We start from the raw sequence: 144,179 nt of genomic DNA, 5'->3' as shown, positions 1-144,179 counted from the left end.
AAGGAACAACTCATCAAATGCACAAGGAAGAGGCAGCAATCCAAATCAGAACCAAGGCCAGGGCAGCAGCCAACAAAGAGATCAGTATCATGCTTAAGGACAAAGGTATGATAAATCTAATGTTCAATGCTATTATTGCAAAAAGTATGGACATTATGCTAGTGATTGCAGAAAGAAACAACATGATATGAACAGCAGACAAAATGCAAATGTTACAAGAGAAAACAACAGTCAAGAAAATGTCCTGTTAGCTTGTAACATGGCTGAAACACATAGTGAGGACATATGGTTTTTAGACTCAGGTTGCAGCAACCATATGACCGGAAACATTGCCTTCTTTTCTGCCCTAGATAAAAATGTGAAATCAGAAGTCACACTAGGAACTGATAGTAAAGTGTCTGTTATGGGAAAAGGGGAGGTAAAAATATTTACAAAACAAGGAGAAAGGAAAACCATAGCAGATGTATACTATGTTCCCGGAATGAGATGTAATCTCTTGAGTATTGGACAGCTTGTCCATAAGGGGTACAATGTTTTCTTTAAAAATGATGTGTGCACCATCATGGACATACCACCCAGCAAAAGATGCATTGCTGAAGTGAAGATGACAAGGAACAGGATGTTCCCTCTCCGGATCAGGACTGACATGAAGAACAAAAGGGAAATGGCAGCAGTCACCCAAGAGGCCTTCCAGAGCGTGCCAAAGGATGAGAATTGGTTGTGGCACCTGAGATTTGGACATCTCAATTTTGGAGGCCTAAACTTATTGAGCAGAAAAGGAATGGTAAGAGGATTACCATTGATAGAGAAACCGGACAGCCTATGTGAAGGCTGCATATTGGGAAAACAACACAGAGAAAGTTTTCCATCAGGGAAAAGCATAAGGGCAAAGACACCCTTAGAGATTATCCACTCAGACTTGTGTGGACCAATGCAAGCTCCATCATTAGCTGGCAGCCAATATTTCTTGACATTCATTGATGATTGTACAAGAAAAACTTGGATATATTTCCTTAAAAACAAAAGTGAAGTGTTTGAGAAATTCCAAAATTTCAAAGCACTTGTGGAGAACCAAAGCGGGCTGCATATAAAAGTTTTGAGAACTGATAGAGGAGGTGAGTATATCTCCAAGGAATTCCTAAGATTCTGTAGAGAAAATGGAATTCATAAACAGTTTACAACTCGGTACACTCCGCAGCAAAATGGAGTTGCTGAAAGGAAGAACAGGACCATCATGGATATGGCGAGGAGTATGTTGAAGGCAAAGCATTTGCCGAATGAGTATTGGGCTGAAGCTGTACATTGTGCAGTTTATATATTAAACAGGTGTCCTACAAAAGCAGTCATGAACAAGGTGCCGGAAGAGGCATGGAGTGGGAGAAAGCAAGGAGTCACCCACATGAGAGTTTTTGGGTGTGTGGCCTATGCACACATACCAGATCAGCTAAGGAGGAAGTTGGACAGCAAAGGGGAGAGATGCATCTTCATTGGATACAGTGATGAATCCAAAGCCTACAGGCTGTACACTCCATCTACCAAGAAGTTCTTTGTCAGCAGGGATGTTCAATTCATTGAAGAGGAAGCTTGGGATGGAAGCATAGAGAAAACAGTGAATGTCAAGAACTGTTTGTCTCATGATGAAGATGAAGAGGAGGTGTCTGAAATGAATCCCCAAACAGCAGCGCCAACACAAGGACAGCAAGGTACACCATTGAGGATAAATGAGAGTGCTTCTCCAAGCACACCACAAGGAGGAAATTCAAGTGCATCTTCAAGCACTTGCACACCAAGTGAACGAGGTAAGAAGTTTAGAAATCTAAGTGATATTTATGAAGAAGGAATGAATTCCTTATTTGCCTTGTACTGTCATGTTGATGATCCTATTCATTTCGAAGACGCAATCAAAGATAGGAAATGGATAGAAGCTATGGATGAGGAGATCAATGCCATAGAGAGAAACAAAACATGGGATTTGGTTGAGTTACCAAAAGGCAAAGAAGTCATTGGTGTGAAATGGGTCTACAAGACCAAGAGCAATGCTAAAGGCAAGATAGAAAGGCATAAAGCAAGGCTGGTTGTTAAAGGCTACAAGCAGCAGTATGGAAGAGATTATGAGGAGACTTTCGCCCCGGTTGCAAAAATGGAAACCGTGAGAGCAGTGCTGTCCATAGCAGCACAAAACAAATGGAAAGTCTACCAAATGGATGTGAAATCAGCATTCCTAAATGGAGTGTTAATGGAAGAGGTCTATGTGGAACAGCCTCTCGGATATGAGAAGAAAGGTGAAGAGCACAAAGTGTGCAAATTGAAGAAAGCTCTTTATGGGCTAAAGCAAGCGCCAAGAGCATGGTACAGCAGGATAGATTCATATCTATTGGATAATGAATTTGACAAATGTGAAGGAGAACCCACAGTCTACATCAAGGAAAAGGATGGTAAAATTTTAATTGTTGTCTTGTATGTAGATGATGTTATTTTCACTGGAAATGATATTTATCTTATTGAGAATTTTAAATCAGTCATGAAGGATGAATTTGAAATGACTGACATGGGTTTGTTGAGATACTTCTTAGGCATAGAAGTAGAGAAAAATGAAAAAGGAATTTTTATATCTCAAGCAAGATATGTAAATCAAGTTTTGAGCAGATTTAACATGGAAGAATGCAAGGCAGCCATCACTCCCACAGTGATGGGATTAAAGCTCAGCAGAGAGGACAGCAGCAAGGATTTTGATCCTAGCTTGTATAAAAGCATTGTTGGCAGCCTTATGTATTTAACAGCAACTAGGCCTGATTTAATGTATGCTGTTAGTTTGATTTCCAGATTCATGGAGAGGCCAAAGGAGGCACATTGGCAGGCAGCAAAGAGAATTTTGAGGTATGTCAAAGGTACCAAAATGTTTGGCATATTATATAGTGTCTCAGAAAGTTCAGATTTAATTGGTTACACTAATAGCGATTGGGCTGGAAGTGTAGATGATCGGAAGAGCACTTCCGGTTATGTTTTTCATATGGGTTCAGGAGCCATTTCATGGGCTTCTAAGAAGCAGTCCATTGTAGCATTGTCTACAGCAGAGGCTGAATATGTGGCAGCTACAGCAGCATCATGTCAAGCAGTGTGGATGAGAAGAATGTTGAGAAGCTTAGGCCAAGAGCAGGCAAAAGCGACAGTGATATTTTGTGACAATAGCTCGGCTATTGCATTGTCAAAGAATTCAGTGTTTCACAAGAGAACGAAGCACATTGATACAAGGTTTCACTACATCAGTGAATTGGTGAACAATGGAGAAATTGTGCTACAACATTGCAGTACTCAGGAACAGGTAGCAGACATTTTGACAAAGCCATTGGATCAGAAGAGCTTTGAATTTTTGAGGAAGTGTTTGGGTATGATTGAATGCCCGACAGTTGAAATTAAAGGGGAGTGTTGAAAATATAATTTCAACAGCGATCGCCGATATCGCATATCGGCAAGTCGGCATATCGGCAGGTTGAAGCATAGGAGGCAGGCAGTGGCAGCGATATAAAATGTTGCCGACGAGCGATCGCCGATATCGCATCGGCAAAGTCAAAGTGAAGGGCCGATATCGCATCGGCAAAGTTGAAGTGAAGGAGTCATAAGGAAGCTCTTGTGTTTGCGATGAGCGATCGCCGATATCGCATCGGCACTTCGCTATCGGCAATATCATAGGGTCGGGGTCTTTGACATGAGTAAAGTTGCGATGCGATGGAGTGGACCCGATGGCTTCCCAAAACCAAATTGCATAATGTTTGAAATTCACCCGACGGCAAATATTAAATGTTGCGTGGAGTAAAGCTAAGTTTTGGTTGACCATACGTCTTAATGAAATGTCATAGTGGTAGGAAGAATATTAAAGTTTTACATAGAGTTCGTAAGTTTTTTTTTATGAGAAGGTATGGGCGTATGTACTTATCACATAAATTCTGTATGGGATAGGTGTATGTAATTTATTACTGTGTTGACTTGTGTTTTTATGTATGGCACACGGGAAGTGAATGTTGTGTGTTCGCGGCAGCAAAAAAAAAAGAACCAGAGGATGTAAGCACAGCAGTGCAAAAATATATTTTGTAAATTTTGTGAGGCATTGAAAAACAGAGGTGAAGGAAAACCATGTGTGGTTTTGCAAGTGCATAAAGATAATTGTGGAGCGAGTTTTTGTAACTCTGTAAGTTTTGTTTTTACAGCAGCATGTAAAAGTGTTTCACACCAGTGAATGTAAATTTTGTTTTACAGCAGTAAGCTCATGTAAACTTTTGTTACAGCAGTAAGTTGTTTTTCACAACAGTGAATATGAAAACAATTTTACAGTGGTAAATCCCTCTCAGTAAAAGAGGATGTATCAGTTTTTGTTTTAATGAATAGAAATCTTTTATGGTGGTGAAATACTCTAGTTCTCTGAGTGAAATTTCTTTTAAGTCTTCTATGCACAAAAGATCCTGGAGTAAAAGAAACAGAGCATTGCCTCAGTGTGTTTAAATATTGGTTTTTGGTATTTTCCCCATTTAAAAGAAAAATATCCAACATACTGTTGGGTAAAATGTTGGCTTTAAAATGGGCTATACATTTCAAGGTGTTGTGAGTCTGTGACCACCTTAGCTGCTTAATTTGGTGCTACTAATTATGTGCCAGTACTTACTGTGCATAGACTCCACCGGTGCCCAATATGAGCCATTGCTCTCTTCAGGAACCTGATCCTCCATAGATGCCCAATATGATCCACTGCCCTCTGCAGAAAACTCACCCTCCATAGGTGCAGAAATTTATTCGTTGAAAAGGTCATTTTGTATATTATTTAGTTCTTCATCGTTCAGCTCTTGGTCAGTACATCCTTCTCCAAAGGAGCTGAAAATCCTTCTCTGTGGCCTGACACTATGATGTAGCTCCCGCACTCTGTTAGGTTGAGGACTAGGAGGGTTGAAGAATTACACGGTGCTGCCAAAGCTGACTGATCCAGTGTTAGTGGAGTTGGGCTCTGCCATTTTCTCAACGTTTGTTGAGTGCTCTTCTCACTGAATCTTTAATCAAAGAAGCATGTAAGAGTTTGTAAATGGATAGAGCATTCTTTCTATAATATGAAATAAACCCACCATGAATTTTCTGCATACCGTTGTCTTTCCAATAACCCAACTAGCGAAAATTGCAGAACTTAAGAGTATGTTTCACAAAATATGAACAGTAGAATATTAGAGAGTTGAATGAGTATATATCATAGGGTTTTCCAAATTAGAAATTATGAAAATGTACATGGCTACTCCCATTGTCACATAATTTGTGATTCACCGTGTTTCGGGCACTAACGCAATGAACAAGTCCTGCCAACTAGAAAGGCCAAGTACCTCAACAAGTCTTCCAAATGAGGAACACGAAGCAAACACATATTCATACGTGACCAGTCAACATTATATTAGTATGTTATTAGCTCCAAATTCTTCAATATGGATACCACACTACTCATTATTTTCTGTTATTCACACATACCTAGTTAAAATGTCCCAACAAAGGGGGAAGACCAACCAAGCACAAAGATTCATCTTCAACCAATAAATTACCACACTACTCATTTTTTGATATATTAGAGACTTCTATGTAGGTTGATTATAAAAACAATCCTTTAATGGTCAAGATATGATGACAAATCAAAAAGTACATTTGTATTTTTTGATAAATCTTGGTCTTCCCTACAGATAAGGACTGAGAACTCGGGAGTTAAGACACCATCTTTTGTCATTTAAACACTGCCATTAATGTATTCAATTCCATTTTGTATGTCTCTTTTATAAGTCATATTAGTACAACCTGAAAAATCCCCACTTGCTCCATTGTGCGAGATAATAAGTGGTCTTCTTATAATGGATGATAAATTTCTCCTTCTGTGGGAATAGCAACTTAGCAAGTTATTACCTCTGATGTCATTACAAATAAATTTGTTACCACATTATCTACTAAAATATCAATGTTTCTAGGGATTGTAAATATTGTATGATGGAATCATAGTTAAAATTGTAACTCATAGCATATTCAACATTGGAAAAATAAGAAGAATAAATTTCTAACCTTTCTTTATGAGCATTAAGCGGCCAAACGCAATAAAATATTTGGAATTCTAGTCTTACTTTCTTTAAGAAATCCACATATGGAAAAGAGATATAGTCCAAGATAATAAGATCATTCACACACTCCCATTTAAGAAGTCCCACAAAGGAGGAAGACTAAACAAGAACACATGTTCATCTTCAACCAATTTAGCATTCTATTCTTTCACTATTCACTGCTATTCACACACACCCAGTCAAAATGTCCCACAAGGAGGAAGACAAGCAAGCACACAAATTCAACTTCAACCAATGAAAATTCTATTAGATCAATGAGCATGTCTATGAATGAGAATTTTTTTAGCAGGAGAGGCAGATTCATCAAACCAATCCACATTATATTAGGAAGAAGGTCACAACATCATGTTTGTTGGATGGTCACTACCTATGTGTACACCACCATTATAGAAACATTGACATAATATGTACTGCAAACAAAAACAATGGCATAATGTGTGCTACTTACATGGCCATTGAACTAATATTATAGAAACATTGGAATATATGTGTTGTTTACAACACCATTGACATAATAATACAGAAACATTGGCATATTGTATGTTGTTTACACCAACATTCACATAATTATTAATATGTGCTTCTGAGACCTAAAAAACTTGCTTCTCTCGACACAATAACAAAAAATACGCCCACCAAGGTGTCTACAGAACCTTTCTTCTCTTGACTCAATAACAAAAGTAAGTAAATGCATGTCTATAAACATGCATACCATTAATAGTGCAAAGAGCAAGCTCAGAGGATCACATTATAAACTCTCCATGAAACTGATTCTCTAAACCTAATATGTGGCCACCATATTGCAAATATGAAAGAGGAGTCACTGCCTTCATCTGCCATTTCAGTGCACTCAGTAAAAGAAGCTCCATTCTTTGAATAGTTCGAGGTTCGAAAACATGTTCATCTTCCCCTACCTGCAAACACAAAATAAGACCACCATTTTCAAACACAAGAAAAATCCACAGTGATATCAAAGTTATAATTACCATCACAACCTGAAGGGAAAAAAGCAGAGGAACTTGGCATTCTTCCATCTTGGCTGCCAGAGACAAGCAGGCTACCGATGCTAGTTGCATTGCCCATGACTTCTGTTGTTGTCAACACAACAACATTCAAGTTGTTTACAACTATTTTACATAGAAGATGATTTAAAACCCAATAAATTATTTAGTCATGCTTGTGTTTATAAATTTTTATATAAACCCAATATGTTTATAAATGCTTTGGTCATGCTGGCAGAACCCAAAAAATATCAGCAGCTCCTTCAACTACCTGAACTTGTGTGCAGGAAAGAAAACGATCAAGGTAGTTTGTAGCCAACAGGGTTATCTATCGAAGAAAACAATGATGTGTCTGAACCTGCATTCATTAATGGAAGTTCAAAGCATTCAACATTTAGATTTTGCAATTGGGCATTGAAATTTTGAATTGCTGGGTGGCTTTTTTACCTTCAAAATCTAGGAGACAACCTTCTGGCGAGCTCAGGCATCGCCATCGTTAATCTCAAGCCTCTTGAAATAGTGAGTTTGAGGAGCATACAATGATTCTTTGGCTATAAGGACTGATAATTCTCCATCTTCAACATCATCCCCTGCATGGTTGTGATTATTGAGGGCTGGTGGTGGATCATGAGAAGAGGAAAATGCATATTCACCAGTAAAGAAAAGATAGTAAGTGCAATGAATGTTGTGAGAAGCCATGGGTGACATTGTGACAACCGTATTAGCCTCTTGAATGTCGAGTTTGGATTGACTTCTTTTAGGAGAGGTCTATTTTGCGGAGAAGTTAAACGTTGTTGTCAATGGTCCTAGTAACAAATTCCTGGATATAGAAGATATATGTAAATATAAGTGTCCTCTTCAATGGTTATGGAGACATCCAACCTCTACAATAAAAATATTTTACTTAGAATTTTTTACTCTCAAATTTGGAGGTGTTTGGATTGTTATACAAGGTGATGATATAGCGAGTTTTATGCCTTTGATTAAAGGTTCCTCCATATACCATAATTTCAGAAAATGCAACCATAAAAACATGCCCTGGTGCCTTGTTGTTTGCTTCAAATTGTTCATTTTATCAACATTTCTCAACTTACGAGTCCTTGCTTCAAGGCTGCAGCCAACTGAGGAAAAAGTTGCTTGAGAAGAAGCTTATTTGGCTCATGAATCATGATCCCTGCCTCAAAGGTGTCGTTCTTCTTGGTTCTTGAAATGTCATACAGAGAATCCCTTAGACAAAATTCTTTTGTGTGGATGAAAAAACTGGTAATAGCATGAGGCTTCCTTCAAACTAATTGTTTGATCACAATAGAGGTAGGGATTTTCGATATTGATCTATCTTCAGAATACTTCACTGGTTGAAAAAGATAGAAGACCTTATGTTTCAAGAGTTTTTATAATGTGATGATATAACGAGTTTTACGCCTTTGATCAAAGGTGCCTTCATATACCATAAGTTCAGAAAATGTAACCATAAAAACATGCCCTGGTGCCTTGTTGTTTGCTTCAAATTGTTCATTCTTTACAAAACCCCTCTCGTTTGAAAAAGATGAAAAATACAGGAGACCTTAGCCTAGTGTTGTATGGATTCAAGAGTTTTTACAATCATCTTAGGAGGCTGACATCAGATAAAAGATTCATGGGTTTCATGCATCCCCCAACTTGGGATGTATGTGCCCCTGAATACAAACCAATAGCCCCATGCTATTATTTTAGTATATAATGTGTGGGTTTCCAATGTTAATTTGACTTTTGAGTTATAATTTTTCTATATGAATTTGTTTTTACAATGAAGTTGATGTCAAATAGGACTTTGTTTCCCAAGTTTCCCTATTCCCTAAACAAGTATTTATGGTTATCAAAGCATTTTTCTGTTCTGTAAAGTGGAATTCAAATGTGTCATATAGCAGGAAATACAAATCTCCAATATAGAATAGGTTTTGGTTGGAAAAATATACACCTAAGTTTCAAAATTAAATTGCTACTAAATTTATACTTCAATGGCCTGAGGAAATTATTATTCATCATTAAATAATTATTTACCTGCTGCATTTCTATTTGCTAGGCACATGAAACAGGCACCATAGAATTATTGACATCATATTAAACTATAATTAGGTCTGACATATTACATGGCACTCTTAGGTATAAGTGTATTTAAATTCAACAATATGATATGCCAACTCTTACTAGTCAATTCAAGAATGAAAATGTTGCATAAATACTCATTTCACTTCTTGGAATTATCTAGTTATCACTGCTTAAATCAAAGAACGGTCATTTTGCCCAGATGATGTACTATTTTTTCTCTATTGAGCATGGTAGTACTCACTATGCTTTAAATTATGCATCATTAATTACTGCTTAGAATGTGCGAGGGCCACCTATGGACAATTAACCGATTAGTCATACTTGGTTGACCAACTTGTTTTATTTTTCATTGATGAATCTGTGGTAATGTGGCATTTTTTTACAATGGAAACAAATTATTCACTTATCTTTTGATCAGTAGACTAAGTTTCTACTTAATTCTTGTCACATTTGATGAAATACATAATAAAAAAGGATGTTTTTAGTGTGTTGGGCCATGGTCTAGTGGTTGACAGGGGTGTTGCCATGCTAAAGACCAAGGCTCAAATCTTGGCAGGCATAGAGCCTTGGATTATAAGTTGGTTGAGTTTGATGGGTTTTGTATGCAGCATAATTCATGGAAAAGGTATGATATTGGGAGAAGGGGTTCTCCAGATGTGTAATGCAAGGCATGTTGTGCCTAAACCTCATCAGGTCATGGCAGATAATTTTGGAAGGATATGACAGTTAGGATAGGTGAATAGAGTGAGAACATTGATGATATTATATTTTATATTACAATTTTGCGTCAAAATGGCATCACTGGATTCATTTTTCCTTAGTAACATAACAAAATGTTTAGAAAACCATTATAGTTTGGCACTAGCTGCTTATAAAACCATTACAGTTTGGCACCAACTGCCATCACCTGAATTGGGTGTTTATAAAATACCAATATATTAATATATAGCAATATACCTATCAACTTTGCAAAATGAATAGGATGTTATCACTATCAGTTGATTAGACACACACATTAGATAGTGGATAAGGTATGCATCTCTTAGTTATATATTTCCATCAGATCCTTAACTAAAAGAAAATATGCCAACTCTTCCATCAAAATACTACATTGAATCTTATGTTCAGACTTCAAACTATTATGCTGTCCAAAACACAATTATTTCCCGTATGTTGACTTCAGAACAAAGTATTTGCATTGTTTAACAGTTAATGGAAGGGTGGAAGAAGGGGATGATTACAGTTTTGGTTTGGTGGAGGGACTAGATTGGTTGAAGGTGGTGGTGGGGAATCAAGATGTATATTTGATTGTAAGAACTGGAAGAGGAGCAAGAGGTGGTGGGGAATCATGATTCATATCTAAATGCAGGTACTGTGAGAGCAGCAGGAAGTGGTGGTGAATAATATCTAATAGTAGGTGCTTGAGGAGCAAGAGGTGAAGGTGATGGTGAAGGTGAAGATGATGGTGGAAGTGAGAGGCAACTTGCACGCTCTGCTTTGAAATAATTGTAGGAAACAATAAGGTTCTGGAGGCTCCTTATGGAACAAATCACATGAGGACTGGATCCATAGAATTCATTACGAGCCAGAATGAGCTACTCAATGTTACCAAGACAACCAATAGATAATGGAACCTGACATCTTATGTGATTAAAGCTCACATCCAACACATTGAGTTGTTCCAGCATCCATGTTTCCTCTAGCAAGCATCCAGAGAGTGTATCGCTGAGAAACAACACCTTGTTCAACTTCTGGACCATGTTGCCAACACTGTTAGGAATACTTCTAGTCAGCTTGTTATTGGCAAATATCACCACAGGCATTGGACAATTCCCCATGTTTTTTGGAATCTTATCTTCAAAATAGTTGTTGTTCAAAAATATGGCATCCATCTCCTTCTTGTTGAAGAGCTCTGCAAGAATAGAATCTGTAAAGAAATTGAGTCTCAGATCCAAATACACCAGACTCTGCAGTTCCATAACCACAATAGGGAAATTCCCTGGGAGTTGGTTGTTGGTCACATTCAACTCTGCTAAACGTATGATACTCTTGAAGCTAAGAGGAATGACCCAACTGAAACGATTTGTATTGAGATGGAAGAGAGAAATATCAACGAGCATGCCTAGTTCCTCAACCAAGAAGTCTTTAAGAAATCCATCATTCAAGTCAATCCCAACAACAAATTTGTCACATGATTTGTCTAAGGCAGGTGCACAAAAGACCCCTGTGTAATTGCAAACTATTCCCCAAATTCACTCGAACTACCAACTGTTGGTGTGCTTTGTGCATCCCTTTTTTTGAGATTATTGTCCATGTGAATTGTGATGCCTTCTACATTACAGTTACTAAAAAACAATTTGAGATATTCCTTGTTATAGAAGAAATTCCATTTTGGTGATGGCAATGTGCATAACCTTCCATGAAGATCAATGTTAGTTTTAATTTTCAATGATCAGCAGACTTGTGTGTGTGAGATATATTTGTTGCTTTTCATTAGTTTTCATATGAATTTTATTGTATATTGTCTTATTTTCAAAGAATATTGTGTATTTTTATATTTCTTGTTTTGTTGATTATAGGTATAAAATGCCACCTCTTGGTCACCCCAAAAAGGATCTGAAACAACGTTCACTTGCCGATGCATTTGGTATCTCTCAATGCTCTAATCAACTACATATTTCTGAAAATGGAGTATATGATCATGTGGATGAGGACCATGAATCAGATAATGTAGAATTTCTTGAAGAGGAACCAACATCCAAGAGGTACAAAATAACATTCAAGTCAAAATGGAGGATGATATTTCCATGGGTTTATGTTGTAAAATATTGTAATGGTGTTGAAAGGATAAAATGTTCATGGTGTGTAATCAGGTTTAGCAAAACCCAGGTTCCATTTCTTTTGACATGTCAAATTTCACATTTATACAAAATATGATAATGGGTATGAATTCCAACAACAACCCTTCAAAGATCCCATAACAGATGTCTAATCATGCCGCTCAACTTCCAACCTATTTTATGGGCCCTAATTCTAACTTCCCTAGGTTTTCCAATCTCCTCTATCCCGATGGTATGCAACCAATTTCTTATAATAATATCTTCAAGACTCATGCTAACATTTCCAACGACATATTTAAGAAATTAAAAATGGATCCTTCTTCATTTTTGTTAAATGCTTCTGGAATAGTCAAGAAATCAACAATGCAACAACGAGGTTCAAGCCACTTGATTAGCACTAGCAATGGTTATCAACACAAAAATCAAGATAATTTGGAGCCAAAGTATGGAGTCCCTTAGCAGTAGCAAATGCATAATCAACCCATGGTGAGCTTCTCACAAAAAACTAGCCTGAGCACTGAAATCAACACAGATATGACATCTTTAGTGTCCAGTCAACTGAACTAGCCATATCATGAAGAGACTCCAGACATGGACTCCCTACGAAATTCATTTTCATGAAAAGGGTCCACCAAAACACAATGTTGTTTGTTATAGAACAATCTATATATAAAAAACCCTTTGTATGAAGGTTTCAAAAATCCAATGGCCCTACTTTTGATGAACATATGTATGACATCCACTCAACCGATCCAAATATTACTCCCACAGTCCCACCCATTTAACAAATTCACTTATATTTAGGTCCTGCACATATTCGCTCACTGAAAATTAGTCTTCAAATTTGGTGATAATGAAATTCTTATGTTGTATACATTGTATTGATTGATAGATACACAACATGATATGTAATTATATCCAATATATTCTGAGTACACACTATTTCTCCTCTTATTTATATTATTCATTGACCCTTTTAGACCTTTTTTTTCCTTTGGGTAAATACAAACTACCTCACCTCAACCTGCATGGTCTGTAATATGTATATGGCTCAGATTGATATCCATATTAATGTAAATTCCATTCATTGCAATCATATTTCTTTACTTCTTTGTTTGTATTCTAAGATGGGTGTTGTATGGAACAGATGAGACTTGAGGGGAACTGAAGATTTTTTGTGTTGAACTTCTGATTTTTGTGGAGGATTTGTATTTGGATGAGATTTAAATACAAGTGACGTGTATGCAGTTTCCCAACTATGATTTTGTCCCTATAGTTGGTTCAATTGTGGCTGAGTTCAAGACTTGTGCAATATGATCTTATGTTGTTACATTTCTCAATCCCATGTGCAAGAGTAATGCATTTACTAATGCAACCTTTGACGTAGTAGTATCCTTATGTTTGTGAAAAAAATAATGTAGTATTTTTGTGTTGATCTTGTGTTGATTTTCATACAGTGTTGTTTGTTTTGAACTAGAGACAATATCAGAATATGGTAGTTTGCCTCTTTAAGTTTCCTTTTCTTCATTTTATATGTTTATAGCTTTGGACTCTTCATTTTTTAAACATATTAAATTGTGTTATTTAATATATTTCATGCATGGCCTAATATGGTTTCCATGAGTATTATAGATGGATCATATGTATTTGCTAACTTTTCAATATTATGTTTGCTCTTTTTGAATGTATCTTATAGGTTTTAATAATATGAACTCTGTATTTCCTAAAAACTAGTCTCTGTACCCTTGAAAAACTATAGAATGGTGCTGTTAGGAAAATGAATATTTCAAGGGATGTGCTGAATGACAGTCGGTGGGTATTTTTTTCTCTCTTTCATTAATAGTAAGTTGTATATATTTTCATGTTCTTTTTTTATGAGAAATGACATTTGTCTTTATGCAAGCAGCAACACTGTGACCATTCAAGAGGTTTTGAGTATAGAAATAAAACCAGGATGGAAGAAAGGGACTAAGATAACATTTCCATAGAAGGGGAATGAGAAGTTAGGAGTTGTGGCTTCTAATCTAGTATTTTTGACTAATGAGAGGCCACATGATTTCTTCAGACGAGAAGGCAATGACTTGGTGTTTTTCCAGAAGATAAGCTTAGTTGAAGCTCTAACAAGATTTTCTATCACAATTCCAACATTGAGTGGGAAGACACTAAATCTTACCTTCAATGACATTATATACCCTGGGTATGGAAAGATTATTCCTAAGGAGGGAATGCCCATTGAAAAGGAGCATGGTAAGAAAGTAAATTTCATAATCAAGTTTTAAATTAGATTTCCCTCCAAACTTAGTCTTGAGCAGAAGGCTGGAATCGAGAGAATTTGGGGAGGCCATGCTTGACATTGTTGTTTCAAGTTGTGCCTCTTTTATTGTAGATACTTAACAAGACTGAAATAGATATAACAAAACTAACTGATTGTAGTTGTGAGTTCCTCCACCAAATTGTAAAAGTTAACATTTTTATATCTTCTCAGTGAGCTGAAATAAGTGGTCAGAGTTATATCTTCCTTTATGATTGAGTCCTACCTTCTATTGAATGCATTCCCTTTTCTGTGTTGATTTTGTACAACTTGTTGTATTGACAAGTTTTTTTCTCAATTTTTGGCCTTGGCTTTCTTAGCATGTCCATATACTAGAACATAGATCATAACTACCACTATATTGCAATGACATTGCTTGTACCTGCAGATTATGCCAATTTTGATGAAACTTCCTTATTCTTTAACTTCACTGGAGTACCAATGATGTAATCAGTTCCAAGGTGATGATATGATTTAATTTATGTACACTTAACACTAAGACAATACAACCATCCAAAGCCTTTGGTATGAATTTGAATCTAGCTAACCAAGTCTCAATAAAAGTTCTTCAGACATGAAGGTAAAACAAATAGAAAATTTTCAACTGTCTTAGTGTTGGCATTGCTTTGGAAAAATGCATATTGAATCTTCAAATGCCACATCTATTTTACTTATCATTCGAAAACTACCAAAAGCACTCTTTCAGTCCAATTTAGCATGTTTGTAATTACAAATCCCATTAACCATAGTTTTATCATGCATACAACATTGTCTTTTACTATTTGGATACCATTGTATTTCTTAGATATATGTTCTTCACTACTCATATCAATTTAATAGCAATTTCCCATACCACATCAAAGGAATCTTGGCATAGTGTCATTTGTACTGTGAAATCATCTTATTGAGGCTCTTCAGCCCCATGTTTTCAAAGTGTAATCTTCAACTGCATGTTGAGATGTAAAGTTTTTCTTTCATCTAAAACTAATTATTTTTTGGATGTTCTTACACCAACCTTTTCTTAATATAACAATGATTCATTGAAAAAGACAGAAAACATAACATTTGGCGAACATAAATGTTATGGACACAGTTGGCTTGTTTGAAACTCAATTGTTAGTTACAATGCATATGAATTGTATCATGAATATTGGACTTGTTGCTGTGTTGGATGGGGCTATTATTCTTGATAAACTGAGGAATATCTTGCATCTTGCAACATTGTAAAGACATCGACAAGCAATAGTATGTTATCTTGGAACTACCTTTGGCAGCATGTTTCCCTTTCACAAGCTTAGACTAATCAAAATTTATTTTTATCTATGAAATGGGTGGTTTCCCTTTACCTTCCATTGATGGAAATGAGGTAGTGAATGAAATTTCAAAGAATATATATATATATATATATATATATATATATATATATATATATTAACAAGAACAAATCCATTGTCTATTATTTTATATTCCCAGAGTTGTCTGACTACTAGGAATAACTCATCTCGACTCTCTTCAAAGATTTCCTTTTTGGCAGTTGGGTCACCCCTAAAGATCTAAATCCTTTTCCAAAGGAAAACATTGATTCCTAGTTGGGTTCCTCCTAAACTGAAGGGCCTATTAAAAGAAAATTTGCTTACCATCTTAGTGCTTTTATCAATTATCCTAAGCTCAACCCCATGTATGATATGTGATGAAACATAGTTCTATGTGAATTTGCCGGGGAGAAGAAGAATGAGTGTACAAGAACCACATCTTTTCTTACAACTAATAAAGAATGATAAATACTAAGTAGATAAGTGTAGGTACCCTTAATTTCCTTAAACGTACTTCTATGTCATGTGAGCTAACTCGTTACATGTCTAAGTAATTTGTTTATTGGAAAGCACATAGACTGCGATGCACAATTGCAAGTACGATACACAATAGATCTAAATTGCATTAGTCACACAGGGGAGGGATAAGCTACATAGATGATAGGAGTAAAAGGGAAAACTGTATTTAAACACAACTGATTATGCATTGGGTGATTGGCCAAGCCAGTTGAGTAGCTATTACCTAACAAAATGATTATTTAATTACAACATTTCTTGTTTGTCAGTACTTATGTGGATCACCTTTCAACAAGGAGGCATCAATGATCCTCGTCTAATTCTGCAGATGGAAGTACTATACTAACATTTTCTTATTAGTTGGATGATGTAGGAGCATAAGTAGGCATGCATATTTCTGGCTAGAATTTGAAAATTGTCTCTCAAATGTAGGCAATTTCAGGGTTTATTTTCTTAGATTGATGTACACATTCTTAAACAATATCCCGCATGAATTAGAAGTGAAAAAATATTGAGAAGCCCTAATTCCGAACCATGAAAGCTATATTGAAGCTCATCCTAAATTTGTAGCATGGAATTTCAAGATTATGTCGGAATGAGTACATTGCAAGTCATATACGATGTTGCTTTACAAGTGTATATAATCCCAAATAAGGTTACAAAATGAAAATGGCCTTATTATACATTCAATGACGTATATAATCCCAAATAAGGTTACAAAATGAAAATCCATTTATAGTTCTTGAGAAAGTATGGAATTGCAATTTTGTAGAGAAAGTTCTGAAAATTTGATCAAGCTGCAGCCATACCGATAATGGTAGAGATGGAAAATTGAATAATTTTCTTTGAATATAAGTTATATCTTCTTGCAATGATCGAATTCTCCTTCAAAGTTACTCAAAGCAACTTTTATGATCCTTGTTTCACGCCAAATGTGCAGTATGTTCCTCTAAATATTCTTTGTTGTTCATGTCCATCACTCTGCCAACAAGTGAAGTGTTTTATGATCTTTGTTTCATACCAAACGTGCAGTATGTTCCTCTAAATATTCCTTCTTGTTCATGTCCATCAATCTGCCAACAAGTGAAGTGTCAACTATTATCATAATATGCTCTCTTCTAAAATACTAGCCTAGACCCAACTCTGGAGTTAATGATATTGAGTTTAGTATTGAGTGGAGTTGAGGTTCTTGATTGATGGTGCTGACTCCATTTCTACTCCAGCCATCTCATTTTTAAACTTTTTTTACCAAATTCCAATAAACAAAACTATCATCAAAGTTTGAATTTGTGGGGGTACTACCATCAAAGTGAATTTGTGGGGTCATTAGAAAACTTGTGATAGAAAACTTATACCAACCAAGAATGCGGAAAGGGCCAAGGCGTTCAGATAAACTTGTATGTGATTAGAAGACTTATAACGCTGAGGATTCCTTAAAGGGCCCACGGGTGCTACCCTTTATTTTTATGAATTATTGTAATGACCCCAGGAGATGTAAATGTGAAATTTTACTATGGTAAAAGACAGTATGGTAGTTATTGTTTAATGTTAAAAAAACAAAACTTTGCTAAACTACTTTATTGAGTAATTTAAATATTTTTCTTGAAATGCTGGCAGCCTCTGGGAGGTGGATTTCAAAGAAAGAGATCAGTTGTAATAACTGATTGAAACTGCCCTCCCAAACAGGAAAAGTCCTGGTTGTAGGGAGGAAGTTCTGTGCTGTTGGGACAGACAGAAGGATCTTTTTCCAGGAAAAAGGAAAAAGGGAAATTGGTTAAGTCTGGTGAGGACCAGATAACCAGGCACGAGGTGCACAAATCTTGTTGAGGGCTGAAGGCCTGCAAGATGGCTCGGGGGGAGAATCCAGTCATGTAGACGGATCTCGTGGTTGGGAGGTAGAGCAGACTTGCTTGCAGAAGAATTTATTAAAGTATCCCTGTACGACTCTGGCGAACCAGGTACGAATTCATACTGCAGAGAAACTGAATGAAAATATGTGTGGAATGCACAGAGGACTCATGTAGTCGGGAAATGATTGTGTGTTCTATCTCTTAATTTACTGTTATGATGATACATGTAGTTAACAGGTGGTAGTTAACTTAAAAGCCAGACCATCATGAAAATATTATAGTTAAACGGGAGGTAGTTTAACTTAAATACCAGAATATCAAAAGAATCTTATAGTTGAACAGAGGGTAATTCAACTTAGATAACAGACCATTAACCGACAATTATATTAAAGAACAAACAGAGATACAGGGGCAGTCCCTGGTAAAGCAAAAGTGAACAGTGAAAACAAGCAGCCAGAACATAACCAGTTATTCATATAGTGAGAGTAACATCATAAAACATTGAGCCAGGCAAGGAATGCCAGCCAATAAATCTTTTCCATAAACATAAACATCAATGGAAAGGAAAGAATTGTTCAAATATATGTGACAGTCGACTTTCGGAATTAACATATCTTTCGGAAAAGGAAAAGAGCAAACCCTGCAACGTATGTAATGGTGGAATCACAAAACCATATGCAAACAAGCCGTGGAAACGATAACCGAGTTACAGCCAACAGAGAAGTTCAATATATGTATACCGCTCACGGAATAAGATACTAAGCAGTGTCATAATGGGATTAACAACCCAGAAAATGTGTTAGCACAGCCGCGAATCCGGCTGTGAGAAAACCATCTCAGGTGTAAACCCTGTTAAACAAGAAAAACTGTACACGTTTCCAAATAACCCTTACCGGGAATGAATCTAACCTCTGCGAAACAAATAATAATTAAGGCACTGTCACATTAACAAACGAAACATCGATTACCGAATCATGCAAAATATTCAGAGGATTATAATCCCGTATAATTCAAAAAAAATACAGATAACAAGATTTAGGTAAGCCTGAGGACTCCTGCCGTCGCAGTAATGCAGCGGAGTCATAGTCAGAGGCAAACAACCATTAATAACAATGAAACCGGGAATCGTATCATTATCATTCAGAACGCAAATAACCCAGAAACGAACTCAGACTGAGTAAATAACTTCAAATGCATTTCTCTTGAAAATAGAAAACTCAGAGATGATAACCCTGGAAACGTAATATCTGTGTATATAACTGGAACACATGAAAATGTACAGGCCGATTCCGCCAACAAATGAGTTCGGCACATAGTTAACTCAAATACAGTTGTAAATAAATTATATACAGAGTCAATGGAGTCCTAGACCCGCATCGGGTAGAAAAGCCCAAAGCTAAGTCACAGTTAAGCAAAATGGAGCATGCAATATTCACTGTCTCTTATATCTGGCTGGAACCGGTATGGCTTAAGCCTGAACACCGAAACCCTTAACCATGGGGAAAACCCCTCTTCAGCATGAAAATAAAAGGAAACCCGCATCAGGGGTCCGGACTGCAGCATGCACCAAATGGAACATTAGGGACGAAGGAGCTTTAGAGCTCTTTTCCCAGATGAGAGCACCAAATTAAGAGCAACCATACCTGCAAATGTCGAAGAAGTCGAGGCGCTGCGGATACACAGTTAAGAGACTCGCACAGATCCACCTGCATGCGCTACCAGAACAGGGAGAAATTAGTATAGGCCTCCCAAAAGATAAACGAACGGACCGATTGAGTCCCTGTGTGCGAATAATCAAATAGAAAAACGAAAACCGTAGTAAATAACCATGCAGACAGAGGGTGCAATACCTGTGTGAGACTCTGAAGGGTGTATCATGGCATCCGAGAGAGCAATAAGACTCGAACCAGGGTCTGAGGAGATGAAGTGAGAGCGCCCGGGTGAAACAAATGAACCTCGGCGTGCAGCAAGGGGTTTAAGTATTAACCCAAAGTCCTTTGGCTCATCCCAGCCCTCCGATCTAAACGATGGATCTCGGCCGTCGATGCTGCGCGGGAGATTGGAGCGGGGAGGACGAGAAGACAGAGCCCGAGGTGTCACATGGACCCGCAGGTAAGTCAAGCCACCTGTCAAGGTATGAGCCCTTGCCATAAAAGCCTCCAATGACTCGGCGCCGGCAAAGGCAGCTGCCGGACCAAAGATCTCCGCGCCCATTAACATAGATAAAGTACTGAGGGTTGGCAAGGCAACGTATACCACATATTACAACCGCCATAACTCGACTACCGTTCAGTACATATAATTGATGCATGATATATATAAACTTTATGCGGTATAAACGATGCATAACATATATATAATCACTATGCGGTATAGTTGAGGCATGTATATATAATCTCTATGCAGTAAACACTTAGACCATGATAATATGAATTGATATACAACATCATAATAGGGAAGAGATTATATGGTTGAGAGTTACCATGCATATATGTGTTTTCGAAATAGTTATTTTTAGAAATTTTTTTTTGTATATAGTCATGAGAGTGTGACAAATTGGTATCAGAGCCCAGTTTCAACACTGTGGCCTCAGAAATGTCATGTTTCACTGTGCAGAAGATTACACCATGCATCTGTATAGGAAAAATTAATAAATCATTTAACTGCTGTTTTTGTTATACCTTAGGGTGAGATACAGGAATTTAACAGCTAATAGATAAGCTAGGAAAAGAAGCGTGATGCAAGGAGCTGGCAGCACACCTCGGGAAAACCCAGAGCTGTGGGTACAGTTGGGCGAGGAAACACGGAGTACCAATCTCGCAATACTGGAAACTGTTCAGGAGTTGAAAAATGAGATGGCACGTCTACGGGAAGACAACGCGCGCTTGACGGTGGAACAGGAGAGAATTCTGAAGAGTTTGTCGGACAGGCAGAACCCACCCATATCGAATCCCAGCGCGGAGCAGCAGAAGATAACAGAAGAGCAGGACTATCAGGTTGAACCTGAAAATTCGAGAGATAAGGGGGACCATTCTGATAATGTACCAGAACAACAAACTTCAAAACGTTAGAGGATGGAGCTGCAGGGAGAATTTCGAAAAATTAAACCACCACATTTTGATGGAGAACAGGAAGAAGCGGCTGAAGCATGGCTAATAAATATGAACAAATATTTTCAACTGTATGAGTATGATCATAACCTGAAGGCGCGACTGGCCATTTTCCAGTTACAGGGTAAAGCAACCCTGTGGTGGGAGGAAATCAAGATTGTCAAGGGGGTAAGTGAACGGACCATCACATGGGAGAAGTTTCAGAGATACTTCAAAGAAAGATACCTGACTGAGCGCTTCTACGATGAAAAGGCAAGAGAATTCCATGATTTAAGACTGGGGCAGCAGACTATGGACGAATTCATTAATCGTTTCACTTCCCTGCTACGTTATGTACCCTATATTAAGGAGGAAAAAGCCAAAGTGCAAAGGTTTGTGAGTAGCTTACCTTCATACATAAGAGAGAGGATTGAATTTGACAATCCCAGGACCATGGATGAGGCTATCCGCAAAGCAAGGATCTGCTACCAGCAGAATAAACAGAAGGGGGATGCCTCAAATAAGAGATGGAATGAAAGAAGGAGTAGTCGGATTGTTGGAAACAGCAAAGGAAGTCGCAGTATTGGGGGTAAGGGAGCTGGTAAGGGATTAAACAACAGAACTGTAGCGAAAAGTGTGCCCCGAGCAAGGCCAACAGGTGAAACTAGAGTAAGTGAACAGCCTGTTAGGCCAGAAGGTGAAGGAATGACCAGACCTCCAGTTCAATGCTGGGGCTGTGGAGGACCTCACTATGTTAAAAACTGCCCACAGCGAAAGGGTACGGATCAGATATCCCAGATTCATGAAGCATCGACTGTTGGGGATGTGGCACATAATGTACCAAGGATCAACATAGCCTTGGATGATCGCCAAGCGGAATACCAGCCGACGATGGTGGAATTTGAAGGTAAAATCTCAAACCTTTCTATAGCTGTTCTCATTGATCCAGGAGCTACTTTAAGTTATATTAGCCCAAAGATAGTAGAACAGTGTAAGTTACAATCTGAAAAATTCAGAAATCCATGGTTGGTCCAACTAGCTACAGGAGCCAAGAGACGAGTCTTGGCAAAAGTAAATAATTGCTCTTTAACCGTAGCAGGGCAGCCAATAGTTGTGGATTTGAACGTATTACCTTTGGGTTCATACGACATCCTGATTGGGATGGATTGGCTGGAGAAACACTGGTCATTAATGAACTGCAAGACTAAAACCATTTACTATAAGAATGATCTTGGTGAGCAGCAGGAACTGCAAGGGATCCAGCATCCTGTACGGATCCGACCCATTACAGCATCTCAATTAGCTAAATGTATCTAAAAGAAATGTGAGATTTATGCTATTCAGGTGGGCTACGCAGATCAGAAGAACAAAACCATTATGCTGGACAATATTCCAGTGGTGCAAGAATTTGCAGATGTTTTTCCAGAGGAAGTACCGGGATTACCACCTAAAAGAGATGTGGACTTTACCATCGAACTGATCCCGGGGGCAGCACCTGTGTCACGGGCACCATACCAAATGAGTGTACTAGAATTAACAGAATTGAAAATGCAACTGCATGAGCTGCTGGACAAAAATTACATACGTCCCAGTGTATCACCCTGGGGAGCCCCAGTGTTATTTGTCAAAAAGAAAGACGAAACATTTCGGATGTGTATTGATTATCGTCAGCTGAATAAGCTCACGATCAAGAACAAATACCCTTTTCCCCGGATTGATGAACTGTTCGATCAAGTGAAGGGGGCAACGGTGTTTTCTAAGATCGATTTGCGGTCTGGTTACCATCAGATTAGAATTAAAGAGGAGGATATCGCTAAGACAGCTTTCAGAACACGGTATGGACATTACGAGTTTGTGGTGCTACCTTTCGGCCTGACCAATGCACCTGCTACCTTTATGTGTTTGATGAACAGTGTGTTTCACAGGTTCTTGGATAAGTTTGTGTTGATATTTATTGATGACATTCTGATCTACTCCCGATCAAGGGAGGAGCATGAGGAACATCTTAGAATAGTGTTACAAACGCTGCGAGAACATCAGTTATATGCTAAGTTTAGTAAGTGTGATTTCTTCCGGGAAGAGATACAATACTTAGGCCATATAATCACCAAGGAGGGGATTGCAGTGGACCCTGAAAAAATAAGGACTATAATGGAATGGCCCATACCAAAGGACGTGGCAGATATTAGGTCCTTTATGGGGCTAGCTGGCTATTATAGAAGGTTCGTGGAAGGTTTTTCAAGGGTAGCATACCCTATCACCTCCTTACAAAAGAAGGGAAGGGTATTCAAATGGACCTCAGAGTGCCAGCGGAGCTTTGAGCAGCTTAAACACTTACTCACCACCGCACCCATTTTGAGCATAGCTGATCCTAATAAGGATTACGTGGTCTGTACTGACGCAAGTAAAGAGGGTGTGGGAGGAGTGTTGATGCAGGAAGGAAGAGTAATTGCATACGAGTCAAGGAAACTAAAAGAGCATGAGCAGAAATACTCTGCCTACGACTTGGAGTTGGCAGCCGTTATTCATGCACTGAAGATGTGGCGACATTACCTCTTGGGAAGAAAGTTTCTGTTGTTGACAGACCATCATAGTCTAACAAATTATTTCAGCCAACCCACCTTAAATACGAGGCAAGCTCGTTGGGCAGACTTCCTAAGTGGCTTTGATTTTGAAATTAAACATCTAAAAGGAAAGGAGAACCGGGTAGCTGACGCGTTGAGTCGGAAGGTGCAGTGCTTGTGCAAAATTTCGGTCAGTAGATGGCAGAGTACCCTACTCGAAAAGATAAAGTTGGCAGCTGATCAGGATGCTGTTTATCAGCAAATTAAACAGCAGGTACAGCGACTTCCTGATAGGGAAACACCACAGGGATATGAGTTAGATGATGCCGGAATGCTGTACTTTAATAAAAGGCTGTATGTACCCGATGAAGATAGTCTTAGAAAACTGATTCTGGACGAATTTCACATCAGCCACTACACCGGGCATCCAGGTTACCAAAAAATGGTCACCGCACTGCGGAAGGAATACTATTGGCCAAAAATGAAGAAGGATGTAGCTGAATATCTGGCGCGATGCCTGGAATGTCAACAGATTAAGGCGGAGCATTTGCATCCAGCAGGGCTGCTACAACCCTTACCCATTCCGGAATGGAAATGGGAAACTATTTCCATGGACTTTATAACCGGGTTGCCTCGAACGAAGAAAAATAATGATTCCATTATGGTGGTAGTGGATAAATTAAGTAAGGCAGCACACTTCATACCTGTACAATCCACGTATAAGGTTGTGCAAATTGCTCATATTTTCATGCAAAATGTGTTCAAATTGCATGGACTCCCGAAGGTAATAATTTCTGATCGTGATGTTAAGTTCACATCAACTTTTTGGAGGACATTGTTTGCTGAACTGGGAACACAGCTGAACTTTAGCACAGCCTATCATCCCCAGACCGATGGTCAAACGGAACGGGTGAACCAGGTAGTGGAAGACATGCTGAGAGCATGTGTTATGATGAAACCAACCCAATGGGAGGAGTACCTCCACTTGGTTGAATTCGCGTATAATAATGGGTATCATTCGTCAACACAGCTAAGTCCCTTTGAGGTCCTGTATGGGCGAAAGTGCCGCACACCTTCAAGTTGGGGTGGACCTGAGGATAGGTTAAGACTTGGCCCGGAAATGCTCAAGGAAATGGAAGACATGGTGAAAAAGGTGCGTACCAACTTAAAGGCCGCCCAGGACAGACATAAAAGTTTTGTAGACCGGAAGAGAAGGTTCAAAGAATTCCAGGTCTGAGACCATGTTTTTGTAAGAATTCAAACCAGAAGGAGTACCTTGCAGTGGAGTGGGTGTGCCAAACTTGCTCCTCGCTATTTTGGACCCTTCCAAATCCTGGCGAGAGTGGGGCCAGTAGCTTATCAACTCGCCCTGCCAAGTCATATTAAGATTCACAATGTTTTTCACGTATCTGTACTAAAAAAATACGTCTACGATCCTAAACATGTGATCCAATGGCAGGATGTTCGGGTAAGAATTAATCTGGTCGTTCTAGTTAAGCTTTGTTCTCAAACAAGGAAATAACTAGATCTGTTGCTGTTTGCAGGTCGAGCCGGAAGGCGAGGTTCTGGTCGAACCACTGAACATTCTCGACCGGAGAGAGGTGCGACTGCGGAAGCGGGTTATTTTCCAAGCTAAAGTGCAGTGGCAGCACTATGGGCCTGAAGAGGCCACTTGGGAGGATGAGGAACTCCTTAAGGAAGCTTACCCGAATTTGTTTAAGGGAAACAGACATCGGGACGATGTCCAATCACAGGAGGGGGAGATGTAATGACCCCAGGAGATGTAAATGTGAAATTTTACTATGGTAAAAGACAGTATGGTAGTTATTGTTTAATGTTAAAAAAACAAAACTTTGCTAAACTACTTTATTGAGTAATTTAAATATTTTTCTTGAAATGCTGGCAGCCTCTGGGAGGTGGATTTCAAAGAAAGAGATCAGTTGTAATAACTGATTGAAACTGCCCTCCCAAACAGGAAAAGTCCTGGTTGTAGGGAGGAAGTTCTGTGCTGTTGGGATAGACAAAAGGATCTTTTTCCAGGAAAAAGGAAAAAGGGAAATTGGTTAAGTCTGGTGAGGACCAGATAACGAGGCACGAGGTGCAAGGCAACGTATACCACATATTACAACCGCCATAACTCGACTACCGTTCAGCACATATAATGGATGCATGATATATATAAACTTTATGCGGTATAAACGATGCATAACATATATATAATCACTATGCGGTATAGTTGAGGCATGTATATATAATGTCTATGCAGTAAACACTTAGACCATGATAATATGAATTGATATACAACATCATAATAGGGAAGAGATTATATGGTTGGGTGTTACCATGCATATAAGTGTTTTCGAAATAGTTATTTTTAGAATTTTTTTTTTTTTTGTATATAGTCATGAGAGTGTGACAATTATGCACCGGCATGGATGAACTACCAAGCTGTTGACCAGTGAAGATCCAGAGCCATGAGGGTAGCTTTACCTCCGCAAATGCCCATGGGCTCTCCAGGTTACGTTAAATATTATTAGAGACGAACTGACGTGATTGCATAAGGTCCCACATGTAATCTAAAGAAAGGAGACTACTACACAATAGCGTTCTACTGTACGTTCACCTTGACCGGTGAAGGCGACAGCCATTAGCTTAGTTGTTTCCTCCTTCCTCTATCAACCCCTCGAAAAAGATGGACGGTTGTTCCCTCCTTTCTCTATCAACCCCTTGAAAAAGATGTTTATATGGACGGTGCGTTCCTCCTGTCTCTATCAAAATTGTGATTTGCAACTTCGTGCAACGTCACCCCAGACGTTCTTCTATCTTTATAATCGGCTCGAAAAATATGTATGTCTGGTCGGTTGTTTACTCCTTTCTCTATCAACCGCTTTAAACACATGTTTATATGGACGGTTCGTTCGTCCTGGCTCTTTCAAAATTGTGATTTGCAACTTCGCCCAACCTCACCCCTCGCAGCTATACGCCCGCCCAGGGTCAGGCCCCCGCGCGTATCTTTATAATCACCATTCCTCGCCATTTCATTCACTCCATGCATTCCATTTTTGTTCTTCTGATTCCTTACATTCCCACCTCTATTCACGTTCAGTTGTGAGGCTGGGCCACTTGCTGAACATAGTAACAACTTCAAAGGTAATTCACATACTCATCATCTTCTCTTTCTTTTTGTGGATTAAAGATTATGTTGTATTACTTCATCATAGCTCGAAATTTCTTCAATTTCAATGACATTTTTCTGATATATATATTTTTTTCGTTTTCCAAGAGTTTGCGTTTGGAGACATTTAAATTTTAGAGTGCCCGTCAAGCAGTCTAAATTAATTTTGTAGTAGGCTTTATCCATTTATCCTATTTAAACTCAGACTTAGGTGTCTATCAAATTCGCTGTCATTCTATCTATTCTATTGGGGTTCGGGTTTCTTCGGATTCAGTTTTAATTCAGGGGAAATAAAAACTAATTCTAATACCCCTCTTTAATTTCTGTAGCTTAGACTTGGTCAAAAAACTCTCCTAATTGTATGTTTGCCTTGGACAATCAGATTTCTGATGGACTATCAAACCAACAGCAACAGTAGCAGCAGCAGCAGGGTTTCCTTGACAATTGAAGATCATATCATTGTTGTGATTGGTGATCGCCCGCAAATTAATGTTATACGTCAAGAACGTCGCAACGCTATGTCCGGCCACGTAAACAATTTCGTTAACGTGTACGCGACCATTCATGCAGCAATTCTCACGGCTGTCTTCTCTGTTCAGGGTCCGGTTGAGTTAGAGGTTTGGGGCAGTGTAGTCCTTCTCTCCGGAGTTGTATCCACAGTAACCATCCTCCTCCTCCTCCGCATATGCGTTCAACAGTTTAATGATCTTCCGGATGGCGGGAGAGGCAAACGTGGACTCCTCAATTCTGTGGTTGAGAAGTGGAGGTGGATTGCAGGGAGAGGTGCATTTGTTTTAATGCTAATGGGGTTGTCAGTCTGCCTCTTCTTCACTTGCAGTCGTCAGCTCTTTTCCCGCATTCCCTAAATCCTCCGAGGAACCTCTGTGTAGCTTGGCATGGTACCGTTACGTCAAAGTTTACTTCATGGGTATTGTCAGTTGTTTGCAGCAATACTTTATTTCCCAGTTATAAGTTTAAATCTTCGTATAGGGATGGCCTTGGCCGTTACAGTGTGTTAATGGGATTATGGATCTGCGTGTTGTTCACTCCCGCTTCTCCTAAATCTGCCCATAAACTTTGGTGAAACTTAAGGTTGTACTATTTATGTCTAAAATTTCCTCCACTTAGTTTTTTTTGGAGCGGTTCTTTCGTTCCCCGTTATAAATTTAGATATCTTCCATTACAGAAGTGGTCCTGGCGGTTAGAGTATGACATCCCTGTACCAAACAGTGTTATTAATATATTTGTTCTATTTGTTTTATTTATTCTTTAATGCTGCCCGTGGATGTTTATGGTTTGGCAGGTTTCACAGAAGTTTCCTCCTAATATGTCAAAAATTTTCTTACGTTAGATCTAACTTAGAGTAGATTTCTTAGATTAAATCTTAGCGTTGTTCTTTGCTGGACTCCAATAGGAGTGGTCTTTCCAGTTACAGCGTATCGACACGACAGTATCTTCATTATTTGAGTTCTAATCACATTAATATTTAATATTAAATATTTATTTTTATTTTTGTTTTTTAATTATAATGAGATATATATATTTATTTTTATTTTTTTAATAGTCGGCTGGAATATATTTAGTTTTAAAAGTCACATATATTAACTAATTTTTGATTAATTGTGTATCTTTTACATATTAGACTAACGGTTTCTCAACTCAATTAGATTAAATAAATTTATTTTCATATCCTATATTATTAGTTTTAGATTTTTCCAATTGAGTTTATTTGAGTTAGTTGTTATAAATTATTATTATTATTCTTATCAAGTTTCAATTCTTTTAAGTAAAAGGTTCATATCAAATATATTATTATAAGAGATTTAGTTTTATTTTTAAAAGATGTCTTGCATGGGATTAGAACACAGTATTTGTGGGTTTTAAGTAAAAGGTTCATATCAAATATATTATAAGAGATTTAGTTTTATTTTTAAAAGATGTCTTGCATGGGATTAGAACACAGTGTTTGTGGGATTAGAACACAGTATTTGTGGGGACCAAATCTCCCCAACCAATCATTAGAACACATTTTCAAAACATTTTTTTGAAAATAAATTACTTTTCCCTATAAACTAGATATTGTTACAATGACTTCCATATCCTCAAAACAATTTTGGAGAATAACTTACCCTTCCCTATAAACTAGACATTGTTGCAATAACTTTAAACCTTAATATTAAGATACTTTAAACCTTAATATCAGAATTCTTTAAATATTAAGAAATATCTTACCATTCTATATAAACGTGAAAAAAATGCCTCAATATAGATGTATATATTACTCTATTTCCTTTATTGATTAATTTTTTAATATTTTCTCATTCCATTTTAGGAATAAAATTTGTTTTTTCTTTTCTAAATGTCATTTATAATAAACCATAATAATTTTTAAGCTGTAAGGCATTTCTATTTGAAATAAACTCTCCTGAAATCTACCTGTCCCTGTGTGCCGTTAGATTATGTATTAGACGATTAGAAAATTGTTAATCGTTCGATTAAAAGAAGGTAGTTGACCCGTCTAACCCTCATGGAAGAACTCCGACCGCTATATTAGCTATCTACAACCCTCCTGGAAGAACCCCGACCGCTCAGCGAATTGTCTGCCCATTCTCTGTTTCTGCCAGTGAGCCTTTTCAATGTTTGCTTCAGAGATTGCAAATATACCTTGCGCTTCTGCTGAGAACTAGCAGATGATTCTTGATTCCTCGGATAAACAAGCATCCGTCGCTCCGAATAAGACCTTGGAAACGAAAAGGGATACATGGATGGCATGTTAAATCGAGCATTTTTTTGTTCTGTGCCTTGAGGCCCTTCACGAGATCGTAGCTGAATAGCGGAAAGATTTCTCTGATGGCCCTGTCGAGACCACCGATGCCCTGGTTCTGCCTCCGAGCCTGTGAATTGGCCCCTCTCGCTCCTGGTCTCAGGCTTTCCTCTCCTCTGATGTATTTGTTGCAGCAGATAGAGAAAAAAATGCCCACCAGCACAAACATGATAATGGCGGTGGATGGGCTAACACTACTGTTGAAAGCTGCCAGAGTAATCATTGTTGTTATCCGTAGGGCCAAAACTACCATTGAAGCCACCATCATTGTTGCTATCGGGAGCGCTATTGCTGTTATTGGCCAATCTTAGAGCGAAAATGGGGCAACAAGACTAAGGTTCTCAGAGTTTTCTACGACCACCAAATTAAAACCTCTGCCATCAGCAGGTGGGTCCTTCGAACGATTCACCAGAGCTAATCAGCCACTATTCATTCCTAACCCGATGAGTCCACACGACTGGTAAAATTGAAATTCCAACAATTTCTCCTTGGAGAGAAAGGACTCGTGGCATCTTGCTTTATATAAATTTGAGAAGCACATGCGTTTAGAAATTGAAATTCCGAAAATCTCCTTGCATGGTAATGGATCATGACATAAAATAAATATAAATAACTTTTTGATATGGCTTGTTGTTGAGTACAGGATTCTCTTTGCTGCAGCTCTTTGTTATTAGATGGTTCCTTTTGGAGACAATTAGATAATCTCTAGGGATGAAAACGATGGGAAACCAAATCAGACTAACATACAACTCCTTATGGAAACAACGGTACAGAACAACCCTCTAATTCAGTCCATTTTGGAGAAGTTTCAATTAATAGAAACAGAAACAGAATCTTGTGAGTAAGAATAATTACTATAGCAGAAAGCATTATAATCTGGTAAGGGTTCTCCTTTCTTTATGGGGTAATGTAAAAGAGTAGTTTTTAAGGAAGAGTTTAGATATTTCTTAGGTCAATTTATAAAATTTCATAAGACCAACGAGGAGAGTAAAATCTTCAATTGCACCTGAACATGCGTAGAACTGTCAACAAAGGTATGCCTCATAGGGTTGACCTAAATTTGAAAGGATCTCAATGAACCCAGCGAGATGACTATGAGTGCCGATAGAAAGCTCAGCAACATGAAAAGGGAAATCTTAAACCAATGGCTCTCCTTTTTTTGAGAATGAAACTCTTTAGCTTCATACTACATGGGTTAAGTTAGAATGATTCCCCTTCAGTACAGAGTATAGACCAGAGATTTAAAATACAATTTAAAAACCTACAGATTAGAGTGTTAAGGCAGGGGATCTAATATCCATAATGCATATAAAAGAAGGAACTGTTTGGTCTGGCTCAAATTATTGTTGAAACCTATTTCATGACCGAAAAAGTATCTAAACAATTCTGAGTTTTTAAACAATTCACACTCAGTGGAAATGACAAAAAGGTTTTCTATAACGAAAGTACACTCAGTGGAAGTATGAAACGGATAAAACTTCCAGGAAATAGATGTTACAAGTGGCTCAAGAGGATTAAGAAATGAAGAAGACCACAGAACATCAAGATCCCTTTGCCAAATCCTCGACAGTGGATACAAAAATCGATTCAAACAAGGAGCAAAAAGCAATGTTTGGTTGGTGGTTTTGTTTTAGCAGAATAGACAGCATCCTCTGACAGCAGTAAAGTTAAATTGCCAATCAAACAGGAATAAACTAAGCTAATGTGGGTGTCCTAGCAAATAAAAATGTATAGCTTGTTATAGTTAAGTGTTTCTTGTAATGGATTTTGTTAATCTCAAGGTAATGGAGTGCATGTTGAAACTCTTTAGCTTCATACTATGTGGGTTAAGTTAGAATGATTCCCCTTCAGTACGGAGTATAGACCAGAGATTTAAAATACAAGTTAAAAACCTACAGATTAGAGTGTTAAGGTAGGGGATCTAATATCCATAATGCATATAAAAGAAGGAACTATTGGTCTGGCTTAGATTATTGCTAAAACCGATTTCATGACCCAAAAAGTATCTAAACAATTCTGAGTTTCTAAACAATTCACACTTAGTGGAAATGACAAAAAGGGTTTCTGTAACGAAAGTACACTCAGTGGAAGTATGAAACGGATAAAACTTCCAAGAAATAGATGTTACAAGTGGCTCAAGAGGATTTCAATTTTTTGGATTCAGTTGGTTAGCACCTAATTCAACTATGAATCAATCAACGGATTAGCGAGCATTCAGCAGATTTAAGACATGGTAGGACCAAGTCATCGGCCCTGGCTGAGCATGCTGGAAAGACTATGCATCATGTATGTATTGAGGAGGCTCAAGTCATTGCCAAAGTTGCGCAGTTTCACCATCGGAAATTTAGAGAGGCCTTGGAGATTGAGAAAAGGCCAAACAATCTTAATAGGGATGATGGCTGGAAGATTAGCAGTTGCTGGGTCCCAGCCTTATCTTCCTAGCCTCCTCATTCCCCTGTTCTTGTTTGGTCCTAGGGTTTCTATCTTCCCCTTCCTTTTTTGTTCTTTTGGCTGATTTTTCCGTTTATTTTGGAGGTTTGAGTCGTTAATAAGTTAGGATTCTGTCTCGGGCTTATTAGTTTATTAACCTTACCATGATTTTGATACTATTGGGCTGTTTATTAGTTTTTCCGGAATTTATTAATCAGTTCCTCATAAATTGAGTCCCCCCTTTTTTTCCTTATAAATAATAATGATTGAGTATTCAATAATCTAATATTACTTTATATAACTTATTAATTTAAGGACCAGTACATTAGAATTAAGGAATATGATATATTTTAAAGAACTAAATAATGAAAATCTATCTTACCAACGCACCATTAAGTAATTATTACTTAATTACCTATTGTAACTAAATTATAAAAATAGTAGTGATTTATTACCATTCACTTGTATTTAAATAATAATTGAATAATAATAAATCTTTTTTATAATCACCATTAGACCAGTAAATAATTATTACATAATTAAATTTTGTAACTAAATTATAAAAATAGCAGGGATGTATTACCATTCCCTTGTAATTAAATAATAATAAATCATTAATATATATTATATAATGACCATTATGATTAAAATATTAATATTATACTATAGAAATAATATTAATAATATATCTGTTTTTATACTATCTATTGAATTCAATTATTTAATAATATATATATTTATTATCAAATAGATATATTATTTATTAAGATAATTAATAATAATAAATCAATTAATTTAGATTATATAATGACCATTATAATCAAAATATTAATATTATTCTATGTTGTTATTCAATTTATTTAAATTTGAATAATAATAAATCATTCAATATAGATTATATATTGACCATTATAGATTAAATTATTAATATTTGAAATAATATTAATTTCCTTATTTACCGATTTTAACTATTTCTAGGAATATTAATTAAACTATTTGAGTTGCTTGACCATTAGGTAAAATTAGCCGTTAGCATTATAGCTGTTGGAGTCTCTGCACGATCTATTTAATCTAGCTAAGCCAGATTGGTTCTTCAACTTGTCCTGACGATGAACCACACTGGTTGGTTCGAAACGCGTCGACAAAAGATTGGTTATGTGATTTTGCCGAAGACTATCTTAACAAGGTATTTATCTATTGATCAAACCATGTCAATCCTAATGCTACGAAGATTATGTCAAGACTATTTGACCTCACTGTTATGAGAACATATGAAGCAATTTGATATTAGTTCACTTTCTAATTCATACCTCTGTTCAAAGGAGTGAAAACTGCCTCGGCGTGTCTACTTTGTGGTTGATCTATGAAGAACTTCCTCCGGATTTTAAGGAAAGGCTTCAGGTGGTGTATTTCCTACATTCAGGGCTTTAGTCAAGACTATTTTTTGCAACCCTTGGTCGTTTCTTCTTGAGTGCAGGGTGAGTATTAAGTTGAGTTTGCATTTTGATTCAAATAATTCATTAGAACTAATTGTCGCAGATGTGATCATGCAGTTTTTGATGTGTTATGCAGTTTATACTGGAAACTGAAGTATGTAGATCGTCTAGAATTTATCTGGGATTGCATTAGGAAGGGACAGATTGAGATTCCTGATTTTGTGTATGACCATGATGATCAACTAGAAGACAGACCTTTGATGGACTATGGTGTTGAAACAGATCCCTTTCAAGTTTATGACATGCTTGCCATTAGATCGTCTGATTCTCGATACTCCTTGAGATGGGCCTCCTAGGCACTATGCAAACTTTATCCATCAATTATGGCCATTTGTTGTATAGCATTGTATTTTCTTGCTTTTCCTTCTGTATGCAAATGTGAGTGATCCCTTTCCAAGTGACTTCCCTTGACAGGAAACTATGTTCTTAAGAGAAGGCACTTTCTTGTTTTTCTATCGCAGTTTAGTTAGCAAAAATCCTTGTGCTATAAAATTATGTCATTCCGCATTGGCTATACATATATGTAAATAGTCAAACCTAAAAACATGGCAACATGCAGTTACTATGCTTTAGTAGTTCATCTTGCCGAAGGTGTTGATGGAAAAAAGGGTGTGTAGTGTAGAAGCATGGCGCAGATTATTGTCATTGGAAAGAAAATCTACTTTTTATGTTAAAACTTGGCTTTCAAAAGCATGCCTAACACACATTATCTGCAGGGTTTTTACCTCAAAGCTAGCCAATTTCCATTACTTGACTGAAGAACTACTCTTATAGTCAAATTTCTACTTTGACTGTTGAATTAGCTTTTGATGTTACCTTCTATGTACAGAATAATATATCCTGTCATGAAGGAAAAATTCATGACTCTTCCTGTTTGCTAAAATTTCAAAAATGTGCAGTGTTTACAAACGACCCAGATCCATTAAAACCTTGAAAGTTTGTTCATGAACTCTGCGAATCTGGTATAAAATGTTTACTGTATTTGAAATTTCAATTTGCCATTAAATTAATGGGACATGAATTCCCACAAAGGAGTTCAGAAAGGTGCAATTAAGTTGAGCCTTCAACTTGTCATTCAATTGATGGACGCTGAATATTAAATATATAAGAGTAGCATGTGAGTGTCAGTTTTATAAAGATGATTCTTTTTATTATTAATAAAAATATAGATAGTTAGTTTCATTTTAAACGGTTATAAATATGAGTTATAAATACGAGACTTAAAGGGTTTTAAATATGAGTTATTAATTGTTTTAATCAAAAACTGATAAATAGCAATTCAACAATTTCTTTTTAATTCAATGACTCAAATTCATGTTTCTTTAGGTTGAAGGTAAAGCCACTAAAGTGGAAAAAATTGTGATGCCAATAACCAGAGGGATTGTCATCATGGGGTGATAAGAAATTTAATATTCCAAGAAGAGGAGGTAGTAGTAGATTCTAAATAAATTAGCAATGCAACAACATAAATGTTTGCAACAAATTTAGAGAGATCCACCTTCATGAATAATTCACACACTACATGGATAATGGATTTCTGCACTTTATGCCTTACGACGTTTCCTTTGCAACATCTGGTGAAAATGATTGCCCATTTTTTTAGGAGAACAACTCTGAGCAACCAAACACTGAAATTTTGTTTTCACAAGGAAGGTGTTGTCTACCAAGCCTAGCTTCTCTCTCAGAATCTTAACATCCCCTTTGCAAAGGGTTTCATTAGAATGACAACAACCTGCATTTAAAGCATTTCTCCACCCCTCCTAATTAGAAATACACTTTTGGGTTCTCTACTAATTTTATCCACACCCATTTAATCTAACAATCGACATAGAGCATGTATATTTATACCCATGTGTTGGAAATACCATTTATACTTTAATGTTTATTATTTTTGTTTTATTATTATTACTTGAATTTCTTCTTAACAAGTGGTTGTGTTTCATTTGGTTTTAGTGAAAGTATGGGCTCCAATGTTGGCTCTCTTATTATGGAGTATAATTCATCTTTGAGAAATTTTCAATTATTAAATTAGGTTAGTCAATTGCTTAAAATATTAAATTTATTTCAAAAAGTTTTTGTTACTTTATAGGTTAGACACTGGCTTGAAATATTAAACGTATTCCAAAATGTTTTTGTTACTTTATAGATAAGGCGTAGATTTCCTGGCTCTACGATGAAAATAATGAAGGGAAAATACATGTTAATCTGTTACTTGTGCTCTTTGACTGAAAAATACACGGTGAGAGAAAAATGCATATTATGCTAATTGAGAAAAAAATTTCGCTTGTCGAACTTATAGTATTGAATTTAACACACTAACACTTCACAACAATGAACTAACAATATTCATGATGAAAATAGAAATATGGAAGATTTATCTGCATAATGAAAAAGGCAATATGGGAGATTCCAATCAAGTTCCAAGGCATTTTTTAAAATGTGGATGTGCCAAAAAGGTTGTTGTGGAAGGTGTTGTTTGTATATGGGAAATTTCTTGATCATTGTGTATAATCCTAATGTTGATAGATATGTCTACTAAGTGGTTCCAATTAATGGGGCATTGATTTGAGCGTTCAATATATTTTTATTCTTTATCAAAGTATTCTTTTATTATATTTTTGTTCTTCAATTTATGCCTTACGACATTTCCTTTGCAACATTTGGTGCAAATGTTAGTTATCTTCTTTTCTAACTAATAGCAACCCAAAACAATATTTTTATCTTTTCGATTTTAATAAATACATTTTTTAACTATAACTGGGATTTTCACTTTATAATTATGCTCGTATATTCTCATCAGCTACCCATCAAATATAGAGAATATAATTCATTTTTTTATTTTCAAAACTATGCATTATAAAATGTAGTTAACTTTTTGTTTTGACGGGGATTTCATTTTTCATTTTGAATAAAGCACAAAAGTTTACAATTTCTTCACAAAATTCTCAGCAATATTTTAAATAGCAAATACGCCCACTTGGCTTTTGAGATTGACGTACCCGTACGTCCCCCGACATATATGGAAAACACGCACTGTTTAACATCTTTACTGTAACTAGAGTATTATTTGGTGTAATTAAACAAAAGAAAAAAATGAAGTTTATTTCAAATTAGTTAAAATATTTTTTTCGAGTAGGAGGTTTTTTTTAATATTGTAGCCTTGAGCTTAAGTCGATTATTAATTCCCCTAATATTTGGGAATCGGACAAATATGGGCACAGTCAAAAAATTGATCGCGCCCATATTCGTCTGATTCTCGAATATTCGGGGAATCAGCAATCGACATAAGGATGTCCATATTGTAGAAATGTTGTAATGTGTAACATTTTGACTAAGTCAAACTATCTAAAAATACAAATGAAAATAAATAAAAAGATTAATGTAATGTAAATATTTTAACTCTGTCAAAATAAAAGCAAACTAGAACCATCTTAACCCCAAAACTAAATATCTTTTCACTCTAAAACAAATTTGTATGTAAGAGATTTAATCCTCTTGGAGCTTGATAGATCTCAGGTTAAGATAGATCTAGGCTAGTTTTTATATACACACATACCATATTTAGGTTGGATCCATCTTCCTCTCTCTCTTCCCTCCCTTTCTTTCTCTCCTTCCTCTTTCAACTCCTCTCTCTCCCTTTCCTTTTGCCCTCCCTCTGTCTCACCCGCTCCCCCCCTCCAAATCTCTCTCTCTATCCAACTCTCATTATTTCCCTCCCTCCTTCCTTCTCTCTCTTCTCTTCTCGCCCTCCATCTCTATGTCTTCCTCTCACTCTCCCCTCTCCATCGCTCCCTTGTTACTACCTCTCTCTCTACCTTTATCTCCTTATTCCTTTTTTCTTCCTTCCCTCTCTCTCCCCCTCCCTCTCTACTCTCCCTCCCCTCTTTCTCTCTTCATTCCTCTATCTTCCTCTCTTTTACACTTCCCTCTCTCTCTCTTTCTCCTCCCCGTCACATTCTCTCTCTCCAGAGTCCAACTCTGTCACTATCTCCCTCCCTCTCTCCTTCTCTCTCCCCCCTCTCTCCCTAGTCTCTCTCCCATCGTCCATATGATGAGAATTTTCACTCTATGCAATGAATGTTATCTATAATGTCTAAAATATTTTACATTTTAATTTTTTATTGTGAAATAAGTTATGGTTTTCCTAACTTGTAGTATTGGTAAGTCGTGGTATTGTAACAAAATTTCTTTACCATTTAATAATATCCATGCTAATATGGGAGTGGATATTCATGGTTAAGAAACTTGTTATATTGTAATTTTATTATAAGTATTCAGTTTTTATGTGTTTATTAATTAAATTTAGATATGGTTATGGAATCATTATTATTTATGGAATTTTTCCAGTTGGAGGAACTAAGGCGTCATGCAAAACAAAATTACAATATAATAAATTGAATTATTATTTTTATTACTTTTAACATTTTATTATTAATTGAGCCAAGATTTAAATTTTAACATTTTATTAGTATGTTATGAAACAATTATTTTACATTTAACCCCTAGTTTGATCAGAATTTGATTATCCAAGAAAGAGTTATGCAAAATCTCCCATGGTGACCTGATTATAGGCTAGTTCAGGTGATAATATTTTTTTTATTTCTTCGATTTTAATTAGTACATTTTTTTAACTATAATTGGATTTTTCACTTTATACTTATGATTGTATATTCTCATCATCTACCCATCAAATATAGAGAATATAATTCATTTTTTTATTTTCAAAACTATACATTATAAAATGTTAAAATTTAAATCTTAAAATTTAAATTTAAAATAATTGTTTCATACCCCGCAAGTCTGATCAGAATTTAAACCTCGCAAGTTTGATCAGAATTTGATTATCCAAGAAAGAGTTATGCCAAATCTCCCACGATGATCTGATTATAGACTAGTTTAGTAGAGTGAACTTGTACGACGTGCCACGTCTCACTGTTTCGACCTTAGTACCTGAAACTGATATACATAAAACTACAGGAAGTCCTCTTTCTGAAACTTCTTACGAAATTTCAATCTGATGCTCAGAACAAAAGTTATGACAATTTTCCCTCGGTCACCTATTTGGAATGTAATTCGGGAGTCTGCAAAATCTCTAACTTCCTCAGATCATATCTACGAAAATATAGCGAGACAAAATCTGAAATTCGGACCAGAGGTTCAGCGTGATTTCTTCTCAAATGGGTTTTTTTTCTTCTGAAATGTCACAGAAGAAAAGTTATAGTGAAAATTCCATGATGACATTGTTTGGAGCAGCAAAACCCTAGAATCCAAAACTTTGATACCAAATGTTATGAAACTAGCTCACCAAAAGATAGAAAAGATAGATCAACGCCTTAGAATTCAGGCTCTTCGAGGGGGAAACCTCCTTTACATTACACAAATGAACAATTCGTAGATGATACAAATGACAAGACCCCCTTTCTATATATAGGAGTCTAAGGGGTCATAATATAATTAGAGCCGACATAACACTAAGAATGTAAGGGCACAATAATAACAATAGTGGACATCTATGGGGCACAATAATAACAATATGGGGACTACATGGGTATACCAATATAATTAGGGGGTTGTACTAATAACAATAAGGGGTTACACTAGTAGTATAGGGGCCTAACATAGTAATTGAGCCAAGCTTTAAATTTTTACAAGTTACAACATTTCCACCATACTCGGTAACATTTATGCCTACACAACTACCCGTACCGCTATAAATGTTAAACATTTATGCTTGACATCTACCACATAGGTTGTAGATAGCCTTTGTATAATAAAAAAATAAAATTAAAATAACTATAAAAATAAAATTAAAAGAAAAAATTGCATGGTATTGATCCATGATATTGAGAACACAAGGAATTATATTGAGAATACATAGAATTGACCTATGGTATATGTTAAAAAGGGGATTAAAATAGATCTAGGCATGTTATAAACTAGAAAAATAAATAACAGCAATGTTTATATTTATTTATAAAAAAATATTTTAATATAATAATAATGTAATTTAAAATTAAAAAATATTAATAATTAATTTATATATTTTTTAAATAGAATAAAAATATTTATATAAATAATTTATAATATTAACGATGAATTTTTTATCATTGCGTCTCATCTCTCATCTCAATTAAATGAGGTGATATGTAGTTTAAAATTTGAATTTTTCATTAAAAACAAAAATGTTGATATATGATTTAAAATTTAATTTTTTTAATAAAAGGGAAAGAAAAAATCAAAGTCAAATGTGAATTGATTAAATATTAAAAAGAATATATACATGTGAGTGGTAGGAATTATTTTTTATTGGTTTAAGTTTTAGAGTTTTTTTTGGAAAAGTGAAAAATTACAAATGTTATTTTTTTAGTGATATATTTGAGAAGCATATAATAATTATGAATTTAGATATATTTTAATTTTGGATTTACTAAGTATGTAGATGGATCAAATTTTTTGAGATGAAAAACTTTTTTTAGAGTGAGAAGAGATTTGATCCCTCTCAATGCTTGGTAGATCGGAGTTAATATGGATCTTAGTTCGCTTAAATTCCTCTTTTAAGTAGACTATATTCCGCATGAAGACCACATTGGGTTGTCATAAAATTGAAGCTCAAAAACCATCCAAGTCGAATTTTATTTTATTTTTATCTTGTAAAAATGTTTAAAGTAGGGTATTTTTATTTATTTCTCTGCCATATTTGATTGGAGAGTGTCCCGATGCAATGATCAATTTTATTTCACAGTTTGTATGATATTTTTTAATACTTTTATGTTTATGGTAAAGTAAGGATAGAGAAAGTGGTTGAGGAGGGTTGTTAAGTCCATGGTGAACGTCTTTGCTTAGTCATTAGGTCATTATTGTAAAAACAAATAGAGAAATCCTGTGTTGTGGTCAAAATCGACCATTATCACCATAGAAAATTTAGAGAAGCCATCGAAATAGGAAAACACCCCAATAACCTCAACCACGATGACGGTTGGAAAATAAGTGATAATTGGATTCCTACACTAACTAGGGTTTCTACCATCACCTAGCTACTCCCGGCCCCATTATCTCTTGGTCCTCCTTATGGATCACCTATCCCTAATATCATTTTAGTGATATTTGAATAAATAACATTAATCAAGAATCCTTCCTTGTATCCCTAAAAGAACTTTAGTAAGATTAAATTGGAATTATTTTATTTAAACCTTAGTTAGCATTAAAATTTAGGAAAATCCTTAGCAATATATCTTAAAAATTATTAACTAATAAAATTCAATTAGTAATATTTAGAAGACCTAATTAGTTTCATTATTATATTACATGCTTTAATTATTGTGCAGTATTTAAAACATTAATGTTAACACATAGTAAATTTAACATTAATAATCCGAATGTCAACAAAATTAATTAATACAAAAACTTATGAACAAATAACATGTTAACATTTGAAACATTATAATATTACAATGTCACTTTATATCTTATTATTATAATAACATTAGGTATTAATGTTAAAACAATTAACTAATACTAAAACTTTTAATTAATAACATTATAATATTATAATGCTACATTATAATATTATAATGTTACATTATATTTGAAAACAAAAAAAATAATTAATTAAACTTAATTTATTTCTTAACATTATCAAACCTGTCGGCTCCTTACATTACCATCCCTACCTTTCCTCTATTTATTGCCCCATCATTATCTGATTTTTTCTCACATTTGATCGTGATGATGAACCCAAGAGGTTGGTTTGAAATGTCGATATAACAAAACATAGATGTGATGACTCTAGAAGACATCACTACAGAAAATGCAGATCGCAGAAGCCTCAAATCTATAATTTTCAACCTATACGGAAGGGAGAAATCATAAGAAGTTTGTGCATTGGAATCATCTAGGGTACAAATTGGAATGAAGAAGTCAGACCTCACCTTTCTCAAATGTTGCAGATATGCCTCCATTATTCCTCCATTTACTTGCATCAAACACAACCTCAAAAACGACAGGAATAATCACATTTTCACCAAAGCCATCCAATCGCTCCTTCGCTCAGAGATCAGTAAATTGTTAGGATATTCCGACACATAGGAAATAGTTAAGTACAACTTGGTCTAGTATAGAGTTAGGTATAGAGTTAGGTAAAGTGTGTTTCTTTACTGTTGTACATTTTGTAACTTACAATCCGACGGTCACGATATGTAGTGATCCGACGGTTCATTCTCTCCTCGGTATTACCGACACTTGATCCGTGGCTTGACACCCGATTGGTCCATGATTTCTATTTAAAGCGCATGGAGGGTCATTTGTAGGGTAATCCGTGCATGAGAGAAATGTTAGCTACCTATACCAATAGGTTTCATATTTCATGATTGACAATTAAAAGTTCCAAATATGCTCTGCTTTGATGAGGCAAAGATCACATATATCCAAGAGAATACAATCTGTGCTTATAGCTTGATGTGGACTCAATTTTGATGGATGGTCCAACAGCCTAATCTGGATCATGCCATGTTTTAAATTTTCAGTTGTAGAATAGAGAAAGAATTCTGTCCAAACTGTTTAATCTTGGCAGACAAGTAGTTAAGGTAGAGAAAGTAAGGCTCCCAACAGCTTAATCTGGGACCTTGGAAGCAATAAGGGTAGAAGTAGATAGAGAATCAAAAGGGAAAAGCCAGAGAAAAGAAAAGGCAAATAAGGGTCTGCAAGTCTAAGTGCACCCTCCAAGAAGAAACAAAAAATGCTATGCAAGTAGATGGGTAGGCAGATGGGGTTGCAGAAGTGTCATTCCTTACAATTGAAGGTGTGCTAATCTATTTCACAAAGCAAAATCAATGGATTGCGAAGTCCTTCTTCTCCATCAGGTGGCAGCGAAGCAAAGAAGCATGTCTAACCTCCCTTCTTCCCCTCTTCCCATTCATAACTAACATCCCCTCATCAGTTGAGATTCATGAAAGAATTGGTGGCTTTATGGTGGTTCTTAGTCCTTTAAAAGCCACATTTCTTGTCTAAAACTCTCTTTATTTTGATATACTCCCTAAGCTAAGTTATTTTCAAATAAACTTAGTATTATCTCCCCTCATCCACTCCTTTCATCCATATTAATTTCTAACTTTATTATATAAACCCCCTATGTTACCCTTTCCCTAGTACTATAACACCATGGTGTATAAATCCCAAGCATTGTATAAATATTCCTCCCCTTGGCATTATAGCCAATAAGTCCTCTGTCAGGGATCAAATGACAGCTGGTCACTTTGATAAACCTAAATCTAACCCCCCTCCCCTCTTCTGAATTCATTTGACCCATTAAAACCTTAATTTGCTAAAGAAAACCTTGAAAAAGACCTTTTTCTACCCATACCCGCTTTAAATTGTGAAATAAACATCAAAACCCACTTTTATTGACTTATCCAAAGTATGGGCGCCGAGTTATTTTTATATTAAAAAGGCATTGAAAAACCTTTATAAAACCGCCATATCCCAAGAGGCTTCCGCCGAGCACAGATCCCGAGAGAAATATTAAAATAATCCTGCCCCCTTCCGTATTGTCTGATCATCTCACTGATCCGTCAGCCGTCGGATCGGACCTCTTTGATCCGACGGTCCTCATCCATATCAGACCGGCCCCAACGTCCGACAGATACCTTCCGATATCTGTCAGAAGGTGACGTCAGGCCTCCGCCACGTGTCATCCTCACAGCTCATCGAAGGTACGCCTGACAATTCCCCTTCCGTATCAAAAGTGGTGCGATGGGAAACCGCTAACCGCTTCCAGTTTTCAGTCGATCCGCCCGGCCAACGTCACCACCACGTCATACCCACGTCAGTGCCACCCCACCGTCGCGTCAGCCCCTTCGTCCGCCCCCGTGCTGATATGTCTGCCACTTCATCATATCCGTGGACCAATCACAGCCTGCCACCTCACCCGATGACGTCATACTGACGTCATCCGACCTTGACCCCAGCTGATGACGTCATGCTGACGTCATCCAAAAAGCGCGCCAATATGCCAAAAATCCATATTTAGGCCAATTTTCGCGTTTTTTCATACTTTTTGCCAAAAGCGCTGTTGCTTTCTCTGCATGATTTTTTACGTCCAAACTTGCACCACCTTGCTGAAATCAATTTGGAGACCTCCGGCGCGCCATTTCTACAGACATTCGTGACCATTGCTCGCTGTTTACCAGGTATTTACCCTTATAAATCCTTCATACGCCTACTTTGTCTGTGAATTCCCTCAAAAAGCTTAAAAGACGAAAAAACTTGCAAATTCACCGGCAAAATCCCTGTGCCTAGTCCCCATTTGCAACTGTGAGGTCGAAAAGCACCAGCTGAGCCTTGTTTGCCCACATTTTCATAAGAAACTGTACTCTGTTCGCGCAATCGCGAACCAGTCACTCAAACTGTACATACCTGCTAAAAGAGACAGATTGATACCAGACATTAGTCTTATCTCTACCTTAAAGCAGTATTTCAATTGCTGCAGCTGATCATTTATCCTCTATCCCTGAAAAATTCACATTTCTCCGTCGAAGAAAACTCTTTGTGTTGCTCTGCATAGCAACTCCATCCATAATCCTAGGAGAAATCATGGATCCACCAGTAGCTCCTATAGCGTTGAACGTTGCTCCATTGAATGCCCCTCAGAGACAATTGGAATGGCAGTCTCTGGCAGACATGGACTATCAGATTTCAGAGGAAATGTTGATGAGGACCAAGTTCCACATTCACCTGCTCAATGAATTAAAGGCCAAGCATGAGACTGGAACAGATGTGCTGGGCATATGGGAGTCTTTCCTCCCTATTTTCAAGCTCCCTCAGGTCAGACAATTCCCTGATTTGATCCATCTGTGTGCTGAAAACTATGACCCCACTCAGAGGGCAGTTCTCGACCCTTCAGGCTCAGCTGTGTTTTATGTCACCCCAGAAGCTATCAAGGATATGCTCTGCTTCAGGACTGAGAAGAAACTGGTCCCTCTATCACTTGTAGACCTGATAAATCAAGGAGCCAGAATGACAGATGCTCAGGTCACCAAATTAAACCAGCTATACATTGACTCTGACTCTGTGAAGTATCCTCCTATCAATCAAGTATACCTCAACCAACTGGGCAGAGATCTTGCAGACATGATTAGTCCCATTTTGGGCTACAACTCAATTGAGTTTGTTGATCAAACTGTGATGGTAATGATGCTCATGTTTGCTCCTGGAAAGTCTCCTATCTGCTATGACTATGCCACCTATATAGCAGACAAAATACATGAGCAACTAATGAACCTGGCAAGAGAAAGAGTGTTCAGATACACCTCTTACATTTACCACTTAATCTTATATCATCAACATCAGAAGTTCTCTTTTCCAATCAAAAGAGAGGATGCCCAAGGCAATCCAAGATCAGTGGTCTATTGGTCCTCTGTTTTCCACTGTAGATTCGAGTCTCCTTATACTTATTGTGAGTTCATAGATCTCTTCATCCACCCAGCTATGTCAATGATGATGGGCTCACCTCCTCCAAGGCTCACTGATGAAATGCAAAGGATCCTGCAGTTATCCAAATCATACAGCATTGGGGACTGGTACTTTTACCAGAACCACACCGTCATCAGGATATATGGGTGTGAATTGCCTCCCTACAGACTACCCAAATATGTGCCTATGAGGCTGTTTGCCCTAGAATACTTCAGGCAGTTTGGCAATGTTGATGTGCTTCACTTTTCAGGCAAAGGCAAGAAAGCACAGTTGAAAGTCAGGAACCAACTTGGCCACTTTGTCTATAACCAGAGGGAGGAAGGTTGGAGAGAAGCAGACAGGATGCTTGAGTCCCTTGGCCTTCAAACCAGTTTCCTCTGGAAACCTTATGACCCCAACCACTTCATCACTTTGAGAAGGCTCAAATATAAGCTATCTGGCTATGATCATGTAAAGATTCCTCACATTGAAAAACATGCAAACCAAGCAAAATGGAGGAGAGGAACCCTAGAAGAGCCGGTTACACAAGAAGAGCTGAATCAAAGAGCGGTGAGGAATCTAAAAAAGATGGCTGACCTTGAACTTTGTTCACAGGTGTTTTCCCTTCCAAGCACACAAGTGGGAGCAGTTGCATCCTCCTCGACTGTAAATCAGCAAGCACCCAAAGCCACTGAAGATATATCAAGCAAAGGCAAGGAAAAGGAAATGGAGACCGAGCAGCCACTTCATGAGAAGGTACAGCAACAGCAGCAGCAGGTAGAACAACAACAACAATAGGAATTACAGCAAGAAGAAGGGCAGCATGATAAAGAGCAGCCCCCACAGCAAGAAGGGGCAGTTGAGGCCCCAATTTTCACAGAACAGTAGGCACAAAATACGGTGCCTCCTAGGCAAGAAACATCAGCTGATGCAGCAATCCTCCAAACTCCACAAAAGGAGGATACTAGCAGAAAAAGGGACAAAGAGACTCCCTTGACCACATCAATAAGTCATGGTGAGAAAAGATAGAGATTGAATCCTTTCTCTGAAGAGGAAATGCCAACAGGGCAGTCTCTGGGCATGGGCCCACCTAGCAGGGAAGCATCTGCAATTTCCTTCCAAGAGGAACAGAACAGAACTGTGGGAGGAGAAGTCAGCTCCTCTAGCCAGCAGAGAGAGGGTGAACTGAGCATTAAACAGCAGTTCATAGACATAAAGAAAAGGAATGAGCCCATAAAAATACAGTTGTACAATCATTTGCTAAAGATGGCTCCCACTAACCAGCAAAGACTGATGTCTGCTTTTGATGTTAGTGAAGGCAAGATGATCATGAGTCATTTCTTGCCAGCTGTAGCACAACCCCAGTCCCCTGCAGATTATATAAGGACCAATCTGGAGGTCCTTGCCAAGGACATCCACCCGATGGACAAAATTGAGTTACACAAACAAACGGGTGAGATGGTCTATGCCTCCTTGGCAGACAAAACATTGGACAATTATAGGCTGGAAAATAGCCTTAATAATACAGCTGCCCAACTTGAATTGGAAAGGGCATCCTCACAAGCTAAGGACAACAGAATAAGGTCCTTAGAAGATATAATTATTGATATTGGGCATGATCCCAAAGATATCAAGGGCATACAGGAGATATTGAAGTTAAGGGATGCAGACATGGCCACTTTGAAGAAAAAGATCAAAATGCCAGCCACAATTCACCCTCAAACAGATGAGGTTGCCCAGCAGAGGCATGATCAAGATGCCTCAGCCTTGCTGGTGTCTCTATATAAGCAGTTAATCCAGACACAAGAAAAGCTGGGAGAATCAGAGGCTGCACAGGCAGCATTACAGGCAGCTTTGAAGCAAAGAGAAGAAGGTCAGACCTCCCAGCCTCCTCCTGAAGTAATAAACCTTGAGGAAATTGCTCCAACTACTGTTCCTCCTCCTCAACAAACAGAACAGGCAGCAACATCCACAACAACAGCACCACCAACAACAGAGCAGGCCCCTAGCTTGGATATGCAAAAGCTAAGAAATGAGATCCAGGCCTTGGAAGCACAAATGACAGAACTGAATGAGGCCAGGGAAAAACTAGCCAAAGTCAATGAAAGATATGACAAGTCCAAGCAGACTGTGGCAGAAAAGGGCAGGGAGATAAAAGCCCTCAAAGACAGGATCAAAGAGCTAGAGAATGAGCTCAAATTGGATAAGGTTGTGGCTGAGCTTAAAATAGTGTTGTGGGTTAACATTGGCCAATCTATTAATGACCAATGGTAGTATATTGAAACAATCCATGAGCAGTTAGAGCTCATTCCAAAAGCACAGACTAAAATTCAGAGATCAAGAGCTGCTCTAAGCAATATGCCTGAAATTGCCACCAGGATGATTAATGTGCTTAACAATAGAACAAGTACTCAGTTGGCTACCATGGGAATTTCAAACAGAACTGAGCACATTCAGTTAATCAAGAGGGTTCTTACACTAAGAAACTTGGTGCAGACATTAGAGAGAAGAACCCAGGACATGCAGACTGAGGTAAACAGGTTTTTGGAGAAATTTCAGGTGTTAGAAAACAGAGGGCTCCCTAGGTTACTGAACAGCGTAGGGAGACTGTTCACTCATGAGCAGTATGCCAAAAGGGTTAATGCATTTGCCACAAGTCAGATCAATGAGAAGCCCAGCACCTCATAGGAAACAGGGCCAGCCACAGGACAGACTCTCTACAATAGAGTAGAAAGTTTATTTTTTATAATGAATGAAAGTAAACACCTGTTTGAGGTGCCTCCCAATTTTTACAAATATACAGAGGCAGAGGAGACTATGGATGCAATTCTCAGGCATCAACTACCTACACTAGAATGGTGGACTAAGGCCATACAGATGATTTTATAAACAGGAAGCCATTCAATAAATTTTGTTCATGGAAAATGCAAATTGTCATACACCGGACAGTTTGAAAGAATCAGCATGCATTAAAGATGAAAGTTGAGCCACCTCAGCAGAACTTACGGCCAACAAAGCAAGGTGAGAAGCTACAGGTGTCCAGGCCGAGAAGCTACAGCAGCGCAGCTCCAAAAGCGCATTTCTCAGCATTAATGCAGATCACTCCAACCGACTCAGTGGCCTCCAAAGGCCAAAATATCTTCTGATAGGCATAAAGATGCATTTACTTTGTATTCAATGATGTAATAACTTTCTTATCTAATATCTTGAAAAGTTGGTGAACGTATTCATTTCTGAGATAACTTAGCGCTCAGATATTTTGTACAACTGATTGTATATATCTGCCCCTCGCACAAGCTTGCAGGGGTTGTTGTTGATTTCTCTTGAAGAAGTTCTTATGCTGTAATCCTTTCAGAGTTTAATAAAGAAAGTGATGGAATTTCTCGGAGTTCTGAAGTGTTGAATGCGTTCTGGTGTCTGTTGAAAAACTGCAGGATTCCTGTGTACCTCACAATACAATAAGTTTTTTTGTAACTCTCTTTATGTGTTTCAATCTGTTACAATCCATATATGTTTCTAATTTCTAAGTGTTTAGCAACAAAGAAAAAGAATAACCTTCAGGACTTATTCATGCAATACCCTGAGTTCAATCTATGTTGTTAATGAATGTTTTCTTCAGCTATAATCTTGATAAGTGTAATTCTTAATTGCTGCGCTTTCAGAATATATCTTTCACAGTGACCTTTGTTTCAGGAATTCAAGTTTGCTCCTGAGCAACATGTTTCACTTTCACATCACCAGCTTGTTGAGGGCCCCGAAGTCGGGTCAACAACAAGGGGGATACCCACCCGGTCCGGAACCTGGTTGGCGGCTCCTTGCCCGTTTGGAGTAGCGGGTCCGACTGGGGGTAATGGGACCAGTTTCCCAATGTGAAGGGTGTGCGTGTGTGTGTAGAGTTTGATGATATTAATCTAAAAGGTTTCTCTGAACTAGTCTTAATTCTAACAGCTAAACTACTTCTATACTAATGTGATCTAATGGAGAGAAACAATACATCTAATCTACGCTAACCCGGGGTGTTCTCTTTTGTTATGCAATCTAGAAAGATTTCTAACAACAGCTGGTAATAAAGATCATTCAACTGTTATCAGAATATAAATCGATAAAGATAAACCATTCTGCATAAGAAGTTAGGCAGAGTAGTTGTGAACAGCATATCGCATAATCAGTTTTCTATATGTCAAGCATAAATAAAAGACTCCACCGTACAGAAGTGCCAAATGGTAATACAGACATTCATACAGTAACATATAAAGAACTCAGCTGTATATCACTTTAGGGATACTAGCAGAATTTAGTCAAGAGATAAAAGTACCATTTATGACTGATTTCACTAATAAACTTCAAGCAATAATGATTTACTTCTACTTGTTCTAATATCTGTTAAGAGTACAGAAGTGCAACATCAGTAACAGACATTAAAATGCAAACATAAATAAATCTCGATCCATCCATTCATCAAAAACCTCCTCTGAGGGTGCAGAAGTGCATGTTCTGAGGATAAGTTTTTTGACAGATTTCCGGACCCTTCTCCAAATGCCATGAGAAGGGTTAAATACTACTAGCTAATTGATATTAATTACACGAATCTAGGGAATCGGCTTCAAATGACCGCCCTTCACTAAAAGCAAATTTATTTCTAAAACTTTAAATCTAATTTCTGACCGTTTCTGTATATTCTCTTTAGTGCTGTCAACTGTGCAACGCTTTCCTGGGAAGAGTCGGCTGGCTGCCTTCTTCTTTTACTCGGGAGATAAAAGTGGAAATGACAAGAGCTGGCACCTCCTTCTGATAGACCAGAAGATATTTTCGAAAACCTTTCTCTAGCTGGGTGTATTCGCCGCGTGTATACTTAGCACAACCCAGGTTCTTCTCGAACTGATTTTGTTGTTGCTGTTTTGGTTTCCGGTTGCGCGAATGACTGAGTGGGTTAGGAGTCGCGCTGTATGGACAATCCCCTATTTCGAGAATTGTTTCCGCTCTTTGTTCCAGGCTTTTCTGGAGCGTCCTCCTTCCCTTGCGTTTTTCTTTTTGCTTTACCCAGCCTGAGCTTTAAGATCTTTTCTGAACACGCTGCTTTTGTGCGCTTTTGACTCTGAGTCCTAGATAGTCTAATTTCATCAGTGCCGGTTGTCTGATAGTCTGGAATCCGCGGTCCTGCTGCATGCAGCGTTCGTTTGCGGAGGCATCTTCTCTCTGCTATTTGATTGGCGCTTTCCCCTTTCTTTCAGATGTTTCCTGCATATAGATTTATATCAGTTGCGTGCCTTGCAGTCTACGCAAAGAAGAAGGGAAATGAAAATATTGACATAACAACATTAAACTCTAATGAATGCATAATCCTGACATGCATCATGACTTGACTCTTCGATAAATGCGATGCAATCATTCCTTGATACTCAAGCATGCGGTCATTAATTTCCTTTAGGGCGCGCGCTTGGTCTTTGGGTTTATCGTGTGATGAGTCTTTTCAGATCGCAGATCGCAGTCATCGCAGATCGCAGTTATCTGATATCGCAGGTCGCAGAAATCGCAGATCGCGGTGATCGCAGATCGCAGTGATCGCAGATCGCGGATCGCGGATTTTATTCAATGGTTCATGGTGCCATAGCGTGATGTTCGCGATGTGCGATGTCGCATATCGGCGATCGGCGCTTCTTGGAGGTTTTCCTTTTAGAGCGCGCTTGAGATGTATGCGACGCGATGAACTTCGCGTTGCTCTCTCGCAGTTTTACTTTTCGCGCTTTCAGCAACGCTTCGACCTTTCCTTGCGATGCGTTTTAAGCCTTAGGGAGAAAAATACAAAAATTTAACAAAATACTTTTTTTGGGATTTTTTGTTCAGGGTCCCCCCTTTGCTCGACGTTATTGCTAATATCAAGCAAAGAGGGGGGGTTGTTGGTGACCACAACAATGGCGATTCACTGTGAAGAACCAGTTATCTCTGCTTGTTCTATTGCATTTTCACTTCCAAAACAGAAAAATTTTTCTTATGTCTAAATTTTGTTATGGACGGATAGAGTATTACCCCTTATCCTGTCAATGATGTTTCGTCACAACTTTTTATTTCATTCCGATCGTTTTCTTCCTCTGGGTTATTTCTTGTATTCACCTAGACATTACTCAGTCTTTTCAAAGACAAAATAAGGTCTTCTCTGTGTACTGGCTTTGTAAAGTATGCTCATTTGTCGTAGGTAGAGCCTCTGCTGCCCGCAAGCATCCATAGCCTCGACAGGGTTACCATATTATCTAGTAATGATCCTTTTTCCTGCTTGAGGTTATCTACAACATTCCAGAGAAAAATCCTTTTGACACTTTTCTTTCTTTTTTTTGATTTTTTATTCTCTACAGAACAATGTCTTGGTTTGGTGGCCAAATTATGACACAGTCATTCACTTGATTTACACTTTTGCTGAACAAGCTGGCTCGTGATGATACCCCTTGTCTTTTGATTGCAACAATCTTGAGTCGTTGCCCTGTTTTGATAGACAGTAGTGGCAAAGTCAGCAAGTTATAATATCTGTGATCATGATAAGCCGGCTCGTGATGAGACCTCTTATTCTTTGAGATATAGTGTTTTCTTGGATTGTTTCTCTGGACGCTGCGATTTTCCTTAACAGGGAGGAAGTCATTATTTTTCCTTAAGAAAGCTCTGGATGACAATAATAGAGTTTAAGAACAGCAGTTTTGCAGAGAGTACTTATTTTGTTATTGATGATACTTTTCATTGCATTGGCATAAAACAATTTTTACCAAGAGTTACTTTCATCCCAGATTTCTTTGTGAAGTTGAAACTAACAACATATTCAGGCTAAAGTTAACTCTATCTGTCAATAATAAAAGTTAGATTTTTCGAAAAGTTTTACTATTTATACAAGTGAAATCAAAATCTGATAGAGAAATGATGTATTCTTCATAAATACAATTTTATGATCACTCACAACCAACCTTATTTATAAAAATAAAACTAAAAATAAAACTAAAATTATCCTACAAAAATTAGAAGGATAACCTTCTATGGAAAATACATTTTGAGGATTTGTCCATTTACAGGCAGAGAATCTCTTCTGCCTGTTAAGTCCTGCAACACAAAAGTCGACGGGCCTATGACCTCTACAATCTGAAAAGGACCAAGCCATAGCTTCTGGAATTTTGTATGCTTGCCCTTTTCTTCATGTGCCTTATCCCACTTCAAAACTAGATCTCCCATCTGAAAGTTTTTTCTGGTCATTATGTTCGAATCAAAAGAGGATTTTATCAGCGCTTGGTGGTGAGCGTGGGTTTTCTTGGCCTGTTCTCGTTGTTCTTCTAGCTTGATTATTTCCGTTTGCCTTAGTTGTAAGGGAGAAGTGGATACTTCATCAACGTATTGTACTAAGGACAAGGAGGGAATGACTAAGTGAGTAGGAAGAACTGCTTCTCTCCCGTAAACTAAATTAAAGGGAGAAGTGTCGATAGAGACTTTCTTTGTAATTTTGTCTGCCCATAGGGCGTTTACTAGCGCTTTATGCCAATTCTTTTGGCTTTGGTCGACTGTCTTTTTGATAATCCTGATTAGGTTCTTGTTTGTTGATTCATCCAACCCATTACCTTGCGGATAGTAGTTGGCAGAATACTTAAGTTTAAACCCTCTTTTGAGCGCGAACTCAGTCATGGTATTTCCAGAAAAATATGAAGCATTGTTGAATATTAAGGCCGTTGGCAATCCAAACCTAGTAATGATAAACTGATCTATGAATTCAATAATATTTTCAGAATTAGTTGTCTTGAGAGGAACTGCCTCTACCCATTTAGTAAAATAGTCAGTTGCCGTGAGGATATACCTATGCTGTTTAGAGGAGTGAGGAACGATCTCACCTATTATGTCCAGGCCCCATTGGCTGAACGGTTGTTCGATGTTAACCAGCTGCAGTGGCATGGATGACTTCTTTTGTTTTCCTACAGCAGTCTGGCAGACTTGGCATTTTCTTACGTGATTGTACGAGTCTTTGAACAACGTGGGCCAGTAGTATCCTGCACGTAAGATTTTGTGCGCGGTGGCTTCCCCAGCATAGTGTCCACCTGCTGGTCCATCGTGGAGTTCCTGCAAAACCTTTTCGGCTTCAGTTTTCTCAAGACATCTAAGAAGCACAGAATCATAATTTCTTTTAAACAGGACATCATTCACGAGTTGGTATTGTTTGGATTTTAATCTCAGGGCTCTTTTCTTGATGTGATCCAGGTGAAATGGAGCATGCTCGTTCTTTAGAAAATAAATGATGTCAGCATATAATGATTCTGCGTCGTTTAGGCTTACCTCATACGCGTGTACCTCTTCAGACGTTTCTTCGGGGATTTGTGATGCTCCAGCTAACATCTTGCAGAAGCCTTGGCCCCGAACGATGTGTGCCGGCTTGATCTCCAGGTCGTATTCTTGCAAGGCGGTGATCCAATTCGCTCTCTTTTCGCCCACATCCTTCTATATCAGGAGATTCCTTACCGCTGGGAACGGTACTATGACCTTGGTGTGGGCCTTTAGCAAGAATGGTCTGAAATATTTAATCGCTTTAAAAACGGCATATGCCTGTTTCTCTACGTCCGAATATTTCAGCTCAGCACCTTGTAAGTTTGAGCTAAAGAATGCGATCGGAGCTTCTACCTTTTCTCGATTCGCTTGAGTCAAGATTGCAGCATAAGAATTCTCTGAGGCAAACGTGTATAAGACAAAAGGCTCTGAAAAGTTTGGGGTTGCTAGAGATGGAGCGTTGATGATGGCTTGTTTGATTAAGTTAAACGCTTCATGCTCGTCTAGACCCCATTTAAAGTTTGAATTCTTTTTTATCATTTTTTGTAAAGGAGAAATAATACGTGAAAAATCTGGGACAAACCTTTTGACAAAATTGATCTGTCCTAGGAAAGATTGCATGGTCTTTTTGTTATGGGGCATGGATATCTCGGAAATTTCTTTGATTCTGTCCAGTTCAATGTGAATGCCAGATTTGGACACTATGAATCCTAGTAATTTTCCTTCACTCAACGCGAAAAAAGATTTCTTCGGGTTAAGCGAGATCCCATATCTTAAACATCTCTGGAAGATTTGCTTCAAATCTTTGAGGTGGTCGTTTCGGTTCTTGGAGTACACAGTTATATCATCCAGGTAAATCACTACCGATTTGTTGACTAGACCTTTAAACGCGATGTCCATAGCCCTTTGAAAAGTAGCGCCGACGTTGATCAGACCGAACGGCATTTTCCGATATGCGTAGGTATCCCATTTAGTTCGGAAGGTGGTTTTTAACTGATCATCTGGGTGTACCAACACTTGGTTATATCCTGAAAATCCGTCCAGGAAAGACATTAACTCTGAGCCTGCGACCGCCTGTAATACTTGCTCCATCGGTGGGAGGGGAAAATTGTCTTTCTGACAGGCTTTGTTGAGGTTCCAGAAGTCGATGCAGATTCTAATATCTCCGTTTTTCTTCCTAACGGGTACCATATTAGATACCCATTTGGAATGTCTGACCGGGAAGATTATTCTAGCTCTCAACAATTTATTCAGCTCAGTTTTTATCTGACTTTCCAAGTTGGGGTGGATTTTCCTGAGCTTCTGCTGGACAGGTTTCTCGTTGTCAATCATGGGGATAGTGTGTTGGATGATAGAAGTGTTGTAGGTCTTCAGCTCATCGTAATTCCAGGCGAAGACGTTTTTGTACTGTCGTAGAAGACGGATATATGCTGATTTTTCTTCAGGAGCCAGGCCTTGGCCTAGATTAACGTTTTGCGGCTTCTCATCGGTTCCTAGGTTTACTGATTCATAGTTCAGAGTTGAACTGTAAAGTTTGGCATTAGCTGACCTTTTGAACCGACTTTTCAAGTCGTATAAATCTTCTAATTTGACCACCGATTTGGGTATAGCATTATCAGTGTTATTTTGTTATATCTGGTGGTCATGACAATCTTCGTCGATTATCTGGTTTGTGTAGGATCCTTCGGATGTGAGGAAACTTACGATGTCTGGGTCGTCGTTGAATACTCTCCAGTTAGTGATGTTGTCAGGAATAGACGGTTTAAAAATCAATTCTATCGAAAACCTATCTGGACTAAAGTCTTCGGAGGGAATGAGTCTGGAGCCTACGTTAGCTAACAGGTCTGCGCTTGTGTTGTGAAGTCTCGGGATTGACGAAATATTGAATGTTGTAAAATGTGCAGTGAGATCTTGTACTAAAGATTGGTAATGCTTTAAATGACTAGACAGGAAGTGTATGGTGTTACGTACCTGTTTGACGACGATCTCGGAATCTCCAAAGACTTGAAGATATTTGACGTTGCAGCCGATTGCTTTGTATAGGCCTTGCACCAAGGCTTCGTATTCCACTGTGTTGTTCGTGCAATCGAACTCCAGTCTGCATGTGAGCATGGTCTTATTTCCGTCAGGGCTAATCAAAACGCATCCTGCTCCCGCTCCCTCGTTGGATTTAGAGCCATAAAAATATAATTTCCAAAATAAAGAAGTATTTACAGGGTTATCTAAGAAACTAACACATTTTGAATCATCAGTCTGGGAAAAGTTTTCTATTTGGGACAAAACTGAATTTTCTAAATATGGTGATATGTGAGCATTGAAATTTCCGAGGAAAGAGTCTACCGAGTAGTTGCCTATGATGCTGCTGTTGTATGCTATGGCTTCATTCTCTCCTTCCAAATCCGTCACTATGTATTTTTGGTGCAACTCTCGTTCAACCTTTATTTGATTTGGTTTCCCGTTGAAGGGTAACCACATGTGCGACCAGTCGGTTGAAAAGTATCCGTGGAGTTTCTCGGACCAGTCCCTGCTAAGAATCAGACCATAAAATTCAGGGATGTCAGCCACTAGGATGTCGATAACTTGGTATACCTTGGGATTAGACGACAGTCTTATGGTCACTTGATTCAGTTCGCCTATCACTTCGACTTGTGATCGATCAAGTTGAACTATGCGCACTGCGGATTTTTGCGGTTGGACGTTGAGTTTGGCACATATTGACTTGGGTAGAATATTGGTTGATGCACCAGAATCAACCAAGTAGTTGTGCACGTTTTTGTTAAAGATTTCATAAGTGAGGAGGAAAGGAGGAGTATGAGATCTAGATCTCCCTCCAATCAAAGCGATGTCATTTGGATCGATTTTATTTATCGTGTTGATTGGAGGTATTCCTATATTATGGGAAGCTACGGATGTAGGTAAAGGCGTAGTAGGTACGGCGTGTAACTCTTTCATCATGATTTTCTGTTGGTGTTTCAATTTGCTCAACTCGTACAGGGTGATATTAGCCCTAGTCTTTTTCATGTCATCGATGATGTTATACTCCATTTCATCCGACACTATTAGTGTCTTTGATGGAGGCGTTTGCTCTAATTGGACTGGGCTAAAAGAGGTCGCTTTAGCAGTTGTTTTCTTTGGTGCGACCCTTTCTTTTGCTGCAGGGCTTGCGCCCTTCTGTTTTGGGATATTCTGGGGAGGATCAAGCTGATTTCTGCTTCGTGTGCTGACCGGAAGTGCCTCTTGATCTTCCTCTTGTGGGAGGATGAAATCCCACATTCCTTGCAGTTCCACCACTTCTTCATCGTCGGTCTGCGTTTCGATGGTGCTCTCTTCTTCTTCTTCTTCAGATTCCACGTTTGAGACCACGTTGGGTGGCTTCGTCTCCACAGGAGGATTTCTCTTAAAACTCCTAAAAGGCTTTCTTGGGGACGATTCTGCTACTTGTTTCCTTATATCAATCATCTCATTGGACATGGCCTTTAATACTTTTTGTAATCCTTCCATGTCGAAAGGATCTTTCGTCTGCTTCTTCTTGGTGTCTTCTTTGAAAGAGATTTTCTTAGATTTACGCTCTTCGATTGTAGATCTCTTTTCTAGGGCTACTACGCGTCTTTCAACTGCTAACGCCTCAGCCAAGTTTTCGACTAAGGTTGTCTTGCTCGCCCTATCTACGAAGATGGCCAAGTTTGAAGGTAAGGCCGTGATGTACCATTCGCATCTTACTTCCTCGCTGGGTTGAGAAGTAGCGGGGATTTTGTTGAGGATCTTGTTGAACCGTAAGTTAAAATCTTTAATGGGTTCTCTAGCCTCAGCTTTGAGATTGGATAAATCGTTGATTAGTGTCGCTGTAGATCTATCATCGCCGAATTTGGTGAGAAATTGATTTTGAAAAATGTCCCAGCTGGTGATAGATCCGGAGGGCAGCGAAAAGTACCATGACCCGGCTGTCCCTTGCATTGTATAGGGGAAAATTCGAACCACGGCATCTTCGTTGGTAACTCCGTTGAGATTAACGGAAAGCATGAAATTATTGATGTGTTCTTCAGCTAGCATTCCTGTTTCCGGATTGAATTTCGGCAGCCATTTCTCAGGATGGGCAGGTATTGGACTTAGGGGTGGTGGCATTAAAACCGCCCCAGGATTGTTCCATGGAGATTGGGCCATCGCTGAGTGACTAGTCAACAAAAGTGCAGAAGATGATCTTTGATGTTGAGAAGATGGAGATGTTACGACCTTTGACGATTGCGGAGGAAGGGTTGTAGGAGATGGATGAGTGTTTTGAGGTGACGACGTGGGTGGTAGACTTCGCGGAGAGGGAGTTGAGATGGACGAAGTGGATGAAAGAGTCTCTCTGTCAGACTCTGGAAGTTCTTTCCTTGCTCTTTTCCTAGTAGGGAGAGGGGTTTCAGTTGGCTGGATGCCAAACTTTTCACTCTTCAATCGAGTCAGGGGATAAGCAGGGTTGTATTGCGAAGTCAGGCTGCCTTTAGATTTATCAGACTTGTGGGTGAAGATAGAGAATCCCTGGAGTTTACAGATCAACGTTTGAACTTCAGGGGGATCGCTAATAGGACGGTCTGATGTATCGGGGTGTATAGCAGCGGTGGATGTCCGAGCGACTTCTAGTTCCGAGTTTAGTCGTACTGGAGAAGTCGGGGAAGTTGGTGAGGGTGATTTGCTCTCAGAATGGTATTTGGATTTTGAATTATGCGCCATTCATAGCTCGTGCCCTCCTTCTAGCGCCAGAAATGTTGAGGGCCCCGAAGTCGGGTCAACAACAAGGGGGATACCCACCCGGTCCGGAACTTGGTTGGCGGCTCCTTGCCCGTTTGGAGTAGCGGGTCCGACTGGGGGTAATGGGACCAGTTTCCCAATGTGAAGGGTGTGCATGTGTGTGTGGAGTTTGATGATATTAATCTAAAAGGTTTCTCTGAACTAGTCTTAATTCTAACAGCTAAACTACTTCTATACTAATGTGATCTAATGGAGAGAAACAATACATCTAATCTACGCTAACCCGGGGTGTTCTCTTTTGTTATGCGATCTAGAAAGATTTCTAACAACAACTGGTAATAAAGATCATTCAACTGTTATCAGAATATAAATCGATAAAGATAAACCATTCTGCATAAGAAGTTAGGCAGAGTAGTTGTGAACAGCATATCGCATAATCAGTTTTCTATATGTCAAGCATAAATAAAAGACTCCACCGTACAGAAGTGCCAAATGGTAATACAGACATTCATACAGTAACATATAAAGAACTCAGCTGTATATCACTTTAGGGATACTAACATAATTTAGTCAAGAGATAAAAGTACCATTTATGACTGATTTCACTAATAAACTTCAAGCAATAATGATTTACTTCTACTTGTTCTAATATCTGTTAAGAGTACAGAAGTGAAACATCAGTAACAGACATTAAAATGCAAACATAAATAAATCTCGATCCATCCATTCATCAAAAACCTCCTCTGAGGGTGCAGAAGTGCATGTTCTGAGGATAAGTTTTTTGACAGATTTCCGGACCCTTCTCCAAATGCCATGAGAAGGCTTAAATACTACTAGCTAATTGATATTAATTACACGAATCTAGGGAATCGGCTTCAAATGATCGCCCTTCACTAAAAGCAAATTTATTTCTAAAACTTTAAATCTAATTTCTGACCGTTTCTGTATATTCTCTTTAGTGCTGTCAACTGTGCAATGCTTTCCTGGGAAGAGTCGGCTGGCTGCCTTCTTCTTTTACTCGGGAGATAAAAGTGGAAATGACAAGAGATGGCACCTCCTTCTGACAGACCAGAAGATATTTTCGAAAACCTTTCTCTAGCTGGGTGTATTCGCCGCGTGTATACTTAGCACAACCCAGGTTCTTCTCGAACTGATTTTGCTGTTGCTGTTTTGGTTTCCGGTTGCGCGAATGACTGAGTGGGTTAGGAATCGCGCTGTATGGACAATCCCCTGTTTCGAGAATTGTTTCTGCTCTTTGTTCCAGGCTTTTCTGGAGCGTCCTCCTTCCCTTGCATTTTTCTTTTTGCTTTACCCAGCCTGAGCATTAAGATCTTTTCTGAACACGCTGCTTTTGTGCGATTTTGACTCTGAGTCCTAGATAGTCTAATTTCATCAGTGCCGGTTGTCTGATAGTCTGGAATCTGCGGTCCTGCTGCATGCGGCGTTCATTTGCGGAGGCATCTTCTCTCTGCTATTTGATTGGCGCTTTCCCCTTTCTTTCAGATGTTTCCTGCATATAGATTTATATCAGTTGCGTGCCTTGCAGTCTATGCAAAGAAGAAGGGAAATGAAAAGATTGACATAACAGCATTAAACTCTAATGAATGCATAATCCTGACATGCATCATGACTTGACTCTTCGATAAATGCGATGCAATCATTCCTTGATACTCAAGCATGCGTTCATTAATTTCCTTTAGGGTGCGCGCTTGGTCTTTGGGTTTAATCGTGTGATGAGTCTTTTCAGATTGCAGATCGCAGATCGCAGTCATCGCAGATCCCAGTTATCTGAAATCGCAGATCGCGGTGATCGCAGATCGCAGTGATCGCAGATCGCGGATCGCGGATTTTATTCAATGGTTCATGGTGCCATAGCGTGATGTTCGCGATGTGCGATGTCGCGTATCAGCGATCGGCGCTTCTTGGAGGTTTTCCTTTTAGAGCGCGCTTGAGATGTATGCGACGCGATGAACTTCGCGTTGCTCTCTCGCAGTTTTACTTTTCGCGCTTTCAGCAACGCTTCGACCTTTCCTTGCGATGCGTTTTAAGCCTTAGGGAGAAAAATACAAAAATTTAACAAAATACTTTTTTGGGATTTTTTGTTCAGGGTCCCCCCTTTGCTCGACGTTATTGCTAATATCAAGCAAAGAGGGGGGGTTGTTGGTGACCACAACACAACTTAATGGAAAATTCTTAATTGCTTTCTGTTGGCTGACCATACATCACCACTTAAGTTTAAATTTTGTTTGTTTGAGATACTCAATAGGCCCTGCAGTCTGAACATCATCACTCCAGCATTTCAAAACAATTCACAGCTCTATATTCCATTGCCCAATGATATACTACTCTCTGAGCACTACATCTTAATGCACTGAAAGAAGTCCTTCAACCAAAACATAAACCAAAAACCTGAGCATAATAGCTAGCCTAAAAACACTATCAAAACATAGACAAATCATAAAGAGAGAGCCCTCTCTGGTTACAGTTTGGCTAGAAACTGTGATCCAAAGATTGGTTAGTGGTTACCCCGGCCGTATTCGCTTGGGAGTCATAGGGAACAACCTGGGTGTTAACATAATTGGCGACTCCACTGGGGACTTCCTCAAGATTTTCTAATTTCTGTTTATCTCTTGAAAGCTGCTCATTCCCTTTGCGGCTAGCTTTGGAAAATATGCAGTAAGTTCGGAATCTTGTCTGGCCTCTGTAGACACAAAAATATCCTGCAAAATACTAAAAAAGAAGTCTAGAAACTGGCTCCTAAAAAGGGAATCAGACACACTAGGTCAAACCCTGACCCAAACCCACCAGCTGTTTTTGAAAATCCTAATATAATCCCTAGAATAATTAGGAAGCAGCAAAGGCAGGAAAATCCTAGTGATTTGAGTCCTGAGACAGCCCACCCTGAACCGGTTCCTACCCCTATCAAGGTGCTATTTCGCTCTACCCCTGTCTCCCCCAGTTCACCATCTACATCTCAAAGCCCTCCTGGTACATCTTCACCCACTGCACATATCTCTTTAACCAATACTCTAGGTGCTGCCACACCTGTCACCCCTGTGGTACACACCGTTCCTTTCATCCCAGCAGCCCCTGCAAATCCCCAAAACCTTGTGAATATGGCTAACAGATATGCACCCTTGCAGATACCAGCTAATGCTGCAGCTCTACCCCAAGACTACCAAACCAAAATCTCATATTTTGACTCCACTTGCCCTTTGACAGCTGTTCAGCATGCCAAAAGGATGCAAGACCATTTTGAGACCTATGAAATAGATGATGACAGTGTGAGAATGAGGATTTTTGTTCAAAGCTTAACTGGGGATGTAAGAACTTGGTTTAGATCCCTGAATGCAAACTCCATCACAACTCCTGATGAGCTTTATCAAGCCTTTACTAGCAGATGGTAAAAGAAGAAGGATCCTCTGCATATACTTGGTGAATATGACACTATCAAAAGAGGTCCCCAAGAGACTGTTTTGGAGTATTGTGCAAGATTCAACAATGTATATAACGCAATCCCACAAAATTTAAGACCCCCTCCTGATTTAGCTTTGTACAAATTCCCTGATGGTTTTGACCCTGACATGGCCTATCAGTTAAAGGAAAGAGACCCTCAAACCCTTGCAGAGGCCCAAAAGGTTGCTGTCACAGTGGAAGCCAACCTGATTGCCAAAAGAAACAGAGCAAGGTTGGAAAAGAGAACAGCCTTCAAAGAGGAACCCTCTGCTTTTGATCAAAAGCTGGATGCAATACTCAATGGAATGAAAAGATTGGGTGATAGAGTGGAATCGGTAGAAAGAAAATCATCATGGGAAGTGCCACAAAACAACCCTCCTAGGAATCCAAATTTTAGGAGAACTCAAAATCCAGGCATTGGCAAGCCCAGAGCTGACCAAGACATAAGACCCCCTTTCCAAGAAAATTATGCAGATACTTCCACATCAACTGAACCCAATGAAGATCCTCAGATTAATTTAATGGGTCTAGAGGGTGAAAGTCAAGTTTTCTTAACACAAGAAGATCATGAGGATGATGAAATCAAACTGTTCCAAACTAAATCAGGTGAATCCTTTGACTTTAAACAAGGCTATGACACTGCTGTTTATGAAGTCCATAAACAATACAAGCTAAGGAGCAGAACTGTGAATGTAAGTCAGCCTGAAAAGATAAAGGATAATCAGCAGCCTAAAAGAGCCACAGTCACAGAGCCTAATGACAAAACAAATTCACCTACAGAAGAAGTAATTATTGAAGAGATCACTGAACCATTGTCCTTAAAACAGCAGCCTGTGGCTACTTCATCCTCCCACCTTAATTTAAATGTTACTCCTCAAGAGATGAGTAAAAAGGACAAGTCCCAAAATCAAGATAAAAATCAAGAAGAAGATCTAGTGAACAAGGAAAGGACTGTTGTCCATAACCCTAAGACCCAAGCTGAAAAACCCTTTAACCTAGAAACTGAAATTGGAAAACTAAAGATAGCAATTCCTCTCTCAGAACTAGCCAAGCATGACATCTATAAACAACAGATCAAGAAGTCCCTTCAACTCACTAGCAACAAAGATGATGTCAATGTGTTGGATGACACCCTAGAATTACTGTTTGGCCCAGAAGTGGATGGAAAAACGGTGGTCACAGGGGTATTACCTTTTTATGTCAGCTTACATATTCATGATAAAATATTACATAATGCAATGTTTGACTCAGGTGCCTCTCACAATCTCATGCCAAAAGCAGTCATGGAGAGATTGAATCTAGATATAACAAGACCATACAAGGACCTGTTTTCCTTTGACTCCAACCAAGTCAAGTGTTTAGGTCTCATAAAATATTTATGTGTGTCTCTGGTTCAATACCCAAACAAAACGATTCTAATGGATGTTGTAGTTGTTGATATCCCACCTAAGTATGGGATGCTGTTATCAAGATCATGGGGAGCTAAACTCCAAGGTTCCCTACAATTAGACATGTCATATGCCACCATCTCTGTTTTTGGGAAACCAAAAAGACTATACAGAGAAACACTCATGAAATACATGGTCAGCAGTGAAGAAAAGCCTCAAAACTTTCCCATATATGCTGTCCATTCAGACATAGACTCATACATTCTCTTCAATGATAATACAACTCTTTCAGATAATGATGTTGAAACCGAGATACTCATACAAGAGGAAGACTCTAATGAAAGAATTACCACCCATGAAACAACGGTCAATCAATCACTAGACACTGCTGCTGCTCTAGTTGTCAAGCATATTTAATCAAATGATGAGACTGTCCTAAAAGACAAGCCAGATGAAAAACCAGAACTTCAACTTACATTGCCAGCCCATGAACAGATCATTAAATCTCCTTCACAACAAGATATTCTATGGTTCCTTGAATTTGATGGCTCAGTCAACAAATTAGGGGCAGGAGCTGGAGTTTGGGTACACAATAAAGAAAACAGTCATGCAGAAGGCAGAGCCTATAGATTAAACTTCAGATGTACAAATAACATGGCAGAATATGAAGCTCTTTTACTAGGCCTCAAGTTAGTAAAATTCCTGCAAGCTGCCAGGGTTTCAATCATGGGTGATTCAGATTTAGTTATCCAACAAGTGAAGGGAAATTTTGTCACCAATGACAAAAGACTAAGGTCTTATAGGTCTGCTGTTGCCGAGGTACTAAACTTTTTCTCTGAATTCCAAATCACTAAAATTCCTAGAACCCACAATCTGCATGCTCATAGTTTGGCCACATTTTCTAGTACTTGCAAATTACCATTGGAACCTAACAATTGTTTCACAGCTGAGATAAAACACAGACCCTCCATTCCAAACAATGTTAAAGATTGGCAAGTATTTGAAGATGATATGCAAATAAACAATTTTTTAACGCTGCAACAAGAGTTTGCAGGATTAAATATTGACATTGACAGAGCAAGTCAATCACAAATACTTGAAGGAGCAAGTCAATCACAAATAATTGACAGAGCAAGTCCATCACAAATACAGTTTGAACAGATCAACCACCCAATATCACCTAGAACAGCAAAACAAATGCTAAACCCAACTATTTTCAACAAGGAAAACATTCAGCAAATTCAACCAATCAGTTGTGAGGAAGTGGCCAATGCTGAAACTGAAATCATGGAGCTGAAAGACAATTTTCTGCCAACAGGCCTAACTCCACTAGAGGACATCTTTGATTCAAATGATATTCCCAGAAAACCAAAAATGCAGCCCTTAAATGCAGCCATTGAAGAATGCAACATTGGTACCATTGACAAACCCAAAATAATAAAATTGTCTGCATCTTTACCTCCTGATCAAAAGCCTAAATACATTGACCTCTTTAAAGAGTTCCAAGATGTCTTTGCATGGAGTTATGAGGATCTAAAATCCTATGATACCTCTGTTATCCAGCATACTATCCCTCTCAAGCCTGATCAAAAACCCTTTAAACAAAAATTGAGGAGAATCAATCCTATGCTTCTCCCAGCAATGGAACAAGAGGTACAGAAAATGTTCAAGGCAGGCATCATAGCACCAATCAGATTCTCTGAGTGGATTTCAAACTTAGTCCCTACAAGAAAGAAAACTGGTGAAATAAGGCTGTGTGTGGATCTAAGAAATCTGAACCAAGTATCCCTCAAAGACAACTATCCCTTACCCAAGATGGATCACATTCTCCAAAGAGTGGTAGGGGCCTCAAGGATCTCATTACTTGATGGATTCTCAGGGTTCAATCAAATCCTGGTGCACCCTGATGATCAAGACAAAACAGCATTTACAACCCCATGGGGAACTTTCAAATATGTAAAAATGCCTTTTGGGCTGAAAAATGCAGGGGCAACATTTCAAAGAGCAATGGATATTGCTTTTGCCAAGGAGATTCATGACTTTCTTGTCATTTACTTAGATGACCTTACACCTTTCTCAAAATCAGATCAAGAACATTTAAAACATTTGAGACAGATCTTCCTAACATGCAGGAAATATGGAATTTCATTGAATCCCAAGAAATCCCTGTTTGGTTTAGAGGAAGGTAAGCTGTTAGGACATATCATTTCAAAGGATGGCATTAGGATTGATCCAGACAGGATACAAGCTATCTTACAAATGCCCCACCCAAGAAATATCAAAGAATTGCAGGGATTTTTGGGAAAAATCAATTTCTTGAGAAGGTTTATCCCAAAATTAGCAGAACTAATCAGATTACTAAATAACATGCTAAAGAAAGATTCAAAAGTGAAATGGACAGTTGAAGCAAATCAAGCCTTTGAAGGTATAAAGCTGGCCCTTACCCAAACCCCGGTCTTGACCAATCCTCAATTTGACAGAGAATTTATCATTTTCTCTTTTGCCTCCCAGCATACTATTGCTGCGGTTTTGTTACAGAAAGATGACCAAGGAAATGAGAAGCCAATTGCTTTCTTTAGCAGAGCTCTTAGAGATGCTCCCCTAAAATACCAAATCATGGAGAAACAAGCTTATGCTTTGGTCAAAGCCATTAAGGACTTTAGGATTTACATCCTATATTCACATGTTATAGCTTATGTACCAAGTCCTATTGTCAAAGACATTCTCACCCAAGAAAATTTAGAGGGCAGAAGAGGAAAGTGGATTGCCAACATTTTGGAATTTGATATTGAGATAAAACCTACAAAACTAATAAAAGGGCAAGGTTTGGCCAAACTAATGACAGAAGCAAACTTCCAAGCCTTAGACATAAACCAGCTGGACAGTGAACCGGAGCTGGCGACTCCAAAGATCAATGTAGCCTTTGAACAATCCCTTTGGTACTCTGATATATGTTATGTATTGCAAAACCTGTGTGCTCCCCCAGGATTGTCCAGAACTAAATGTAGGTTCTTAAAAATGAAAGCTTCTAAATTCTGTGTTATGGATGGGAATTTATTTTGGAAAAACCATGAAGGAATATTGCTAAACTGCCTAATTGAGAATGAAACTGACAATATCATAAAAGAATTTCATGCAGGTGACTGTGGTGGACACTTGTATAGGAAGTCCACTGTGGATAAAATACTAAGAGCTGGTTACTACTGGCCCACCATGTTCTCTGATGTCAAGAAATTCACCACCTCATGTCATAAATGTCAAGTGTTTGAGGGAAAGAGACAGTTGCTACCACTTCCCTTGAGGCCTATTGCAACAGAGAGACCTTTTCAACAATGGGGCCTGGATTTCATTGGGGAAATTCATCCCTCATCCTCAGGCCAACATAGATGGATCCTAACAGCCACAGACTACTTCACCAAGTGGATTGAAGCGGCTCCATGCAGACAAGCAAATGATTCAACAATCATTCAGTTTTTGGAGAATAACATATTGGCTAGATTTGGTTGTCCTGACAAAATAATAACAGACAATGCTGCTGCTTTCAGATCCAAGAAAATGGTGAATTTCTGCCACAAATTTCACATTACCTTAGGCCATTCAACTGCATACTATCCCCAAGGAAATGGCCTTGCTGAGTCATCAAATAAAATCCTGGTAAACATTATAAAGAAAGTGCTAGAAGAGAACAAAAAGAATTGGCATAAGAAGCTTGTGAATGCTCTATGGGCAGATAGACTAACAACCAAGAGATCAATTGGGACCAGCCCATATGAGTTGGTTTATGGATTAGAAGCCAAATTCCCTTCATCACTAGGGGTGCCTGTTATGAAACTTCTTCAAGAAAGCCAAGCTGAACCAAATGATATGCAAAGAAGGATCAATCAAATAATATGTTTACAGCAAACTAGAGATCAAGTTTTCAGCAGAGTTCAAGTTCTACAAGAAAAATTAAAGAAGGCCTTTGATAGGAGAACTAAGGCAGAAGATTTCAACATTGGGGACAAAGTCCTCAAGTGGGATTCAAGAAGAGAGGATAAGGGAAAACATGGAAAATTTGATTCCCTTTGGAGAGGACCATTTGTTGTCCAAGCAGTACAAGGAAACAACACTTATTTCCTTAAAAGTCTTAATGAAACTGATTTGGAGGAAGGTCCTGTGAATGGCAGGATGCTCAAGCACTATTTTGACTACCACCCATAAGTGTGGCCTGAGTTTTCCCTTGTACATATCCAGGTGTATATATTATTTTCTGTTAAGATATAAAAATGCAATTTCTCAAGTTTTCTTAACTACCAGCAAAAGGTAAATAGGATCAGAGGTATACCAAGAACGGAAGTACACAATTTTGGCATTTCAAAGCAGCAAACTTCAAGTTTGGTAAGAGCAGTCAAGGGCCAAGGCAATCTGACCTGTTGTTCTTGGTCTTTCAAATGAAAAACCATCCCCATGTGGAGCCACTGTTAGCTACCTATACCAATAGGTTTCATATTTCATGATTGACAATGAAAAGTTCCAAATATGCTCTGCTTTGATGAGGCAAAGATCACATATTTCCAAGAGAATACAATCTGTGCTTATAGCTTGATGTGGACTCAATTTTGATGGATGGTCCAACAGCCTAATCTGGATCATGCCATGTTTTAAATTTTCAGTTGTAGAATAGAGAAAGAAGTCTGTCCAAACTGTTTAATCTTGGCAGACAAGTAGTTCAGGTAGAGAAAGTAAGGCTCCCAACTGCTTAATCTGGGACCTTGGAAGCAATAAGGGTAGAAGTAGATAGAGAATCAAAAGGGAAAATCCAGAGAAAAGAAAAGGCAAATAAGGGTCTGCAAGTCTAAGTGCACCCTCCAAGAAGAAACAAAAAATGCTATGCAAGTAGATGGGTAGGCAGATGGGGTTGCAGAAGTGTCATTCCTTACAATTGAAGGTGTGCTAATCTATTTCACAAAGCAAAATCAATGGATTGAGAAGTCCTTCTTCTCCATCAGGTGGCAGCGAAGCAAAGAAGCATGTCTAACCTCCCTTCTTCCCCTCTTCCCATTCATAACTAACATCCCCTCATCAGTTGAGATTCATGAAAGAATTGGTGGCTTTATGGTGGTTCTTAGTCCTTTAAAAGCCACATTTCTTGTCTAAAACTCTCTTTATTTTGATCTACTCCCTAAGCTAAGTTATTTTCAAATAAACTTAGTATTATCTCCCCTCATCCACTCCTTTCATCCATATTAATTTCTAACTTTATTATATAAACCCCCTATGTTACCCTTTCCCTAGTACTATAACACCATGGTGTATAAATCCCAAGCATTGTATAAATATCCCTCCCCTTGGCATTATAGCCAATAAGTCCTCTGTCAGGGATCAAATGACAGCTGGTCACTTTGATAAACCTAAATCTAACCCCCCTCCCCTCTTCTGAATTCATTTGACCCATTAAAACCTAATTTGCTAAAGAAAACCTTGAAAAAGACCTTTTTCTACCCATACCTGCTTTAAATTGTGAAATAAGCATCAAAACCCACTTTTATTGACTTATCCAAAGTATGGGCGCCGAGTTATTTTTATATTAAAAAGGCATTGAAAAACCTTTATAAAACCGCCATATCCCAAGAGGCTTCCGCCGAGCACAGATCCCGAGAGAAATATTAAAATAATCCCGCCCCCTTCCGTATTGTCCGATCATCTCACTGATCCGTCAGCCGTCGGATCAGACCTCTTTGATCCGAAGATCCTCATCCATATCGGACCGGCCCCGACGTCTGATAGATACCTTCCGATATCTGTCAGAAGGTGACGTCAGGCCTCCGCCACGCGTCATCCCCACAGCTCATCGGAGGTACGCCTGACAATTCCCCTTCCGTATCAAAAGCGGTGCGATGGGAAACCGCTAACCGCTTCCGGTTTTCGGTCGATCCGCCCGGCCAACGTCACCACCACGTCAGTGCCACCCCGCCGTCGCGTCAGCCCCTTCGTCCGCCCCCATGCTGATATGTCTACCACTTCATCATATCCGTGGACCAATCACAGCCTGCCACCTCACCCGATGACGTCATGCTGACGTCATCCAACCTTGACCCCACCTGATGATGTCATGCTGACGTCATCCAAAAAGCGCGCCAATATGCCAAAAATCCATATTTAGGCCAATTTTCGCGTTTTTCATACTTTTTGCCAAAAGCGTTGTTTCTTTCTCTGCATGATTTTTTACGTCCAAACTTGCACCACCTTGCTGAAATCAATTTGGAGACCTCCGGTGCGCCATTTCTACAGACATTCGTGACCATTGCTCGCTGTTTACTAGGTATTTACCCTTATAAATCCTTCATACGCCTACTTTGTCTGTGAATTCCCTCAAAAAGCTTAAAAGACGAAAAAAAACTTGCAAATTCACCGGCAAAATCCCTGTACCTAGTCCCCATTTGCAATCGTGAGGTCGAAAAGCACCAGCTGAGCCTTGTTTGCCCACATTTTCATAAGAAATTGTACTCTGTTCGCGCAATCGCGAACCAGTCACTCAAACTGTACATACCTGCTAAAAGAGACAGATTGATACAACACATTAGTCTTATCTCTACCTTAAAGCAGTATTTCAATTGCTGCAGCTGATCATTTATCCTCTATCCCTGAAAAATTCACATTTCTCCGTCGAAGAAAACTCTTTGTGTTGCTCTGCATAGCAACTCCATCCATAATCCCAGGAGAAATCATGGATCCACCAGTAGCTCCTATAGCATTGAACGTTGCTCCATTGAATGCCCCTCAGAGACAATTGGAATGGCAGTCTCTGGCAGACATGGACTATCAGATTTCAGAGGAAATGCTGATGAGGACCAAGTTCCACATTCACCTGCTCAATGAATTAAAGGCCAAGCATGAGACTGGAACAGATGTGCTGGGCATATGGGAGTCTTTCCTCCCTGTTTTCAAGCTCCCTCAGGTCAGACAATTCCCTAATTTCATCCATCTGTGTGCTGAAAACTATGACCCCACTCAGAGGGCAGTTCTCGACCCTTCAAGCTCAGCTGTGTTTTATGTCACCCCAGAAGCTATCAAGGATATGCTCTGCTTCAGGACTGAGAAGAAACTGGTCCCTCTATCACTTGTAGACCTGATAAATCAAGGAGCCAGAATGACAGATGCTCAGGTCACCAAATTAAACCAGCTATACATTGACTCTGACTCTGTGAAGTATCCTCCTATCAATCAAGTATACCTCAACCAACTGGGCAGAGATCTTGCAGACATGATTAGTCCCATTTTGGGCTACAACTCAATTGAGTTTGTTGATCAAACTGTGCTGGTAATGATGCTCATGTTTGCTCCTGGCAAGTCTCCTATCTGCTATGACTATGCCACCTATATAGCAGACAAAATACATGAGCAACTAATGAACCTGGCTAGAGAAAGAGTGCTCAGATACACCTCTTACATTTACCACTTAATCTTATATCATCAACATCAGAAGTTCTCTTTTCCAATCAAAAGAGAGGATGCCCAAGGCAATCCAAGATCAGTGGTCTATTGGTCCTCTGTTTTCCACTGTAGATTCGAGTCTCCTTATACTTATTGTGAGTTCATAGATCTCTTCATCCACCCAGCTATGTCAATGATGATGGGCTCACCTCCTCCAAGGCTCACTGATGAAATGCAAAGGATCCTGCAGTTATCCAAATCATACAGCATTGGGGACTGGTACTTTTACCAGAACCACACCGTCATCAGGATATATGGGTGTGAATTGCCTCCCTACAGACTACCCAAATATGTGCCTATGAGGCTGTTTGCCCTAGAATACTTCAGGCAGTTTGGCAATGTTGATGTGCTTCACTTTTCAGGCAAAGGCAAGAAAGCACAGTTGAAAGTCAGGAACCAACTTGGCCACTTTGTCTATAACCAGAGGGAGGAAGGTTGGAGAGAAGCAGACAGGATGCTTGAGTCCCTTGGCCTTCAAACCAGTTTCCTCTGGAAACCTTATGACCCCAACCACTTCATCACTTTGAGAAGGCTCAAATATAAGCTATCTGGCTATGATCATGTAAAGATTCCTCACATTGAAAAACATGCAAACCAAGCAAAATGGAGGAGAGGAACCCTAGAAGAGCCGGTTACACAAGAAGAGCTGAATCAAAGAGCGGTGAGGAATCTAAAAAAGATGGCTGACCTTGAACTTTGTTCACAGGTGTTTTCCCTTCCAAGCACACAAGTGGGAGCAGTTGCATCCTCCTCGACTGTAAATCAGCAAGCACCCAAAGCCACTGAAGATATATCAAGCAAAGGCAAGGAAAAGGAAATGGAGACCGAGCAGCCACTTCATGAGAAGGTACAGCAACAGCAGCAGCAGGTAGAACAACAACAAAAATAGGAATTATAGCAAGAAGAAGGGTAGCATGATAAAGAGCAGCCCCCACAGCAAGAAGGGGCAGTTGAGGCCCCAATTTTCACAGAACAGCAGGCACAAAATACGGTGCCTCCTAGGCAAGAAACATCAGCTGATGTATCAATCCTCCAAACTCCACAAAAGGAGGATACTAGCAGAAAAAGGGACAGAGAGACTCCCTTGACCACATCAATAAGTCATGGTGAGAAAAGACAGAGATTGAATCCTTTCTCTGAAGAGGAAATGCCAACAGGGTAGTCTCTGGGCATGGGCCCACCTAGCAGGGAAGCATCTGCAAGTTCCTTCCAAGAGGAACAGAACAGAACTGTGGGAGGAGAAGTCAGCTCCTCTAGCCAGTAGAGAGAGGGTGAACTGAGCATTAAACAGCAGTTCATAGACATAAAGAAAAGGAATGAGCCCATAAAAATACAGTTGTACAATCATTTGCTAAAGATGGCTCCCACTAACCAGCAAAGACTGATGTCTGCTTTTGATGTTAGTGAAGGCAAGATGATCATGAGTCATTTCTTGCCAGCTGTAGCACAGCCCCAGTCCCCTGCAGATTATATAAGGACCAATCTGGAGGTCCTTGCCAAGGACATCCACCCGATGGACAAAATTGAGTTACACAAACAAATGGGTGAGATGGTCTATGCCTCCTTGGTAGACAAAACATTGGACAATTATAGGCTGGAAAATAGCCTTAATAATATAGCTGCCCAACTTGAATTGGAAAGGGCATCCTCACAAGCTAAGGACAATAGAATAAGGTCCTTAGAAGATATAATTATTGAGATTGGGCATGATCCCAAAGATATCAATGGCATACAGGAGATATTGAAGTTAAGGGATGCAGACATGGCCACTTTGAAGAAAAAGATCAAAATGCCAGCCACAATTCACCCTCAAACAGATGAGGTTGCCCAGCAGAGGCATGATCAAGATGCCTCAGCCTTGCTGGTGTCTCTATATAAGCAGTTAATCCGAACACAAGAAAAGCTGGGAGAATCACAGGTTGCACAGGCAGCATTACAGGCAGCTTTGAAGCAAAGAGAAGACGGTCAGACCTCCCAGCCTCCTCCTGAAGTAATAATCCTTGAGGAAACTGCTCCAACTACTGTTCCTCCTCCTCAACAAACAGAACAGGCAGCAACATCCACAACAGCAGCACCACTAACAACAGAGCAGGCCCCTAGCTTGGATATGCAAAAGCTAAGAAATGAGATCCAGGCCTTGGAAGCACAAATGACAGAACTGAATGAGGCCAGGGAAAAACTAGCCAAAGTCAATGAAAGATATGACAAGTCCAAGCAGACTGTGGCAGAAAAGGGCAGGGAGATAAAAGCCCTCAAAGACAGGATCAAAGAGCTAGAGAATGAGCTCAAATTGGATAAGGTTGTGGCTGAGCTTAAAATAGTGTTGTGGGCTAACATTGGCCAATCTATTAATGACCAATGGCAGTATATTGAAACAATCCATGAGCAGTTAGAGCTCATTCCAAAAGCACAGACTGAAATTCAGAGATCAAGAGCTGCTCTAAGCAATATGCCTGAAATTGCCACCAGGATGATTAATGTGCTTAACAATAGAACAAGTACTCAGTTGGCTACCATGGGAATTTCAAACAGAACTGAGCACATTCAGTTAATCAAGAGGGTTCTTACACTGAGAAACTTGGTGCAGACATTAGAGAGAAGAACCCAGGACATGCAGACTGAGGTAAACATGTTTTTGGAGAAATTTCAGGTGTTAGAAAACAGAGGGCTCCCTAGCTTACTGAACAGCGCAGGGAGACTGTTCACTCATGAGCAGTATGCCAAAAGGGTTAATGCATTTGCCACAAGTCAGATCAATGAGAAGCCCAGCACCTCAGAGGAAACAGGGCCAGCCACAGGACAGACTCTCTACAATAGAGTAGAAAGTTTATTTTTTATAATGAATGAAATTAAACACCTGTTTGAGGTGCCTCCCAATTTTTACAAATATACAAAGGCAGAGGAGACTATGGATGCAATTCTCAGGCATCAACTACCTACACTAGAATGGTGGACTAAGGCCATACAGATGATTTTATAAACAGGAAGCCATTCAATAAATTTTGTTCATGGAAAATGCAAATTTTCATACACCGGACAGTTTGAAAGAATCAGCATGCATTAAAGATGAAATCTGAGCCACCTCAGCAGAACTTACGGCCAACAAATCAAGGTGAGAAGCTACAGGTGTCCAGGCCGAGAAGCTACAGCAGAGCAGCTCCAAAAGCGCATTTCTCAGCATTAATGCAGATCACTCCAATCGACTCAGTGGCCTCCAAAGGCCAAAATATCTTCTGACAGGCATAAAGATGCATTTACTTTGTATTCAATGATGTAATAACTTTCTTATCTAATATCTTGAAAAGTTGGTGAACGTATTCATTTCTGAGATAACTTAGCGCTCAGATATTTTGTACAACTGATTGTATATATCTGCCCCTCGCACAAGCTTGCAGGGGTTGTTGTTGATTTCTCTTGAAGAAGTTCTTATGCTGTAATCCTTTCAGAGTTTAATAAAGAAAGTGATGGAATTTCTCGGAGTTCTGAAGTGTTGAATGCGTTTTGGTGTCTGTTGAAAAACTGCAGGATTCCTGTGTACCTCACAATACAATAAGTTTTTTTGTAACTCTCTTTATGTGTTTCAATCTGTTACAATCCATATATGTTTCTAATTTCTAAGTGTTTAGCAACAAAGAAAAAGAATAACCTTCAGGACTTATTCATGCAATACCCTGAGTTCAATCTATGTTGTTAATCAATGTTTTCTTCAGCTATAATCTTGATAAGTGTAATTCTTAATTGCTGTGCTTTCAGAATATATCTTTCACAGTGACCTTTGTTTCAGGAATTCAAGTTTGCTCCTGAGCAACATGTTTCACTTTCACATCACCAGCTTAATGGAAAATTCTTAATTGCTTTCTGTTGGCTGACCATACATCACCACTTAAGTTTAAATTTTGTTTGTTTGAGATACTCAATAGGCCCTGCAGTCTGAACATCATCACTCCAGCATTTCAAAACAGTTCACAGCTCTAGACTCCATTGCCCAATGATATACTACTCTCTGAACACTACATCTTAATGCACTGAAAGAAGTCCTTCAACCAAAACATAAACCAAAAACCTGAGCATAATAGCTAGCCTAAAAACACTATCAAAACAGAGACAAATCATAAAGAGAGAGCCCTCTCTGGTTACAGTTTGGCTAGAAACTGTGATCCAAAGATTGGTTAGTGGTTACCCCGGCCGTATTCCCTTGGGAGTCATAGGGAACAACCTGGGTGTTAACAAGAAACATATGTAAATTTTCATTCTTTTATTAATAAATTGCCTGAAGTGGCCACGTTGGCTCAGGCCGTGGACTGTTTCCCTCTTTGAGGGTTTTAACCACGTCAAAATACTGGTGTATTGATCTGCGATCTATTTGTGAGCGGTGTACTTTTGGTGTTCTGTCTGAGGAAATTACCCTGTAAATTCCTACATGGTATCAGAGCTATTTGAGGTCCGCGTCCATTGGTGATCCAAATTTGAAGCCGGTAGAACTGCATCCGACTGCCGTTTCCTAGATCTACTGTTTCTGACTGCTTTCGGGCCGAGAGGACTGCTCTGTTGTGTTGGGAGCATCTGTTCCAGTGAGGAACCCCTTTCGTTTCACGCGAAAAGGTTTCCGGTAGCCCTAGCTGCGTCATTTTTAAGATCTGGAGGTATACAGTGTTTATTTGCAGTTTACTGTTATTTTCTCTCTGTTTATTTAGCCTTTTTATTACCGGATCTATACCTTTCATTTCTGCATATGCTCTTTGCCCTGCGACTCTGTGCGATCTAGGCAAATCAGAAACAGAAAGGAAGGATTTTTCTCATGCGTATGCTCTTTTCCCTGCGCCTTAGGGTGATCTCGGAAAATCAGAAACATTGAGGAAAATATTTAAGTTTCCGGCCAAAGCTAACTTTGAGCCGCAAGGTACATTTTTGAAAATATTTAGTTTTTCGGCTAAAGCTAACTTCGAGCCATAAGGCTCGTTTTCTTTGCATGTCCGTGTTGGGTTTTGTGTTTTTTGTTTTGTAGGGAAAAAGAGCTTTCTCAAAGCAAGCACGCAACCCAAAGCACCCCCCCCCCCCCCCCCCCCCCCTCTCTCTCTCTAATTTTTTGTATAGATCAATTGGTTCAAAGCTATTTTAAGAGAGTAGAGGTCTTGGGTTCAACTCTCCATTTTGTGGGGGCGGACTTTTTCATTTCTACACATTCTCACACTTTGTCGGCAACTTCAACAACTTTTTTTCAAAAAGCCATAACTTCTTCATCCGGAAGCCGTTTTCAGAGCCGTTTTTTTTAAACCAGCCTAATTTTTCGAGATCTATTCATTGGAACACTTATTTTCAGCATCTTTAGCTTTACTTTCCATTGAAATGGAAAGTCAATACCAAGTTACCCTTGACATCACCAACTACTTCCAATCGTTGGCTTACATTGAGGATTTACTTAGAAGTAAAGGTCTCTACAGAATAGCCTCAGGCCAAGAAAAGAAACTGAAGGATGAAGATAAGGCTGCTAAATGGGAAAATAGGTAAGATCAAGCATGTGGATTTATAGGGATGTCTATTTCTCCAGATCTTAGATTCCATATTGCAGAAATTGATACTCCTGATGAAGCAATGAAACAAATCAATAAAGTTTTTGGGATTAAAAATGAAATTAGAGCCCATCAACTTGAAAATGGGTTGCTTACATTGGACCCTAATAATTTCTCTTGCATTGAAGATTCCTTGTCCAAGTTCAAGACCCTTACATATCTTTTGGAAGGTGTTAAAGTTAAGAAAGAAGATAGTAACCTTATCTATTCCATTCTTACAAAGTTGGGACCAGCCTACTCTGTGTTTGTTTCCACCTTCCATTCTACAAGAGAAGCCTTCATTTCTCAAGGAACAGACTACAAGTCCCCTTCCTTTGACTCTTTTTGTGATTCTTTAATAAGAGAACAAGAAAAACTCTTACACCTTGGTCTTCTTAATCTTGGAAACTCTTCCAAGAAAGCGTTAGCCACCCAGCAGCAACCAAATTGAAAGAATCCTAAGAAGTCATATCCTAAAAAGAATGGTCCTAAACCAAACAAGGGTCCTAAGCAATTTCAACCCCAAAATGAAAAATCATTTCAACAAAATGATAAGACAAATAAAAACAAAGGGAAGAAGACTGATAGACATTGCAATTTTTGTAATCGAGATGGCCACTTAGAATCAAAATGCTTTAAGAAGATGGAAGCCTTGGAAGCAACAATGAAGAAGCATAACATCCATTTGGGGCAATCTTCAACTTCAACTTCATCTTCAGGAATGGCACTTTCTTCATGAGTGGCTCATTGATTCTGGAGCTTCTTATCACATGGCCAAAAACAAAGCCATGCTTTCTTCTTTAAATGATTGTAACACCAAAAATATATATGTTGGTGATGATAGATCTCTTAATGTTGTAGGGACTGGAACTGTTCATCTAGACAATGGTCAGTTTAATGATGTATTATGTGTTCCAACTTTATCCTGCAACCTTCTATCTATATATCAGATAACTCATTCAGGTGAAGGTAAAATCGTTGAATTTTCACCTCATGATGTTGTAATCAAGGACTTAAGAGATCCTAAATAGATTTTGGCTACTGGCATTGCTGATGATTCTACAAGGTTGTATAAGTTTCACAACTTTGGGTCATCAAATCTTCCCTCAGTATTTGTTGCTCATAACGATGAAGTGAGCAAACTTTGGCATGAACGATTTGGTCACTTAAACTATTGCTCCCTTCAGCATCTATGTAAAGAAAATATGGTGACAGGTCTTCCTATGGTATCTTGCAGAGATAGTGTTTGTTCCGGATGTGTACTCGGAAAACATCATCGGGACAGTTTTGAAAAACATGCCTCTTGGCACGCCTCAGCCCCTTTACAGCTTGTGCATAGTGATTTATGTGGTCCACTTCTAGTTGTGTCATTCTCTGGCTGCAAGTATTTCTTAACTTTCATTGATGATTTCTCCAGACGCACTTGGGTATACTTCTTAAAACTCAAGAGTGAAGTATTTAACACTTTTTTGGCCTTCAAGGCCTTTGTTGAAAAACAATCTGGACATCAAATTCTTAAGTTAAGATCTGATAATGGCAGAGAATATGTTAAAAACACATTCATCAACTATTGCACTGAGAATGGAATTCAAATTCAACATACTGTTCCATATACTCCACAACAAAATGGTGTAGCTGAAAGGAAGAATCGCACCTTAAAGGAAATGGCTAATTGTATGCTACAATCTAAAGGACTTGGTCTTAGTTTTTGGGCAAAAGCAATTAATTGTGCAAATTACATAATAAATCGCACTCCTACTAAGGCTTTAAAGAATATCACTCTAGAAGAAGCATGGAGCTCAATCAAACCAGATGTAAGTCACTTTCGTGTTTTTGGAAGTGAAGCGTGGGCCCATATTCCAGATGAAAAGCATAAAGCTTTAGAACCTAAGAGTGAAAAATGTACTTTTGTTGGATATTATGAAGATGTCAAAGGCTATAGACTTATTCCATTTAAGTCCAAAAATGTTATCATTAGAAGAGATGTAAAATTTGATGAAAATATATCGACCTGTGAGCCTAGTCCGGCGGATGTGCCACCTCTCCCTATCTCTTCTACCTTTGAAAACATTTCTTCTTCAGATGATGAAAGTGAGGATGAAAATCCTCCCCCACCATCTCAGGATCCTCCTTCAGCTCCTGAGCTTCCAAAATGGGTTCGTGCTACTAGAGATTCAGCAGGTGATCTTGCCGGTGATCCTACAGATCAGCGACGCACACGTTCTCAGTTTGAGAGAGCCTCTTCTTTACTGGCTCAAGCTCCAGTAAATTATGATCCAGACACCTTTGCAGAAGCTTCAGGCCATCCAGATTAGGAAGCAGCTATGAATGAAGAATATCATTCATTATTGGCAAACGATACATGGGATCTTGTTCCTCTACCAAAGGGACGAAAACTTGTTAGATGCAAATGGGTTTACAGAACCAAGTATGGACCAGATGGGAAAGTTGATAAACATAAAGCTCGTCTTGTTGCTAAAGGTTTTTCACAGGTTGAAGGCATTGACTACACCGAAACCTTCTCCCTTGTTGCCAAAATGAACTCTATCCACCTTGTTCTTTCCCTTGCTGCCTCTTTCAAATGGGAAGTCCATCAGATGGATGTTAAATCTGCCTTCTTGCATGGGGACTTGCATGAAGAAATCTATATGGAACAACCCATTGGCTTCATACAAACAGACTCCAGCCTTGTATGTCGACTTAAGAAATTCCTTTATGGTCTCAAGCAAGCTCCTCGGGCTTGGTATGCCAAAATGGATAGCTTTCTTTTAGAATCTGGCTTTTCTAGGTGTCATTCTGACAATACTGTCTACACCAAGAAAGTGGGCAACTCTCTTATCATCCTTGTTCTTTATGTTGATGATCTTATCCTTACTGGTAGTGATCCCAACCTTATAAACCATGTGAAGTCTAGCCTTAAAATGAAATTTGAAATGACAGATTTAGGACACTTACACTATTTTCTCGGTCTTCAAGTCTTGCAATCCAAGGAGGGTATTTCCCTTTCCCAGTCCAAGTATGCTTGTGATATTCTACGTCATTTTCACATGGAAGACTGTAAGCCAGCCCCTTCTCCCTTTCAGTCTGGAGTCAAACTTTCAGTCACTTGTAATTCTCCTGAAGTTGATGCTACCTTATACCGTCAACTTGGCGGAAAACTTTTGTATCTAACCCATACTCGTCCTGACCTTTCCTTTGTTGTTGGCCTTGTTGCTCGGTTCATGCAAAACCCACGTGAAAGTCATTGGAAAGCAACTAAAAGAATACTTCGTTATGTTTGAGGTACAGTTCAGTTTGGGATTCATTACAGTGCCGAAGCAGCTCCTCTATTGGTTGGTTTCACTGATTCCGATTGGGCTGGTGACCCTGATGATTGGAAGTCTACTGTCGGTTATGTGTTCACTCTTGGTTCAGGACCTATTACATGGGCTTGTAAGAAACAAGCTTCCATTTATCTTTCATCAGTAGAAGCAGAGTATCGTGGTGCCGTAGAAGCTAGTAAGGAAGCCTTGTGGCTTCGTCAGATCCTGTCAGAGTTTGGCTTTCAGCAGCAGCATCCGACTACACTTTGGTGTGATAATCAAAGTGCCATTCAACTATGCAAAGATCCAGTCCAACATCAGTGTAGCAAACACATTGAACTGCACATGCACTTCATCAGAAAGCTCATTCACGACCATGTTCTTGAAGTGCAATATTGTTCAACAGATGATCAAGTTGCAGACATCTTCACAAAGGCTCTCACAGAGGCGAAGTTCACTAAACTTCGATTTATGGTTGGATTTTAGGAAGTTGTCACTGAGGGGGGATAGGCTCTAGTGCCTCCTTCCTTCTCCTATTGTGTCATATTTGTAAATCCTTCAATCCTATCCCAAGTTGTTCTTAAGGGGGGATGTTAGGATATTCCGACACATATGAAATAGTTAAGTACAACTTGGTCTAGTATAGAGTTAGGTATAGAGTTAGGTAAAGTGTGTTTCTTTACTGTTGTACATTTTGTAACTTACAATCTGACGGTCATGATATGTAGTGATCCGACGGTTCATTCTCTCCTCGGTATTACCGACACTTGATCCGTGGCTTGACACCCGATTGGTCCATGATTTCTATTTAAAGCGCATGGAGGGTCATTTGTAGGGTAATCCGTGCATGAGAGAAACATATGTAAATTTTCATTCTTTTATTAATAAATTTCCTGAAGTGGCCGTGTTGGCTCAGGCCGTGGACTGTTTCCCTCTTTGAGGGTTTTAACCACGTCAAAATACTGGTGTATTGATCTGCGATCTATTTGTGAGCGGTGTCCTTTTGGTGTTCTGTCTGAGGAACTTAAACTGTAAATTCCTACATAAATTGCATTCAAAACTGAACCTATTAAACAAGAAGGCTCGTGATCTACACCTTAGTCTATCTAACCATATTGAACCAGTGCTGTGGTCCAGGATAGATTCATGCGCAACTATGAAATCTCTAAAAACTGAGGAACAGAAGAACATCAAACAAACCCTAAAATTTTAAAAAATGGAAAAAATCCAGCATTCATCCCAACCTCGTGCCCAACAAATCCAAAATTAAACCTACACAGATATCCTTTCTTAATTCAATTATATCGAAAGAAAATAATCCTAAGTCCCACCACATCACAGTGAAGCACAATTCTAGCGTTGTTCCTGAAAAGAACAATTTGGTTGCAGCGTATGGGGAATCTGTTCATAAATCCTACAAAAACATTTATACTAGCGAAGGTTCTCACATCACTGGGATGGAGAATTCTAAGTCACAGAGATCAAGGTCACATACGTTGGGTAGCGTGTTGATGAAAAAAAGTGATGAGACCTCAGACAAAAACGTTGAGCCCACCGTGATAGTTTCCACTGAATCATAAATCGATATTAATACAGAAACAATGTGTTTGGAAGCTAACGACAGAATCGTTCCTGAATCCATATGGACTAGCGCAAGACCTCATAAAAACATAATTTTTGCTGGAATAGAACACTCTACATCTTTGGACAACAGGGTTAATAAGAACAACAAAATACAGTTAATAATTTTAATGAATAACGATTTTAAGAAGAATGGTGCTATAGAATGCGATAAGACCGATGACATAGGCATTAGAATCATATCCAAGGAAATAAAAATCGATGAGATGAAAACATTAAATAATGAGCATGAAACAGTGTGTTTGGAAGGAATAAAGCACTCTGCATCTTTAGACAGTGGGATTCATAATCCACCACAAAACAACAAAATACAATCAACAATTTTAATGAACAATGTTGTTAGGAAGAATGGTGTTATAGAATGCGATAAGATTGATGACATAGGTGTTAGGCTCATATCCTCGGAAATAGAAATCGATGACATGGAAACATTAAATAATGAGCTTGAAACAACCCATTTGGTATTTTACAACAGGAACAATAAATATGATAAGACCCACAATGAAGACACTAATCTCACAATGGATGATAGGAAAGCATCCAAAACTCACGAAATCAAAAGAAACATTGAGATAGCGACATCAAATGCTGGGAAAGCAAGCATCATAAATATTTCCAATACCCAGATTGACCAAGTCACTATAGGTCTACTTGAAAGAGGCCTAAATTTTTCTATTTCCCCTCGCACCATCCCCAAAGGAGACATTTTAAGAAACATTGAGTATGGGATTTCAAATTTACCGGACAATATTAAAGATATTATTAGATAGGATTGTTCCATCATCCTTAAAAAAGCTAAACCACCCAGAAGCAATATCTCTAAACAAGAATACCTTGCTCTCAAGACCTTAAACCAAAACCCTAACATTGTGGTCTTGAAAGCTGACAAAGGCGGTGTGACTATTATAATGAACTAAAAAGATTACAATGAGAAGATGCTAGACCACATAACGAATAGTGGATTTTACATTAAACTAGAAAATAATCCCATAAAGAAGATCTCCAAAAATGTTAATAACTTAATAAAAATGAGCAAGGAACATAATATCAAGAATCTTATTGAAACCAATCCCTACACCCCTAGGATTTCCCTAAAATTCACAAGGAAGGTATCCCCATTAGACCCATAGTCAATACCATTGGAGGTCCTACTTACCACCTTGTGAAACATCTTGCTAAGAAGCTTAAACCTATGGTAGGGAACACTAGCTCCTTTGTAAAGGACTCTAATCACTTCATTAATGAGATCAAACACATAAAACTGGACCATAATGACATCTTGGTGATTTTTTATGTAAAAGATCTCTATACCAATATACCCATAGATGAAGGGATGGAAGTAGTCCACAAAATCATTGATCATGACACAGCTAATTAGTAGAAATTTGTCTGAAATCAACCTTTTTTAGCTTTAGGAATGATATATACGAAGAGACCTGCGGTGTAGCCATAGGATCACCTCCATCCCCCATTATTGCCAATTTGTTCATGGAACATTTTGAAGCAAAACCCATTGAGTCTTCCCCTTTAAAACCTAAGCTTTGGAAAATATTTTTCAATGCCACTTACGCCATTTGGCCTCATGGAAAAGAAAAATTGGACAAATTCCTAGAGCACCTTAACAATCAATCAAATTTTATCAAGTTTACAATGGAGGTGGAAGAGAATGGTAGTCTTCCCTTTCTTGACATCCTAATCAAGAGAAACCAAGATGGCTCAATACCTCACTAGGTCTATCGCAAGAAAACCCACACAAAACACTACGTGCATGCCAATGCTCACCATCATCCTACTCAGAAACTCAGGGTGCTCAACACTCTAGATACCAGGGTGGTACGTATTTCAGATCATGATCATTTGGATCAAGAAAAGAACCACCTCTTGGATGTATTTGAAAAGAAAGGATATAGAAGACACCAAGGAATCAAAGCTTTCAAAAAAGCAAAGAATCCTAAAAACAAATAACCATTGGATGATTGTGTAGGCATGGTTCACCTACCCTATATTCTAGGCACCACTGATAAGATTTCACACATTTTAAAAAATAATAATATGAAAACCACTTGCAAACCCTTGAATACAATCAGCAGATGCCTGAAATCGGTAAAATACCCTATTGATCCTAAACACCACAAATGGGTTTATTTGGTTTTGTGTTCGTGTGGCAAAGCCTACATTGGTGAAACCGATCGTTCTATATTGACTAGGGTTCAAGAACATGCCGCTAAAATCAAGCATAACTGTTCCAAAACCTTAGCTTTGGCTAAACACTCTAGTAAAACCAATCATCACATTTGTATAGAAAACTCTTGTGTTGTGGCCAAAATTGACCATTATCACCATAGAAAATTTAGAGAAGCCATTAAAATAGGAAAACACCCCAATAACCTCAACCACGACGACAGTTGGAAAATAAGCGATAATTGGATTCCTACACTAACTAGGGTTTCTACCATCTCCTAGGTACTCTCAGCCCCATTATCTGTTGGTCCTCCTTATGGATCACCTATCGCTAATATCATTTTAGTGATATTTGAATAAATAACTTTAAGCAATAACCCTTGCTTTTATCCCTAAAATAACTTTAGTAAGATTAAATTCAAATTATTTTATTTAAACCCTAGTTAGCATTAAAATTTAGGAAAATCCTTAGCAATATATCTTAAAAATTATTAATTAATAAAAATTCAATTAGTAATATTTAGAAGACCTAATTAGTTTCATTATTATATTACATGCTTTAGTTAATGTGCAATATTTAAAACATTAATGTTAATGCGTAGTAAATTTAACATTAATAATCCTAATGTCAACAAAATTAATTAATACAAAAACTTATGAACAAATATAACGTTTTAACATTTGAAACATTATAATATTATAATGTCACTTTACATCATATTATAATAATAACATTGGTATTAATTAAAGTTAAAAAAATTAACTAATACTAAAATGTTTAGTTAATAACATTATAATATTATAATGTTACATTATATTTGAAAAATAAAATGAAAAACAAATAGATAAATAAAGCAATATAAACATATAATATAAAAGAAAATAATAAAATAATATTAATTAAAATTAATTTATTTCTTAACATTATCAAACCTGTCGGCTCCTTACATTACCATCCCTACCTTTCCTCTATTTATTGCCCCATCATTTTATGACTTTTTATCACATTTGATCCTAATGATGAACCATAGAGGTTGGTTCGAAACATTGATACAACAAAACATAAATGTGATGACTCCAGAAGACATCACTACACAAGATTAAAAATTAATAAAATAATAAAACTACTTTTTCAACTCGTATTTTCAACTTATATCTTTAAGGTTTTACTCAAATTTCAAGCGGGAGTACTCGTTGGATGAAAAACTTAATTCCCCATCCAAGGAATACCCATATTTCATACTTTTGATGGGCCCTGCTACATAAAAAATGAGAAACACATGAAAAACGTGATTGCAATCACATTTATCATGTATTTTTTATTTTTCGTGTAGTAGGGTCCATAGAAAGTATGCAACATGGGTACTCCTTGGATAAGGAATCAAATTATGCATCCAATTTGTGTTTACGCTTGAAATTTTAATAAACCCATAGGGAGATAAGTTGAAAATACGAGTTGAAAAAATAGTTTTTCTTTCTTCCTTCTAAAATTTGATGATGTAATCTAATCTTATTTTATTATTTCCAATATTATTTTATAATAGTGGAAAGACCAATTGTGCTAAAGTCACATAATTAGGTGGAAAATCCCAATACACACTAATTGGAATGCTCCCCGTGTAGGGGAAACCTTTAGGAGGAAATTGATGCTCTTCCTCTTCAACAGTGTGTGCAATAGAAACTTTTGATTGATTCGGAGAGGTAACTGGAGCTTCGCCTTCGGGATCTATAGGTGGAAACAAGCGACAACGAATGACCGAAGATGTACGAGGGGATAATTCCAAAGGAACACCCGGCTGATCGTATAGATTGTACAGACGCTACAGTGATATCACAATAGTGTTGAAAAAAGGATTCAAAGGATATATAACTAGTCCAAGCTGACCTTCAATAGTCAGTGAACTCTCAGGAGTCTGGACGGGATTGTCCGGAGATTTGGGCCAATATCAGAAGGTGACCCAGTATCTGAAGTAGGTGGAGGACGAGATGACAAAGGTTGAATGCTTAAAACGATACCGAGTTCAACACCATGGTCCTCGAGTGACTCCGGTAATTTAAGAAAAGGCTCCTCATGCAATATTTCAGACGGAGGAGAGGAAGAAGAACTAGATGAACCAGATGGTTTAGTCACGATGACCTAATATCAGTTAACAGGAAAAGAGAGATAAATTTCAAGGCATTAAAATGTACTTTAAGGAATACTCACGATTTGGTTTAGAGAAGACTAACATGAAGTTATAATATCGTGGGCAACAATTTTTTAAGACACATATATGAACTGGTGCTCTTTCATGTTTTAAGAGTCGAGAAAGAGCAAAGATGACTCTATCAATTTCGATTGGAATTCGATTTGGTTTTTACTACTACCAAATCTAAGAAATCACTAGTTTTTGCTGAGTTGATTTGCTCCCTTCCTTCTACGTCTCTCCCCGCTGGTGCAGATGAGCAGCTCCCAAACGAAACTCTTTTCCTGATTAGCACCCTTGACCCATGGTACGGTGATATCATTGTGTATCTCCAGACATCCACATTCCAACTCACATTGACTAAGGATGATCGTCGACACATTTGGCATCAATCCCAACCCTACCGTATTATTAGAGATACTTTATATTGTGTTGGTGTCGAGTCAATTCTTCGCCGATGTCTTGCTCTCGAGGAGGCTGAGAGAGTTTTCAATGACTGTCATTCTGGGGCATGTGGCACTCATATGTCTGGATATGCTACTGCTAAAAAAATCCTTCGTGCTAGTTATTTATGGCCATCCATATTTAAGGATTGCATGCTTGCCATTCGCAAGTGTCATGAATGCCAAATTTACCAGCACAAGATGTGAGCCGCACCCGTGTTATAGACATATTTGGGCACTGCAACCCCAATCACATATCTCGATAAACCAAGGGCTCTTAAACCCCTAAAATTGTTGTTTCACACCCTAAAGGATCATGGTCAACTGATTACATCATTCCCCAGAAGTTCCACCTGAAAAACCACTCAAAACTGACCAAAACTGGACCATACAAACTGCTCCATGCTTAGGGTGCGATGCATACTGGCTGCTACACTAGCCAGGTGCGATGCATACTGAAAGAGCCTTCTGTGGGGTGCGATGGGTGAGAGTAGACAAATGGCAGAGATAGTTTGCTAAGTGGAAACCCAGAGAATCTTCTAGAAACTTCTCATATGACACTTTCCTCTCTGAATTTGCCCAGGGATGAGTAAGAGATCATGAAATCTCCAAGTGGAACCAAGAACTATCAGTGAAATGACACTAATCAAAAACCTAGAAGCTGACTCACCCCTCTACAAATATCTATAAATGGATCCCTCATCTAAGAGATCTAGAGGCTGGAATTTTGTAATTTGTAAGGAAGTGTTGTTGGTTTCTCTCTGAGAAGAAACATTGTATTGTTGGGTGATCTTGCTTTTCATGAGGTGAAGAGGGCTTTCATGCTGGGAGGATGATGCTGGATCAGACAGCTGGGTTGTAATCCTCTCTTCTATTTCTACTATCAATAAAGTTCTTTGAGTTTTCCTCCATATAATTGTGTATTTATGAATCTTGTTATTTGTAGATGCAATTGTATGGTTAATGTATTTCTAATTCTACATCGTTTATGATATCATAGATCGAGATGCTTTGATAGTGTTTTGTTGCTTTACCTCTACAGGCATTCTCCAAAGCTAGACAAGTAGGAGAAAAGTGGCAAGCTCTATCAGGGGAGAGAGGAAACAAGCAAGGAGCCAAGAAAAAGATACAGGTTGGTCCTCTTTGCTTCTCTCTTATCTATCATACATAAAGGAAATCTTGAAGCGCTTTGAATTGTTTGTTTCTAAGATAGCTACCCATCTTAGTGGGACTAGCAGATCGAAAAGACACTAGTTTTCCCAGAAACAAAATGGCGACTCCACTGGGGAGCGAATAGTTTGTTTGTTTGTTACTGTTGTTTGCTTTATAAACTACAGACGGAGCCTGAAGTTAAGCCAACTAGCCTTTGAACTGCTCTTGCTATGCAAGTGCAAAGTAGATCAACGTTGCTTTAGTCAATCTCCGGGTTGGTTTATGAACTAAACATCTAACTTGCAAACATCCTAAGTGCCCTTGTGGTAGCTCAATAACCTCATAAGATCATACCCCTATACTTTGTTTTTACTCACTGAACTTAGCTGCAAATTTTGAGCAAAAACCAAGCTCAGTTTCGTTCCCCAATCCATCACACTGTCTGTAGCTGGCAGCCTTGATGCATCGCACCTCCCGTGTGTTGTAGATGAGATGCATCCCTGTTTCCCTTAAGGACAGGTGCAATGACTGAATGATATTGTTTCCCTCTCTGGAATTTGGTTTTTTCTTCCTTGTTTTCAGCTCTATTCGATAGTTTTGCTACTAATGATCAGTATATCATTGCTGAAGCCATCTTCCTTCACATTATTCAGCCTCCATTGATCAGGATTTGTCAATGTTTTTTTATGTATTTTTCATCATTTACAGTGCTCTTTTGTCAAAAGTAGCTTAATCGAACTGTCGTTTTTGATGAAAAGAAGTGTCGTAACTATCATTTTCAGTCGAAAAGAAGAGTTTCATAAAGTCTTCCTATTCTAGATAGTTGATTGTACTTTTTCCATTGTATTTGATTTGAATTTTCAATATTTGAAGTGACGAAAGCAATTTTCCATTCGAAATTGAAAGTGTCGTCTTAGTCTTCCTTTCGTTTTGAAGAGAAATCGGTTAAGTGTCGCTTTGAAGAAAATAGTTCAGATCTATACTTAGTTTTGTTTTTGGCATTCTCACATTAAGGAAACGGAAAAAACAAATACATGCATGTGCATTTGCACTTAGACTGCATGTGGAAAATGATTTAGGAAAAGTGCATTTAGTGTGTGCTCTCTACTCTCTGTTGAAAGATGCATACTCTTCTTTCCTTAGTAGTTAGGATTTTCATTGCTAAAAAAAAACAAATGATTGTTTATCATTTTAGATTGCATATTTAGGAATTTTACATCTACATCACGTGGTGAACCTTGAAAGACAAACTTCTAAAAAAGATAAACTCTAAAATAAACCTCAATGAACATAAAAATGCTTTGGAACCTAACGCAACACATCTAGAGGTTTAGGCTAGAGACGTATTCCGGAGTTGTAAAACCTGGTAACTATCATTTTCATCAAAGGTTGGGTGATTCCTCCTCTTTGATACGACAAGTGCCAGTACGGACTTGTGCTCCCCGTACCGTTGAGTATATATTGGGAGACCACAATAGGCTGATATCCTTTATCCTTAGGCAGTCGTGTTTGCCGCCCTATCGATCGCAATGCACTGAAAACAACATTTGGGAAGATTAACTGCTATACGTAAAATCCTTTGTAATTTCTCTTTAATTTACCACCAAGGTGTATATTGTAGTTTTGAGATTGGTTTGGTAATCCCTCTATCTATATTTATAGAGTAGTCACTTTCATTCCTTTTCAACTCCTTAAAAGAAAAGGTCCATATGAGCACTTGTCACTTCAGGCTCATTAAAAATCGAAGGCGACTAGAGTCATCTTTAGCTTTTTCTCGACTCGTAAAAATTGAAAAAAAAAGTTGTGTCAAAGCGTCATAAAATTTATTTAATTCGGAATAACATCCATGTTCCTTCGTTGATCTTAGGTTGAGGTAATGGAGTCCACCAATCAAGGAGTTCCCATTAGGGGAAATCCTAGTCCTTTCTCTTCTTGGGGAGATATTGGTGCTCCATATATGCCTACATTGTCACTTCCAAGAATCACAATTGGCCTGTTGGTATGGCTATTCTCAACCTCTGTCGTTCAAAACACTGTAATTTGTCAGCAATCAAATCAACAACCAAATGATACTGGAGTTACTCCATCACCTTCTACTTCGTTTGTTTCTCCCTCTCCTTCTTCCTCTTCGCTTGGTGAAACTAGTGATACTAAAAACCAAGTAATTGAGAAGAAGAAGAAAGGGAAGGAGAAGAAGAAGAGGAAGTCAGTCAAGCAAGGGGGTAACCATGCATCATCCGATGAAAATCCGCACACTGAACCTTCCAAACCCAAATCTCCATGCATAATTTGCAGAGGAAACCACTGTCATCGAGATTGTCCTTGCATTCCATGGATCTTGAGAGACTGGTCTCCCCGCTTGCACCGTTTGGTGTCATCAACCTCCGTCGATCATGTTGAGATCACACCATTGACTAATGAAAATGAAGTCAATGGACAAAGAGGAAAGTTCATATTTCCTTGTAGGTTGTGTGAAGGTGATCATGCCCTTCATCGTTGTCCTTTTCTGGATGAAGAAAAAAGTGTTTTGGATAACCATCCTACTTCACCGTAGCGACTTCCGCCTGGATACAAGAAACTCTTGCCAAGTCCATCACTAGTTGAAAATCCAACCGACATACCTCTGTTTTCGGTCGAAATGCCTATCATTGAACATAAACCCTCTGAGTCCATACCAGACCAAAGTAAACAGGTCGAGACGACAGCCGACTCAGTCTTGCCTTCAGAAGGTCCACCTTCAGATGATATAATTTCCAAAAAAAATGAGAACGACACCATTCAAATTCTTTTTGTTAACATAGAGTCTGATGAGAATGGGGGCAATCTACCTGTTCCTTTACAACAGGAGGGAATTTCCCCATTTCGAGAGATTCATCCAGCCGTTTATTCGGTCCCCCCTCCAAGAAATCTAGTTGTTTCCTTCGATTGGAATCTACTAGCGAGACCCCGCCTTCCATCTAATGTACCATTCCGAATCATAGTACAAGTTTACAAAATGATCATGTCTGGCACTATCATAGATGAAGGGGCTTCCGTGAGTATCCTTTCCTCAACTGCTTGGAAAGCGCTTGGTTTGCCATCGCTTCTGCCTGAGAATCAAAATTTGTCAGGCTTCAACAAAGGAACTAGTCGACCGTTAGGGATCCTTCCAAAGTTGCCTATAACTTTGAGAAGGAAAACCGTTCACTTGAACGTGATGGTAGTCCAAGGGCCACTAGATTACAATCTACTCCTTGGGCGTGACTATGTTTACAACATGGGAGCTATTGTTTCCACACTCTTTCGAGTGATGTGTTTCCCGCATGAAGGCAAAATGGTGCAACTCATCGACCAGCTTTCATTTCCCGGTTCAAACACAACTATGAGTCAAACATCATCCCTAAATGGTCTCTTTGCACCAAGAATGTCTCTTCAACCTCCAGTTCATCCACCTAATTACCGCGAGTAGTCCGGTGAATGTAACGAAGCTTAGGGGGCATGCACCCTGGTCTGCTTCGGCAGGCGAACCCAGCTGAAAAAACAAACTTCCTTATAGTTTATATGACCAGTTTGAAACACCATTTCCGTGTAGGATATGGGATAAGTTTGAAACATTTATCTCCTCACACATTATGTGATTAGAAGTTCACACCATTCACCTTTGCCTGTTTTGATGGATAGAGCCAAGGAAGTGTTTTGTTTAATCTGCAGATGGAACAATCCTGCTTAAATGCAGGAACTTCCATAAAGTAACTTGGAAATTATCATTTTCTCAACACCTAGGGGCATGCAAACCTTTTTTATGCAAGTGAAAAGTGACCAGTTTCATTCTAGCCTTGTAAGTGTTTTAGCTTAGCTCTTAGTAACAACTTCTTAGGTAGGTGATTGGTCTGATCCACCATTCACCTTTGTTGGTGGCATGCAAGCAAGGCAAAGGAAATGTTTTATCTAGGTGAAAGACAAAACTATCCTACCTAACCTCAGTGGTTCATTAGCTCTTAGTGTAGTTAGCTCTGTAGTTTGGTCGTTTCTAGCCTGCATAAAAAGGTAATGAGAAAAGTTTCACATGGTGTAAGCTCACTAAAAAATGAACCTACTAATGAGAGACATCTTTAATATGACTGGTATGAGAAATGTTTCTGCAAGGTTCAAGCTTGTTAAAAAATAAACCCGCCAATGAGCAATGTTTCTGCAAGGTTAAATATCATTAAAAAATAAACCCGCCACTGAGCATAGTTTCTTCTGATTCAAGCTCATTAAAAAATGAATCCACCCTCAGTAAATAACCTTAGTGATTGCCTTGTTATCAGTCTTTTGAGCCTTGGTTGTGTTCTTACCGTCACCTCCATTCTTTTGGCTAATCATATGCTTCCACTTGATTGTTTACCGTTTTGAGGAACAACTGCGATGAGTGATTATGTTAGCCACCCTCTTTACACCGTTGTGTTTAAGAAGTTCCAAACTTACCTGGAACCAGTTGCTACCCGAAAACCTCACTCATTCCTAAAAAACAAGTCTCCTTTAAGCTCTTTTTAGACTCATATAATTTGAAAAGATTGCCGAGCTACTGGCCTTTCCAGCTCGTTAAAGTAAGGGGAAGTGCCATCCCTCCTCTACATTTTAATCTTTTTGAACTTGAGGGATCATTCCACAAAAAGATCGAGCGCTTGTCTTTTTCAGCTCGCTAAAGCGATCGAAAAGTCATCCCTTTCGTATTATTTTATACTTTTTCGAACTAAAGGGATTATGCCACGAAAAAGGACTGCTAGAGTTTCCTTTCCGTCCATTTTCAAACTCTCTAAACATGAAAATGACTGAGTTATCTTTGTTGTTAAACTCGTTAAAACAATAGCGACAAACTTGTCCATCCGGAGAAGAGCGAGTTTCACTGTCGCTAGGCTCGCTAAAACATAGTGACAGGTTTGCCCGAAGGGCAAATTATAGAACAAGCATATGTTATCCTCCTCAAGCTTGAAAAAAATAAAGAGGTACTAGTCAGCAATGACTGGGGAAAAAGGGAAGAAAACTTGAAGAACTTCATTGCTAGCAGTTCGCTCTTGAACATGACACTTTCACTCCATCACCATGATTGAGTCGGGTTGGGTTATTCCGTTCACCGGTCACATCACCATTGGTCCTCCATACCATCCATTTTTGGGGTTAATGCTACCAATCCATCTCAGTGTCGCCGATATGTTCAAGAGAAGTCATTCAGAGAATTCGTCACCTAGCTAATGCCTCATCCACTGCAATACCTTCACCCTCCATTTTTCATGACCACCATTCCTGAACCTTGTATCATCAGATTGTTTTCACCTCCAGAAAATCATTTTCTTCCTTCAGTGTCCTAGCTGTGGGATTCATTAAGGCCCTCCTACGACGAGTCACTTCTTGTCAACATCAGCTCATTATCCAAGAAGTTGACTTAGGAACAACCCTTTCAGTACTTTGAAGCTTGCATGCCTCAATGGCAAGTTTATCACTTCCGGCGATAGGTTTACATCAATGGCTTTCGACCGAAAGATTTTACATGGTTTTCGACATCAAATCCTATATTCACACCACGTGAATTGTACTGTAGTACCTTGAGGGTCATTATCATTATCGGTGATTCCTCTCGCGCCTGTTAACAGCTTACATCATTGGCTGGTAATCAGGCGATGTCTTTCCATGTTTGACTTCAGAACATCTTTTCACATGGATGGACTTGTACATCGGGTGAAGATTGAACGAGTTTGAAGACCCCGGATCTAGTTTCATCCATCTGGGCTACGATATATTCAGGAAGATAAAGACATCAAATGTACACAGTAGCTGCACAGATGATCATCCAAGCTAAGGGATGATGGCTCTACAAGAATCACCAGTCTGCAACAACGGACGATTATCTGTCCTATGTACATGAAAATGAATTTATAAAGCTGAGCATGGGAATGCCCGCCTCAGCTAGATCATGAAAATAATATGAAGATGATGTATTGTATTTTATTTTATACAGGTCACCTTCCAGTTCAAATACCTCGGATCCTCATGATAAAGCATTTCACCCGACATCAGAAGATTTACAATCTCATTCTTTAGGGGGCAACTGTTATAGACATATTTGGGTATTGCAACCCCAATCACATATGTCGATAAATCAAGGGCTCTTAAACCCCTAAAAGTGTTGTTTCACACCCTAAAGGATCATGGTCAACTGATTACATCATTTCCCAGAAGTTCCACCTAAAAAACCACTCAAAACTGGCCAAAATTGGACCATACAGACTGCTCGATGATTAGGGTGTGATGCATACTGGCTACTACACAAGCCAGGTGTGATTCATACTGAAAGATCCTTATGCGGGGTGCGATGGGTGAGAGTAGACAAATGGCAGAGACAATTTGCTAAGTGGAAACCAAGAGAATCTTCTAGAAACTTCTCATATGACACTTGCCTCTCTGAATTCGCCCAGGGATGAGTAAGAGATCATGAAATCTCCAAGTGGAACCAAGAACTATAAGTGAAATGACACTAATCAAAAACCCAAAAGCTGACTCACCCCTCTGCAAATATCTATAAATGGATCCCTCATCTAAGAGATCTAGAGGCTGGAATTTTGTAATTTGTAAGGAAGTGTTGTTGGTTTCTCTCTGAGAAGAAACATTGTATTGTTGGGTGATCTTGCTTTTCATGAGGTGAAGAGGGCTTTCATGCTGGGAGGATGATGCTGGATCAGACAGCTGGGTTGTAATCCTCTCTTCTATTTCTACTATCAATAAAGTTCTTTGAGTTTTCCTCCATATAATTGTGTATTTATGAATCTTGTTATTTGTAGATGCAATTGTATGGTTAATGTATTTCTAATTCTACATCGTTTATGATATCATAGATCGAGATGCTTTGATAGTGTTTTGTTGCTTTGCCTCTACAGGCATTCTCCAAAGCTAGACAAGTAGGAGAAAAGTGGAAAGCTCTATCAGGGGAGAGAGGAAACAAGCAAGGAGCCAAGAAAAAGATACAGGTTGGTCCTCTTTGCTTCTCTCTTATCTATCATACATAAAGGAAATCTTGAAGCGCTTTGAATTGTTTGTTTCTAAGATAGCTACCCATCTTAGTGGGACTAGCAGATCGAAAAGACACTAGTTTTCCCTGAAACAGCCCACTCACGTACACTCCGTCATTACCGTTGGTTATTTTTCCAAATGGGGCATGGACTATATGACATGTAACCCTCGTTCGACCGGGGGGCATGGTTATATTAACATTGATGTGGATTATTTCACCAAATGGACCAAAGTGATGCCTACATACTCTGCAAATGATAAAACAGAGGCTCAGTTTCTATTCAATCACGTTATTTCCAGGTTTGGCGTACCTCAAGCCTTTGTCACCGACCATGCTCCCATTTCCGAGATTACATGATGGCTGAGCTGACCTCTATGTTGGGTTTACGCCACGGTGGCTCAACCCCGTATTACCCTCAGGCCAATGGTCAATTTGAAGTTATGAACAAAGTTTTGGTTACAATGCTTCAACGTACTATTGGGACGCATCGGTCAAATTGGCATCACATGCTCTTTTCAATTATGTGGGCTTACCAAACCTCGACCAAGGATGCAACTGGTTTCACACCATTCCAACTAGTATACGGTCTGGAAGCAACATTACCAATTGGGTGCGAAATTCCTTCACTCAAGCTAGCTGTAAAAATTCTCCGTGAAACCACACATCAAGAAGAGCACCTCTTGTATTTATAACTACTGGATGAGACTCAACGCCTTGCTGCCTTGGTCATCGAAGCACAAAAGAAGCGAGTCAAGTCCCATTTTGATCAGTTGGTTTCCCCTCGTGCATTTTCTGAGGGTGACTTGGTTTTACTATATGATCAAGCTAATGATAATCTAGGGGTAGGCAAGTTCGAACCCATGTGGCATGGGCCCTACATTGTTAAGTGTGTGTTGCAAAAAGGGGCCTATGAATTAATTGATTATGAAGGAAATCCTTTAGACAAGACCTAAAATGGGTTTTATCTCAAAAACTACTATGTTTAGGTCATCTTGCATGGTTACTTGTGTACATTAATGTGTCATTCAATTTTGTGCAGTGTGGTTTGGTGTGTTAGTTTTCAAACAACTTTCCTGCTTACTATGTTTCTCCCTGCTTTGCAGATGTTTGTGACTCCTGACATTGGTTTCGCTGATGGTGCTTGCCGCAGTACCCAGAATCTATCCTCCACGACATGGACCATTTATGACCCTCATGGTGAGATAATTGATCTTTAAGGTATTTTCTTTGGTCGTACAACTACTAACACTGCTAAGTACAGTGCAATTATCGAATTGTTGTGAGAAGCCATTGCTCTTGACATTCGGGAATTGGTTGTCCACCTAGTTTCAAAGCTTGTTGTCCTTCAACTCAATGGAAAATATTCCATCAGAAAACCTTATATATTGAGAATATATCTACGTAATCATCTACTGGAAAGAAATTTTGATTACATTACATATCATCACATTCGCAGACACATGAATACATTAACATATGCATTAGCTAATTATGTGTTGGATAGACATTTACGAAACATGTGAAAAACTAAAACAAATCATTTGTACCACAGTAAGCAAGAAAATATAACATACATATATGGAGATAATGTTTGATACATCAAAACCCCAAAAAATAATATGTGTGTTCAAATAACATTTGTGGCCCACAAGCCTCATATATCTGTGGCATGCAGGCATCAAAAATGTAAATGTTGGACCTAGGAACTAATCAGCATGGTGATAATGGTAACATGTAACTTCTCATGCTACATGAGTCAACAATCAGCGGATCCACTCAGATACCCCCACCGTATGCCTTTGGCATTGGCATGGGATGTCTCCCACCCTGGCATACTCTGGGATCCCATGAGTCAACCCCTCAAGGTTCCTCGTGATCTCCTCCTCATTGTCGCCTCCTTCCTGATAAGGAGTGACATCAAACTGGCGAGCGACGCGCCTAGCTATCAGGGACATCCCGACAAGATGCTCTGGTCCAACATCTGCATTGATAAAACAAAATGTTATAAACACATATATATCAAAAACAATCAAAAATTAAAAAACTAAACATTGATTTTTTACCTTCATCATCAAAATCCTCCCCATCTGCAAGTGGCATATTCGTATCTTCATGGAATTCGGTACCGTTGTAAGGCCAATCCTTCACTATAATCAGCTATCATCATAGACATGAGAAAAAGGCAGGCTTATAGGACATATGCAGGCCCCTAGTTATTCTAGGAATCAAACAACTCCAAAGGACCATTCGTGGGTCTCATGGCATCAACAGAACCACCTCAGTCAACTGTTATTGGAACAGTGGAACCCGCTCCAAGAAGAAGGTCACTAGCACAGATCCAAAGAAAAATTGTTTTAGATTACCTGCCTTAGCTTTTGATAGCTGGTGTTTCATGTTGATCTTCATGGCTTCCTCCCAATTGAAGATTGTCGGTGATGTACAGTCGATAGCATACAGAAACTTCGACTTGTTGGTTTCATGCTCTGCTTGGGACCCAACCACTCTGTTGATGGTCAACAGTAGCACTCTCAGTGTAAGATCTCGCACAGTCGCAATCTCAATATTGTCGCTTTTTTATTTGAGGTCTTCTAGGCAATTTTCGGTAAGTAGCATGGATATTCTTGCCCCAATCGGCCTTGACCCATATAGGTTGACTGGTTCCCCTCTCCAGGACAGTCCTGTGATGAAATAAATATCTGAATTCTCCAACTCCAGCTCCTGGTCCCCGATGATAAAAAATTTCCGATTTATGTCCCCGAGACTAATCAGGTATCGAAGTAGCTCAGGTTGAGCCCGCATCCCTGGTGTGAGAAAGAACTTGAGGAGCCCACAGTTCCTCAAGGAATCCAAGCAATTTGGATCAACCATTGCTTGGGTGTCCACATCTTCGTGCTCATTTTCTTTGCAATCCACCATTTTTCGACGATTCTTTCCTGCAAAAGCCATGTATTCAAGATAATAATCAATTTTGGCAAACTGAAATTTGGATTCAAACGTGGATTTAAGAGAAAATTTGATTTTTTCTTTGTCCAGGGCACCAACATGACTATTTTAAAAACAGTTGCACCGACAACACGGTTGGTAGTTTTAGCAACCCCCAGCCAGTGCAATTTCGTGCCCGAAAATCGTGCCAACCGAGGGCAATTTTTTTTTTGCTAAAAACTCCCTCAAAAATCCAAAAAATGGATAAAAAAAGGAACAAATAGTATAGAAGTGGAGCTTAAGGGCTTGGCTCTTAACTGCAACTAACGGCTCGGTGAATTACCTCCCAGATCTCCCGTGATCTGCTCCGGAAAAATTAGGGCACAAGTGGGTAAAATGTTTTTCACGCAAGTAAATGTGACATGATAATGTTGATATACATGTCTCTTTCAGATGGATGGCTACGACCATACCATGAGTTATCATATGTGATCCTTCTCATTATTGGATGGTTGTGACCATACCTTGGTTTTGTTATGATCCTCTTTATCGGATGTTTGCGCCCATGCCTGGATCCATTTACATGATCATTCTATGGATGGATGTGTCCATACTGTGATTCATGTATCATTTGACAAAGTTTTCAGTTATGTATATGTATCTGTACTTTCTTGCAGGTTTTCCGACAACAAACTTTGGTTCCCTGCACTAATTCATAAAGCATTTCACCCCTCACTCTAGTTTAGCCTTCACGCTTTTGGGGGCATCTGTTACACACCATTTTGTCACTGTCCCTGTACTCCCCATTCCATGATCCTGGATGACCTCTAAAGTAAACCCTACATGATTTCCCATCATGAAAAAACTCCCTTTGTGTCCCTCTTCATGAACAAAATAATTCCCTTTTGCATCATTTCCCATAAATATTTCGTTTTTTCCCAATTTACAAGACCGATCCTAATGACCAGTGTCCTCCTCACGCTGATATGCAGGGATTACAACTGTCCCTACCACCAACCAGAGCGACTGAACATTTTTCCAGTAATGCTGATCCTCTTTTGGATTTTTTTAAAATAAGGAACTGAAGCTTCCAGCTCTAGAAGATTCATAACAAAATTCTGGTAAATGGTTAGGCCGGATGGAGTCAAGGAGGTCAGTTTGGGATCCTTTCCCCTATTAGGATGGAACTACCTCAAGAGATAAGACCTTCTCCCTTGAGAATACGAACCATATCCCTTCCATCCATGCTATATAAACCTCCCTTTTTCCTAAGCACAAGCTAGTTCTAATTAGGCTCTGGTTGAAGTTTTGATTTTTGAGTAATCAACAAGTTATTCATAGTTGTATCTCTCTAGTTGTGTGTGATGGAGAAGTGTGAATTTGGTTTAATGTGAAGACTAAAGGGAAGAGCCTTAAAACTACCATTGTTGAGGCCATCATGGAATGCTAACAGAAGTGTGTGGGAACCCAGATTTGTCAGAGGAGAAAGAAAAACGTCAAGACAACAGTTGTAATCTCTTGTTAATTTAATATATATGCAACTATCAATTGATTTCCTACATAATATATCATCTCACATGTTTATGGCTTAATGTTTCTTGACTTGTTAAGTAGGCTGAATACAATTTGTCTGTTATCACGGTTGTTGTTTGCTATTTTTTACTTGTTTCAGGTGCTCAAAGAAGGAAACGAGAGATAGCTAGAGCAAGGAAGAAAGGCCATCATCGAATGGAATAAGCGTACTAAGAGGTAGGCCCTATTAATTGGTTCTAACCTAAGGAGATCTTCCATAGAATGTCTTGTTTGTGGCTAGACCCGCTTTCAGGCTAGAGGAATTGTTTGTGTCTGCACTTAGAATTTTACTTCACCACAATAATGAACACATAAAATCAATCGAAAAGTACTAAATTATTAGTTTATGTTGATTAATAATGAACATAAATAAAATGAATATATGACTAAATTAGTCATTTATAATGATTATTAATGAAAGTAAATGAAATGAATATAAACTACTAAATTAGTCATTTATATAATGAATAAGAAACTACCAAAAAAAGATAAATGAACAATGCAAATGATAAATTTGTGATTATAAATGACGACCAAATTTTACATATATAAGACTATTAGTAGCTAATTTATAGTATCTTATAACATGACTAAAATTTAGTCATATTTATTTGGTCATTAATTGGTTTCAAACAATGACTAAAATTTGCATATATATGACTATTAGTGGCCAATTTACAGTATCTTATAACATGACCAACATTTTGGTCATATTTCTTTGGTTATTAATTGATTTTCACAGGTGATCATATAGTAAAATATTTTGTTGTATATTTGGTCATTAATTGCGGCAAATAATGACTAAATCAATGACCAAACTTATGACTAAATATACTACTAGATGATAAAATTGAGACAACTAATTAATGTCTAAAGAAAAAAATGAATAAAATTTGGTCGCGTTATAAGATACTGTATATTAGCTACTATTGGTCACCAACTGAAAAATGGTCGTTTATATGCAAATTTTAGTCTTTTTTTTAGTAACTAATTAACCATTTTGTACTAGTGAGTACATGCCAAATATGGGAATTTGGAGTTTTCACATCAATTGTGTGACCAATGGCATGAACGAGATGTCATCTCATCAGGTTCCATGATTGTTGCTTATGCTTAGAGTGAAGATGGCAATGAGGCCATGAGGTTGGAAAGAGTGAGCCATGATGTTGTTGTCATGGTCAACGTGTTGCTAGTGTTTGCACACTTGGGGGTTTTCCTCTAATATTAATGGATTTATGCCTACATAAATAGAATTAAACTTGATCAAAACATTATGCCAAAGCTTGTGATTATGTATGCCTTGTGCATTAGCATGGAGAATGTGCGTAATTTTTTTTACAACATTAGTATTAGAAATGTTTTCTTCTGGAATGAAACAATTAAATGCCATGTGGCAAGTGGTTTTTATGACGATGAGAATTTTCCATGTTACCAAATGTATGGAGTGTGTGTACAATGAAATGTAATCATGTTTTCCTATGTTCTTTAGGCATGTGTCAACTTGTCTATTCTAAGAGAAAGGGAGAAGATCTAAGCCCATTTTGTCAAAATTGGATTTGAGTTTGATGTCTTTGTTCTTGAAATGTATGCAAAGTGTGGAAACTATGCAGATGCATACCAATTCTTGAAAAAATTCCTAAAGGGATATTATCTCAATGAGCAAGATGATCTCATCATACATGTAGAATGGACATGCTAGTGAGGCATTAAATTTTTTTAATTAGTTTAAATTAACAGATATGAAACCTAACCAAGTGATCAACTTGGGTGTTCGCCATGGATGTGTGTATCTAGCAACCCTTCAACATGGTAAGTCTAATCATGATTTTATTCTCAAAAATGGAATTGAGTTGGATGTTTCTCTAGATATTACTGACATATCCATATATTGCAAGTGTGGAAGCATAGATATAACTCACTAGATGTTTGACAATATGTTTGAAAAAAATTCATTTCATGGAACACAGTGATTGATCGGTATGGAATCATGGTTGTGGTGAGGATGCCTTTGTTGTTTCCACCAAATGCAACAAATGGGAGTTAAACCATATGATATCACTTTTATTTTCCTTTTATATGCATGTAGTCATGCAGGCTTAGTGGAATTGAGTTGGAAATCATCCCATTGCTTTGGTAAATATTATGTCATTACCCATAGGATGGAACATGGTTGAGATTCTTGGTTGTGCTCGACATCTTTATAAGGATCGAAATTTTATAAGGACGATGCCAATAGCACCTAATTCTACCATATGGAATGTCTCACTTGGTGCCTACAAAAATCATTGCAATGTGGAGCTAGGAGAATGGGCTTCAGAATGGAGTTTTAAGTTAGGCTCCAAAAATGCAAGAAACTATGTATTGGTCTGAAACCTATATGTTGCAGTTTGAAGATGGGTTGATGTAGTCAAAGTGAGGACAATATTAAACCACATGGGGTTAAAAAAAATTCAAGTTGGAGTTGGATTGAGATCAATAAGAGGGTCCATGCATTTGCTGAAGCAACTAGATCACACCCATAGTCACAAAAAATATACATGGTTTTGGAGAGCTTGGCCTAGCTAATAAATAGCGAAGGTAATATAATGGATAAGAACTTTATGTTGCATTACATGAAGGAATGTGACAAGAAGAATATATTTTGAAACGAAGTCAGAACTTTGTTGTTTCTTTTGGGTTTATTACCTACATTTCATCTATTCACATAACAAAAAGGCTTTGAATTTGATATTTGTAGCGTTTGTCATTGTGCCACCAAGCTTGTATGCAGGATTGTTTGATGAGTCATTATATGATTATTTTGAGTGATGCAACAATTTTCACTATTTTAATAATACAATATGTTATTGTGGAAAATTTTGGTGAAGGCTTAGTAATATGGCCAAAATCATCAAATTAAAGACTAAAATTATCAAATTAAATTTAGAGGCAAAAGAGTTGTCTTCAATTTTGTCACCTTAAAGCTTGAGATATCAAAGCATGAAGAGGAAACACATGTAGCCAAGAAAAATTTTGAGTGTAAACCACATGGCATCTCAAACCTCTCATTCTTAGTTGCCACCTCAACTCATCTACTTTGGGAGGTTGGCAAAACAATACCCAAGTAAAATGTTAACAAGCTAACAAGACTATTTAACATTTAATGATATTCCTAAATCACGTTGTTATCATAATAATAGTTTCCATGGATTCCTAATATCTAGCATAAATAAATATAGTTCATGTACTCCATTATAATTGTTTACAATAGGATATTAATGTCATTAAATTGGAACCAGTAAAGAAGTACCTAAATCAACAACCAATGTTTTTCTGGATTTTTAGGATGTTGAATCCCACTCGTAGAACATGCACCAATCACTGAAAATGACATCTAGAATTGAAAATTATAGTGGATATGTTCTTGAATTGATAAGCCAAGCAATGGAAGTTAGATGCTTCAATATCTTCCACTAGGAACTGTGAATTCTCTGGACCTCTCAAATTTTACATGGTTTTCCTCAATCCTTCTGTACCCCAGCATTAATCAATATGAGAATCATAATTTGGATCTAGATATATGGGTGAATATGGATTTCCACCAGTTGTATATAAAAGTTGACTCCCACTGCTGCAAATTAGAGCATCAAATGCAGACACTTTTATTCCAATAGAATGAAGCATATAAATTGTTTCTAAAATTGTTAATATAGTAGACAAAATGAATCTAGGAGATGAAACGTTTCCAGCGGAATGAAATGCATTCATAATATGTTAGATGATAATAGCTTATCTACTAAAAAGGGTTTCTCCAAAAGCATAATACCAATCCAATGCAATCACAAATAGACACGTTCTTTTCTTAAGAAGTAGTTTCCTTGAAGAAACTAAGCTAATATTATGATCTATACTTTGTTTTTCCTATGAATTCACGTCATTTGTCTCCACAATTTAGATTGATTTTCCTTAAATCTTCTCTAAGATGATGCTAATGTGTTCAGAAATATCTCTCATGTTCTCTTCATTTTTTGAGAAGTTTATCAAGATCAAAGGGGCTATTAAGTGAACTAGAGCGAGAAGGCCGATCAACATCTAATGAGATATGAAGAGATGTATTAGGGAAGCCTTGAATGAACCACTATTTGATTTGGAGTCTATATTTTCATTTTGGTCATTTCAACTTTGCCATTGCGGGTGTCTCATTCTACACTGGGAGATTCTTGAAAAATATATTTTGCAATGTTGTCGCCAAGAATAGAGATGAATTTTCTGTAGACCACTTTTCCTGCATTCATCCCAATTCATCCCATAGGTTCTTATCAGCTACTATTTTGTACAAAGAATTTGCAATTTCCTTGTTATTATGGAGATATACTAAGATACCAATGTTCAACATATGCACAACAATAAACCAATCTAAGTGACCAATCACATGGAAGATCCAATCAAACTTCTATATTTGATACAAGAATTTTCAATATACTCTTTGAATGTCTACAAGTACTCCATTATTTGTGGAAACCATAGGTAATCCATGTGCCGCTGCCCACATTAGAACAAATTGGAAGCATGACATGTGTTACTCTTTTTACACAACCAAAAATTATTTAGATCAAATTACTAGTATGAAATTATGGAAGGGTTCTTCTGAAGTTATTTGTGAAATTTGGAGAACATAACCTCAAAAACACTACCAAACCGAGACATTTTATTGATTCCTTATGATGAAATAATGCCTTGAAAATGGGAATGTATTTCACTATTTTGTAGCTGAATGCTTCTCTCTGAAATGCTCCATAACTAAACAGATAAAAAATTGTACTTTGATGCAAAGAGTGTTCTTTTCTGGATACATATATATGCATCCATATACATAAATACATACACATATATAAAAGTGAAATTTGCAACAGTACTCATACCAGTCATCGATGCAGCCTTTCATATATCATGCCACTAAATGAAAAATAAATGATATTCTTTTAAATATAGAAGATATGTATTTTTCAAGTTTTGATAGTATTACCATTTTGTTTAGTTCTGGAGCATTTCAAAGACAAGAATTCGAGTATGTCTTTATATTAAAGAAACTAATATATATATTGAATTCTTATATTAAAAAGACTCCAAAAATACTAGAATGGACATAACATCAAAACTTGATACATTTTTATCTTCTTGAAAAAAAACATCTTGAAGAAAATCATAAAAAACAGAGGTTGGTCAAGCTACCTCAATGAGAGTCAAACAAAAGGTTTCAACCACAATCGGATTGATGAAAACACCTTGCACACACAAACATCACCATTTCAAAATTACACAGACATGATTATTTCTTCTTTTTGTTTCACCCACACCAATTGTAGTTTAAATTGTCTGTCTATTAGAAGTGTAGTAATTCATAGTTTATTTTACAATTTGACATGAAATTTTATAAAACCTTAGTCTTTTCCACAATATTATATATATCAATAACCTCTGATTATTTGTGATGTTTATGTTATACCACTTCTCCATATAAATCATATTTGTTAATAAGCTTTAGGACAATGGTCAACACAATGACACTTGTTGTACGCATTTGATCAATATAATCTCGAATTCCCATGATCAACATCTACAATTTTGAAATGGATCACTAAAATATCAATTATCAACTTCTCAAATAAGGGAAAATTCGCAAAACATACCTCTAAAGAAAAAGATAAATTTAGGAACCAAGAAAATACATACCAAGTTTTCCAGCTTCCTTAATTTGATACATTCACCAAAAGCCTTGATTGAAGTGGCCATATTCTTCTTGGGATTAGGTCAAGAAAGAGCCAAAATTATGGGATTTGAAGGATTTTCAAAAAATGTGGTATCTAAAAATACAAACTGTTATTATGCCCCTCATATGTGGAATGAGGGATATAATTTTTCTAGCATGTGAAATCTTCAATGTTGAAAAGGAATTAAACCTTGCCTTGCTACTTACCTCACCTTGTAAAGGAGACTTGGGCAATTGAATAGAGTCATTATCTAAATCATTACCTGAATTATAATCTTGCACCACAACATTTCTGAAGTCCATTGCAGGAGGTATAACCTAGAACAAATCATATATATGTAAAAAAACCCCACCACCTAAATGTCGTGTACTTTTTTGACCTAAGAACGCATGGAATAATTATCAAGGAAAAATATGATTTCCACAGTTGATAATGAAATACACTGCGTACACAGTTAAATAAGCATATGGGTAAATCCCCAAGTAACAAATTGACAAAAAAATCAATTTAATTTCAATAGGAGTGTCATTCTTTTCACTCGCTATCATTTGAGTCATGTAACAATCACAACAATGGAAATCACGATTTTAACGATGTCTGAGATTTCTATTCAATCCCAAATCAAAAGCATCATGCATGCCCCATTGTTCTTCAATTTTTTCCTTGTACTTGTGACCACAAGCTCAACGCAATCAAGGCACAATTATTCAGCTTGAATCCTATGCATGTTCTTGTATGTTGCATTAATATCCTCCTTGGAATGAAATTTGTGTTTCAATAATTGTTCTAGCTCATTTCGGCCTAGAGAATGACCTGTCAAAACCATTAGAACATCTAAAGTACCAGAAAGAAGGCAAACAACAACCCTACATCTACATAGTGGCCATGGATTACATAAAGCCATACAACTATGCCTTCTCTAATCAAATCTCCCAATGCTTTGGAAATATTAAGAATATGACCCAGTGTTCCATCTAGAAACTCCTAAGTGTATGGCCGTAATAATTCTTTCTGAATATACTTTTCTTTGCATCCACAAGGGATTCAAACTATGTATTCCCCTCTACTCTTTAGAATGTCTTCATCGTGATCAGAAGTCAGATGCCAAAATTTTAGTTGGCTCTCCATTGGTAGAATCCACTTTAGGAGAAAAAATTAGACATGTTTCACTTATAATTTTTGCAATTGCTTTTTCAAACTCTACAACATATTTCACCTGCATGAGAAACAAACACATGTTTCACTTAGTGGTAATCCAATTATACTCCTATTGAAATAAGGTCAACCATGCTTTGATCCCCTACTTTTCTATATGATTTTCTGAGAAAATTGATTGAAACTATTTAGTATTTTAGAAACAGATGAATACAAATATAGAAATAGAAATCTTTTGTAATAAATTTACGTGTCCACCTGTAACATAATCACGACCAAGTTTCATATTCTCCCCTCAGACCAAGGTATGCATACTGCATATTAATCACAAATAGGAGAATTAGCAAAGTAAGTTTCTCGATTATGATTTTTAGATCTAAGACTTCTATTGTCAGTATGGAATATTGGACAAATAAGAAGCAGAGAAAGATGACTGCAAAAGAACTATAAAAGAAAGAATTCAAACCTCAAATAAGCTCCTCTTCTCATGATAAGTGTTGTTTTTCTACAATTACAAAATATAATATGAGTAAATCCTCAAGTAACAAATTGACAAAAAAAATAATTTAATTTCAATAGGAGTGTCATTCTTTGCACTCACTGTCATTTGAAGCATGTAACAACCATAACAATGGACACCATTATTTTCACAATGTCTGACTGTTCTATTCAATCCCAAATCAAAACCATCATGCATGCCAAATTGTTCTTCAATTTTTTTCCTTGTACTTTTGACCAGAAGCTCAGAAAAATCAAGGCACAATCCTTCAGTTTGAATACTACGCATGATCTTGTATGTTGCATTGATATCTTCCATGGAATTCAATCTATGTTTCAATAACTGTTCTAGTTTATTTCGGCCTAGAGAATGGCTTGTCAAAACCATTGGAACATTCAAAGTACCAGAAAGAAGAAAAACAACACCACTGCATGTACATAGTGGCCATGGATTACATAAGGCCATACAACTATGCCTTCTCTAATCATATCTCCCAATGCTTTGGAAATATTAAGAATATGAAATAGTGTTTTATCTACAAACTCTAGAATGTATGGCCATAATAATTCTTTCTGAATACATGTTTCTTTGTGTCCACAAGGGATTCAAAGTCTGTATGCCCCCCCCACTCTCTAGAATGCCTTCATCCTAATCAGAAGTCAACATTTTAGTTGGCTCTCCGTTAGTATAATCCACTTTAGGAGAACATATTAGACATGCTAGCAGGTCCACTCTATAAACTTCTCGCATTTTTGCAAGCGATTTTGCAAACTCTACAACATATCTCACCTACATGAGAAATAAACACATGTTTCACTTGATGGTAATCCAATTATACTCCTAGTGAAATAAGGTAATCATGCTTTGATCCCCTACTTTTCTAAATGCTTTTGTGAGAAAATTGGCTATAGCTATTCAACATTGTAGAAATAGGTGAAGATAAATACAAAAAATAGGAAGATTTTGTAATAAATTTACCTGTCCACCTGTATCATAATCACGGCTAAGTTTCATATTCTCCCCTCAGACCCAGCAATGCAAACTAGCATATTAATCACAAACAGGAGAATAAGAAAAGTAAATTTTTCTCTGAGGATTTTTAGATATAACACTTCTATTCTGAGTATGGACTATTGGACAAAGAAAAATCAGAGAAAAATGACTGCAAAAGAACTATAAAATAAAAAATTCAAACCTCAAATAAGCTCCTCTTCTCATCGTAAGTGTTGTTTTTCTACAATTACAAAATATAATGATTTCATTTTATGTTTCCATTCACTTACATGAAATTGTTCCCTCAACCTTTATTATTAGGAGATAAGTTCAGCTCACATTAAATCTCCTCCAAGAATTGTGTAGCCAATTCCCATGAGGCTTGGGAATTCTCTAGAGGGAATTATCAAGGTTTTCATCACTCCCATGATAATCACAGATAGAGAGGGATATACTCGTATCCCTCTTCCACCACTACTTAAGCCAGGTCCTCATACTCCCAGGGTTTTCCTTCCTCCTACTTACCTAGATCCTATGACTTTCTCTTTTCTTATCATTTATTTGTTTTCTTTTTTTGCTAACTTTTTAGCTTCTGGGCATGTTCACACTATCATAATCTATTGACATTTGGTTTCCCTCTATAGACCCATTGAAATATTTGTTTATTATTTGTTGAAAATTCGTAAAACTATCTTGTCTTAATTCACATAGCCTTTGAGACTAATAAAATATTTTCTACTATATTGGTCACATTGTTTATGTAGCTTTCACCCCTGACAACAATGAATTTTCCCAAGAAATTAGCTAGGGAAAATTTCCATACTTCTTCATAGAATTTATGATTTTTAAGATGGTATTAGAGGCAAGTGTTGAGGTTGGATGGTAATGGTGAAGACGCCAGAAACAAAGCCTGGCTTAAGGGGAGGAGGATGTTCAAGGAAGCAATCTACATTTTGATATTGTAAAGGTAAGTTTACTAGTACACTGGCACGATATGAGGGTGCCTAGTATCCCAGAGTGTATGAGACACTAAACTGTTAAAAATGTTTAGCATGGATCCCTTAAATGAAGAACCTAATGGATAAATCCTAAAATGATTAGAAGAACTAGATGTATCAAATCAAATTAATTGAGTTCTAGGCTTTATCAAAATGGAAGATTAAACTAGCACAAAATAATATAAGCACAGGTTTAGCTCCAATCAGTACTGAACCCAGCTATTATATAGCTTGATTTTGAATATGTATGAGTTCAATGTTTGATATTTTCACCATCTAGGTACATGAAACATGCACCAAAGGTTGGAAAACTCAATATTCATATCAAAACTAGGTTGGCAACTTCAAGGTGCATATCAAACCTAGGTTTAGAAGGGTTGTTGCGAGTGTCCCTATTCAATTTGCCCAATGCACAATCTAGATTGAATGCACACACACAAATTTTAACAAAATCAACCTCACCCCCACCCCAATTCGAGCATGCAAGTGTATTCTAGGTCTACTCAAAAGAAGGTATTTAAAAATATATAATTAACAACAAATACACAGAGAATAACAAGGTATTCCCAATCAAAAAAAAAATATGGTTCTAGGTTGACTCTTTTCAACAGGGAATATTAAGCTATCACAAACCCAAGTCTAGTTTTGAAAAAATATGATCTAGATATAATAAAGCTTGAGTTTGCATATATCTAAGTTCCAAGTTCCAACATCTAATATGTTGACTATTTGCATACTAAAGAAACACACAAGACATTAGCAATTGTGAGGTGCACATCAGATCCAGGTTTAGAGAGGCCTGTCCCAGTGTCAGTATTCAATATGCATAGTAGCACCATTACACACATAAAGTTAATGGATCAACCCCACCTCCAACATGATTCGACAATGCAGTTAGGTCATAGGTTTAATCAAGAGGAAATTGTTGGCATTATGATATAGGTGTTGTCCTGGACGGAAACTCATTCAAATGACAGTTCACAGTGAAATAGGTTAACTTACATATCAGACTCCAGAGATTGAAGAAAGAGAGTGGTTTAAGAAGTATACGCTGGTTCACTTCGTCCAAGCAGCGTATACATGCGGGTTAATAAAACAAAAGGAGCATATATGTATACACGTACTCCCACAGGAGGAAAAGCATGTACATGTTGGAAATGCCAAGTATTTGGTCCAAGGTATTTTGGGTCCAAGGTATTTGGTTCGTGGTATTGACCCTAGGTATTTGGTCCAAGGTATTGGTCCTACGTGGTTTTGGTCCAAGGTATTGACAAAGGATCTAAGTATATAAGGAGGAGAAGATCAAGGGCTAAGTGCACAAGTAATGAATTTCTTATGAAGTGTTAAATCAAAAGCAAATATGCATGTTATGGGTTTCTGATGCTTTACTTGATCTGAACTAAGTATGCACCTAAGTGTTTGACGATGGATGAGATCTAATGATGGATCAGGATTATAATGACTTATCATTATGTGATCTTATTTCTAACACACATTTTATCCTTTATATGTGATTATATGGGTATGTCTGAAGTCGAGAATTGCAGCGAGGTTATAAGTAAGTATTTACATATCTATACACTAGTTCGCTTTGGTAAAGGTGAGTATACACGCTGGTTAGGCTCTTCCAAGTAGCGTATGCAAAAGAAAATCTTGAAGCTCAGGGATGACTGATCTATCAAATCAGTGTTGATGTTTTATTGTTGTCTATCAATGAAGTCTTCTTAGATCTGAAAGTAAAACTAAATGCATAAAGAGTTTGTGGCACATTGATTAATTGATTGAGAAAGAAGGGTGAACCTTGTTGTTATCTGTTTAGAACTCTGTAATATGATGGTAGATCTTCTGAATGTCACTGATGGGTACAGTTTGTTGTTCAGAGGTTTTATGATTCAATATCTTTAGAGGTATACGCAGGTTGGGCAAAAGAAAGTAGTGTATACACGCAAGTTTGCTTCATTAAAGGAGCTTAGAAATTCCGACACATGCCTTTTGAGATTACAGTTAGTTCTGGTTGTTGATGCAAAGTTGTGGGTTCATATCTATGTACTGGTTACAGCGATCTGTCTTTTCTAGTTGATTGGTTAAATTTGATTAAGTTTTAATGAATGATTGATTCAGTTCAGAGGTTTCAGTGATTGATTTCTTCAGTTATATCATAGATTGAGTGGGTTTCAGTGATTGGTTGATGTAGATGTATCTGATGGTTGTATTGCAGTGGTGATTGATTTTGAGCTTCAATGTTACTAATGGGTTGAGTGTGAAAATATGATGAAACGTGGCCTTCATATTGTATTGTTGTTTACCAAGAGTATCCAGTGTGAAAATGTATGAAATGCGGTCCCTCGAGGATACCGAAGGTTGGAGCCTTCAATGAGGAAGTCGAAGCTTCCTTCCAGTAGCGGCTGGTGATTTGATCAAGGGGTTGGAGCTCCCTTCCAGTAGAAGCTAGAAAATGAGAGAAGGTTGTAGCCTTCTGCAGATGGGTGCCTGCATACTGGTATGAGTCTACACTAGTACAAGATTGTAAACACATTTTCTTATTATTAAAAGAAGATAGAGATGATAGCAGCAAGTGGTTTTCACCCACATTGGCTTTCCACCTTAAATATTGGTGTTCATGTGTGTTTCTTATGTGAGATGATTTATTCTATTATTACTGCACATGGTTAATGTTAATGTTTAATAAAGTACTGATGCACTGATTAAATATCAACATATGATGAATTAACTAAATCATAAGTTCACTGGATATGCGTTGGTTTCCTTAAGAACAGTTGCATGCACATGCGAGTTCCCTTCTTAGAAGTAGCATATGTAAACCTGATCATGAAAATGAAAAAATCATTATTTTAAATACGGATTCACCCCCCCTCTCAGTATTATTTCCAGCAATTGGTATCATAGCCAAGTTCTTTAGAAGAAGCTTGATCGCTTGAAGGTAGATCTTCCAAGACGAATAATCATGAAGGCATGGGAGCCATTAGACCACCAATGTTTAATGGGAGCAACTTAGTATATTCGAAAATAAGAACCAAAGCCTAACTACAATCACGTGGAACCGATGTTTGGGAAATTGTGGAAGGAGGATATCAATTTCCAGAAAAAATTCCTATAGATTTTGCATGCAAGAAGTCATGTGAAACTAATGCCAAACTTGTCAATACATTACTGGGAAGTCTGTCAAAATCAGAATTTGTCAAGGTCATGCAGCTCAAGACAACCAAAGAAATATGGGACGAGATCATTCAAAGCTACAAAGGAGACTCTCAGGTAAAACATGGGAAGCTTCAAACTCTCATAATTCAGTATGAAACTCTTAAGATGTAGAGTGATGCGACTATAGCTAGTTACTTTTTACACATAGATGAGATTGTTAATTATATGAAGAATCTGGGTGAAGAGATAAAGGGAGTCACTCTAGTTGAGAAAATTTTGAGATCCTTGTCTGCTAAATTTGAGTCAAAAGTGTCTGCCATAGAAAAACAAGATCTTCAGAATATCAATATGACGTAACTTCAAGGAATCCTAACTGCTTTTGAAATGAGAAAAGGAGGTCCATCAGATATGAGAGAAGCCGCATTTAAAGCATCAGCAAAGGGAAAAGAAAAGGAAGAACACAATGAATCAAGACACATTTCAGAAGAAGAAGATGAGGTAAATTTTGTCAAGAAGCTTCAAAGGGGTTCTGGAAGGTTCAAAGGTAAGCTACCTTTCAAATGCTTTTCTTGTGGTAGAGTCGGTCATTATGCTGCCAAATTTCCTCATAAAGATAAACATGAAAAAGGGAAGGAATATGCAAAAGGAAATAGGAAACAGGTTGTGAATAGGAGTTACTATACACATGAAGATAGTGATGGTTTATCTAATAGTGATGAAGATGAAACTAAACAAGATTATAGACTTCTCATGGCTTATGACAATGATGATTTTTTGGATGCATTAGAAGAGGAAGACTTTCATGAAGAAATCACTAAACTAAAAATATGTTTAGAACAAAAGAATATGATTATAGATACTTTGCCACACCAACTTGCTGAAAGAGGAAAACACAATGAAAATCTAGAATGTGAAATAGTGGCTCTAAGAAAAGATTTTGAGAAAACAAAATCTCTCAATCTTAGATTTTCTAAAGGATCAGAGACTTTAAATGAAATTATCAAAGTGCAACATTCTCCTCTGAAAAAGACAGGTCTTGGATATATTGAAGAATCATATCAATCACAGAAGCTGTCAACCTCCACCAGAATCTATCTTAATGCAGCAAAGGCCTAAAACGAATCATCAGGTAAATCATATTCAATTTACTCCAAGTATGAATATCAATAGAAGCCGCAACCAACAAGTAAACAATGTCAAAATATTCGATGGTCGCAGAAACTTCTTTAATGGGCAATGTTTCTCATGTCATAACTTTGGGCACAAGGCTGCTCAATGTGTTGCTTACAAAACCATCATGACTAGAGAAGCACGAAATCAAAGGAGTGTAATAGGAATCAAGAAGAGTTCCTATAATAACTTTTCTCCTCTTGAAAATGAAATAGAATGCTCGATTTGTAACAACTTTGGTCATGAAGAGTCTGAATGTAGGAGCAAATTTCGGCCAACACTTCAAAAGGATCAAACGCCATTTAATCCCAAGATATGGAGAAGGAAGGAATCTTAATCAGAAAGATGTGGCATAGCTTTATATGCAGAAGGACAAGAAAACCAATGGTACATTGATAGTGGATGCTCCAAACGCGTGACAGATGATAAAGAGAAACTTCACTCATATAATGCTTTAGAAAAGGAAAATAATGTCTCATTTGGAAATGACACTACAACTGTCATTAAAGGTAAAGGTGTTGTTTTCTTGAAACAAAAAGTTAAAGCTGGAAATGTTATGTATGTCGACCGTTTAAAGCATAACCTATTGAGTGTCAGTCAAATGTGTGATCAAGGAAATGAAGTGGTGTTTCAATCAAACAAATGTGTTGTTCGTGAGCTTGATACAGGAAAGACCATGATCAAAGGTACAAGAACTCCAAACAACTTATACATACTCAAAGGAGGATAGCAACAATTCTATCTAAGCAAAATAGATGAAAAATGGTTGTGGCATAGAATATTGGGACATCTAAGCTTTTCTCAAATAAGAAAAGAATGTAGGCTCAAGGCAGTTCATGATCTTTCAGATATCAGCATCCTAGAAAATACCATATGCAAACCATGTCAAATCAGTAAGAAAACCAGAGTTCAGTTCAGTGAAAAGGAAGGGTTAGCAAGTAAGCCTCTTGAACTCATCCATACTGATTTATGTGGACCAACAAGGAAAAAGTCACCTCGTCGAGAAGAATACTTTATTTTTTTTATTGATGATTTTTCCACAATGTGTTGGATAGGTCTTATAAAGCACAAAGATGAAGCATTTGAAAAGTTTAAAGTCTTCAAATCTTTAGTTGAAAATGAATCAGATTGGAAAATCAAATGTCTCAGATCTAATCGAGGGGGAGAATTCATATCAAATGAATTCTTTGATTTTTGTGAACAACATGGAATGAAAAGGCAACTCTCCACTGCAAGAACTCCTCAGCAAAATTGGGTGGTGGAAAGGATGAACATAACAGTTCAACAAATGGCTCGAGCTATGCTAGAAGAATCTGGAACTCCTAGAACCTTCTAGGTTGAAGCTGCATTTGTTGTCGTGACTATTCTCAACAAAGAAAATGTTCAGGTAAATAGCACTCAAACTCCACATGAACTTTGGTATGCTAAGCCTCCTACTGTAAAATACTTTAATGTTTTTGGAAGCAAATGTTTTATCAAATGGACTGATGAAAAACTTGGTAAGTTTGAACCCAAAGCAGATGAAGGTATTCTCCTTGGTTATTCTTCCAGAAGTAAAGGGTACAAATGTTATAATAACATGTTGGCATTATGATACAAGTGTTGTCCTTGATGGAAACTCACACAGATGACAGATCATAGTGCAGTAGGTCAGTAGTAAAGAATTGATGTTCAGGCTCTCAGAATGGAAGAAAATGAGATACCCGTAGGTTCCTATTCACAAAGTCGCGGACATACGCAGGTGCATCGAACAAAAGGTGCGGACATGTATGCAGGTTCTCCGAACAAAAAGTGCGGAAATAAAGTACACGCACTTTCATGCAGTGAAAAGCGCGCACGTGGGAAATCTTATGGTTGGTCCATGGTATTTAGTCCGAAATTTTTGAACCTATGGTTTTGGTACGTGATTTTACATCTAAAGTATTGAACCCAGTTTTTGGGTCCCTAGTATTGGATCTCTATGGTTTTGGACCATGGTTTGAGTAAGGCCTAGACTATAAAAAGGAAAGGAGATCATTTGGCTTGACATGACTGATATGTTGAATATCTTGAGAAGAGCAAGATCTGATATACTGGTGATCGGTTGGTGAGTTATAGCTGGACCTGAATCAAGGAGGAACCTGAGCATTACAAGATGGTTAAGATCTACTGATGGGTCGAGATCTCCTTGACGCATGATCAGATCTATAAATCTGATAATCTAAAGTCTGATTAAGAAAAAGGATAAATTATCTATACCCGCAGGTCCTACACAGTGGAAGCGCGTATACCTGCAGGTTAGACACAATGGAGGCGCGGATATACGCAGGTTGAACATAGTGCAAGCATGCATTCCGCAGGAGCGACACAGTAGAGGTACGGATACCCGCAGGATCGACATGGCAGAAGTGCAGATACCCACAGGTTCGACACAGCGGAGGTGTGGATACCCGCAGGTTCGCTTTGACATATCTGCGTATGTACGCAGATTTCTATTGGTGAAGTTGCGGACTTTTCTTGAAATATGGTTTAGCTGCTTCTGCTTATTACTGCATTGTTCTGAGTTCTGAATTGGTGTCTGGTTACTGGTACTGTGTTCTGAGAAGTTATTGGTTGATTCAGTATTTGTACAAGGAAGTTGGTTGATTGCAGATCTACTTGATGTTTGATTGATATTCATGGATCCAGTTTGAAAATTTATGAAACGTGGTCCCTGGAAGGAAAGAGAAGGTTGTAGCCTTCTGTAGGACGGCACCTACGTACTAGTACATCAGCTAGTACAAGAGCTAAGGGGGTGGTAGCTCCCTTCCAGTAGCAGCTGGAAAACGAGTGAAGGTTGGAGCATTCAGTAGGCCGGAACCTACGTACTAGTAAATGGATCGGCTAGTACAAGAGCTAAGGGGGTTGTAGCTCCCTTCCAGGAGAGTCTGGAGAACAAGAGAAGGTTGTAGCCTTCTGTAGGTAGCAGCCTATGTACTGGTATAAGACTGCACTAGTACAAAACTATTGTAAAAAGAAGTTTCTTATTAAAAGAAGATTGAGACAACTTGCAGCAGGTGGTTTTCACCCACATTGGGTTTCCACCTTACATCATGGTGTTCATGTGTGCTTCTTGTGTGTGATGATCTGTTCTATTTTACTGCTCCTGTTTACTATTCAAATGGTTAGTAATGTTCTGATGCACTCATTAAGGATCAACTAACTGAATCATAAGTTTACTGGATATACGCTTGCTTTTTTACACACAGTTGCATATATGAATCTTAATATGGAAATGGAAAATTTGTATTGATTTGATAATACTGATTCACCCCTGCCCCCTCTCAGTATTATTTCCAACATAAAAGACTTCGGAAAATTGTTGAAAGCATTGATGTTGTAGTTGATGAAGTATGCAAAAATCCAGAACAGATGAAATCAACAGAGGAATATGACAATGAGGAAGATGGGTATTTATTTCCTGCATCAAATCAAAATGATATTGAAGAAGAAACCAATGATGCACCAGAAGAAGATACATCAGATATGGAAAAGACTCGATCCAGGTATGTTCTTAAGAATCATCCAGAATCTCAAATTCTAGGAGAAAATGGGGTTGTTGTATAGACAAGAAGAACTCTTACAAGGACCTCAAGCTATCTAGCATTACTATCCTCCACCGAACCTCAAAATGTAAATGAAGCCTAAAAAGATGAATGTTGGGTCAAGTCCATGGATGAATAACTTGAGAAAATTGAAAAGAATGATACTTGGGAATTAGTTCCTAGACCTCATGATAAATATATTATAGGAACAAAATGGATATTTAAGAATAAGATGAATGAACATGGAGAAGTTATTAGAAGCAAGGCAAGACTTGTTTGCAAAGGGTATGCCCAACAAGAAGGTATATATTTTGAAGAAATTTTTGCACCTGTTGCCAGACTTGAAGCCATAAGGATGTTTCTTTCTCTTTCTAGTTTTCAAAAATTCAAAGTATATCAAATGGATGTAAAATCAGCCTTTCTTAATGGATATTTAGAAGAAGAAGTTTATATTGAACAACCAGAAGGATTCATTCTTGGAAATGATGAAAAACTTGTATGCAGACTCAAAAAGGCTCTCTATGGCTTGAAACAGGTTCCAAGGGCTTGGTATTACACCAACAAGGCTTTACAAAAGGTTTTGCAAATAGAAATTTATATACAAAGATTGAAAATGATAAATTGCTAATTATTGTTGTTTATGTTGATGATATTATTTTTGGTAGTAACAAAGAATCCATGAGTCAGAATTTTGCTTCAGTAATGCAACAAGAATTTGAAATGTCCTTACTTGGTGAACTTACTTATTTTCCTGGTCTACAAGTTCCTGTATCTTTCTTTCACAAACCAAATATCTCAAGCAGATCTTGAAAAAGTATGGAATGGAAGATTTTAAACCTGTATGTACTCCAATGGTAATAGGATGCAGTCTCAACTTTAATGATGAATCACCATCAGTACACCAACCAACTTACAGATCCATGATTGGAAGTCTGCATTATCTAACAGGTACTACACCTGACATCATGCATGCAGTAGGAATGGTTGGAAGGTTTCAAGCAAATCCAAAGGAATCACATCTCCAGGCAGTCAAAAAGAATATTCAAATATCTCCAAGGAACTCAGGACTTTGGACTATGGTATCCTAAAGATATAGACCTTACTCTTCATGCATATACAGATGCAGATTGGGCAAGAAGTTTTGATGATCGAAAGAGCACTAGTGGTGGTGCATTCTATATGGGTTCTCGACTAGTATCTTGGTTCAGCAAGAAACAAAGTCCAAATGCTTTATCTACAACTGAAGCAGAATATATGGTTGTTGCATCTTTCTGTACACAACTACTTTGGATGATGCAAACTTTGCAAGAAATTCAGATCACATGTACTCCACCCATCTCCATTCTATGTGATAATACAAGTGCCATTAGCATTTCAAAAAATCTAGTCATGCACTCCAAGACCAAGCACATACCCATCAAGTATCATTTTCTACGAGAACAAGTGCTTGAACAAAAGGTCAATTTGGAGTATGTTCCCTCCAAAGAACAGGTTGCTAATATATTCACTAAACCATTGCCCAGAGAAACATTTGAATATCTCATACAAAAGCTGGGAGTAGTTGCTGCATCATCCTGCTATTAAATCTAATTTTTTCATAGGAAGATTATTATACGCAGGTTTCATGAAGTATAATCGCATATACACGTGGGTTTCTATGGCTAAAGAAGCGTATATGTTTTTCTAACAGGAAAAATAGTGGGTCAGACTCTTATATGGGTGCCTTATCTTATTTTGATGATTACAGTATGATGATATGCTTTGTTCATTAATATTTATCTATCTGACAAAGATGCCTTGATGATTGACTTGTTAACAATGCACAGGTAGCACAGGTTTAGGGGGAGCATTAGCCTTCACATGCATTCTGCATTATTCACATTATGGTTCCTGAGTCTAGCTACGGATTTAGATATTTATGTCATTTGTTGCTTATGTCATGTAAAAGTCTAAGGTGTGATATGACTTCTCATACATTTGAATGAGTCCTATTGGACAAATGATGTAATTTGTATCCCCACTTTGCATAGGATGAATGATGTAATATTTATTTTATTTTAGTTATGTATAAACATTTGGTATATCCCCACTTGGTTGGGTGGATGAGTCAAAATTGGTCTATCCCCACTTGGTTTGGAGATTGATGTATGTATAATTCATTGGTGATAAGAAGGTCATACTCACTTAGTTGAGTTATAGAGTCATGATATTCTTTTGAAAAATATTTTTTGTAGACTTTGCATGTGCTCAAGGGGAGCATGGATGGTTTAGTGCATCTCAACATGTACAAAGGGGGATCTTAATCAGAGACTTCAACATGTTCTCAGGGGGAGCATAGACAACATAAGGTATATCAAAAGGGGAGAATATCTTGGTTTTCCCTTTGCCCTTGATGTCAAAGGGGGAGAGTGTCTTGGTGTTGTTCTTGCCATCAAGTCCAAAGGGGGAGATTGTTGGCATTACGATACAGGTGTTGTCCTTGATGGAAACTCACTCAGATGATAGTTCACAGTGAAACAGGTTAACTTACAGATCAAACTCCAGAGATTGAAGAAAGAGAGTGGTTTAAGAAGTATATGCTGGTTCACTTTGTCCAAGTATCGTATACACGCGGTTTAATAGAACAAAAGGAGCGTATACGTATACATGCACTCCCACAGGAGGAAAAGAACATACATGTTGGAAATGCCAAGTATTTGGTTTGAGGTATTTGGTCCAAGGTATTTTGGGTCCAAGGTATTTGGTCCATGGTATTGACCTTAGGTATTTGGTCCAAGGTATTGGTCCTAAGTGGTTTTGGTCCAAGGTATTGACAAAGGATCTAAGTATATAAAGAGGAGAATATCAAGGGATAAGTGCGCAAGTAATGAATATCTTATGAAGTGTTAGATCAAAAGAAAATATGCATGTTATGGGTTTCTGATGCTTTGTTTGATCTGAAAAAAGTATGCACCTAAGTGTTTGATGATGGATGAGATCTAATGTTGGATTGGGATCATAATGACTTATCATTATGTGATCTGATAATGGATAGGCCAGATTTGATTACTAACGTGCATTTTATCCTTTATATGTGATGATCTGGGTATGTCTGAAGTTGGGAATTGCAGCGAAGCTATAAGTAAGTATTTACATATATGTACACTGGTTTGCTTTGGTAAAGGTGCATATACACACTGGTTCGGCTCTTCCAAGTAGCGTATGCAAAACAAAAGCTTGAAGCTCAGGGATGACTGATCTATCAGATCAGTGTTGTTGTTTTATTATTGTTTTATTGCTATCTGTCAATGAAGTCTTCTTAGATCTAAAAGTAAAACTGAATGCATAAAGAGTTTGTGGCTCATTTATTAATTGATTGAGAAAGAAGGGTAATCCTTGTTGCTATCTGTTTATAACTCTATAATATGACAGTAGATCTTCTGAATGTCATTGATGGGTACAGTCTGTTGTTCAAAGGTTTTATGATTCAATATCTTTAGAGGTATACGCAAGTTGGGCAAAAGAAAGTAGTGTATACATGCAGGTTTGCTTCATTAAAGGAACGTATACATTCTGACACATTCCTTTTGAGATTACAGTTAGTTTTGGTTGTGTTGACATGGCAAATGTGTATGATGCCAACAAGGGGATCTATCCTGATCGCAAGCCCCAATTAGACCTACTTTCGTTTGGAATGGCTAGCTCTGACGGGTTTTAAGGGACCTTGTAAACTGTTTGAACATGTCGAAAGATTACTTCCGGGAGGAAGACTTCAATTAAATCAACAAAATGAAATAGCTAACCTCTATGTATTAAATCCTATCTATACTGCTTCTAACTACTCTAATCTAATCCTAGCTACTCTAATCTATCCTGCAAGAGCATGATACAGAGGTTTAAACATCAGATACATGTTCAACAGGAGCATGAAAAAGAAGGTTAAACATCATACATAGATTCAAGTCCAAATGAATCAATCACTGAATTCACAGCTGGATAAGGTTGTATTAAAGCTAAATTGAAATCCAATCACTTATATAGGAATCCACATTCCTCTATGGAATTAAAACTGCAACTGATGTTTAATTTAGTTTCAAATCAGAGACCATCCACAAGTTAACCAAGAAACTGAATCACATTCAATTTAACAAGACTAATGGTGGACTGTAAGTCATCAATATACATCAATATAAATGAAGTTTACATTCATTCTCATAATAACACTCTGATCCAAAACAATCCAATGAATCTGAAACTAAAGGCTCCTTATTCCCTAAAAACAGTCCTCCTCATTCACAATAAAGCAACACTGTTCAATTCAAAAATAAAAATCCATATCCCCTCTTCGGAGGTAATATTTATGATAAAAGCCCCTCTCTCAGTCTTCCCCACCTCTTCGCCTTCCTTATGCCGATCAAAAGAAACAGGTGAAAACAATCGGTGTTATTGCTAACACGTAAGGGTGTTTCTGGACATTAGGGCGCTTCATTTCCTGGGCACTAAATGGTTATTGATTAGAGGAGACGACTGTTTCGTCATCTCTTCATGATGTGATCTGGAGCAGTTTTGTCTCTTGGGAATACATGGGCTACACCTGGCATATGAACGCCATGCCAACGAACCTGATCTTCAAATACACATATCCGTGGGGCAAGCTCTTCGGATTGTTGCATGCGTCCTTTATTTGGGGTTAGACTTGAAGCTTATGCATCCATCCTGAGGTTTTTCTTGCCTTCTATCAGTCCTCACCTATAGCGACGACCAACATCAGTTACACATGTATAGATATGCTGCAAAATGCTTAAAAAACATAAATTTCGCATCTATGAGACATTTATAACATAAAGAGTGGAAATCGCGAGAGAATCAGCCCTTGGTCTTAGCTTTATGCATGAACTAAGTCTCGCTAGCCAAACTCAGTTTACATTGAAAAACTGTCGTAAAACACAGTCGAAATCAAATTGCGGACATGAAGAATTATAAGCTTGGCTTTGTAATCATTGGTGAGTCCAGGAAGTCATGGTGCTTTATATATGAAACCTTGGACCAGGCCGATTGCGATATGTGAAATGCTCCGAACCCGATATATATTATATGATGTTTTTAATGGGATCGGCGAGTCCGGCACATCGCTGCGCACCTTATGTTCAAGCCTTGGGATCCCGCTGATTGCGATATGCGATTCATCCGGAATCGATACATATATCGACTATGTTTAATAACACGATAGGTACACTACATCACATTGCATTTTTTATATGACCCCGGGCTCCGCCCGATATGCGATATATGATAGGTCCCAGACCCAAAATGAATATGCTTTGATTAATAACTCCGTCGGGCCTGGAAGACAGCAGAGTTCTTTATGTAAAGGCCTCATACCCAGGCCGATTGCAATATGCGATGGGCTTTCGGACCTGACATATATTATGATATGTGGTTGATAAGGCCGTCGGGTCAAAAAACACCTCTATGCCCCTTTTGTATAGCTTTGGAGCTTGGCCAATTGCAATATGCGATTACAGCTTAGGACCTGTAAATATATGTATTGCGAAGGGTTTCCTTTGTAAAAAGCTTGTAACATGACAATGTTGCGATGAAGGATTTTGTGTATTAAGTGCACAAATGCCCGTATTAGGGGTGTGGTGATTATGTGTGGGAGCATAGAAGTACAAAAAATGCATATGGAGATTGAAAGTCTGATGAAGGGAATGAATGAAAGGCTAAGCTGGGTCAAGAATGAAATATGCAACAGAGATTTATCAAATGGGCCTTGACCATTTATAATTAAAGATTTGACTTGGTAACGAGTTAAAGTCTTTGGGATAAAATGGATCATTCGGAGAGGTGGAAGATCAAACTTCTAGGGGGGACCATGAAAAATTGCTATCAATGCAAGTTTTAATAGGGTGGTAGTTGTGGCCACAACAGGTTGTTGGTTCAAAGTTGTGGGTTCATATCTGTGTACTCATTACAGTGATCTGTCTATTCTAGTTGATTGGTTGAATTTGATTAAGTTTGAATGAATGATTAATTCAGTTCAGAGGTTTCAGTGATTGATTTCTTCAGTTATATCATATATTGAGTTGGTTTCAGTGATTGGTTGATGCAGATCTATCTGATGGTTGTATTGCAATGGTGATTGATTTTGAGCTTCAACGTTACTAATGGGTCTAGTGTGAAAATATGATGAACTGTGGCCTTCATATTGTAGTGTTGTTTACCAGGAGTATCCAGTGTGAAAATGTATGAAACATGGTCCCTAGAGGATACTGAGGGTTGGAGCCTTCAGTGAGGAAGTCGAAGCTTCCTGCTAGTAGTGGCTAGTGATTTTATCAGGGGGTTTTTGCTCCCTTCCAGTAGAGGCTGGAAAATGAGAGAAGGTTGTGTCCTTCTACAAATGGGTGCTTGCATACTGGTATGAGTTTGCACTAGTACAAGATTGTAAACACATTTTCTTATTATTAAAAGAAGACAGAGACGACAGCAGCAGGTGGTTTTCACCCACATTGGGTTTCCACCTTAAATATTGGTGTTCATGTGTGTTGCTTATGTGTGATGGTTTATTTTGTTATTAGTGCACATGGTTACTGTTTAATGTTTAATAAAGTACTGATGCACTGATTAAATATGAACATATGATGAATTAACTTAATCATAAATTCACTCGATATATGTTGGTTTCCTTAACAACAGTTGTGTGCACACACGAGTTCCCTTCTCAGAAGTAGCGTATATAAATTTGCTCATGGAAATGAAAAGGTCATTGTTGTAAATACTGGTTCACCCCCCCTCTCAATATTATTTCCAATAGAAACATTAAATAATAGACAATTAACACAAAGAAAAACTAGATATACCCAATCAAAAGAATGGGTTCTAAATCTTGTTAGCAAGGAATGTTAGTATTCAACACAAATAACATGATGCTTGAGTTTGTATATGTATGACCTCCAATATTTGATACGTTGATCATTTGGCTAAACTTGAGAAATGCACCAGAGATTGCCAACCTCAAGATGCATATCAAACCTAGGTCTGGAGAGACCTTTGCAAGTGTAGCTATTTTGCATTCAATGCATCATTACATGGAAGTTTGACTAGATCAACCCCACTTCCACTTGGATTATAGAATACAAGTCGATTCTAATGAACAAATAGGAACTAGATATTTGCAATCAAGAACTTTGACTTCTAGGTCTTGTCAAGGAGAAAAAGTTTCATATGATAGGTTGGAAACCAATAGTTATGCCTAAATTGGAATGAGAAGCAAGGATAAGAAGACCGGTAAACAAAGCTCCATGTGTGTCTCTCAGGAAAACAAATTAACCTTATTTAATAGTTATTAGTTGTGTCCATCTTCTAAAATTCCAATCTACTAACCTTAACATTAGTGCTATTGGAGAGGTATAAATTTAATAAAAATTTATCATGACAAGAGGCATTAAAGGAGAAAAAGTGGCACCTGATAGGTTGGAAACAAATAATTATGCCTAAATTGGAATGAGAAGCAATGGTAAGAATACCTGTAAACAAATCTCGATGTTTAAGAATATATTGGTGCTTTATCTATAACAAAAAGGTCTCTATGTCAAAATTTTAAGGAAAAACGATACATGGGGAATAGGGAACCTATCCACCTTGTGGGAGTCATGACATGATGATTTCCCTAAAGGATCAATCATAAGGAATAATATAATAAAAAACATTTAACAAATATTTGGATTTCCCAAGATGTCCAACATGCAAAAAGGGCAGACTTTTGGTAGTATGCATGGGTTGGACACCATCTTCTTGGAAGCATCCATGCTCTGGACAAAATCAGAAAGGATATGATAAAATTGGAGTGAACCAAAACAAAGGATTATTGGATCAGTCCCAACAAAATCTTTGGGGTCTATCACAAAAATCAAATGGAAATATCCTTTAACATGGCAAACAAATGTCTCGAATCTCAACTAATGAGGAAAAGGCAATCAAGGAGGCTCTATGATTTAGATTCACTAAATTACAAAGAGAATACTATGTCTTGTGTTGAAATCCAATTTTAAGAGGATTCTACTCACTTAAATAAGGATATGGCATGGTTCTATTAGAAGAGAAACAATTATTAGATTAAATCCTGGAAGAAAATATGGAACCCAAGAATATGGCCCAAAGTTGCAACATTCCATGACTTCTATGCTAAGAACAAGGGTGAGTGGTAGTCCCTTTATGCCATATGTGGAGGGCAGTGGGATGAATTGGTTTCATGATATCTCATTTCAATGGCATCTGTTTCAATATTATATCATTGTCCATGCTAGTGACACCCTGTATCCAGTCTCTTCATTCCTTTGATAATTGAGAGGTGGAGTTGTCAAGCAAGTAGGTATTGAAGGTCCTTGTAGGGAACATTGTCTATTAATAACTGCAACCTGCATTATTGGGGTAAGAATCTATGGTTTGGGTTATTAAAAAAAGGTCACAAGGGACTTGCTAGAGTCTCTATAGAAGAAATGCAATCTCCCTAGGATCTCATAGTATATGGGGCACTTGAAACATGAAAATATATTCAGTCTCCAACTCCTAGAAGGAGGAGTGTCGACAAATCTTGTCCTATTAGGAATCTAATGATACATATCTTGACACATAAATGGTGGGAGCATGATCTTAGTTGATGAGGGGAATCTTGAGTCCATGGGATTAGTGCCTTCATATGTATTTGGACAAACAATCAACTGTTAAGTTGCAAAAAATGCTTAGCATAAAATGCTAGCTTAGATTTAAGACATTGTGAGGGAGAAAACTAGGTGATTAAAATGTACTTCCATTAGATGTCCTCCTTGATTGATTCATTATTCTCCTCCTTGGGGGAGAGGTGGGGGGGAGAATTCATTATTCTCCTCCTTGATTGTTTATTTTTTAAAGCAATCTGCGTTGCCAGAGTTTCGGGGTTATACAGACTTGGAGAATTCTATCCAAGTTCATCACAAGGAAAGTCAGAAGTGAAACGTCCAATTAAAACTTAAGCAATTAGAAGAGTAAATCTTCCATAATTTTCTCCGTGTTCTACCTGAGTACTATAGATTTATTTGATATATCCTTGACTCAACATATGAAGAGAGGGAACATATTAGAGACGATGAAATTTCTATTCAAATAAATGTGTTCCAGAAATTGGAACATTAGTTGGCTACTATTTGGGGTGGAAACTAGGGTAATCATAAACTTATTTTCACTGGTGCGGAGATTAAATTCCAGCCCTTTACACCCTCTACTGGGACGGAATAAGAGATTTCATTGAAAAATATGAAAATTCTGACCATCTGATTTTGTTTGAAGAAGAGATTATATTTAGGCCCATAGGTGAAGGTGATTCCAAACCAGAAGGAAAATATTTTTCCTATTAAAAAAGATGTATCTATAAGGAGACACCCATTAGTGTCAGGTGAGCAACTTTTAATTTAATCTAGTAGCTACAGAAAGTCATTGCCAGGGGTTTTAGATGTCATTCATGTTTAGTACAATACACTCCATGATTAGATAAAATCTTTAGTTACTAAAAATTAGTAAACATAAGACAAAATATTGTTTTCTTGACTCTCCTTATGAGCAATGGAATTTTGGAGCAATGATGAGATTTGTTCAGCCTATTATATCTTGAGAAAATTTTGAACATGGAAAGATATTAGATTGAAAAACAACTTATGTTGGCCTTCCTCACGAGTGATGACACATTTGAAAAAGTAAATAATTTTTATATTTATGACATGAAGAATTTTATTACTTCCACTAACCTTAATACTGTTGTAGAACTTTACAAGGTAAGTTCCTCAGATAGAACACCAAAGGACATTGCTCAAAAATAGATCACAGATCAGTGCACCGGTATTCTTAATGTGGTTAAAGCCCTCATAGAGGGAAACAGTCCATGGCCTGAGCCAACACGGCCGCTTCAGGAAATTTATTAATGTAAAAGAAAGAAAATTTGCATAAGCTTCTCTCATGAACAGTCACCTAAAAAATGACCCTCCATGCTTTTTAAATAGAGATCATGGACCAATTGGGTGTTAAGTGTTATGAAACCAGCTTAAGAAAAGATAGAAAACAGAGATCAATGCCTTAGAATTCAGCCTCTTCGAGGGGGCAACGTCCTTTACATTACATAAATGAACATTTCTTGGATGATACAAATGACAAAACCTCCTTTCTATATATAGGAGTCTAAGGAGTCACAATATAATCCAGCCGACCTAACAATAATAATATAAAGCCACAAAAATAACAATAGAGGGATTCTATGGGGCACAGAAATAAAAATGTGGGGGTAATAGGGGCACAACAATATAAATAAGGGGTATAACTACAATAGTAATGGGGTAATCACTAGTATTATAGGGACCCAACATGCCCCTCTCCTTCAAAAAAGTGTTGTCCTCAACGCTTGAGCAGTTCTGGATACTTCTGCATAAAATTCTCATCCTCCCATGTGGAATCTTCAGTGGATAAGTTCTTCCACTTGATAAGATACTCTGAAATTGATCGATTTCGTAGCTGTCGAGTTCTTGTTTCTGTGACTGCTTCCGGTTCCAATATAATTTTTCCTTCCTCGTCAAGTTCTGGCAATATTGTTTGAACTGGGAGCTTGTCGCCTATAACCTTCTTTAAACATGAAACATGGAAAACTGGGTGCAATCGAGAAGCTGCAGGAAGCTCCAATTTGTATGCCATAGTACCAATCTTTTCCAACACCTTGTACGGACCATAATACTTTGGTGATAATTTATTATCCTTCTTAGCTTGCTTTAGGGACATTTGCTTATATGGTTGTAGCCGTAGGAATACCCAATCACCTACATCAAAACTTCTTTCACTGCGATGTTGATCTGCCTGTTGTTTCATTCTATTTTGTGCCAACACGAGGTTATCCTTTAAGAGTTGGAGGACTTGTTGTTGATGTTCGATGTGATGTTCCACTGCCTGAACCTTAGAATTTTCTCTTAAATATGATGTGATGGATGGTGGTTGATACCCATAAAGTGCCATAAATGGGGTCATTTTTGTTGTTGTATGGAAGGAAGTGTTATACCACCATTCAGCCAGAGGCAACCATTTGACCCATTGTGTCTGTTTATCAGATACAAAGCAACGAAGATATCCTTCCAAACATTTGTTTACTATCTCAGTTTGCCCATCAGATTGAGGATGATAAGATGAGCTATGAGCTAACTGAGTACCAAGACAAGAAAATAATTTTGTCCAAAAATTTCCAGTGAAAATGGGATCTCTGTCACTTACAATAATCTTTGGGTTTCCATGTAGCTTTTGAACTGTTTCCATAAATGCAGTAGAAACTGTACTGGCTTTAAATGGATGTGATAATGCACAAAAGTGTGCATACTTGGTAAGTCTGTCAACTACCACCATGATGACACTCTTTCCCTCAGACTTGGGTAAACCTGTGATAAAATCCATTGAAACCTCCTCCCAACGTTGGCTTGGAATGGATAAAGGTTGTAATAGACCCGGTGTCTTAATTGTTTCAACTTTATTTTGTTGGCAAACCAAACATTCCGCCACAAACTTTTGAATATCTGATTTAAGGCCATCCCAAAAAAATTCCTTCTTAACCCTGTGGTAAGTTTTTAAAAATCCTGAGTGCCCTCCTAAGGGAGAAGTGTGCAATTCCATAAGAATCTTTTGTTTTAGCTGGGAATTCTTACAGAGGTATAAGCGATCTTTGTACCATAACGAATCATTTTTCCAGCTAAATGTATCAGAAGTACTGGAATCTTGTTGTAGCTTTCGAATAAGTGCCCACACTTCTTCGTCATTCTTCCATTCCTCCTTTGCTTCGTTTATCCAATCTGGTTGGATAATAGAAATGGCACACAACAATGCTTCCACATCCTCATCCTTTCTTGAGAGTGCATCTGCCACCACATTTTGCTTCCCTTTTTTGTAGATGATTTCAAAGTCATAACCCAACATCTTTGTGACCCACTTTTGTTGCTCTTCAGAGGATAATCTTTGTTCTAAAAAGTATTTAAGGCTATCATGATCCGTTTTTACCTTGAAGTGTCTTCCCATTAGGTAGGGTCGCCATTTCTTAAGTGCATGGAGTATTGCCAACATTTCCTTCTCATAAATAGCTTTGCTTAAAAACTTTCCCTTGATTGGACGACTTTCAAAAGCAATGGGTCTTTCATCTTGCATTAGAACAACACCAATTCCATTTCCTGAAGCATCACATTCCACAATAAAGGTTTTTGTGAAGTCCGGTGTAGCTAAGACCGGTGCTTGGCACATTGCCTCTTTAAGATGTTCAAAGGCCTTTGTTGCTTCCGGAGTCCATGAAAATGAATCTTTCTTCAATAATGTTGTTAGAGGTGCTGCTATTCTCCCATAATTCTTAACAAACTTGCGATAATACCCTGTCAACCCAAGAAATCCTCGCAGATGCTTTATGGATGTGGGGATTTTCCATTCCTTAATGGCTTTAATTTTGCTAGGGTCTACCTTAACTCCTTCATGAGATACAATATGACCCAAATATTCCACCTCCTGGACTCCAAAGAAACATTTGGATCTTTTTGCATATAATTGTTTCTCCTCCAATAGTTGTAGCACCTTGTCAACATGTTCAACATGATCCTTCCAAGACTTGCTGTAGATTAGTATATCATCAAAAAATACTAACACAAATTTTCTAAGGAATGGTTTGAAAATTGAATTCATCAAACCTTGAAATGTTGAAGGTGCATTGGTAAGGCCAAAAGGCATGACCAAAAATTCATAATGACCCTCATGAGTTCTAAATGCCGTTTTCGGAATGTCTTCAATCTTCATTCTGATTTGATGATATCCTGAACGAAGATCCAACTTGGTGAAGTAAATTGATCCATGCAATTCATCCAGTAATTCATCAATGACAGGAATGGGGAACTTATCTTTAATAGTGAGCTTGTTGAGCTCCCTATAATCTGGACACATGCGCCATGATCCATCCTTCTTGTGCACCAATACTACTGGAGCTGAGAAAGAACTTTGACTCGGTTGAATTATACCAGCCTCTAGCATTTCTGCAACCATACGTTCAATTTCACTTTTTTGGACATATGGATATCTGTACGGCCTGATGTTTGGAGGAACACTTCCTGGAATCAGATGAATAGCATGATCATGATCACGCATAGGTGGGAGACCTTTGGGAGTCTCAAATACCTTGGAATGATTGTCCAGGACTTTTTGGAGATCTGGAGAAATAGATGATTCCAATGTGGAAACATCTAGCGAACATAATTGTGCAATTACACCTCTTTGCTCCTTTTTTAGAAGCTTTGTCATGCCATTAGAGCTGATTATCTTTCCTGGTTTCCCTGCAATACCCCTTAATTCAACTTCCTTTCCTTCCACAGAAAATTTCATGAAAAGTTCTTGAAAATTAAAAGCTATTGTACCCAAGGATTGTAGCCATTGGACTCCTAGTACAACATCAGCACCTCCCATTGGAATGGAAAGCATTGGGCTAGTCAATACATATTCTCCCATGGATAGCTTGATATTATGGCACTTTCCAGAACAATTTATTGTTCCTCCATTTGCAATCATCACTTGACACTCTGGTGCTGGATATAGGAAGCAATTCAATTCTTTTGCTACCCTACAATGAATAAAATTGTGGGTGCTTCCTGAATCAATCAACACTATTACCTTTTTCTTCTTGATTTGTCCTTCTATCTTGATGGTTTGAGGAGTGGTAATTCCCGCCAATGCATTACAAGATATGGTCGGATTTATTTTTTCTTCATCTAGGCTTTGTTCCTGGAATATATCCTCTTCTTTTGACCTTTCTTGCTCCTTTTCTTCTTCCTCTTCACAATCTATGTAGAATAATTTCTTCTCAGCACACTTATGACCCTTTGTGTATTTGCTATCACAATTGTAACAAAGCCCTTTTGCTCTTTTTTCTTCCAATTGTTGTGGTGTCAACCTTGTAGGTTGTGGAAGACTATGGGCAACAACACTTCCGTCTTTATAGTTGTGAATGGTATGCTTCCTAGTTGCCATAATTTTGCTTTCCATTTTTCTTGCTAACCTGAATGCCTTCTCTAATGAATCAGGTTCCCAAAGGCGCACATCATGTTGGATATTATCCTTTAAAGACCCTATGAACACATCAATCCTATGCTCCTCTGGAATATCTTTTACCCTTATGTTCAATTTTTGGAACTCCTCAATGTGCTCCATTATTGAACCCTTTTGTTTGAGACTTATCAATTGGCTAAAAAAAGTGTTGCTTTTTGTATCCTCATAATGTGCTATCAATTCTTCCGTAAAAATTGCCCAAGTGATAAATTGTTTACGAGAACAAAGCCATTGATACCATACAAACTGATTTGGTTCCAAATATAAAGTTTCCATACGTACCTTTTGTGTGTTTTGCACATTATTGAGATCGAAGAATTGCTCCATCTGTAATATCCATGTGGCGGGATCCTTGCCATCAAACTTCCTCATATCGATTTTTGGAACATGGTGAGTCTTCGATCCAACATTAGAGTCTATGGAATCATGATTAACATTTCTTTTGTTCTCATCATGAGTTTCCTTTAGTACTCTTTCACCCTTAGTGACCATTTCTTGTAGCAACTTATTCATATTTATCTTCAATTCTTCCATCTTATCATCCATGCCATCAATTTTAGTGTCCATTCCATTCACCAGCTTCCATGCCCTTTATCTTAGATTCCACGCCATTTATCTTAGCATCTGTTAGCTTTTGTGAGCGTGACATTTGTTGCACTTGTTCTTGTAATTTTGATATATCATGTAGCATTTCTTCCTCTTCTTCATGAGTCATGCTAGAGCTTTCAGGTTCCTTACTAGGTGTTTGCATTTTCTTTCCTCGGGGCATCAGTTACCGATAATAATGCTTACTATGCCCTTTGAATTCCGTTAAACCAAGCTTACACAAAAATTTAAAAAAAAACTACACACCTTTTTTCACTTTATAGAAGCCTGATATTGAATCTGATGTATCTCTGTAATTTCGGATCATCCAGTTCTGAAATTTCTACCTGTAGTAGGCTTCTGCGTCCTCTTTCGAATGCCACAAGTCTGAGCCAAATTGGATTCTCCAAGGAAGCGTTATGTAAAATCTCCCACAGTGACTTGCTTTTAGACTGGTTTAGTAGAGCGAACTTGTACGATGTGCCATGAGTCACTGTTTCAACCTTTGAATCTGAAACACACATACAAGAAACTACAGTCTGTCCTCTTTCTGTATCTTTTTACGAAATTTCAATCCGATCATCAGAGAGAGAGTTATGACGATTTTCCCCAGGTCACCTGTTTTGAATGTAATTCAGGAGTCTGCAAAAAGGCAAAATTCCTCAGATCATATCTCCGAAAATATCGCGCGAAAATCTCTGAAATTCGGACCCAAGGTTCAGCGCCAATTCTTCTCAAATCGGTTTTTTTTGCGACTTTTGAAACGTCACAGAAAAACAGTTATAGCGAAATTTCCACGATGACCTGTTTGGAACAGCAAAACCCTAGAATCCAAAGCTCTGATACCAAATGTTATGAAACCAGCTTAAGAAAAGATAAAAAAGAGAGATCAACGCCTTAGAATTCAGCCTCTTCGAGGGGGCAACCTCCTTTACATTACATAATGAACAATTCTTGGATGATACAAATGACAAAACCTCCTTTCTATATATAGGAGTCTAAGGAGTCACAATATAATCCAACCGACCTAACAATAATAATATAAAGCCACAAAAATAACAATAGAGGGATTCTATGGGGCACAAAAATAACAATATGGGGGTAATAGGGGCACAACAATATAAATAAGGGGTATAACTACAATAGTAATGGGTTAATTACTAGTATTATAGGGACCCAACATTAAGCCCCAGATCAAGTGCCGGTAATACCAAGGAGAGAATGAACCATCGGATCACTTCATGTCTAGAACATATCTAAAGAAACAAAATTTACCTAACTATACACTAGACCAAGTTGTACTTAATTATTTCCTATGTGTCGGAATATCCTAACATCCCCCTTAAGAACAACTTGGGATAGGATTGAAGGAGGTACACAGATGACACAATAGGAGAAGGAAGGAGTCATTAGAGCCTATCCCCCCTTAGTGACAACTTCCTTAATTCCAACCATAAATCGAAGTTTAGTAAACTTCGCCTCTGTGAGAGCCGTTGTAAAGATGTCTGAAACTTGATCATTGGTTGAAAAATATTTCACTTCAAGAACATGGTCATGAATGAGCTTTTTTATGAAGTTCATTTGTAGTTCAATGTGTTTTCTGCACTGATGTTGGACTTGATCTTTGCATAGTTGAATGGCACTTTTATTATCACACAAAAGTGTAATCGAATGTTGTTGTTGAAAACCAAAAATATGGAAGGATTTGACGAAGCCACAATGCTTCCTTACTAGCTTTAACGGCGCCACAATACTCTACTTCTGGTGAAGAATGAGAAATGGCACTTTGTTTCTTGCAAGCCCATGTAGTAGGTCCAGAACCAAGAGTGAAAACATAACCAACAGTAGAATTCTGATCATCAGTGTCACCAGCCCAATCAGAATCAATGAAACCAACCAATAGAGGAGATGATTCTACGCTATAATGAATCCCAAACTAAACTGTACCTCGAACATAAAGAAGTATTATTTTTGTTGATTTCCAATGAATTTCATGTGGGTTTTCCATAAATCGAGAAATAATGCCAACAAAAAAGGAAAGGTGAGGATGGGTATGGGTTAAAGAGAAAAATTTTCCAATAAGTTGACGATATAAGGTAGCATCAACTTTAGGGGAAGTACAAGTGACTAAAATTTTTCCTTTGGACTAAAAGGGAGAAGGGGTTGGTTGACATTCTTCCATGTGAAAGTGGTGTAGAAGACCACAAACATACTTGCACTGGGAAAGGGAAATACCTTCTTTTGATTGCAAGACTTGAAGACCAAGAAAGTAATGCAAGTGTCCTAAGTCTGTCATTTCAAAATGATTTTTAAGGCTAGACTTCAAATGGTTTATAAGGTTGGGATCACTACCAATAAGGATAAGGTCATCAACATAAAGAACAAGAATGATAAGAGACTTACCCGCTTTCTTGGTGTAGACAGTATTGTCAGAATGACACCTAGAAAGGCCAATATCTAAAAGAAAGCTATCCATTTTGGCATACCAAGCCCGAGGGGCTTTCTTGAGACCATAAAGGAATTTCTTAAGTTGACATACAATGCTGGAGTTTGTTTGTCTAAAGCAAGGAGATAATTCCATATAGATTTCTTCATGCAAGTCCCCATGCAAGAAGGTGATTTAACATCCATCTAATGGACTTCCCATTTGAAAGAGGCAGCAAGGAAAAGAACAAGGCAGATAGAGTTCATTTTGGCAACATGGGAGAAGGTTTCAGTATAGTTAATGCCTTCAAATTGTGAAAAACCCTTAGCAACAAGATGAGCTTTATGTTTATCAACTTTTCCATCTAGTCCAAACGTGGTTCTGTAAACCCATTTGCATCTAACAAGTTTTCCTCCCTTTGGAAGAGGAACAAGGTCCCATGTATCATTTTCCAATAGTGAACGATATTCCTCATTCATAGCTACGTCCCAATTTGGATGGCCTGAAGCTTATACAAAAGTGTCAAGATCATAATTCACTGAATATTGAGCCAGAAAAGAAGAGGATCTATCGGCATAGAACTGTACGACATTGACCTATAGGATCACCTGCTGCACCCTGAGTAGAACAGACCCATTTTGGAAGTTGAGGAGATGAAGGAGGATCCGGAGAAGGTGGGGGAGGATTTTCATCCTCGCTGTCATCATCTGAAGAAGAAATATTTTCAGAAGTAGAAGGGATAGAGAGAGGTGGCACATCTATCAAACTAGGCTCATAGGTCAATATATTTTCAGAAAACTTTGCATTTCTTCTAATGATAACATTTTTTGATTTAGGTTGAAGAAGCCTATATCATTTTACATCTTTAGAATATCCAACAAAAATACATTTGTCACTCTTACGTTCTAATGCTTTATGTTTCTCATTGGGAATATGGGCCCATGCTTCACTTCCAAAAACACAAAAGTGACTTACATCTGGTTTAATTGAGCTCCATGCTTCTTCTGTAGTGATATTCTTTAAAACCTTAATAGGAGTGCAATTTACTATGTAATTTTCACAGTTAATTGTTTCTGCCGAAAAATTAAGACTAAGCCCTTTAGATTGAAGCATACAATTAGCCATTTCATTTAAGGTGCGATTCTTCCTTTCAGCTACGAAATTTTGTTGTGGAGTATATGGAACAGTATGGTGCAATTAATTTCCATGCTCAGTGCAAAAGTTGATGAATTTGTTGTTAACATATTCTCCATCATTATCAAATCTTAGCTTAAGAATTTGATGTTTAGATTGTTTCTCAGCAAAGGCCTTAAAGGCCAAGAACATGTTAAAGACTTCACTCTTTAGTTTTAAGAAGTATACCCAAGTGTATCTAGAGAAATCATCAATGAAAGTTAAGAAATACTTGTAGCCAGAGAATGAAACAACTAGAACTGGACCACATAAATCACTATGCACAAGTTGTAAAGAGGTTGAGGCATGCCAAGAGGTGAACGTTTTTCAAAATTATCTGATGATGTTTTCTGAGTACACATCCGGAACAAACACCATCTTTGCAAGATACCATAATAAGACCTATCACCATATTTTCTTTACATAGATTTTGAAGGGAGTGATAGTTTAAGTGACCAAATCGCTCATGCCAAAGTTTTTTCACTCCATCATTAATAGCAACAAATACCAAGGGAAGAGTTGATGACCCAAATTTGTTAAAATTATACAAGCTTGTAGAATCATTAGCAATGCCGGTAGCTAAAATCTGTCTAGCATCTCTTAGGTCCTTCAGTACAACATCATGAGGTGAAAATTCAACTATTTTACCTTCACCTGAATGAATTATCTGATATACAAATAGAAGGTTGTAGGATAAGGTAGGAACACATAATACATAATTAAATTGACCATTGTCTATATGAATAGTTCTATTCCCTATAACACTAAGAGATCTATCATCACCAACATATATATGTTTGGTGTTACAATCATTTAAAGAAGAAAACATGGCTTTGTTTTTGGTCACGTGATAAGAAGCTCCAGAATCAATGAGCCACTAATGAGAATAAGAAGAAGAAGATACATTTAGTGCATAACCAGACCGAGATTCTTGAAAACCACATGTAGAAAGTGTTATTCCTAAAGATGAAGTTGAACTTGAAGAGTGCTCCAAATGGATGTTATGATTCTTCAATGTTGCTTCCAAGGCTTCCATCTTCTTAAAGCATTTGGATTGTACGTGGCCATCATGGTTACAAAAGTTGCAATGTCTATCAGTCTTCTTCCCTTTGTTTTTAGTTGCCTTATTATTTTGTTGAGTTGATTTTTCATTTTGAGACTCAAATAGATTAGGACCCTTTTTTGGTTTAGGACCATTCTTTTTAGGATGCTTCTTCTTAGGATTCTTTGAACTTGGTTGTTGCTGGGTTGCTAAGGCTTTCTTAGAAGAGTTTCTAGTATTAAGAAGACCATGATGTAAGAGTGTTTTTTGTTCTCTTATTGAAGAATCACAAAAGGCATCAAAAGAGGGGGACTTGTAGGCTTGTTCTTGAGAAATAAAGGCTCCTCTAATAGAATGGAAGGTGGAAACAAACACAGAGTAGGCTGGTCCTAACTTAGTAAGAATGGAATATATAAGGCTACCATCTTCTTTCTTAAGCTTAACACCTTCTAGGAGAAGTCTAAGGGTCTTGAACTTGGACAAAAAAAAATCAATGGAAGAAAACTTATTGGGGTCCAACGTAAGCATGTCATTTTCAATTTGATGGGCTCTAATTTCATTTTTAATTCTAAAAGCTTTATTGAGTTGTTTCATTGTTTCATTGGGGGTAACAATTTCTGCGACATGGAATCTAAGGTCTGGAGAAATAGACATCCCTATCAACCCACGTGCTTGATCTTGCTTATTTTCCCATTTGGCTTGCTAATCTTCATCTTTAGGTTTAGACTCTTGGCCTGAGACTATTCTATAAAGACCTTTACTTATAAGTAAATCCGCAATGTAGGATAGCCATTGGAAGTAGTTGCTTCTATCATGAATAACCATGCATGGAATTTCCATTTGAAAATACACTGAAGTTGTATATGTTGAAACTAAGTATTCCTATTGGCTTGATGGGGCCTAACCCAGGTTCAGAGTTACTTAGCCAAACAAATCCTTACACTACTGGACCTTTTGGCAACAGCCTACTGAGCACGGACTGAGGTCTCACCCAGAGCAATATGGGGGGATGTTGGAACCAAGTTTTTGCACCCTTGAGATGTCTGAGGAGTCAATTTAGTCCAACTATGAATAGCTCCGCGCAAGTCACTTCGCACACTGTCTTGACCCGCGATACCTCTACGATCCATTACACTCACCTTCACGTAGCCCTAACCAATGACTGAGGTACTTTCGCGCTGCTAAGGCAGCGTTCTTGCGCTATCTCCCCAAGTTGCACCGCGGATCTTACTTATCTTCTTACAACTGTTGGTTAACTTTGTAAACAAATACTTTATCTTATATTCCCTTAATCAACATAATCATATAAGTTCGTGCATATAAACAATAAAAATGCAATTCATACCCAATATATTCAATGCATAAAATAGGAAATAGATACATAGAATAGATGCAAAACTTCTTCTTTATTACTTCTCTAATCGGTTACAAACTCGACTCACCCTGCACACACAGCTGCAGGGGTTTGCACACTCAGCTGCAAAGCCTTCTCCTACTCTACAACCCAAAGACTCAACTCTACACTTAGATAAGACTCAATTCTTCATTTTCATTCGGTGTTCATTGCCTATTTACAACTTAGAGCCAAGCTCTATTTATACAATCACATGACCCGCGTACCATGGGTAAATCTCTAAAGCTAACATTACATTACAAAAATGAGGGTGGAAAACCCTATGACTCATTTACAATCTTCGTGCTCCATGCCCATAAAATGTGGAGTCTTTACATCGGACTTAGTCAAAATCTAGGCTTTAAGCCCCAAACTTGCCTTGGGGGTTCCTGTGCCTAACAGGCCCCGAACACAAACATCGTGACTCACCTTCAAGTCACTCTATCGGTGCGGAGATTTTCGTACAGAGACCTCCCAACTCTGCCCGAACTGCTACAAGATCAGCAATGCACTGAGCAGCTACCTGTTGTACCTCCTTCACATGTTGTTTAGAGACCGCGGTACTTGAACTTCTTCCCTGCATCTACTCCCACGTTCCCTGCATCTGCGCAAACTTGGCTTGGATCGAGGTTCTGATGACAAAGGCCTCATCAATCCATGATTGGACACACACCTTCCAAACCGCTTCCTTATGTCTCGTTGCATCTACCTACTCCTTAAGCACTTTTGACTACTGCATCCCAACGAGCCTCTGAGTAAGGGCCACCGTCTGCGTAGTCCCTTTTATATCATCTTATTTTTGTTGTAGCTCATTCGCCTTTGTTTCTAAGCGCTATATGTTTGGGTCCTCCTGCAGAGTGGTGAGGACCTCGAACGACTCTTCCAAAAGTTTGGTGCAGTCCTTTACTACACTATTGATCTCCTCTATTCCCGTTGTGATGGCGCTGGTGTTTTGTTCCCTCACCTCTGGTGGAATTGAAGGTTACGCCTTCAACTACAGCTCAGCTATCTGAAGGTTCAGATCCAGTTGAACCTTAGCCATTTCTTCCCGTGCCTCGCGCACTCCTACTACTAGCTTCTAGATGCGCGCCTCTGTGGGTGCCTCTGCTGGGATGGCTAATTCAGGGACCATCTGGCAGGCCTCCTCAACGACCTGCACTAGTTGCCTGTTTTGTGACATGACATCATCGCGCTGCAAGCTCAACTATTCCATGTTAATTCGTTATTCACTCATTACTTGGAGTGCGCGGCCCTCCTTAGCTTGTAGTTATACAGTTACTCCGTCCTGCAAAACATAAAGTGTCTTCGGAGGGAGCGCAGCCATGTTGATCCCCACCCATTTTAGTGCATTGACCATAGGCCTATCAACCTCATTTTCTGTAACGAGTGCCCCCTCTTGTAGCACTATAATATTGGTCATGTGGGTGCGCAAAATTTCCTCAGCTATGCTCATTCCTATTGCGAGGCTGGTCGATAGAGTACCAGCCTAAGAAGTGCACACCTGCAACTCCTGTATCTGTGCCCAAAGGGCCCCCAATGCCATATGATTTTCCTCTGTGAAGTGCTAGAGGGCCTCCGTGGTGACTTTGTGCATTGTCTCCCCTTTTTCATGCAGATCGCCCTCAGTGAGGGTGACCAGGTCGAAAGAAGTCCTAGAGGCTTTTGACTTCTTCCACGGCCCCACCTGCTCTCTTGGGCACTGGTGCTTCAACTATGTAGACACTGTCTGTGGGTTTGCCCCACCTTCCTCTGTCTCAGCCTCTTCCTCAGGCGACGATGACTTATGGCCCTAATGCTCCTTCTCTATTGCATGTTTCTATTTTTTGGTTTCCTTCTTCTGTTCTGTTGCTACCTTTGTAGCATCCCACGCCTCATGCGCCTTTGTTGTTGCTGTCTCTTTTCTTCTCTTCTCTGCCAACTGCACCATCCACAGTTTTTCCTCCTCCTTCTTCCTTTGTGCAGCAAACTTCTCCATTTTCAACGCAGAGATGGCTAGATCATGCCACTCCAATGGCCATGACTCAAGTATGATGAATATGACATCGTCCGTGGCCAGGTATGGGAGCTTGTTCCACTTCTTCGCAGGGTCCTTACACGCCCTGATATAGATGTGATGGAAATTCACCTTGAACTCCACGAAGCTTTGTAGACTATTATAGACAGTGGGTGATAACTGCGGCTTGCGGTTAATCCCCATTGTGATTTTCATCTCCATGAACACCTATAATATCTTATTGTCTCGGATCCTTTACATGTCTTCAGTGGCCCACAATGAAGCATACTTCGTTGCCTCTGGAAGATCCTTCGCAATTGTGGGGAACTAGTTGTCCTCAGGAACTTCCCAAGCCACTAACACTATGGATAGCAGAAACCATGCGTAGTGAAAGGTCTTCTCCTATTCCTATGCCTCATGACAATTCTCCAGGAACTCTCTACACAAGTATTATGACCAGTTAAGCTAGACCCCCTCTGTGCACTGCACGACAAGTGCAACCACTGGCGTGGGCAGCTCATCCGTGCGACACTTCTGCATAACCTTCCCAGCGAGTATCTACATCACAACCCGAACTACAGTGTTGTTGATACTAGACATCATGTACCCTTGTTTCTTCTTCTCTAACTTGAATTTTTTCTTCATGGCCTCTGTGATGGCCAAGTCATCACTTTTACCATTGGATATGCCCGTTGGGTCCTCCCCTTTGCAAGGAAGTCAGGTAATTCTATGAATCAGGTAGTCCGTGAGGGGGATGGGTTCCTCCAGCCATAAACACCCATCATGCATCAGGTAGAGCAGCTGCCTAATGAAAAATATAGTTATTGTGGCGCGATGGTAATGCAAAACATAGAGCAGGTTTAACAACCCTTCTTTCTCTACTCCGCACAACCACTTGTGCAGCTCCAACTCTATAACTCCTGCCGCAATGTTTTTCTTTGGCCTCATGAGCTACGCAATTGCCAAGTGTGGGAATTTCTCGTGGTCCACAAGATCCCAGTCTTCAAACGTTAGACCCGACAGCCATCCCAAGTGCGCTCCTTCAAAAATGATATCATCGGGTAGCAGCAGAGTCTGCAGAGAGCTCTTTCTCTCATATAGATCCTTGGGCACCTTTGCCTTCCCCTTCTATGGAGGAACATACGTGGGTAGCCTAGTTGCAAGGTCCGTTCCCTCGGTTTCTTCCTCCATTTCTTCGTCCTCTCCCTCTTCTATGAGGATGTCCTCAAGGTCTTCCTCCTCCTCGTAAGTTTCCAAATTGACCGCCTTCCCCTTTTCTTCCATGGTCAGTTTAGTTCGTGGTGAGTTTCTAAGGGACACGTGCACCAAAACCATGGGTTGCTTATCTTTCTTGGGTCTCGACGTGCATGGTGATTTAGGGATTTCTGTGACTATCCCGATGCTCTCATGGGCATCTCCTACTATCATGGCCTACTCGGCCTCTTCAACAGTCATCTCTCTGATATCTTTGGCTTCTTCAGACGCTGCCACCTTGTTTTTCCAGAAATCTCTCAATTGCTCAGGTAGGTGTTCACACAATGCCTTTAACTCCAATAGGTCACATAGGTCTGGGTTTAGAAATCTCTGGGCACACGACAACTCAATTCTCAAATGGCCAAGTGTTGTTTTCTGGGTAGCCCTTTGCAATTTACGACGCCTTTTGAATTTGAATTCAACCGTTGCACCCAAATCCGTTCCATTAATGCTCCCTTAGCGAAAGATTTTCCCAAATCTATCCCATAAAGTTTGTCTTAACTGCCTGTCGCCCGCTCCATTTGGTCTCAAACCAAGCATCACATCGTGAATAGTGACTATAACGGTCGCTTTCCAGCCAACCCGCGCCGTAGCGCGGCTACCCTTGCACTGTTGCGGACCTTGTGACACTTCGCTCCTGCGTACTATCCTGTCATCACACAGCTCTCAAGAAGAGTATTTTATAGTCTCGTACCTCCTTTCAACTACCTAGAGCGCTAAGACTGTGCTTCCCACGGCTAGTCAGGTGGTCGGGCCACTTGTATACAGCTTCAACCGACTACCATTTACTTCTCCTGGGAAGAGTTTGCCATTTGACTTCACCAACTACATCGCGCACTTTACCAACTGCATTTCGCACCATCTATGATCCCCTTAGTAACATACGGTCCAATCCAAGGCATCAAACTAATCAACTCTTAGTGGTAGTCCCCAAATTCACAAACATAATCGTGCGCATCCTGTTTTATCACCACGGTTTTTTAATCAAGAAAGTCCTTCTTTATCCCTTCCTTAAGCTTCTTAACTTCTGCTTCCACCATGGCACTTTTCTCTGTCAACCGAACTCTTTCATTCATGAGTTCTTAGAGCCTAAGATCACCCTGTTGGATCTCTTCATCCAGTCCCAAGCGTTTTTCTTTGAGCTCTTATAACTGCGCGATCCATTCTTCCAAGGCAACGCAATCCATCATATCCGTGGGCACTGCTATGCATGGACTAGGCATGATATACTTCATCGTCATTCTAGTGTTCCCTCCATAAACCAACCTAGAGGGCATCTGTCCTATAAATTTCTTGCACGTCACCCTATAAGCCCATAGTACTGCTAGTATGCGCAGGTCCCAATCACTTTGCTGCGCATTACATGCCTTATTCGGTGTTTCGCACACTTCGTTAAAGGCTTTCGTGTGGATAAACTTCTGCGTGGTCATTGTCTCCACACTCCGTCATTTCAACATGAGGAACCGTTCGCATGTTTCCCCCCCAACACATGGTTATTGACCATATTTCCCAACGCGATGTTCATGTGCATCTGCATAGGTTGTTTACCATATGCCTGTACCCACCTAGACAGATGTGCGCGCAAACCATCCTATCCATTGTATTTATCTGTTAGCCACACTTTAGGCTTCCCAAACTGTGTACACATCATCCTACTACATTCGCACCAGTCGTCAAAGCTTCCTTTATGCGTACCCCACCACCTCATAGGCGTAGCACGCAGTACCTAGTTCAAGGCCTGGAAACGTTTCTTTTCCAGCACCTCACTTTCAAATCTATCCAAGAAAGCATCTACCTCACCTAATCCATCATAAGTAGGCAAATCTCTCACTTCTATCAATACATAACGCAGTGATCTTGTCATCATATTACAGTTCAGCGTGGTTACCTCGTGTAACCGGTTCTGCCATCGCTCTATCTCTTCATCAAAATATGAAGTACATGAGCTTTTGCGCTCCCATGAAATTTGTCCATCTGTAGTGGGATTTACCCAGCCTTGCTCTCACACGGTTATCTTGTAGATATACGCCAAATCATCATCACTTTCATAGTAGCGCATCGATTCTGTGTAGCGTAATCCTTTAGCAGGGTCCAAGGGTATAACTACGCACAGAGACTTCTTCTCAAAAATCATCTTGCACTTCTTCAGAGTAATCACCCTGTTCATGTCAGTGGCCTAACCAATTCCTAAGAGTATGAGGTAAGGATTATTGTCATCAACAATTTCTATCACCTCAAAGTCTGCTAGCGTGCTCACTCCCTCAATATCCATTGTGATTACCTGCAGTCGCCCCAGGGGTATTATCTTCTATTGGTTCACCATTTGCAGCTCAATATGAGACCACTGCAGCATAGGCCTCCCCATGCACTCCCATTTCAGCTTCAGAAGAACATTCGCGTTTGATCCTAAATGAAAAATTACTTGGTCCTGTTATCACTCCAGGAAGCTCTCCTATGGTTGTGGCTTGGAGATGCTTGGTAACATATAATCTTCGATATTGTTCTCGGAACTATCGGAATGGATGATGGTTTGGATCAAGCTAGATAACCATTTTGACTATGTTTAACCCAAGATAAGCATGAACACCCTCAGCCTACAAGGATTTAGACCACTAATGCTCAATAGTTTGTAGATTAAGTGAATGAATGGAGAATACTAACCATACCAACAAATACATACATAAACATATGATGGACAGCTATAGAAAGTAAATGAAGCTTGCAAATCTAATACATCAACACAAAGATAAGATGACAGTTATCTGGCATTAACACAAAGAATCCCGAACAACTTGTTCAAGTGCAAGCTTAGAGCAGCAGGGAAATTGGGATATTGAACATATAACAACAAAAGAAGCTTGTATTACTAATGAATGAAGATGAGAAGCTTGAGTGGCAGAGTCTTAACAGTCTCCAGAAGTTGAACCCCTATTACATTTAGTTTCTGGCCTTTTATAGGCCCTTTACAATGCTTTGTGGCTTTCAGAGGTCTCCAGCTATCCTAACCTACCCCCTTTGGCTTTAACTATCTGATTGCATATAAGGACACAATTCTCCTTCCATCACGAAAATGGTAATTAATTTTGGTACAACACTGCCTTGCTAGATGGCTGGTTTGATCGTGCTAGTGAGGCTCCATGACTGTTTATTTATATTTTGCAACATCGTGTTGTATCCTTCCTCTTTCGGCCATGCTTTATGGTATTTCAGTTCAGCATCCTGACTGTCACAATACTGACAAAGTCAACCACCTTCCTCCTCGGGTGACTAATAGGAAGTAGAGTACGAGGTGCATGGGTAGCAGGACGTGCCAAATCGGAAGAATAGAGTAATGCCAGAGCATCAAAGGACAAGCGAGTAGCTGTTGGATGTATTAAATCAGACGGACTAAGTAATGGAAGGGTGGCGAAGGACAAGCGGGAGAGATCATGAACAAGGGCCACTGGATCAGAAGGAATGAATAAAGGAGATCGACTACAGGAGGCTTGCAGTCTTTAGCGGCAGCGGGTTAAGTCCGAGCCGTTAGATGTCGGGTGGACAGATCTGACGGTAATCGAGCGGAAGAAGTGCTCGGCAGATAACGGTCAGGGGCAGTTTTCTAAGGTGGGAGTAGGTTCCATCGGGCAGGCATTGGGCGGTAAGCGATAAATATCAGAGCCCGCCTTATTCATACAGCAGATGACATGTAGAGTCGAAGGAGAGAGAGAAAACCACCTTCATCGGACAGGTATTCCTTGTGCTTATTTCCCGTGCGATATGGATGACAGCCATCGAACTAGGAGAGGTAGATCAACGGTGGTGGACAATCGTGCATGTTACCGCGGACCCCACTGGATTTCAAACTTTATGTTCTAGTCTCCACAAGTTCCATCGGGTCTGGTATTGTGGCCTATGGCCTGTCAGCGGATCTGGGTCGTGGATTGGAACTAGATCCAACGGCTTAGATGTGTCCCCCATTGCCTCTGCTAAAAGCCCTGCCTCTGTTGCTTTTTTCAATATTTCGAAGGCTTGAGGAGACCATTCCCACTTAAAATCATAACAATGAACCTCAATACTAACACTGGCTCCTTATGGGGATGAAAGCCTCCCTGTGAGGTTTCAAGAACTGTAGAAACAATGCCTTTCCTGTAAACAAGAATATCAAATCTACATCCTAGTGTTCCATTGGGCATGGAGTCTGTTTCGTAGAAAAATGAAAAACTGAAAGAAAAAACATATTTACAATAATAAGGCTTTTAAAACCTTAAATGAAATAAAGCTTGAGAAATCGCCCATTGATTGGGCCATCGAAAACACTTTCCCCCTCCAAATTGTGTAGGACAAAGGTGTTGTTTGCCTGAGCTTGAGCAATGACAAAAGGTCTTATCCACAAGGCATTGAATTTGCCATGATTACCCTTCCTTTCCTTGAATGCATCCCACTTGATGACCCAGTCACCAACCTAAAAACTGTCCATATTTGCCTTTTTATCAAATACTTCCTTGATCTTCTTTTGATGCATTGTTAACTTCTCAATCAGTTGCTCCCTGATCTACTGGA

The 144,179-nt window shown here is 38.4% G+C and overlaps 2 pseudogenes; both read right to left on the bottom strand.

Annotated features, from left to right (window-relative positions):
* Window positions 1-29,428: 29,428 nt before the first annotated feature.
* LOC149255522 (sucrose-phosphate synthase-like) lies at window positions 29,429-139,670 on the bottom strand (annotated as a pseudogene).
* Window positions 104,717-105,603, bottom strand: LOC149255523 (putative sucrose-phosphate synthase 1 pseudogene; annotated as a pseudogene).
* Window positions 139,671-144,179: the final 4,509 nt, after the last annotated feature.

The sequence above is a fragment of the Pinus tabuliformis genome, chromosome 7 (assembly GCF_031772625.1).
Source record: "Pinus tabuliformis cultivar Carrire ecotype Pingquan chromosome 7, CPIR1, whole genome shotgun sequence".
NCBI lineage: Eukaryota > Viridiplantae > Streptophyta > Pinopsida > Pinales > Pinaceae > Pinus > Pinus tabuliformis.
This window is presented reverse-complemented; position numbering and strand designations above follow the sequence as displayed.